At 32.3% G+C, this 144,179-nt stretch overlaps 9 protein-coding genes across 20 annotated transcripts; 5 read left to right on the forward strand and 4 right to left on the reverse strand.

The window, feature by feature from the left end:
• The first annotated feature begins 3,360 nt into the window (after positions 1 to 3,360).
• LOC112278988 (uncharacterized) lies at positions 3,361 to 11,124 on the forward strand. Of its 2 annotated transcripts, none has more exons than XM_090245852.1 (13): positions 3,361 to 3,730; positions 5,341 to 5,905; positions 6,178 to 6,397; positions 6,799 to 6,999; positions 7,312 to 7,382; positions 7,521 to 7,683; positions 7,941 to 8,534; positions 8,774 to 9,154; positions 9,325 to 9,400; positions 9,548 to 9,611; positions 9,814 to 9,946; positions 10,089 to 10,202; positions 10,665 to 11,124. In XM_090245852.1, the coding sequence occupies exons 2-13, from the start codon at positions 5,508 to 5,510 to the stop codon at positions 10,728 to 10,730; spliced, it is 2,481 nt and encodes an 826-aa protein (XP_090101978.1). In that variant the 5' UTR covers positions 3,361 to 3,730; positions 5,341 to 5,507; the 3' UTR covers positions 10,731 to 11,124. The 2 variants fall into 2 exon arrangements, with proteins under 2 accessions (XP_090101978.1, XP_024368747.1); XM_024512979.3 differs by having other exon boundaries at positions 3,434 to 3,730; positions 5,405 to 5,905.
• Positions 11,125 to 44,767: 33,643 nt separating this feature from the next.
• Positions 44,768 to 46,433, forward strand: LOC112295040 (uncharacterized). 4 transcript variants are annotated; one of them, XM_090245854.1, is made up of 4 exons: positions 44,792 to 44,932; positions 45,066 to 45,531; positions 45,651 to 45,774; positions 45,870 to 46,433. In XM_090245854.1, the coding sequence occupies exons 2-4, from the start codon at positions 45,123 to 45,125 to the stop codon at positions 45,922 to 45,924; spliced, it is 588 nt and encodes a 195-aa protein (XP_090101980.1). In that variant the 5' UTR covers positions 44,792 to 44,932; positions 45,066 to 45,122; the 3' UTR covers positions 45,925 to 46,433. The 4 variants fall into 4 exon arrangements, with proteins under 4 accessions (XP_024401934.1, XP_024401922.1, XP_090101980.1 ...); XM_024546166.3 differs by having other exon boundaries at positions 44,768 to 45,531; XM_024546158.3 differs by having other exon boundaries at positions 45,651 to 46,433.
• A 13,682-nt stretch (positions 46,434 to 60,115) lies between these two features.
• On the forward strand, positions 60,116 to 63,518 carry LOC112276855 (uncharacterized). 2 transcript variants are annotated; one of them, XM_024508635.3, is made up of 7 exons: positions 60,116 to 60,575; positions 61,325 to 61,478; positions 61,634 to 61,746; positions 61,956 to 62,067; positions 62,200 to 62,343; positions 62,567 to 62,741; positions 62,947 to 63,518. In XM_024508635.3, the coding sequence occupies exons 1-7, from the start codon at positions 60,506 to 60,508 to the stop codon at positions 63,070 to 63,072; spliced, it is 894 nt and encodes a 297-aa protein (XP_024364403.1). In that variant the 5' UTR covers positions 60,116 to 60,505; the 3' UTR covers positions 63,073 to 63,518. The 2 variants fall into 2 exon arrangements, with proteins under 2 accessions (XP_024364403.1, XP_024364393.1); XM_024508625.2 differs by having other exon boundaries at positions 60,214 to 60,575; positions 61,261 to 61,478.
• A 697-nt stretch (positions 63,519 to 64,215) lies between these two features.
• Positions 64,216 to 65,949, reverse strand: LOC112276864 (uncharacterized). The gene is made up of 3 exons (XM_024508647.3): positions 65,821 to 65,949; positions 65,109 to 65,346; positions 64,216 to 64,944 (listed from the first exon to the last, which is right to left on the reverse strand). Exons 1-3 carry the CDS (start codon positions 65,871 to 65,873, stop codon positions 64,501 to 64,503), a joined length of 735 nt encoding a protein of 244 aa, XP_024364415.3. The 5' UTR covers positions 65,874 to 65,949; the 3' UTR covers positions 64,216 to 64,500.
• Positions 65,950 to 69,255: 3,306 nt separating this feature from the next.
• LOC112295370 (DNA-directed RNA polymerases II and V subunit 8A) lies at positions 69,256 to 70,081 on the reverse strand. Its single transcript, XM_024546874.3, has one exon. It carries the CDS (start codon positions 69,913 to 69,915, stop codon positions 69,472 to 69,474), a length of 444 nt encoding a protein of 147 aa, XP_024402642.1. The 5' UTR covers positions 69,916 to 70,081; the 3' UTR covers positions 69,256 to 69,471.
• A 1,466-nt stretch (positions 70,082 to 71,547) lies between these two features.
• LOC112293222 (conserved oligomeric Golgi complex subunit 8) lies at positions 71,548 to 76,593 on the reverse strand. Its single transcript, XM_024542418.3, has 12 exons — positions 76,153 to 76,593; positions 75,449 to 75,601; positions 74,864 to 75,012; positions 74,599 to 74,676; positions 74,416 to 74,509; positions 74,185 to 74,259; positions 73,716 to 74,012; positions 73,468 to 73,535; positions 73,216 to 73,270; positions 72,697 to 72,835; positions 72,277 to 72,461; positions 71,548 to 72,059 (listed from the first exon to the last, which is right to left on the reverse strand). The coding sequence occupies exons 1-12, from the start codon at positions 76,291 to 76,293 to the stop codon at positions 71,670 to 71,672; spliced, it is 1,824 nt and encodes a 607-aa protein (XP_024398186.1). The 5' UTR covers positions 76,294 to 76,593; the 3' UTR covers positions 71,548 to 71,669.
• Positions 76,594 to 89,098: 12,505 nt separating this feature from the next.
• LOC112276531 (uncharacterized) lies at positions 89,099 to 92,024 on the forward strand. The gene is made up of 6 exons (XM_090245891.1): positions 89,099 to 89,342; positions 90,139 to 90,477; positions 90,831 to 90,971; positions 91,104 to 91,160; positions 91,320 to 91,454; positions 91,663 to 92,024. Exons 2-6 carry the CDS (start codon positions 90,172 to 90,174, stop codon positions 91,726 to 91,728), a joined length of 705 nt encoding a protein of 234 aa, XP_090102017.1. The 5' UTR covers positions 89,099 to 89,342; positions 90,139 to 90,171; the 3' UTR covers positions 91,729 to 92,024.
• A 349-nt stretch (positions 92,025 to 92,373) lies between these two features.
• Positions 92,374 to 96,174, reverse strand: LOC112277169 (putative arabinosyltransferase ARAD1). 2 transcript variants are annotated; one of them, XM_024509223.3, is made up of 4 exons: positions 95,988 to 96,174; positions 93,980 to 95,748; positions 92,907 to 93,586; positions 92,374 to 92,544 (listed from the first exon to the last, which is right to left on the reverse strand). In XM_024509223.3, the coding sequence occupies exons 2-3, from the start codon at positions 95,186 to 95,188 to the stop codon at positions 93,077 to 93,079; spliced, it is 1,719 nt and encodes a 572-aa protein (XP_024364991.1). In that variant the 5' UTR covers positions 95,189 to 95,748; positions 95,988 to 96,174; the 3' UTR covers positions 92,374 to 92,544; positions 92,907 to 93,076. The 2 variants fall into 2 exon arrangements, with proteins under 2 accessions (XP_024364991.1, XP_024364989.1); XM_024509221.3 differs by having other exon boundaries at positions 95,860 to 96,161.
• Positions 96,175 to 126,879: 30,705 nt separating this feature from the next.
• On the forward strand, positions 126,880 to 136,140 carry LOC112277884 (uncharacterized). Of its 6 annotated transcripts, none has more exons than XM_090245906.1 (25): positions 126,880 to 127,018; positions 127,455 to 127,579; positions 127,750 to 127,871; positions 128,080 to 128,837; positions 129,323 to 129,437; positions 129,771 to 129,871; positions 130,057 to 130,148; positions 130,304 to 130,439; positions 130,593 to 130,661; positions 130,959 to 131,060; positions 131,239 to 131,337; positions 131,608 to 131,718; positions 131,851 to 132,057; positions 132,358 to 132,465; positions 132,638 to 132,733; positions 132,911 to 132,967; positions 133,244 to 133,390; positions 133,650 to 133,709; positions 134,035 to 134,139; positions 134,323 to 134,484; positions 134,578 to 134,651; positions 134,750 to 134,873; positions 135,214 to 135,305; positions 135,499 to 135,619; positions 135,775 to 136,140. In XM_090245906.1, the coding sequence occupies exons 4-25, from the start codon at positions 128,082 to 128,084 to the stop codon at positions 135,922 to 135,924; spliced, it is 3,084 nt and encodes a 1,027-aa protein (XP_090102032.1). In that variant the 5' UTR covers positions 126,880 to 127,018; positions 127,455 to 127,579; positions 127,750 to 127,871; positions 128,080 to 128,081; the 3' UTR covers positions 135,925 to 136,140. The 6 variants fall into 6 exon arrangements, with proteins under 6 accessions (XP_090102032.1, XP_090102025.1, XP_024366463.1 ...); XM_090245899.1 differs by having other exon boundaries at positions 127,455 to 127,520; XM_024510695.3 differs by having other exon boundaries at positions 126,881 to 127,018; positions 127,450 to 127,579.
• The last annotated feature ends 8,039 nt before the right edge of the window (positions 136,141 to 144,179 follow it).

Below are 144,179 nucleotides of genomic sequence, written 5' to 3' on the forward strand. Positions count from 1 at the left end.
GTTGAGGCTCCTAAATCCAATAAGGCTAAGACTTTGTGATTTTTTGATTCTAAGCAAACTTCTATAATAAAACAAGACAAAGAATTAGATGAGAAAATAGGACCTTTACTAGATGTTGCATATAATTCTAGCCAAATGGTCCCTATTATAGCTGAAACAACTTGTTTTTTGACACATTGTCGTCTTTTGTAATTATGCTTCTCATTTTATAATTACATTGTTTCTTTGGATAATATTGAGTAGTATGTTTAGCTTCTCCACAATATAAGCATAAGCCTTCTTGATGTTGTCGACTCTTTTTCTGCTCTGTGAGGAGTTTAAAATGTATTGTATCAATTTGTATTGATTCAAGCTTTGATAAATAAAAATTTGAAAACTTAAGAGCTACCATCATTATTTGATTTATTTCTCTCTAGCCATATCTTTGTTCTTGACATCTTTCAAATAATTAATTGTCACATGCAATAGCTTAAGCAATAAATTATTCCAAAGATTTTGTCTTTGACATTGTCACTAACAAGTCTTTGATATTATCCTTCAATCCATATTAAAATTGATTAATAAGGGCTTTGTCATTCCAATTCATATTACAAACATGGTTTTGGAATTTAGTAGCATATATGGTGGATGACCATGATTCTTGCTGTAGAGATAAGAACTTGGTCTGTGCTACTCTTTCTTGAACACTTTCTCTAAATAAGGCTATAAACACTTTTAGAAACAAATTCAAATCATAAAGGAGTTGCAAATCTTTTTTCAGTAAAGGTGCAAACCAAAAGAGAGTACTTCTGATAGAAGTGCATCTATGAATCCAACTTGAGTAAATCCATTGGAATATTAAAAAAGATCCAATCTTTGATGGAGCTTGATTTATAACAAAAATCCTCGAAATATTGATCTTGTTCCATCAAACTTCTTAGGCATACTAATCCTTGTCCACATCGTACTTGTAGAAGCAAAATTTCTTACATTTGATTATGAGGTCAATCTATTTGCTTCCTTCAATTGCACAACTTCTTGTCATAGACTCTTAACTTCTTCCATAGGCGTAGGCATAGTACTTCTATGATTCACATTGAAAATACGTGAGATTTTTACTCTTAGAGTGTTGACAAGCTCATGAAGATCTACAATAGTTAGAAAATTATTTTTACTTTTGCTAAGAATAGTATCCATAATCTTTTCTTCTATAGACAACTCAAACAAATTTAAAAAATTAAATTAGATGAGGATAATCTACAACCTCTAATAAAAAATTTCACAAAGAGGGATAATCCACTCTCTTTAAGAAAAAGATTAGTGTTAGAAAAAAAGATTTTTTTTTTAAAGGTAGGTAATCTGCAACCTTTAAAATACAACAATAGAAGTGGGATAATCTTCTCACTTCTAAAAGAAGATAGAAACAATATATTAGTACTTTTGTCAAATTATCAAGGATATGAATCTCGAAGAAAGAAAATCCTTAATACACTCTTATATCTTTGAAAGGAGTTAGTCACTCAAAGATGATATAATATTGAATTAGAATGGCTATTGCCAAAAATAAAAAAACTAAAAAATCTTAAAACAAGACTAAAGATTAGAAATGCGTTGACAAGAGTGAAGAAGGCTTCAGTCTTGCTTCCATATATATTCTTAAGTAGGAGCTATCTGGCGATGTCGTGTAGGACCTCTAAAACGTGTTGACTTTGTAAGAGACATGTCTTAACTTACAAAACAAGTTTTTTATGTGTGCGCTACATAGTTAGCTTGTTCCGCAAGCTACCAACATGTGGTTAGCTTGTTGACCAAGTTTCTAACCTACCAATCAACTACAAACACATGTAAAGTCAAGCAGCGTCTATGAAGCTTCTATGAAGCTTTTCTAAAAGATCTTAAGAAATTAACCTACTTTTATCTACTTTTACCTATTCCTATCTAATCATATAAGTATTTATTATAGTACTTATGTATGTTCGTGACATATAGAAATCCATTACAATAATATATATATATATATATATATATATATATTGTTAAAAAAATAATTTTAAAAAATCTATATTTATATTAAATTTAATGAAGTAAAATAATTGTTTGATTAAAATTTTTACTCATAGATTAATCATGTTTGAAATTAATATAGAACTACTAAATTCAAGGTGTAATTTTTGGCATTTGACAACAAAATATAATCTTTTGGTAATTTAAATTTTAAAAGCAAGAACTGCTAAGAATATGACTACAAAAATTTAATAATCTAAAAAATATAATTTCAATAACCAAACATAATTCCTCAATCATTAGCTAATAATCAAAGAAATTGCAACTAAAAGATAAACAATGTGATTTTAGAAATTGAATTTTTATACATTTAGTTGTGAAATAATTGTGGTTTATGTATACATTATGAACATGTGCAGGAAACTTTGGATGTTGTAGGAAAATGTCTACGTAATAATGAAAGCAGAGATAGTGAGAGAGATAAAGAAATAAATAATAAATAACTAAGCCGTTAAAGTGAAATAGCCCCAGTTAAGATAAGCATGAATGGGAGGCCTCACTATTCAAATAGCGGCTGAGCTCATCCCGAGTCGGGTGGGATGGGGTGGCTGGGGGCCGCCTTCATTCCCTCTCCTCCTCCCTCCTTCATTCATTCATTCTGTCTCGAATTATGCCCCCCACACAAGCCCCACATGACCTATAGCCCATACTAAATCAACGCCCACACTAAATCAACACCCACACTAAATCAACGCCCACACTAAATCAACACCCACACTAAATCAAAGCCCACACTACCACAACCACTCCATACTAATTCAATAACCCATACTGTAACTAACAGCATACTATAAACACATGCAAACTGGCAAACCATACAACAAACCATAAGAAGATGATGATGATGATGAATTCTCTTTCTGGCTGGGCTTAGGGTGAGTCTCTCTATCTATCAAGTTCAAAACAAATAAAATGTAAGTCGTGCGCTGTGAGAAATGGAAGGTTGGGATTTAGTTTTGGTTGGAGGAGCAGAGGAATTGTGAGTGCATTGTTACGGAACTCGACCACATTCCTGTAGAAGATTTCACACAAACTAACAAACAAACATTTGGAATTATGTTTGCGACAGACAGGCAGGGATTCTTCTCTCACTCTCTCTCCCTCTCGGTTCAGGTTCAGGTTCTGTCTGCAGGGGTGGTACTGCAATGGCATTCGCTTCTTCTTCCTCTTCTTCTTCATACACACATTCTCTACTCCACTCCACTCCTCTTCATTCATTCTTATTGTGATGGAGATAAACACATACATATTCTTTGTGATATATCTATATCTATATATGTATCAGTATATTAGACTCATTTATTTATTTCTTTATATTGGTTTTGAATTTTCCCTGCTTCCATTCCTGCATTAATCCCTTCGCAAATGGCAGGTATGGGTATAAGAGAGAGTGTGTGTGGAAGACGAGAAGGGGGGGAGAGGGCTGATTTTATTTAGGCTCTCACCACAGAGATTGTGGCCATTCGGTCATTTGAAGAGGAATCCAGCGGAAGGATTGTGTCGCCGCAGTAGCAGCAGCAGGGGGAGGCAGGAGGGGGTGGGAGCTTCGATCCTCGCCTTGCAAGCTTGCAGCAGCTTGGACTTTCGGTGCACGGGGAGCTTCGACAAAGCTGGAAGCAAAAGCAGACGCAGTAGGAGCAGGAGTTTTTGGCTGCTCCTGGGTCTCCTAGGGGAGTGGCTGTTGCAGGTAGGACTAGCGCTGGTTCTTCCCCTCCAGTTGAATGCTTGGTGTGGAATGTGGAATGTAGAATGTACTGACGAAAGTCGGTTGTGAGATCAAGTGTGCGACGCTACTCGCTCGTTTGAGATCAAGTGTTCGACGTTTCTCGCTGTGGGTCCGTTGTGATCGTGTTCCTGTGTCAGCTTCTGTTCTTCGTTCTAGTTATGTCGTAATATGTTAGTCGCGTATCTGTGCATTTGTCGTGTTCTTGGAAACGAGCGAGAGTAGTGCGCGCTGCTACATTTTGTGAGAGATGCACATTGGGGTTCGAACGGTCTTCAACCTACGTACCTGTGTTGCGCGGATGCTAAAGATCCCTTACGAAATATTATGCTAATCAAAGTTCTGATAGGTCCCTGAATGCATTATACTACCAAGAAGAAGTTCCTACGTTTCTGACTCATGCGTGTTAGATCCCTAGAATTGCCCTATTCTTGCGCGAGAAAAGAGGTCATGCTCTTATTGAAGAGGGTGCAGAATCGTCAGCGAAGTCATACATTTGTTAGTTTTTCCAGTAAGCTTAAATGAAGATTAGCCTTAAGCTAGGTTTCGAGCGATTTGCGAGAGAATGTTCCTTTATATAAAATTCTCTGCTGTTTTCTATCCTGACGACTAAAGTTTATGGGACCTCCGACTCCTTTTCTGTCGCCACAGCCTTAACGTATTCTGTATACTTTATTGTTCCAAGGGAGATAGAAAGACAATTACTGTGAGGCATGAGGGACTAGAGGATGTCTAAAGGAGCTTGAGAGCGAGTCACCAACTTATCATTTTGGCTGTGTTTTTCAAACATGAGTAAATTGGGACGATTAAATTTGCTTGGCCTTGTGCTTTTGAGTCTTGTGTAGGTTCTGTTTCATATTGCACTTGGGAAGTTACGATGATTCCCTCGTTAACAGAAACCTAATCAAATAAATGGTGTGATAGAGTCGAGACTTCCACCGGTTTTAGTTCAAGAATGAGGGCAGGTCTATAACCATGGCATCTATGTCGCGTATACTTTTATAATCTGCTTGTCTGAGCGTAAGTGTTAAGAAATCTTTTTCAAGGAACGAGAGTAAGTACGAAGCAAGTAATTTCCTAGATTGTTCGTGAGTAGCTATATCATTCTGGTACTTGTGGGGCTCAATACAAAAATGTTTATTTTTTTATCCTTGTTTTATTTTATTTTATTCTACTTTGTTTTTTATACTGTTTTATTTGTTTGAGTTATTAAGGTAATCTGAAACTGCATTGGCCGTTAATAAACAGGAAAGGTTACTTGAAACGAAAAGTAGAATGAGTGAATTCAGTGAGACGAGTAAAATGAAATGTAAACAAAGTTGTTTGCATATATAAATACTTTACTTCCATATTGATTAGGAGTTTAATTGTTCATGTGCACACCGTTTTTAAGCCCTCTTCAATTCGAGGCAGAATTTCAAACTTAGCGATTGTCTATTTTTTTAATTTAGCTCGAACAAGCAAGCTACCGACTCAAGTCATGAGGATGTGTGAATGCTACACGTTTGATGATTCATTTTTGTACGTTTTTTGTTTTTTGTTTTTACTATACGTGATATTAATTCGTAAATCAGATTTGAAGTTCCCGACAGGCGCTCTTAGCGTGGCACCACTGAGTACCGTTTTGTCTCCCCGCAGCATTGAGGCACCAAGCATACTGGAATACAACGCTCGTCATTAGATGCAGTATCTGGAGTTATACCAGAATTCGGCAGTACCAAGCTGGGGCCACAAGTTCTGAATGAGGCGTTTGGTACAACGTTTTAATTTACCACTGGGACCCCCTCCTTTTACGTCCTTTGTGAAACAGAAGAATGCCTCAAAATTGATTCCCTTCATACTACCCACTACTGCTTATTTAGTGCAACCAAGTTTTTTTACAGCAAATTTGCGATCTGAGCAGCTTTCTACGCTTCGTGCTATGGGGTCGCTTCCAGAATCAAATGGGAACCTGCGACCCAAGCTTGCTTTTACAGTTCCAACTGTGGGCTCCCGTCAGAAACCAGATGCGATGCCTTATCAGTTTGAGGTCGTTCCATTGAAGTCTCAGGCGTTGCCGCCAATTTATCCAAAGGTAGACAGGGACGAGACGTGTATAGACAACTTACATGGTCACGAAGTTGCCGATCCTTATCGACCGTAAGTATCTCCCTCCTCTTTAGACTAAATCTTCGTTACTAGTCTTACTGCATGTAGATCAAGGTAGCGTCTTCAATATGCGCGTGTTACACAAGCGCTTCTATCCTTTATTCGCTTTTTAACTCTTTGAGGGTCTGTGAGATGCTAATTTGGGATGGAAACTTCAGTAGCAAACTTTTTATCATTTGATCTATTCGATTTTTTCAGAATACGTGTAGCTTTTACAATCCGACTACCCATTGCGTAATCAGATTCTGAAATGATATGAGCAGATTGGAAGATCCGAAATCAAAGATAACTCAAGACTTTGTGGAAAGCCAGGTGCAATTGACCAAGTCTGTGCTGTTAACATGTGACACGCAAGAGATGCTAAGGGAACGAATTACTGCTATTTATGATTTTCCCAAACATTCATGCCCCTACAGGCGGGGAAGCAAATACTTCTACACTTACAATAGTGGACTGCAAGCTCAAAGCGTACTTTATGTGCAGGTAGAAATTTTCCTAAGCTTTTAAGCGTGTTCTTCCGTGGATCACATGTAAATCATCAAATAATTGTTAAGCATTTTTCTGTGGCAACGCGTGCTTTCATTCTGGTAGATCTTTCGTCGACCTGAGTGCATCTATGATGCCAGGGAAAATTATCTCATCAAAGGCTTTTTCATTGTGATATTTTACCGTTGAATCCATAAATTGCTGAAGCTGTGAAGTCACACTCAACATAATGGTTGATTAGTCTTTTCAATATCTGTACAATTTATACTAATTTATGCATAGCTTAGTAATGGGTAAATAACAGATTAAGAGCACGAGTGCTGGAGGCGTTGAATGTGGTACATGAACTGAGGTTCCATCTAATAATTCGTTTTCAACCTTGTGGAGGGTGGTCACAGAACAAATTAGACGAAGACGGGCAAGTGTTGTTGGATCCGAATACGTGGATTCACGATGGCACTATTTCCTTGGCACTCACGAGGTTTAGTGTGGATGCTAAATACCTGGCCTTTGGACAAAGCGCCAGTGGAAGTGACTGGGTCAACATCAAAGTGATGGATGTGGAAGTTAAAGTTGTGCTACAAGACACCCTTTTATGGGTGAGGTTGTACTATTGGCTTTGTGAATGATTTTTACTGCTGTAACCTGAGTTCATTACCTGAATTCCTGCAGCATTTCTGTAAAATAGTGTGATATTCCCTCCTGGTGTGATAGAAGAAGTGCTTTTTTGGGGGTGGTCAACAAACTCCGACATATTACTTCATTTCTTCATCATTTGATAATATTTAAACTGGGAATTTTAGAATTATTATGGATGTCTACCTTGTTGTGGTTACCAAGGATAAAGCCTACAGTGCTGGTGTAGGCTGTACAAGAATGTGTAGTAAGCACCTTCTTTTATTGCTGTGCAGGTGAAGTTCTCATCCTTGGCGTGGACGCATGACAATAGAGGCTTCTTCTATAATCGTTATCCAGAACCTACGTCTGTCCCTGTACCTTAAGAGCTCATGTTGTGGTGTAGGGAACCTGAGCTTATGGCATTTTGTTGGAAGTTTTTTTTATCTCTCGTATCGTACTGACGCACCTTTACTCTAGACTGATATATCACGCTGCATGGCAGTAAGGACAGCATTGAAGACGCAGGCACTGAGACAGAGACAAACCTCTTTCATGAACTCTATTATCACTTTCTTGGAACTGATCAATCTGAAGACATATTATGTTGGAGAGATTCTGAACATGCCCAATGGTTATCTTATGCAGAGGTTACTGACGATGGTCAGGTAATTCTTGGAAACTTAGCTATGCCTGAGAAATCACAATACACGCACACTTCTATTGCTCTTGGCTACACATCTGTTTGTGATATATGTTCTTAAAGTAACGGCGAGATCTTTTTCTCAAAATTAACAGCATTTTCATTAATTTATTATTAATGATTATTTCTCTTTGTAAATGATAGATGTTGAAGTTAGAAAGGGGTAATGATGGCTGGACATTGTCTTTTGGAACAAGATGTTGACCTTTGGCTATGTTGCAGTACTTGGCGTTATCTATTGAAGAGGGTTGCGATCCAGTCAACAGATTATACTACTGCGATCTCTCCGCTTTGCCTCACGGACTAGAAGGGCTAAGACAAAATAATGAACAACTTCCATTTGTAAAACTCGTCGATAACTTCGATGCCCAGTATGAGCTGGTTGCTAATGAAGGATCTATTTTCACTTTCCTAACCAACAAAGATGCACCCAGGTACAAATTGACAAGGGTGAATGTTGAAGATCCATCCTCCTGGAAAGATGTGGTACCGGAATCGAAAACTGATGTCCTCACATCAGCTGATCTGGTTAACAAGCAGCAGTTAGTCCTATGTTATATGAGTGACGTTAAACATCTGCTCAAGTTGCATAATCTTCAAAGTGGTGCTATGCTCCACTCACTACCGCTTGAGATTGGCTCTGTGGCTGAGATTTCAGGAAGACCAGAAGATTCAGAATTTTTTTATAGTTTCACGAGCTTTCTCACCCCTGGAACTATCTACCGTTGTGATTTGAGCACCGGAACTCCTGACGTGACAGTCCTAAAAGAGACTAAAATCGCAAACCTGGATAGGTCATTGTTCGAGACTCGTCAGGTACACGTTTCATCCTTGTATTTTTATGCTTTCTTCTTTCAAATGTGTTTTTAGCATGTTGCTTGTATAGTACTTTTCATTTCAGATACATCTTTAGGCTCTTTGCCTAAGCTCTCTGCTTTGGCGTACTTTGAGTTTTATCATCCAAGACTTTCTTGGTGACGGTGGTTCGAAACGAAATTCGTTCATCAGAATCTGGAAATTCAGGCTTAGAGTATCTGGCATAACTCAAACTGCAGGTTTTTGTGCCAAGTAAAGACAAGACCAAAGTGCCTATGTTTGTGGTTGCACGGAAAGGCCTGGTCTTAGACGGAAATCATCCAGCTCTTCTCTACGGGTATGGAGGCTTCAATGTCAGTTTGACGCCATCTTTTAGTGTATCTCGACTGGTGTTGGCTCAGCATTTTGGAGCAGTCATTGCAATTGCTAACATCAGGGGAGGAGGAGAGTATGGGGAAAAGTGGCACAAGGCTGGCTCTCTTGCAAACAAGCAGAATTGTTTTGACGATTTCATTGCATGTGGCGAGTATTTGGTAAAAGAGGGTTACACTCAAAGTAAAAAGTTGTGCATCGAGGGTGGGAGTAATGGAGGTTTGTTAGTGGCCGCCTGCATCAATCAGGTGATTATTTTACTTGGTTTTCTTAGGCTCTAGGTTTAATAGAATCCTATTTGATATTGCTAGCTTATTCTACTTGGTAGGTAACATTCTGGTTCACTTAAACACACATCGAAATTTTTGCACTTTGTTCACAATTTTCATCGTCATCTACTTTGCCTTTGTTTGTGCAGAGGCCTGATCTGTACGGGTGTGCCTTGGCACATGTTGGTGTTATGGATATGCTCCGATTTCATAAATTTACTATCGGTAATGCTCTTGTACTAGCTTTATCATAGTTATTTGTATTGTATTGGATTTTTGGTTCTCTCGTTTTTTTGCTACCTATGTTTTTAAAGACTTCGTTAGATTACTTTGGAGCTTCTACTAATGCCGACGTTTCTTTCCCATGATCAGGCCATGCATGGACTTCAGATTATGGTTGTGCTGATAATGCAGAGGAATTCGACTGGCTAATCAAGTAAGCATTTTTGCATATTACAAGCATTTAATAAGTGGGTTCGAGTTTTTGTACCATGTGGTCATAAAGAATGTTTTTCGGCCTGACACTGTGCTTAGGATCACTTCATATTTTCTTTGAAATTTGTCAGAATGTGGGGCAATCAGGTTCAGTGAGTGGTTTTGGTCCTATCTTATCCTAACATGTGTCTCCTTTTGTGTAGATATTCGCCGTTGCATAACGTGAAGAGGCCATGGGAAAATGGCTCAGAGTCTATTCAGTATCCTGCTACCATGCTTTTAACAGCAGATCATGATGACCGAGTGGTTCCGCTGCATTCTTTGAAGCTGCTTGCAGTGCGCATTCTTTAAACCCAAGAATTCATTACATTAAACTTTGGATATTTTGATAACCTTATATCGTCCTTTCACACTAATCTCTTGGACCTTTTTTTTTCATCGCTTCCTAATTAGATGTCTATGGTTGTCTGGGAGACAGACATTGCAATACGAGCTTTGCACAAGTGTGGAAAACAGCAAGCAGACCAATCCAATAATAGCACGGATTGACACTAAAGCTGGGCATGGATCTGGTCGCCCAACCAAGAAAATTGTAAGTTTTAGAACTGGCTTTTATTTCATGATGTCTCAACTCGCATCATTTGTCCATGATGATGCCCCGGCAATGCATAAAAAGGAGCACTTTCACAATCAATCTCCAAAGTGTAATAACTGTAACCCATCATTGTTAGAGTGGTTCATACATATCATAAGGTGGTGAATCACTTGCTTTTCACCAGTTTGTCACTTGTCTGATTTCCCGCACTTCATTGCTGCCTGTGAAGTCCTCTATGGGCAGATTATTGGGGTCATTAAGAACTGAATCAGCAGAGAATAACGTGAAAATTGTAGTCATCAAATTTTATTGCTTTTCTCAATTTTTAAATGTAATAATGCTTATGACATCATTGCCCTCTCCAATTTATGATGCAGTACTGTAATTTTGGATTTCAGCAGGATCATTTGAAAACGCTTGTTCGGGTTGATATATGCTGACATCTAGTTTATTGTGCAGATAGATGAAATGGTAGATGCGTACTCCTTTTTCGCAAAAATGACAGATTCCAAATGGGTTGACTGATAAGGTCTTCTTATTTCCCTTCTTCCTAGCTCTACATTGGAGATTAATAAGTGTGATGTTGAGGTAAAGGAAACAATGTACTGAAATGCTGGGACAGACTTTTATTTTATTCTCACATGAGAATTTCATGCAGCCTTTTATTTCATTTACGGTTCTTATCTCTCTATTAAATTTTTATTAAGGTTCATTATTAGCCGATGGGAAGCTCATGATAGTCAAATGGCAAACTGAACCAGAGGTTGGATATTTATGTAGACAATCTTAGAAGACAGCATGAAAGAAATTTGTCTGACTATCAATTTACCTTCTTTAAATTGATAGTCAATGCTCCTGCATGAGTTGTTAGATGTGCATTACTTGTAACCATGGAATAAAAGTTCATTTACTTCTGAAAGTGGTAATCATGAAAAGGAAGATGTACATTTTGTTTACCTTAAGCTTTTCATCAAAGTTGTACATTATTTCATCTGTTAATATGATGGTTGACTGGATCTGCAAATTCATATATATATATATATATATGTTTTTGAAACAAAAGAAGAAAAGATTTCATTTTCCAGGGATTTAAATACATAGCATCCCAGCTGCAAGCAGCCTAAGAGAAACCTATATATGATACAGACCAAACTATTCATTGACTGACTGGACTTAGGATGATCTTTTTTTTTGTTTTTGGCACAAATGAAAAAGATTTCATTGTAAGGAATAATCAACACATGGCTAGACTAAGATAGAGTTAAGAAATCTAGCCTATATTGGGATTGAATTAGTGATTTGACATCTAGTTATATTACAATCCAATTAGTTGGGATACTATGGTATTATAAGCTAATTCTTTTAAACTGCCATCTCATTTGTTTACCAAATTGGATATAGAGGATTTTGTTATTCCTCCATGTCTATCAAATCTTTTAAACCAAAAATCCATTATATTTTCTTCATTTGGCAACATTTGGCTGAGTTTGATCCATTTGTTGCAACAATAGTTTTGAAGCCATTGCCATATTTTGGTTGTGATGCATTCTATTAGCCATTTCTCTTTGTAAAAAGCCATAGTGTTATGTTCCAATCATAACTTCCAAATAATAGCTCTTCTAAATAGTGTCTAGATTAGTTTGAATTTGTTGAATTGTTGTCATATTTTGTGAGGTTTGCTTAAGAATGCATCAGGCACTTAGCTATGGAAGATAAAATAGAACTTCCAATAAGAAGATCCTAACAACTCTAATAGAATTCTAAACAAATTCCAATTAAATTATAACAATGTTAATCAATCTTTAATTAAATTCCAAAAGAAGTCTCAAAGAATTTATAGAAAAAACATAAAGAAATTAAAAATTAATTTTAAAAGAATATATATAATAAAAAAATCCAAAAAAATATCAAATAAATCTTAAACAAATATTAAAAATAAAAATCTTAATTGAATCCTAATCAAATCTTAATGTAATCTTTAACAAATCCTAAAGAAATCCTAAAGAAATCCTAACCAAATTCTAATCAAATCCTAACAAATTCTAAAGAAATCCTAAATTCTTATCCTGGACCAAATCTTAATCAAATTGTAACCAAATCTTCGACTAAACTCTAATGAAATCTTAATTAAATCTTAATTAAATCCTAGACCAAAGTCTAATCAAATCCTAAAGCTTCCAAAACCTCTTGGATATTGGCTGCCTTCTTTTTCTAACTTGAACATTAATTTTCCAACAAAGATTTTTTCTTGCTAAACCATTAAATTGCTCCAAAAAATGGATGGTGTGTAGATATTTAAGTCTAAATTGTTCTCACTAATTAATACTTCAATTGAACCAACAGATATTATAAGTTTGCAAAAACTCTCACTAATCCTAAATTTTAATTATTTGAAACCATAATCCTTAAAAACTCTTACAATCTTCAATCTAATTACTTGATTGACATTAAATTTCTCACACACATTTGCAACAAGCACAATGACAAATTGACAAATTTTCACTTATAAATATTCTACAACATTCACAAAATCATCAAATTTGTATTTTTTTTTTTTTTTTTTTTTTTTTAAATCTAAATCCACAAAATATATCTTTCACTTTGAAAAGCTCTTAAAACCTCAATATACCTTCAAATCATATGTTTGCTTATACTAAGTATTCTTCTAATTAAAACAAAAATTAAAAATAATCTAATCCTTCCATTTAGTATTATATAGGTTAATAGATAATTCAAAGTTACCAAGTTACTTCTTAATAATTTTTGGTAGGAGCATCCAAAGTTAGAATATTTCTTGACAAGCTAAATTTATTGAAGTTAATGTTGAGACTAATCACCAAATCAAAGTAGAATCAAGTCTTGTATTTTTTTCTTCCTATGGTTTATTCAATAATCTGTACTTTATAAATGATATAGTTCAAATTGTCATTTTTTTATAGAACTAGTTACATTGCCCATGTAAGAACCTACCATTGTCCTCAGCTATAGTTGAAAATCAAGGATTGAAGAGAGCGTTTGCATGACCTGATTAATGTACAATATATCATTTGATAATACCTTAGATGATATTTGAATTTCTTGTTTGCATATAAATTAGTTTTTTTTTCCTACATGGTAAACTACAACAAAAGTGTGACTAAATTCTAAAAAGAAGAGGCTAATTTATTCATTTTTTATAGATGGTTGAGGCTTGTTGGATAAAAGATTGCTATATATGCTTGTGATGGTATTGTACATGATCTTCCAATCTTGTTCTTTTTCATCTAGTATTTAAAAATTAATTTTTAACTTTGACCTTAATAGAAAATTCTGATTGATGGTCAACTAATAATTTGTAATTGTCTTTATACCTATTTTATAGAATTTTACCACTTGAATTATCAAAAATAATGAAAAAAATACTTAAAGTAAATTTCAGACCATGCCATAATCCAATATTCATAGCCATCTCAAATGAATATTTTTGCTTCTATACTATATGAGAAGACACTTGTTTCTAAGCACAATTGATTCTATTCCAAATTTTGGAGTTGGACACACTTTTATATTAGATTACCATGCACCATCTTAGGTTTGATGGCCATTGGCTGCCTTTTTTAAGTTGAAAACATGGTAGTTTATATTTGAAGAAGTTTTGAAGATTTGAATTATTAAGCACTAAGGCATAGATGATCCATTTATTAAATAAAGCTATTGCAGTGTCATCTAGATTTGATAAAATTAATTTTTATATATATATTTTTTGGTGCATATTTTCCATTCTATATATATTTGAGTCCTATATTTGTATCTTATTTATAAATAGTTCTTTAAAAGGCCCTTAATTTTAATTTTTTTTTTTTAGAACCTACCCAAATGCTTGTAAAATACTAGAGTGTTGAAATTGATACTTGGTTAATAATGAGGCATCTATCAACTACAAATAATTTAGTTGTACTTCAATACTTGAGCTTTTGCTTTATTTGATCAATGAAAAATTTATCAATATTTGGTATTGAGAGTGCCACTTCAAAAGAAGTGTCTAAAACTTTGGCCATATTACCTTCTTCTATCCACTTCTAATCATATCTATTTATCTATGCAAGTAGAAAATTCCTTTTTTTCATTTACTATGCACGTGATTTAGACCAATTAATCATAAAGCCAAATATTTTATTAAATGGATGTAAGATTTTAACTAAATGTGTCACCAAGTTTTTTTTGGCTTATAAAGTGAAAGAGGTGTCATCCACATATTGTAAGATAAGTTGTTGATTTTTTGAGTTTTATAGCCATATTCATCTAGTTAATCCTTCCTATTGCAATGGACATATTCTTACATTCAATGCCTTTCTTACTATCAAAAAAATATATAGGGCTATTAAACACCTTCAATATACACTTCAATTGATTGAAAAAGGTATGGTTGCTTGGCCATTAATATTAGCCATTGTTTCAATGCCTATGAATGTAATCTTGACCATAATTAAAAATTCTATTAGAAAGCCTATCTTAGATATAGTTGCAAATAAGAATTGCTAGTTGACTCTATCATATGATTTTAAAAAAATCTGATTTCAAGAAAATAGATTTTTTTTGGTTTTCTTGGCCTATGCGAATGTTTCATGGATAAGTAGTATATTATCTAATATATATCTATTGAGAATAATGATACTTTGATAAAAATTGATAGCTTCACCTACAATATCTTGAAGTCTTGTATAAAGTGCTTTTACATATATTTTGTATGCCACTTTGAGAAGTGTAATGGAGTCCTAATTCTTCAATTGTTTCTTATTTCTATCTTTAGATATTAGAGTTTTCAAGCCATTGATGACATTGGATGGAAACAAGCCTCTTCATATTGCCTCTTTCATTAAATTTGAATAATTTGCCCTAATAAGCTCTCAATATTCTAAGAAAAAAATGAGAGCTATTCCATCTAATCTTAGGATATATTCTTTTGATATTACATTTACTGCTTCATGAAGTTCAAGTAGTTGAATTGGTTTCTTTAAATCCTCCACTATAATTGGAGTAATAGTATGTGATATGGCTGACAATATTTTTACCTCTGTTATTAATATATCTATATTTTTAATATTAGCCTCACATAGGGATGTGAAGTAGTTCCTACAAGCTGCTGAAATGACACTATTACCTACAATATGAATGTTATTAGGGCCACATAGCTCCAAAATGGTGGTCCTTGCTAATCTATTATGTACGACAAAAACAAATTCCTTTGTTGTTGAATCCTTTTTTTTTTCTCCATTAAAGTCAAGCATTAATATGACTTCCTTCTAGTTTATAGTTTTTAATAAAAATGAGTTCTTTACGGCAAATTTTTCCTTGAATTTGTAAAGGCCTATTATCAAGGTTGATTTGCAAAGTCTTTTGTGCTTAGAATAGAATATTTTAACATTTTTTTCTCCCTACAACTACTTTCTTCCACTTTCTTTTTAAAATAAACTTTATACCACGTAATAAATTTATGCATTCTAATAAAAAAGTTAGAAGATTGATTTTGATCTTTCTTCTATTACTTCTTTCACTTTTGGTGCTTATAAATATAATATGCTCATTTTATAATTTCTTTTCTTTCTACCTTTGTCTTATAGCATAAGTTCCATATGCATTGAGAGGTGATCTAAGATAGTAGAATCTCCTTATATGACATAATTTTGCATCATATTTATAAGATTTAAAAATTGAGTAGATATAATAACAATTTAACCTCCCTAAAATTTGGCATCTACCTTTATGTCTATTATCTTGTGAATATCTTAATTTGCCATTAAATTTAAATGGTTCTACAAGTTGAAGATTTTCAATAAATTGCTCCAATGTATTTTTTTCAATTCCTAGTAAAAGGCAGCTATAATGACAAGATTTATTTTAACTCCATTTAACCTTATTAAAATCCCCACTAACTTGCTAACAACAATCCATTGGTAATCCAACTATTAATACTTGCTATAATATGCATCTTTCATTTGGATAGTTGGGTGAAAAAAGATTGAGAATCTCCAAGCCTATGTCTGGTAATCCACCAAGTCTAATCCAAGTTGCATAATAGTGCCATAGCTGATAACTCAAGAAATAAATTTACTGTTGAAAAGAGTGCACACTCTCCCTCTGCTTGGGTCCTCTGAGCCATTCACTTAATAACCTTGGACAGCCTCTGTTGCCCATTGTCCACATTGTGCCTAATGTTTGAATGCAATCTCCACGTAATTTTTGTTCTTGCAATATTAGAATGTCAACTCCTCCTTCTACATTCTCCACGTAATTTATGTTCTTGCAATATTAGAATGTCAACTCCTCCTACATTGCAGATATAATTTCTAAGCCTATCTACTTTCCTATCCTACGGTCATTAAGCCCTCGAACATTAAGTGTAATAGATTTCTTAATCATGGAAAATGAAGAGGGCCCTGGGCTAGTGGAAAACCTTAGTGATGACTGGCTCTGGAGCTCTTGAGAACGGAGGTCGTTGGGTGAATGAGATGCGACGAGGTGGCTGAGGCTTTGGGATGATCTGCGTTTGATATTGGACTCCGTTCCTGCAACCACTGGGACTTAATCGATGTTAGTATGGCTACCGTGCTGTAATGGTGAAAGTTCTCCATTGTTACACAGAGAATGGGTGACAGCCTAGGGCGACTAGGCTTTTGTCAAAGAAATGTCTCTCGTCAATGAGCCGTCTAAAGGGTCAGGAGGAGCAACAAATATTGGAATCTCGTAAGGCCTTGATTCAAGCACAGTTGGAGCCTGCGATTGAGGATTTGAGTGCAGGAATTCCACCCTTTGCTGCGGTCTACTATGCTTGCCTCTGTCTTCGAGAAACTTGCGTGAATTCTTCCGAGTCAACAAGCGGCCTTTTGCTTGGGGCCTCTTTTCCATTGTGGGGCTGCTGGGGAGGGCGAGTATCAACGTTATTACCTCTAGTGCCACAGATTTGTGTCCGCACCGCTGTTGACTGTGATTTGCTAGCAGCTAGTCGATGGAGGCAGAGGCTGATCTTGTGGGAGACGTCAAGATAGAATCGGCATCGTATCGGGAGATGCACATAGTCAATCAAGATTGTTGTTATTTTGTTCATCTTTCGATCTAAATCTCATCCCAGGCTGGTATCTAGGGCAACGCAGAAACAGGGCAAATTAATTAGAATTCACATCCAAAGCCAATACCTTCTCTAGGCTTGCGGCGATTTTGTTAACCACGCAGGAAAATTTCCATGATAAGCGCTTTAGAGTAATCCATGTCAGGATTAACATACCTTTCCTTGTGCTCGGGTCAAAGTTTGGTGACTACATTTGGAATTTGCACATTATATCCTTCGATCTGTATGAGCAAATTCTACTATCCAAAAAATGTAGAGCCGACTTTAGACAGCTTTGCCAATACTATGCTTCAATGCAACTATTGTCGTTATGAGGTGTCCAACAGTACCATTGTCACAATGAGGCATCAACCTTATTGGTTAGCCTATGGAAAGACCTAGACCTTACAAGAGATAGAAAATAAAGCTGGTGGTTAGGCTGATTAATACCCATTGCAGCCAATCTTCAACTATGATTGCAAGCACATTATGTCTACACCAATAGTTTTCAAATCTATGTTGTAGTTTTTCTCCTATTATTACATGTTTCTTCTTTTGTAATTCCACTTTGGTCCATTTTACTTAGCTATAATCTAAAATTTTTAGCCATATATGTTGTATTTATTTTGTTGCTAGCTAGTATATGTTTTTTTTTAATGTTGTATCATTTTTCTTCATCCATAAGGTCTACAAGACTACCATACAAATCTACATCTATATGTTACTAGCTGCCTTAAATTTTTGAAGAATAGATTCCAATAATATCTTTTATTTCCATGCAAATAGTTACCAAGGTCCTTGTATGTCTAGTCATATAGCCAAGATATTAAGGATATAGAAGCTCCATTGCTAAGCTTGTTAGACCAAGAAGCATTTCCAAAATCAATGCAATACCAATTTATTTGACCTTCATGGACAAATAAGGCAATCAAGATCCATTACATTGTCAATACAACTTCTCTAAGTATTGACGGTTATTACTATGTGCCAAATAAGCCAAAAGAATCCAACTTCTTTCTTTGGTCTTTCTTTTGTTCAAATAGTTTTCTACCAAAGAGAGTAATTGGTCAGAAAAACCTCAAGATATTTCTTTTCTATTGGATTAAAGACTACTTGTTTGTAATTTAAGAAGTTTCTTTCATATTTTATCATATATTTTATAGATAAGATTGATTTAGTTATATTTGGCTATTGATAGTACTAAAGATCTCATAATAGTTGATTCATTCAACCATAAAAAAAATATAATAGGCCATGTTTTTGGACCTTGAACTATGTAAACTACTCAAACTTGATGGATTTGTCTAATGTCTTTGGTACATTCATAGAATAAAGAAAAAATTGTTGAAAGATGGAGAAGTCACTAATAAGCTATAAAAGATAGCTACAATGAAAAAGAATGGGCTTATAGATGATAGATTAGAGATTTAAACATCTTTTCTAAGGTTGATGAATATGCTTGGAAGAACTTTCGAAAACATGCTTGATAGCTCAATAATATGAGCTAAGAATCAAGCTATCTACTTCTTAAGGTGGATTGCAATAAGATTGGTGTTTATCAACATATGAATCCTAAAAGCTTACAATGCTGCTTATTACAACATATCATATTATGTACTTAATAAGTTTGAGGTTAAATACTTCTTTTGCCTCCTATGGCATGAAAAAGTGCCCACCTATTATGGAGTCATTGATATACAAAAGTCATGTCTAATAAAAATAAGTAGCTTGATACTTCAAGAATCCATATCTATTAAAGAAAAAGAATAGAGACTATCAAAATAATTTGTTCATCACTTCTTTGAAGAGTTAAAAGAGCACCGACAATATGTCAATTGTAACTTTGCACTAAATCAAGTCTATCTGATTCCACAATTTAAATCCCTTTTTAATTTGAAACTTTGATAATATAAAGTATTCTAAGTTGGAATACCAAGTTTCTAGATTGCAAGATTGGAATTGACTCAATTTGTAATAGAGCATTATATGAAGGTTTGATAAGCTCAATTTATAAGCTTTAAAATCTATTTAGTCATTAGTGAGGCCAATATATTAATTAGATTTACTATGTTGATCTTACCTTTATGCTTTTATTGATAACATTGGCCTTATATTACTTTTATTGTAGTCCAATGTTAAGCCTCCTAACCACATTTATGCTTAAACCTTGGATTGGATTTTGTTAATTCTAGGCTTGGATCTTAAAATAGAATAGATAAGAATAAGATGCTATTAACTGTGATCTCTCAACTGATAGAATTAAACTTAATTATCTTTTAATATTTTTTTTTTCAATCCAATTAATTGAAAAGGTATCAATTCTTTGAGTAGTCATATTCAATCCAAAAGGCGTATCTAGTTAGGATTTTATTAAGACTTATGTAAGATTTCATTAGTATTTGATTAGAATTTGATTAGGATTTTATTAGGACTTTTTAAAGATTTCATTAGTATTTTATTAGAATTTGGTTAGGATCTATTTAAAATTTATTTAGGATTTTATTAGGATTTTTTGGAATTTACTTAGGATTTATTTAGGATTTAATTAGAATTTATTTAAGATTTTATTAAGATTAATTAGTATTTATTTTATATTTATGTATGATTTTTTCAGAATTTTTAGATTTTTTTAAGGTTTATTTATTATTTCTTCTAATTAAACAATTATTTATATAGATCACAAGAATCTTGAGTATTTTATGTGAATACACATTTTTAATGGTTGTCAAGCTTATTGAAGCATGTCCTTATCAAGATATGTAATCAATATCATTTATTGACCAAAAAAATAATAAGTTTTATTAGATGAACTTTTTAAACATTTTTATCTTATATCAAAAGAAAATGATGTAGCTATTGTTCAACAAAAAAAAATTATTTTTAAATAAGAGCAATTTTATCTTTAAGCAATAAAATCAATATTGATTATGAACTCAATACTTTTTAATTAGTTTTAATTAAGTTCAGTTAAGTATGTCTTCAAATCTTTTAGTGCATGATATTAATAATAATTCTTTTAAATCTCATGATAATTCCAAGTTTGAATTTTAAAATAATCTATTCTACTTAATAAAATACTTATATGTTTCAAAAGATAAAGCATAATTACTTGCTTTCCAAGCTTATCATAATTTTCTAGAAGTATAATATTTTATATAATAAGATCTTAAACTTAATCTCAAATTTTTTTTAGTGGCTTCAAATGAAAAAGAGAGTTAAAGACTTTATAAGATAATATAATATTTATTTAAGATCAAAAACTCTTTGTTATTGACCTTATAGTCTTTTTCAATTATTACTTATATAAAAAAATAATAATCATTTGTTTCTATAGATTTTATTGTAAATCTTTTAATCTCAAATTTTATAATTTTATATTTGTGATAGTATATTGTTTCACTAAGATGTCATATTTTGTATTATATACAATAACTATCTCAAATAAAGAAATGATTGGATTTTTTTAAAATTATTACTATCATAGATTATTAAAGAACATTATATAAGATATAGGGACTAAATTTGTAACTAGCTTTTAAAAAATTCTTTTTAAAATATTTAAAGTGGACATAAAACTATCTTTAACATTTTTTTTTCAAAAAAATGGACAAGTAGAACATGCAAATCAAGTAATAGAGCAATATTCAAGATGCACCATGAAAATAATTAAACGGCTCTTTTGCTATTCATAAAGTTTGTTTATAATAATATAATTTATTCTTTTACTTAATAAATAATTTTTTATACTAATTATAATTATCATCTAAATTTTAATATATTTGACTTTATAAAAGTTAATAGTCATGCAAAAAAAAATTAATAAATTATTTATCAAAAATACATATAATAATAAAGATATAATTAAGTAAAGCTCAAAAACAAAAAAAAATATTAATATAGATATCTATTAGTAGGATTAACATTAATTTTACGTTAGCAATAAGCTATGATTATTTTTTTGTAATAACAAGAATATTTGCTATTATAGCAAGTTGGATTACAATAGACTTGGACCATTTCTTATTTGTAAATAAATCAATTCAATTACATATTGATTACATCTACTAAAGTCTATTAAGATTTATTTTATATTCCATGTATATCTTTTTGAACCATATAAGATAATAGATATATCAAAAAGATGAAAAATGCTACATTTTTTTTTTTATAGAAATGGACAACAATCAAGATTTTGAGATAAAAGAAGTCTTAGATTCAAAAAAATTATAACCTATAAAGAAACAAAATAAAGATAAAGAACTTCAAGAATAACATGTTTTTTTTTAAATAGATGGCAAGATTCAATGTATTTGGTATTACAACTTTAGAAGATATTCTTGATTCTTAGTGATACTATTTGAAATAAAAACTTGTTATGGATATATATATATTTATTCCAATAGTTACTTATATCATTAGGTAGAAGTAGATAAATATAGATTAATTTCATAAAGTCTTATAGAAAAGCTTCTTAGAAGCTTCATAAACATGGTTTTGACTTTAGATGTATTTATAGGATAGAAACTTGGCCAACAAATTAACCACAAGTTGGTAGCTTGTGGAACAAGTTAACTTCGTATTGTAGCTTGTGGAACAAGCTTACTATGTGGTGCATATATAGATAACTTGCCTTGCAAGTTAAGATATATAGCTAGCAAAGTCAATACATTTTGGAATTCCTATAGAACATTGCCATGTAGATCGTAATTAAGAATATATATGATAGTAAGAGTGAAGCCTTCTTTACTCTTGTCAATGTCTTCTAGACTTTAGTCTTGTTTCAAGACTTTCTAGTCTTCTTATTTTTGAAAATATCCATTCTAATTCAATATTATATTATCTTTGAGTGACTTTCTAGTTTCTTTCAATGACACAAGAGTTTATTGAGGATTTTCTTTCTTGAAGATTCATATCCTTGAAAATTTGATAAAAGTGCTAACATATTGTTTCTGTCTTATTTAAAAAGTGAGTGGATTATCCCACTTCTATTGTTGTCTTTTGAAGGTTGTGGACTACCTATCTTTAAACAAAAAATCTTATTTTCTAATACTAATCTTTTCCTTAAAGATAGTAGATTATCCCTCTTTGTGGAAATTTTTATTAGAGATTGCAGATTGTCCTCCTCTAATTTAATTTTTTGAATTTGATTGAGTTGTCTATGGAAAGAAAGATTATGGATGTTACTCCTAGCTGAAGTGAGAATAGATTTACAACTATTATAAATCTTTATGAACTTGCCAACATTCTTAGGGCAAAAATTTCATGCATCACCAATGTCAACCATAGGAGCACTACTTCTATACCTATGGAAGAAGTCCACAGTCTACATCAAGAAGTTGTGTACTTGAGGGAAATAAGTCGATTAGCCTCAGAACCAAATTCATGGGGTCTTACTTCTACAAGCTCAAGAGAGGCAAGAACTAGTATGTCTAAAAATTTTGATGGAAGAAGATCAAAATTTTGAGGATTTTACAACAAATTAAGCTCTACTTAAGGTTATACCCTTTCCAATATGCAGATGGATTTATTCAAGTCGGCTTCATAGACACATTTCTATTTGAAAGTACTCTTTTTTGATTTGCACCTTTGATAGAAAAGGATTTACAACTTCTTTATGATTTAAATTCATTCTTAGAAGTATTTACAACCACATTCAGAGAAAGTGATTGAGAACGAGTAGCAAAGATCAAATTCTTATCTTTTTGACAAGGATCACAATCAACTACCATTTATGCTACTGAATTCCAAAACCTTGCTTGTGATGAGGACTGGAATGACAAAGCACTTATCAATCAATTTCAATACGGATTGAAGGATAGTGTCAAAGATTTATTATTAATAATATCGAAAATAAAATCTTTGGAATAATTTATTGCTCAAGCCATTGCATGTGACAATAAAATATTTGAAAGGCATCAAGAACAAAGACTTAGCTAAAGAAGAATAAGACAAGTAATGGAAGGAGCTCCCAAGTTTTTTGAAACATATTCATGAAGGCCAGAACTAATGCAAATTGATATAATATGTTTTAAATATCTCATGGAGCAAGAAAAGACTTGACATCGTCAAAAGAATTTATATTTATATTGTAGGGAAGCTAAGCATATTGTTCAATATTGTCCAAAGAAGCAACACAAGTACAAAATGAGGAGCATAATTACCAAAGAAGATAATGTGTCAAAAAATGAGTTTCTCCAGCTACGATAGGGACCATGTGGCTGGAATTATATGCAATACTTAATAAAGGTCCTATTTTCTCTTCGGATCCCTCATCTTGTTTTACAATAGATGTGTGTTTATGACTTAAAAATCACAAAATCTTTGTCTTATTAGATTCAAGAGCTTCAACCTATTTTATAGATGAAGATTTTATCAAAAATAAAAAATACCTTTAGCCAAAAAAACTAAATTTGTACATGTAGAAGTAATAGATAGTTATTTGTTGTCTTTTAAAAATATTATCTAAGAGACTGTTCCTTTAGATGTAGCAATTAAAAAATATAACAGTGTAGTAGTATTTAATATAATAAGATCTCTCTCCAATTTGGTTATTTAAGGATTATCATGGCTAAAAAAATATAACCCTCAAATAGATTCAATTTTTTATAACTTTAATTTTTTTGGTAGTGTAATTCAAGATTGCATTAGTGAAGTAGAAGTACATAAGTCTAGTACATCCAAACCTTTATTGGTAGGTATGAGAGCTCTCATGCATGTTGCAAAAGAAGGATCATCTTTTGCTATATATGATATGCCCATTTCTAATGGTGGAAAAATGTCAAGTAATATTCCTAGCCAATATCAAGAATTTAAAGACGTTTTTGAAAAGAAGAATGTAGATATTCTTTTAGAGCATCGATCTTATGATTGTTTAATAGATCAAAAAAAAAAAACTCAATCACCATTTGAACTAATCTATAGCTTATTGTAGAATGAGTTGGCTACATTAAAGGAGTGCATTGATGAGAACTTGGCAAAGAACTTCATATACCATTCTAAATCTCCAACCGGGGCTCCTATCTTATTTGTGAAGAAAAAAGATAGATCTCTATGGATGTGTGTGGATTATCGACGACTTAACAAGATCACCATGAAGAACATATATCTACTACTTTTGATTTCAGGACTTCTTGATCAACTCAATCAAGCAAAGATATATACAAAAATAGATTTATGAAGAACATATAACTTGATCTACATCAAAGAAAGAGATAAAAAGAAGACTGCTTTTCAAACTAGGTATGGACATTTTGAATATAATGTCATGCCTTTTGGACTCACGAATGTACCAACCACTTTTCAACATCTTATGAATGATATTTTTTGTGAGTTTCTAAATGATTTTGTCATTTGTTATTTAAACGACATTCTAATCTACTCTAAAAACACAAAAAAATATGAAGTTCATATTTATCACATATTATAGAAACTTAAAGATACAGAATTATATATTAAGTTAAAAAAGTATGTATTCCATACTACTCAAGTTGACTTTTTAGGATACATCATTTCCAACAAAGGCTTTATGATGGATCTCAAGAAGGTCCAAACTATCATAGATTGGAAGATTTCAAAAACAATATAAGATGTACAATACTTTTTAGGCTTTACTAATTATTACCAAATCTTTATTAAGAACTTTTTTCAAGTTATAATTCCACTTACGTGTTTGACTTGTGAAGACAAACTTGAGTGGAATAAAAAAAAAATAAAAAAAAAATGTTTTTCGCTTTGAAGTAGGAATTTAGTTCTGCACCAATTTTGTATTGCATCAATTTTTTTAAGGCATTCTTTATGGAAATAGATACATCAGACTTTGCCTTCACTACAATATTATCACAAATAGGAATAGATGACAAACTCCATCTCATAGCTTTCTATTTCAAGAAATTTTTAGTAATCAAGATTAATTATGAGATCCACGACAAAGAACTTCTTGCAATTGTGGATTCATTTTATAAATGGCATCATTATCTTGAAGGCACTTCAAATCTAATCATAATATATATAAATCACAAGAATCTCAAGTATTTTATGTCAACACGTATTTTAAATCATCGACAAGCGTATTAAAGCATGTCATTATCAAGATTTGATTTAAAGATCACATATTGACTTGAAAAACAACAAGGTTTATCACATACTATTTCTAGACACTCTTATCTTATACCAAAAGAAAGAAACATATCTTTTGATCAACAAAGAACAAACCTCTTGAAGCTAGAGCATTTTTATCTTGAAGCAATGAAATCAACATTAACTATTGATTTGACCTTTGTCAAACAAATTTAATCAAGTATGTCTTTTGATCTTCTTATTCATGATATCAAAAATCTTTCTTCTAAGTCTCATGATGTTTCAAAGTTTACATTTAAGAATAACCTTTTTTATTTGAAAAGATGGCTATATGTTCTAGAAAGAGAAGCACATTTACGTGTTCTTCAAGCACGTCATGAATTTCTAAAAGCAAAATATTTTGGATACAATAAGACTTTAAAGCTTATATCCAAAGTTTTTTGGTAGCCAAAAATATGAAATGCGATAAAAGACTTTGTCTAGTCATGTAACATTTATTCAAGATCAAAAATTCCTCGCCATTGATTCTACGTATTTTTCCAACCATTGCCTATACCCAAAAAACCATGGTCTTCTATTTCTATAGATTTTATTACAGATCTTTCAAATTCAAGTTCATATGAATCTATATTTATAATTGTAGATTGCTTCATTAAAATGGCATATTTTGTACCATGTAAAAAATCTACTTTAGGTAAAGAAATAGCTAAGCTTTTTATTGAAAATATCTATCGCTACCATGGATTGTCAAAGGATATTATATTAGATAGGAGGACTTAATTTATATCAAGATTTTAGAAAATCCTATTTAAAATTCTAAAGGTGGATATAAAGCTCTCTTTGGCTTTTTATCCTCAAATTGATGGACAAACGGAATGGGTGAATCAAGTTTTGGAATAGTATTTGAAGTGTACCATCAACTATCATCAAGATGATTTGACAACTCTTTTGACATTGATAAAGTTTACATATAATAGTTTTGTACATTCTTCTATTCAAAAAATATCTTTCTTTGTCAATTATGGTTATGATCTATGATTTAATACTTTTGACTTTTTAAAAGTTAATAATCTTATATTAAAAGATTTAGCAAATCGTTTGGCAAAGCTACATGCAACAATGAAGATACAATTAAAGGAAGCTCAAGAATGACAAAAGATCAATATAGTGTCACAGAAAAACATATGTAAGTTAAAAATTACTTGTATAAATAAGTAGAAATAGATAGAAGTATGTAAAAGTAACTTAATTCTATAATATCTTCTAAAGAAGCTTCCCATAAGCTCTATAGATGCTGTTTTGACTTTATAGGTGTTGATTATTGATTTTTAGGTTAGAAACTTAGTCAACAAGTTAACCATGTGCCACACATGTTGATAGCTTGAAGAATAAGCTAATTATATTGTAAATATATAGAAAAACTTACCTTGTAAGTTAAAGCATGTATCCTACAAAGTTAACATATATTGGAGGTCTTATAGAACATCGCTACATAGCTCTTAGTTAGATAGTATATATAGAGATAAGAGTGAAGCTCTCTTCACTCTTCTCTATTCTTTTCTTGCTTCTAGTCCAGTTTCAAGAGTCTCAAGTTTTCTTGTCTTTTAATAATAAGTGTCAAGGACAAGAACTCGATGAAAAAATAATTCAGACAAGTGAGCCTTCACTCAAAGAGAGGTAACAAAATATATATAAACAAGGATATATATTGAAAGAGAAACTGGAATGGCTATTGCCAAAAGACAAGAAAACTAGAGATCCTTGAAACTAGACTAGAAGCAAGAAAGAAGTTGACAAGAGTGAAGAAGCCTTCACTCTTATCTCTATATATACTATCTAACTAGGGGCTACATGGCGACGTTCTATAAGACCTCCAATATGTGTTGACTTTGTAGGACACATGCCTTGACTTACAAGACAAGTTTTTCTACGTGTGGGCCACATAGTTAGCTTAATCTTCAAGCTAACAACATGTGTGGCACATGGCCAACTTGTTGACCACGTTTTTAATCCAAAAAGTCAATTAAAGATACCTATGAAGTCAAAGCAGCATCTATGAAGCTTCTAGGAAGCTTCTATATTAAATACTATAGAATTAACTTACTTTTACCTATTTTTACTTACTTCTATATATTTATAAATATAATTACTAGCTTACATAATTATGTCTGTGACATTACCCCCCCTTCTAGAGACGAGTTCCACGAGGAGCGGTCATCATATGTTGAGGAAATCTATGATGTGACGAATTGTATTCGCCACATACTCTCATCTTTGTTCTCTTCGAAGATGATTGATAGGGCCTCTCAACCATCGGTAGTGTCCCATACCAGGGCGGGAAGACCACCCAGTTATTTGATCATTGTTGAGGCCTTCATAACTTCCTTCGAATAGAATATTTGGAACACCATTAGGAGTCCCTTCCCAAATCGTGATACTAAACGCATTGTATCTCGCCATCTATTCGAAGAAGAACATGTCATTCTTGAAGATCTTCATCTCGATTGCATCATCTTGAAGATTGTGACAATCATAATGTCTCATCCGGTAAGTCAACAAATAAAGGCTCTTGAGTCGAATCCACTGGTTGTTGGTTCTCCATCTCCTGAGCATCACTACTATAAAGAAGCTACGAACAAGAATTGAAAGTAGAATGTTATCTTGCCTAGATGTTGTTTCTTTTACAAAGAAGGTTTTCATCTTGATTTTGATGGATGTCATCGATGAAAAGCCTCCACTGCCTTTGCTGCATTTGTAAGATTCTTTATTCGCTTCCATGTGCGTTCACTAATACCATATCTGCACCAATGGACAAGATATTCTAATTTATTTCAGTGTCGCCTTGAATCTATGACTTCTTCTACTTTAAACTCTTCATTATTGTCCACTTCTATAGGAGGAGGTGGAGCTTGTCGTCTTCTTGATATGTCCCTTGTCTTGTATGGTTCAAGAAGAGACACATGGAATACTGGATGGATTTTCATTGACTTCGGTAGATGTAAACGATATGCAAGTGGATTGATTTGTGCAGAAATAGAAAATGGTCCCAGCCTTCGATAGTCCAACTTGTCACAAGGACGAGTGGTCTTGATATTATGATGAAGTAGCCATACCTTATCACCCAAGTTGAATGATGGTTGTTCCTTTCAATAGACATCCGCATTGACCTTTTGTTGTTCTTGAGCCTCTTTTAACTGCGCCTTCATCGTTGCATGTAGCTCTGATAAATGAATTGCCAAATCTTTTGCAGCAGGATTATCTATTTTTGAAAAGTCAAAAGTATCAAGTCATGGATGATAACCATAATTAGCAAAAAAAAGGTGTTTGTTTTGTAGAAGAATGTATCATGTTATTGTAAGCAAACTCTGCCAATGACAAAAGAGTTGTCCAATCATCTTGTTGGTAATTAGTGGTACATCTTAAATATTGCTCCAAAACTTGATTAGTACGCTCCGTTTGTCCATCAGTTTGAGGATGGAATGCCGAAGATAGTTTTATATCCACTTTATGAATCTTGAAAAGAGTCCCCCAAAATCTTGATACAAATTGAGTTTCCCTATCTGATATAATATCCTTGGATAATCTATGATAGCGATAGATATTGTCAAGAAAGAGCTTAGCTGTTTCTTCACCTGTGATAGATTTTGTACATGATACAAAATGTGCCATCTTGGTAAAACGATCTACTATCACGAATATAGAGTCATAAGAACTTGAGATTGAAAGATCCGTGATGAAGTCCATAGAAACAGAAGACCATGGTTGTTCTGGAATGGGTAATGGCTGAAGAAGTCCAAAAGATCGATGACGAAGAGTTTTCAATCTTGAGCAAACATTACATGATTGTACAAAATCTTTAACTGCCTTCTACATTTGAGGCCACCAAAAATCCCTAGATATCAGCTCCAAAGTCTTATTATATCCAAAATATCCTGCTGCTGGGAAGTCGTGACGAGCTTGAAGAATACGTAAACGTGCTTCTCCTTCTAGAACATATAGGCATCCTTCGAAATAGAGTAGGTTATTCTTGAATTCAAATTTAGAGGGATCATGAGATTTAGAAGAATTATTCTTGATATCATGAACAAGAGGGTCTGAAGACATACTTAACTGGACTTGCTTAAGAAAAGTTAAATCAGCAGTCAATGTTGATTTTATTGCTCGAAGATGAAATTACTGTGGCTTCAAGAGAACCATTCTTTGTTGCTCAAAAGCTGCATCTCCTTCTTTTGGTGCAAGATAAGAACATCTAGACAAGGCATCGGACAAACCTTGTTGTTTTCCTAGCCGATAAGTGATGATGAACTCGAATCTTGATAAAGACATGTTCCAACGAGCTTGGCAATGATTTAATACGCGTGTTGACATAAAATATTCGAGGTCCTTGTGATCCGTATATACAGTGACTGGACTGGAAGCGCCTTCTAGATAATGACACCATTCTTGAAAAGAATCCACAATTGTAAGAAGTTCTTTGTTGTGGATCTCATAATTGATTTCTGCTGTTGAGAATATTTTTGAATGAAAGACTACTGGATGAAGTTTGTCATCTGTTCCCATTTGTGATAAAACCACACCCAGAGCAAAGTCCGATGCATCTGTTTCCACAAAGAATGCTTTGGAAAAATCAACATGATACAAGATTAGTGCAGAAACAAATGCTGTCTTCAAAGATTCAAAAGCAACTTCCGCTTCTTAATTCCATTGGAGTTTGTTTTTACAAGTCAAACGTGTAAGTGGAGCTGCAACTCGAGAGAAGTCTTTGATGAAGATTCGATAGTAGTTGGCAAATCCCAAAAAACATTGGACATCTCTTACCGTTTTTGAGATCTTCTAGTCTATAATAGTTTGAACTTTCTTAGGATCCATCATAAGTCCATCATTTGAAATGATGTAACCTAAGAAATCGACTTGAGTAGTATGGAATACACACTTTTCTATCTTGGCATAGAGTCCTGCATCTCTTAATTTTTGTAACACACGACGAACATGAAGTTCATGTTCTTCTGGATTCTTAGAATAGATCAAGATGTTGTCTAGATAACAGACTACAAAATCGTCCAAAAACTCTCGAAAAACATCATTCATTAGATGTTGAAAAGCTGCTGGTGCATTTGTAAGTCCAAAAAGCATGACGTTGTATTCAAAATGTCCATACCTAGTTCAAAACGCAGTCTTCCATTCATCTCCTTCTTTGATGCATACTAGATTGTATGCTCCCCGAAGATCTATTTTTGTATAGATCTTAGCTTGATTCAGCTGATCAAGAAGTCCAGATATTAAAGGTAGTGGATACCTGTTCTTGATGGTAATCTTGTTGAGTCCTCAATAATCAACACACATCCGCAATGATTCATCTTTTTTCTTCACAAATAGAATTGGAGCTCCTATCGGAGATTTAGAATGGCGTATGAAATTCTTGGCTAGATTTTCTTCAATATACTCCTTGAATTCAGCCAACTCATTTTGTGATAAACTATAAATTGGTCCGAATGGCGGTTGTGCTCCTTTTTGAAGGTCAATTGAGCAATCATAGGGACGATGTTCCCAGAGTGTATCCGCATTTTTTTTTTCAAATACATCTTGAAATTCTTGATATTGGCTTGGAATGCCACTTGAAGTCTTTTCACCAATAGAAATGAGTGTGGCATAAATAATATATGGTGATTCTTTCATAGCAACATGCAAGAAAGCTTTTGCACCTATAAATACGGGTTTAATTGAACTGGACTTATGACTCACTACTTGATTAACTACACTGTTAGTTATACTTTTAGAAAAAGTAAGAGTTTGAGAAATCCAATCTATTTGAAGGTTATATTTTTCTAACCATGATAAACCTAAAATGACTGGATTAGAGGGAGATCTAATGATATTAAATACTACAAAACTATTATGACCATTGATTATTACTTCTATAGGAAGGGTTTCGTGAGTAATATCTCCAGAAGACAATGGACGACCATCTATGAGTTCTACATGAACAGGTTTAGTTTTCTTTACTAAAGATATGCTATGTCTTTTAGTAAATTCTTCATCTAAAAAACACGCTGAGGCTCCTGAATCTAACAAGGCAGAGACTTTGTAATGTTTAGGTCCTAAAATAATATTTAATGTAAAACAAAGAGAGGGCTCTGAGGAGAGAATAGGACCTTTACTAGATGTTGTGCAAGGTTCCAGCCGCACGGTCCCTATTGTAGCTGGACAAACTCGTTTTCCGACATATTGCCTTCTTTCACAGCCATACTCCTCATTTTGTGATTGCGTCGTTTCTTTGGACAATGTTGAGCAGTGTGCTTTGGTTCTCCACAATATAAACATAATCCTTCTTAACGACGATGAGTCTTTTTTTGCTCAGTAAGAGGTTTGAAACGTACTGCATCAATTTGCATATCCTCTACTTTCGAATGTATGTGTTGAAGAGGTGTTGATGTTGCCATTGAATTATAATAACGTTGAGGTCCACTTGTACGGTTCTCAGATCGGAATTCAAAAAGGCGATTGTCGCATTTCACAGCAAAGTCAATTGCTTGACTCAATGTTTGAGTATTAGATAAGTTAAGCATTAATTTTTTTATCTCATATTATAATCCGTAGAGAAATTGGCTAATAAGTGCAGCATCATCCCACTTGATATCAGTTAGAAGTTGTCGAAATTTTGAAGCATATAATGTTACTGATCGATTGCCTTATCGTAAAATATGGATCTTATTGGTTGCAACATGAATTGCATCATGTTCTCCATACATGGATCAAAACTCCACCAAAAAAGCCTCTAGTTTATCCAATATTGGATCTTGTCGTTCAAAAAAAGATGAAAACCACAATAGTGCTGAACCTGAAAGAAGCATACCAATGAATCTAACTTGCAATCTTGGAATTGGATAGCTTTAGGATTGAAGTTCAATCACAAGTTGCACTTGATTGATAAATCCTCGAAACTTGGATCTGGTGCCATCAAACTTCTTGGATAGGACAATTCTTAGTTCTCTAACATTTGAAGGGCGTTCTATCATAGGAAAAAGGACATGGTTTGGTGCAGATGTTGAATCAGCTCCAATCATTTCTATATCTTCACTTCCTGCCAATCTTATTGCTCCTTGTGGTGGTAAATTGAGTTGATGCATCGCAAGCATTAACTCCCTCAATTGCTCTTGCATTTGTGCCATTGCACTCTTCATTTCAACAAGTTCTGCCATGATAATACTTAGAAGAGAGAAGATGTCTAATATCGCTCAAGAAAAATAGAAAAGAGGACTTGAGAACAAAGAAAATACTAAGGACAATATCAGTTTAGAAGAAGGTAATTCGTAACTTCTAATATGCTTATATCTTATCAAGAAAAAGGGATAATCCACTCTTAATCAAGATTAGACAAAGCTCTGATATTGTAGGTGTACTCTTATCAATCTATCAAGGACAAGAACTCGATGAAAAAATAATTCAGACAAGTGAGCCTTCACTCAAAGAGAGGTAACAAAATATATATAAACAAGGATATATATTGAAAGAGAAATTGGAATGGCTATTGCCAAAAGATAAGAAAACTAGAGATCCTTGAAACTAGACTAGAAGCAAGAAAGGAGTTGATAAGAGTGAAGAAGCCTTCACTCTTGTCTCTATATATACTATCTAACTAGGGGCTACATGGCGACGTTCTATAAGACCTCCAATATGTGTTGACTTTGTAGGACACATGCCTTGACTTACAAGGCAAGTTTTTCTACGTGTGGGCCACATAGTTAGCTTGATCTTCAAGCTAACAACATGTGTGGCACATGGCCAACTTGTTGACCACGTTTCTAATCCAAAAAGTCAATTAAAGACATCTATAAAGTCAAAGCAGCATCTATGAAGCTTCTAGGAAGCCTCTATATTAAATACTATAGAATTAACTTACTTTTACCTATTTTTACTTACTTCTATATATTTGTAAATATAATTACTAGCTTACATGATTATGTCCGTGACAATAAGCCATTTTAATTTCTTTTTAATATAAATACTTCTTTATTTCTATTTTTTCACTTTTTCTTTGATATGGATTTCATTGGTTTATACATCATCTTCCAATTCACGTCCTTGATACATTGACAAGAGTACACTTACAATATCAGAGCTTTATCTTATTATGTTTATGAGTGGATTACCTCTTTCTTATGATAAGATATAAGCATATTAGAAGTTATAGGTTACCCTTTTTTAAACTAATATTGTTCTTAGTATTTTTTTTGTTCTCAAGTCCTTTCTTCTACTTATCTTGAGTAGTATTAGATATTTTTTTGAGTTCTATTATGGTAGAGCTTGTTGAAATGAAGAGTGCAATGGCACAAATGCAAGAGCATTTGAGAAAGTTAATACTTGTGGTGCATCAACTTAGCTTACTACTGTAAGAATCAACAAGAATGATAGGAAGTGAGTATATAGAGATGATTTGATCTGCCTTAATATCTGCACCAAATCATGTCCCTCCATCCATTATGGAACATCTTTCAAGTATTAGAAAACCAAGAGTTTCCTTGTCCAAGAAGTTTGATAATACAAGATCAAAATCTTGGGGATTTATCAATCAAGTATAATTTGTGATTGAACTTCAACCTCAAAGCTATCCAACTCTAGGATCACAAGTTCGCTTCATTGCTATACTTCTTTCAAGTTCAACACTATTGTGGTTTTCATCTTTTCTTAAACTATGAGATCCAATATTGGATAATCTGGAGGCATTTTTGGTGGAATTTTGGTCCATGTATGGAGAATATGATGCAACTCATGTTGCAACCAATACGATGTATATTTTGTGACAAGACAATCAATTTGTAATATTATATGCTTCACAATTTTCACAACTTGTAACTGATATCAAGTGGGGTGATGTTGCAATTATTAGTCAATTTCTCTATGAATTACAATATGAAGTAAAGAAATTGATGCTCAACTTACTTAATCCTCAAACATTGAGTCAAGCAATTGACTTTTTTGTTAAGTACAACAATCAACTTTTTGAATTTGGATGTGAGAGTCGCACAAGTAGGCTTTAACATTACTACAATTTGATGGCAATATCAACATCTTTTCAACACATATATTCAGAAGTAGAGGATATGTTAATTGATACGATACATTTTAAACCTCTTATCAAGCAAGAAAAAACTCATCGCCTTCAAGAAGGATTGTGCTTATATTATGGAGAACTTAAACACATTGTTCAATATTTTTCAAAGAAGCAATAAAACCACAAAATAAGGAGTACAGCTGTCAAAGATAATGTGTTGAAAAACAAATTTGTCCAACTACAATAGGGACCGTGCGGCTAGAGTCTTGTACAATTTCTAATGAAGGTCATATCCTCTTGTCAAAATCTTCTCCTTGTTTTATAATAGATGTGCATTTAAGACCTAGTAATTATAAAGCCTCTACCTAGATAGATTCAGGAGACTCAGCTTCTTTCTTAGACGTAGAATTTGTTAAAAGACATAAAATACCATTAGTACAAAAAACTAAACTTGTTCATATAGAAGTCATAGATGGTCATCCGCTGCCTTTCAAGGATATTACTCATAAAACACTTCCTATAGATGTAACAATAAATGGTTATAGTAGTTGCGTACTCTTTAATATAATTAGATCTCCTTCTAATCCAATCATTTTAGGTTTATCATGATTAAAAAAATATAATCCTAGCATAGATTGGATTTCTTATACTCTTGACTTGTCTAAACATATAACTAAGAGTGAAATTAATCTAATAGAAAGTCATAAGTCTAGTACAATAAAACTTGTGTTTATAGGTGTGAGAGCTTTTTTCCATGTTGCCAAAGAAGGATCACCTTGTGTCATTTACGCCATACTTATTTCTAATGATGCAAAGACTTCAAGTGGCATTGCAAGCCAATATCAAGAGTTTTAAGATGTATTTAAGAAGAAGAATGTGGATACTTTTCTAGAACACCATTCCTATGAATGTTCAATTGACCTTCAAAAAGAAACACAATCGCCATTTGGATCAATCTATAGTTTATCACAAAATGAATTGGCTAAATTCAAGGAATATATTGAAGAGAATCTAGCCAAGAATTTTATATGCCATTTCAAATTGCCAATAAGAGCTCCAATCTTATTTATGAAGATAAAAGATAGATCGTTTCAAATGTGTGTTGATTATCAAGGACTCAATAAGATCACCATCAAGAATAGGTACCCTCTACTTTTGATATCCAGACTTTTCAATCAACTGAATCAACCTAAGATCTCACAAAAATAGACCTACAGAGAGTATACAATCTAGTATGTATTAAAAAAAGAGATGAATAGAAGACTACATTTCAAACTAGGTATAGATATTTTGAATACAACGTCATGCCTTTTAGACTTACAAATATATTGGCAGTTTTTTAATATCTAATAAATGATGTTTTTTGAGAGTTTTTAGATGATTTTGTTGTCTGCTATCTGGACGACATCTTGATCTATTCTAAGAACACAAATGAATATGAACTTCATGTTTGTCATGTGTTACAAAAATTAAAAGATGCAAGACTCTATGCCAAGATAAAAAAAGTGTGTATTCCACACTATTTAAGTCAATTTCTTACGATACATCATTTTAAGTGATGGACTTGTGATGGATTCTAAGAAAATTCAAACTATTATGGATTAGAAGATTCCAAAAATGGTAAGAGATGTCAAATGCTTTTTGGGCTTTGCCAACTATTATCAAATCTTCATCAAATGTTTTTCTGGAATTCCAATCCTACTTATACATTTGACTTACAAAGACAAACTTGAGTGGAGTAGAGAAGCTGAAGCATCTTTTCAAGCTTTAAAGTTAGTTTTTATTTTTGCATCAATCTTGTATTGCATTGAATTTTCTAAGTCATTTTTTATGGAAACAGATACATTAAACTTTGATTTGAATATTATATTATTACGAATAGAAAAAAATTATAAATTTCACATAGTAGCTTTTCATTCCAGAAAATTTTTAGTAGCCAAGTTTAACTATAAAATCCACGACAAAGAGCTTCTTGCAATCATAGATTCATTTTAAGACTAGCATCATCATCTAGAAGGCACTTCCAATTCAGTCACGATATATATGGACCATAAGAATCTTGAATATTATATGTCAACACATGTTTTGAATCATCACTAAGATCGTTGGAGCATGTCTTTATCAAGATTTGATTTCAAGATCACATATTGACCCAAAAAACAACAAGATTTATTAGACGTCCTTTCTAAAAATTCTTATCTTACACCAAAAGATAAAGATGCATCTTTTGATTAACAAAGAATGACTCTCTTGAAACTAGAGTATTTTCATCTTCGAGTAATGAAATTAACATTGACTGTTGATTCAACTCTTGTAAAATAAATCCAATCAAGTATGTCTTCTGATCCTCTTATTCACAATATCAAGAATTCTTCTTCTAAGTCTGAAGATACTTCTAAGTTTGAGTTTAAAAACAACCTACTTTATTTCAAAGGTCAATTATATGTTCCAAAAAGAGAAGCATGATTATGTATTCTTCAAGCACATAACAACTTTTTAGTAGTAGGACATTTTGGATACAAGACTTTAGAGCTTTATATCTAGAGATTTTTCATGGCCACAAATGTAGAAGGATGTGAAAGACTTTGTTCAGTCATGTAACATTTGTTCAAGATCAAAAACTCCCTGTCATCAACCTTATGGACTTCTTCAACCATTATCCATTTTAAAACAACTATAGTCTTCTATTTCTATAGATTTCATCACAGATCTTCCAATCTCAACTTTTAATGACTCTATATTTGTGATAGTAGATTGTTTTACCAAGATGGCACATTTTGTACTATATACAAAATCTATTGTAAGTGAAGAAACAGCTAAACTCTTTCTTAACAATATCTATCGCTATCATGGATTATCCAAGGATATTATATCGAATAGGAGAACTCAATTTGTATCAAGATTTTGGTTGACTCTTTTTAAGATTCTAAAAGTGGATATAAAACTATCTTTGATATTCTATTCTCAAATTAATGGACAAATAAAGCATATTAATTAAGTTTTGGAGCAGTATTTAAGATGTACCATCAATTACCAATAAGATGATCAGACAACTCTTTTGTCATTGGTAGAATTTGTTTATAATAACACACTACATTCTTCTACAAAACAAACACCTTTCTTTACCAATTATGGTTAGCATCCATGACTTTATACTTTTGACTTTTTAAAAGTTGATAATCCTGTAACATAAGATTTGGCAAATTGTTTGTTAGAGCTATATGTAACAATGGAGGCATAGTTAAAAGAAGCTCAAGAACAACAAAAGTTCAATGCGGATGTCTATTGAAAAGAGCAACCACCATTTCAAGTGGATGACAAGGTATGGTTACTTTGTCGCAATATCAAGATCACTCGTCCTTGTAATAAGTTGGACTATTGTAGGCTTGGACCATTTCCTATTTCTGCACAAATCAATCTAATTGTATATTATTTATACTTATTGGAGTCAATGAAAATCCATTCAATATTCCATGAATCTCTTCTTAAATCATATAAAACTATGGACATACCAAAAAGAAGACAATGGCTACATCTTCCTATAGAAGTGGACAATAATGAAAAATTTGAAGTTAAAGAAGTCCTAGACTCAAGGCGGCACTAAAATAAATTAAAATATCTTGCTCATTGATACGAATATAATATTAGTGAATGCAAATGGGAACCAGCAAAGAATCTTGTAAATGCAACAAAGAAGGTAGAGGCTTTTTATTGCCAACATTCATCAAAATCAAGATGAAGATCTTTCCTTTAAAAGAAACAAGATCTAAGCAAGATAACATTCTACTTTCAATCCTTGTTTGTAACTTCTTTGTATTTGTGATGTTGAGAAGATGAAAAACCAACAATTAGCAGATTTGACTAAAAAAACCTTTATTTATTGACTTGTTAGACAAGACATTACAATTATCACAACCTTTAAGATGACACAATCGAGATGAAGATCTTCAAGAACGACATATTTTTTCTTGAATAGATGGCAAGATATAACGTGTTTGGTATCACGACCTTAGAAGAAACTCTCAATGTTTGATAATTTTATTAAAAGTAGGAACAACTTCTAACGGTGTTCCAAATATTTTATTTGAAAGAAGTTATGAAGGCCTCAACAATGACTAAATAATAAGGTGGTCTTTTTGCCTTGGTATGGGACAACTATTGATGATTGAGAGGCCATATTAACTATCTTCAAAGAAAACAAAGATCTAAGTATGTGGCAAATACAATTCATTGCATCATAGATTTTTTCAACATATAATGAATGCTCCTTGTAGAACTCGTCCTTAGAGAGGGGAGTAATGTCACAAACATATATATATAAGCTAGTAATTATATGTATAAATAAGTAGAAGTAGATAGAAGTAGATAAAAGTAAGTTAATTCTATAATATCTTCTAAAAAAGCTTCTTAGAAGCTTCATAGACATTGCTTTGACTTTATAGGTATCTATTATTAACTTTTAGATTAGAAACTTGGTCAACAGATTAATCATGTGTCACATATATTGGTAGCTTGAAGAACAAGTTAATTATGTAGCAAACATATAGAAAAACTTGCCTTATAAGTCAAGGCATGTGTCTTATAAAGTCAACACATATTGGAGGTCCTATAGAATATTGCCATGTAGTCCTTAGTTACATAGTATATATAGAGACAAAAGTGAAGCCCTCTTCACTCTTATCAACTCCTTTTTTTCTTCTACTCCAATTTTAAGAGTCTTAAGTTTTCTTGTCTTTTAGCAATAAGCCATTCCAATTTCTTTTTTACATACTTCCTTATTTTTATTTTGTCACTTTTTCTTTAAAATGGATTTCATTGATTTATGCATCATCTTCTAGTTCATGTCCTTGACACACACATGTCTATTGCAAGGAGCAACCACCATTCAATGTAGGTGACAAGGTATGATTATTTCATTGCAATATCAAGATTATTCATCCTTGTGATAGGTTGGATTATCATAGGCTAGGACCCTTTCTTATTTGTGAATAAATCAATCATGTTGCTTATTGATTACATCTATTAGAGTCTATAAAGATCCACCTTGTATTTCATGTGTCTCTTCTTGAGTTGTATAAAATTGTGAATATCTTGGGAAGAAGAAAAATACCACCTCCTCCTATAGAAGTAGATAATAATCAAGAGTTTGATTTAGAAGAAGTCTTAGATTTAAGGTGGCACCAAAATAGGTTAAAATATCTTATTCATTGGCATAGATATGATATTAGTGAATGCACATGGAAGCTAGTAAAAAATCCTGTAAATGCAACAAAAAAGGCTAAGGCCTTTCATCAAGGATATCCATCAAAATGAAGATGAAGAATTACAAAGATCTATGAAAGATGATGACTACTATCATATTACGTATTGTCTTATTTAGGAATGCACCAGGCATCTAGCTATGGAAGGGTGAGGTTGTGTTTCACAAATATCCAAGAAATCCTAATAGGTTTTATCCATATAAGAAGAATATAATTTGAATTTCAATTCAAAAGTACTAAAAACACTCTTCTTAGTAGCCTTAACTATACATAAATCCCAATTATCTTGTTACTTTCATATTTAAGTAATTTAGATTTTTCTTATAAGTCCTAATCCTAATTAGTGAGGTTTAACAAGCTGTAACATCCAATCCAACCATCCACTTGATGTAAAATTTTTCATGTGATTGTCAATGTAAGTCTTCTATATGCTCAAGAATTTTTAGCCCAATCCAACTTACAAATTGTGAGAAAACCTCTAAAAAGTGCATTGATGTCACTCGGCCGCTAACTTGAAAAGTGAAGCAAAAATTCCAGCAGTAATTTCTTCCTTTTCAACTTTTAACATTGACTCAGACTTGGTGTGCAGCTTGATCTTCAAGTCCTTCAATACCATGCCAAATTTCACCTTGATCCAATTGATAGATCTCCAAATATCACAAAAACCCTATCTAACCTCAAACTGCTAACTTCCAAAATCCTCTTGTGTTAAAAACTAGATATCTCTAAACCACACTGTTAGATTATGACAAAATTTTGTAAATACTTAGCACACCCAATAATCCAAATAATTTCAATTTTTCAATGGTAGATGCTACACCAATTGTACGAACTAGCCAAAATTGCAAGCCCTAATTATATCATATAAAATCCAAATCACCAATACAAATTCTATCTTTGAACAACAATTTCTAAGACCTCAAAAACTCTCCAAAAACAATCCTTATGCCCTTAGAAAGAACTTCAAGCTAGCTCTCAAATCTTGTCCTTCAATCTTCAAATGAATCTCTATTTTCCCTAGGCCATTGTTTTTGTAGCTAAAGGTCTGATTTCGACCCTGTCTCACAAATGGCCAACCCTCGGATATCAATTTAACCTATCCTAAGGATTTTTTAGCCCAATCCTACTCTCAACTTAACCTTAGTACCAACTATATTAATTATTTACCTCTTTTAACCTGATTTTATCAATTTATGGTCTTTCTAAGGTAATAGAAAAGTCTCTACAACCTAGAAGGTAAAATTACTAACTAACTTTCAACTTACTAACTATTAAGATAAGGAAATAACCTAAGAGGCTTTTATAAAAGCCATGTCTAGACACCTCAAATTATAATTGAACTAAGATAATTAGATATTAATTAGAAATTCAATTTTGATTATAATTTCACTATATAGTTGTATTACATCACGACACCGTTCCTTATGAAACTCATTCCTAAAAGAGAGGATAATGTCACAAACATATACATTTACTCCAATAGTTACTTATATCATTAGATAGAAGTAGGTAAATATAGATTAATTTCATAAAGTCTTATAGAATAGCTTTTTAGAAGCTTCATAGATGCAATTTTGACTTTAGATGCATTTATAGGATAGAAACTTGGCCAAAAAATTAATCACGTGTTGGTAGCTTGTGGAACAAGTTAATTCCGTTTAGTAGCTTGTGTAACAAGGTAACTATGTGGCGCATACATAGATAACTTGTCTTGTAAGTTAAGACATGTAGTTAGTAAAGTCAACACGTTTTGAAGGTCCTAAAGGACATTGTCATATAACTCCTAGTTAAGAGTATATATGGAGGCAAGAGCAAAGCCTTCTTCACTCTTGTCAATGCCTTTTAAGTCCTTAGTCTTGTTTCAAGACTTTCTAATCTTTTTATTTTTATCAATAGCCATTCTAATTCAATGTTATATCATCTTTGAGTTGCTTTTGTAGTTCCTTTCAATGACACAACAAAGTATTGAGGATTTTCTTTCTTTGAGATTCATGTCCTTGACATAACTATTCTTAATGGTATTTAAAATATTTGATTTGAAGTTATAAAGGCCTCAACAATGTTCAAATAATAAATTTGCCTTCTTGTCTTAGTATATGACACTATTGATGGTTGATAGAATATATAAAGTATCTTCAAAAAGAAAAAAAATTAAATTATATGGCAAATAGAATTTGCTACATCTTGGACTACTTCAATATGTAATTATTTCTCCTCAAGGAACTTCTTTCTAAAAAAGAAGATAATATCATGGATATATATATATATATATATATATATATTGATACTAATAAAAAAAATTAAATAGAAGTAAGTAGAAGTAGATAAATTTAATAATATCATATGAAGATGCTTCTTTTAAGCTTTATAGATACAAATTTGACTTTCCAAATATTTATAGATAATTGGTAGGTTGAAAAATTGGCCACATGTTGCATACATTGACTATTTTCTTTACAAGTTGGTCACATGCCATACATGTTGGTTACTTGTCATAGAAGTTTTTCATGTAGAGTATATATTAGAAACTTGTCTTATAAGTTAGATATGTGTCAAATGACCTATAAAATATGGCCATGTAGCTCTTTAACTAAAAAGTATATATAGACATAAGAATAAGGCCTCTCTTAGTCTTATTTATGTCTTTTTTATTTGTAGCCTTATTTCAAGAATCTCTACTTTTCTTATATTTGATAACATCTATTTTAGTTTCTATTTTATATCTATCTTTGATTTTTTTTACTTTCTTTCTTTGAGTATTACAAGAGAGTATTGTTTTTTTAGATTTTTTTTTATGATTCATATCCTTTACAATATTCTTTCAAAACAATTAACATTCTATATTCAAAAAAATATAATATTTTTATCAATAGTAAGGTCATGAAAGTTTGGCATTAATCTTTTGTTAAATATCATTCAAATTGTTACAAATTAATCTACTTCTTAGTCTTTATAAAACTTGATTCTAAATACAAATTCTTATTTGTCCTTTTAGAAAAGAATCCACAATTTTCAAACTTAAAGAATGTCTTGCACAAACTTCAAGCACATATATGGACACTTTAACCAAATATTATATGATGTAACATCTATCTTAGAAGGCATGTATAGCAAACACTTTCATGGCTTTCTATTCATTGAGTGAAAATAATTCTATTTTATTTTTTTTATTTATAAGATTTTTAAAAATATTATAATTATGACTAATTTCTATTAATTTTCTTTCTTTTATATTGAACATAGAGATATCTACCAATTAATGCAAATCTTCATTATTAAAAATATTATCAATAACTAAAAGATAATTTTTCTATTGAAGTTGTTGTACCAATAATTATATTCTTTCTACAAGATCATTCATTGGATTTATTATCTTTATCTAATGATTTCAAAATATTATTTGATTCAACTAAATTGTCATTTTTTTATTACATATTATTATATTATATAGATATGATGTACTATCAAATAAAGTTACATTTATAATATCATTTTTTTTGTATCCAATTTTTTATAAATGTATATGTAGTCTTATCTATACATGGTATTCCAACTTCAACAGCAATAATACTTTTTACGAATTTTTTTTTTTAAAAAAAAAAAAAAATCATTATTATTATTAATTTTAAACTAGCTTGGATTTTTTCAAATTGTTGGCAAACTATATGTCAATACAACACCAATTACACATAGATTTTTTATTATGATTATAATTTTAAATACTAATAATATTAAATTGTACATATAAACATAAATATGCATATGAAGACAATACAAGATCAGCTACATCTTAAATTCAGACATAAAAGTACCAACATTAAAGGACAAAAAAATAAAACTTACATTTAATTTAATTGCAAGAGAAGAAATTTTTAAGATTTCCACCTAAAATAAATAAATCATTAATTTTTTTTAATTGGTGAATAATCATTGTAAAGACTTTGTTGCTTTTTAAGTTGTAATTTCATGTTGTAAATGATTTCCGTTGTCCAACCAAAACATAAGATTTAATTGATAAAAAATAATAATAATAATAATAATAATAACAAAAAATAAGTACTACTATATGTAAAGTTCATTTTTTCAAAGTGTTGGCTATCCATCATTGCCTCCAAGTGACAAATTGTCATCATTGACATCAAACAATCTTGCAAGATTGTTCATTATAACTCTTTGGTGCACAAAACTAACATAAAAAAATCAAGAAAAAACAATAGAAAAAATAAATATATTTAGAGTTAATCAAAGATAAATACCACAATGTCAATTCAACTTCTACAAATAAGATGATGGAATGTTCTTTGGGAGTTTACTAAGTATAATTATTTTTATCAAACTACCAACTTTGGCCCTCTAAGCTAGTATTGGCACAAGCCATGGTCATGCAAGACATCATTCACACCAACCATGGCCACACATGAGGGCCATGAGAGCCATGAATGAATGTTTGAATTTGTGTTTAAATTCTTGTTCTATTTTGTGTTAAAAAAAAATTAGATCTACACAATACATATTAAAAAAATACCTTTCTAGTAAAGTTGTAATATTCCTACTCCTCCTCACCTCCATTTACCCACCTTCTCTTGCAATGGTATGGACACCTTCTCTTTAACCTACAATTGCAACAACAAAGTTTTGACTAGGGGTGGGTCTTTGACAAATACTTAAAAGTGGATGGAACACCATATCAATATCATAAAACTAGCATTAAAAAACTACAATTACCATCAAAGTGGAACTCTCATATCTCATTGTCACATGGTAGCCAAGCATCAATAGGAATACCAGCACAAACATGAAGCCATGACAACCTTTTTTTGACAATTTCTTAACAAAAGAGGCGAAAAAAAAATTAAATAAATAAATAAATAGAGAAGAAGAGGAAACTCTCTCTACACATCCTAAAATTAATTAAGCATGTCTTTCCTTTCTTTCTTTCTTCTCCCCTTAGCTTCACACATTTTTGTGGGGAAGTACACAATTTTTTTTTTACTTTTTTTCTTTTTTCTGTCTATTGAGTTGTTTTTTTCCTGTCGAAGTTGCTCTCCAACGTGTGCCATCATGCTCCCTGCCTTTAAGTTGTACTAGTACTGCAGTGATCGGTTCGTCATATTTTTCATGGGTTTCTTTTGGAAGTTGCAGAAAGTTTCAGCGGGGAGAGGAATTCGGCAGGGTTTGGTGGACTCAGCAATTTCAGTGCTTCATTGCGCTTGCGAAGCGGTACTGATAGTTTCGAATTGAAGGGAGCCTTGGGGTGAGAGATTGCTGGCCGTGCAGAATGATTGAATCATTTCGATGCCATATTTTAGGGTTTAGGAGGTTGTCAAGAGTGCCCGTTGAGCTCCATTGTGATAAGTTTCTGAATGGTTAGGGTTCATGTCACTCAGGAAGCGGAATTGTGCTCCATAGCGACTGTAGGAGATATTGGCTCCACCCAAAAAGTTATGAAGAAAGAGAAAGTGAGTATACTGAATTCACAAGGATTGAAATTGGTGGGCGAGCTCGAAGACACAGGATCGAAGGACCTCTGTGTCCTCTGCCATGGTTTCCAATCGTCCAAGGAACTCCCGACCTTTGTCTCGGTCTCGAAGGCTCTGACAGAATCAGGGTTCAGCACCTACAGGTTCGATTTCACCGGCAACGGTGAGAGCAACGGCGAGTTTGCATATGGCAATTATTGGCGTGAGGCGGAGGACATACGGTCAGTCGTGAATTACTGGCGATATCGCGGCTGGCGGGTGATTTCCTTAATTGGACACAGCAAAGGAGGCAACGCAGTCTTGCTGTATGCGTCCAAGTATAAGGATGTCGCAAGCATTGTGAACATCAGCGGACGATTCGACTTGAGGAGAGGTACGACGTGATCCTTGTAACCCCGAGATTGTTTCAATGTCGTTCGGGAGAAACGAAACTCGCGATGGTCGAGTGACACCCTTATTGCTTACGGCTAACATATTCTCATGTTTTACCAGGCATCAAGGGACGACTGGGTGGTAGCAAGGGAGTGCAGAAGCTTAAAGAAGACGGGGTGCTGGATGTTTACGACAGAAACGGGAACTTTGAGTTTCGTGTTTTAAAGAGCGACCTAGATGAGAGGTTAGCAACTGATATGCACAAAGCCTGTCTTGCGATTCCCGAGCATTGCAGTGTGCTGAACGTTCACGGATCTGCTGACGAGATTGTACCGGCAGAAGATGTGCACGAGTTTGGCAAAAGGATACGAAACAACGTCGTGCACGTCATTGATGGAGCAGATCACAACTACAAGTTGCAACAGCAAGAAATTGCTAGATTGGTTGCGGATTTCGTCCGGTCGATTCCTAGGCCACCACTTCGGGCTTCACTCTGAATATGGTAAGAATTCCACAACTCCGAACACAGTCTAGAATACTAGAAAACGTATTTGCTTGTACAGATTTGTAGTGAAAGTTACTACCACTGAACAAAAGATCTTTCAGTCGAGGGCTGAGAAAGACCACATATTATGCTATATCGTCAGGTTGGGATTTACTGAATAGGTTATGTCGAACTAGACAGTGCACAAAAACCATGTTTTGGTGATTATATGCTTTAGCCTATCTCCCCAAAATCTAAAGGAATTCGTGTTCTTCATCTTGCATTTTGAAGGATACGAGTTTTTAGCTGTATATAGATTGTGGTTTATTTTAGTTCACAACTTTGATTGAATGTAGTTTGTTCAATAGAACAGTATACAATTTGAATTAAAAAAGATCAATAAGGTGATTAGCTGAAAAGTATGAGGGACATCAGCCTATAAGCTGTCTGAAATGTGTGGTAAATGATATATTTTCAACTTTTATATATTTCATCGGTGGAAATATAAAAAACCGTACATTAGAGTCATAATTAATAGCCTAATAGACAACCTAGTATTGAATTACAAAAACATATTTCTTTTATAGCGGGATGAGACAATTATTCTTTTATAGTGGGATAAGACAATTATTTATTGTTAATGTTGGCACCTCACAAGCACAAAATGTTCAATAGTGATTTTTTTAACAATTTTAACTTTTCAAAAAAAAAATAAGCAAATTTATTTGCACATTGAGCATAAAACAAAAATATACATATACTTGTATCTAAGAAATTAGTTTGTATGTTTAAAATGTATATTGTATCAATAATAATATTACTATAAAAATAGATTGTTGTTTAAAAGTAAAAGAAATTAATATTTCAAAAAATATAAAAATGATGAATGTAATCAAACCAAAATAAAATCAGATTTATTAAAATAATAATAAAAACTATAAATATGAATATATAGATATATATATATGGCTCAAGCTATAAGCACACCTTAAGTTGCTATATGCACATCCATTATGTTTATATATACATCCAAGGCTTTTGATTGGCTCATCTAGATCCCTTTTCCTTTGTCTTGGCTTAGGTCCATATTCCCTTTCTTTTCTCTCTTGTCCTAGTACAAGTCTTGCTGCCTCTTTTCTTCTATCTTGGATCCCAATCCCTCTTCCTTTCTTCTTTGTCCTTACAAAATTTTATACAAAATGTTCATCACAATCTTATATTCATATGCTCTCTACTAGTCTTTTGATGACAAGCTTTTCTATGAAAATAATGCCTTAGCTTTGTTGCTAGACATGAGTGCTTGCAACACTACTCTCATCTTCATGATCCTACACTAAGTATAAATAATTGGCTCACAAAAACCAATGACTTGGAATTTTTCAAAAACCCTTGCTAAAATCATCACTAGTGCTATGTGGGTATGGTAATGATGTGAGCTCTCTTGATCCCAAATAATCTATTCAATTCTTACAAGGCTGTCACATTCAAGTTCTACAGTATACTTCTAAATTTTATGTGAGAATTTTTTTTGGATATGCACCAACTTTACTACCTCAAATAGGTAATTGTTTGAGTATCATTGGATTGTTTGTTGTGGTTGCTAAATTTCACGTTTCCTTTCTTTGATCTATTGAATTCCATCATTTGATTTCTTTTCATGAGCTTCTTGGTGTTCATCATCTCTTATATCATCTACAACATTATATTTTAGAATCTTATCACATCCAAGGTTCATTCTCTTCTTTAGACTTTGTAGACACATAATCACATGTTATTCCAACTTAGTAGACATACAACCAAACCAACATCTTTTGCTAATGAATAATGAGTTTTAGCCCACATTTACAAAATGTAGCTATGTAATTGAAGAAGATCCAAAGAATATTTAATTGGTGGGACATGACAACTTTGTATTATGTAGTGATCATTGTCATTGCAATTTTGGAAGCTAGATTTGATATTTGGACAAGTTTAGAAAATAATATGGATCTAATAGAAAGCTTTGGCATCTTCCAACTCTACTATCAGTGCAAAAGAACATGAATTTCATGCATGAAACAATGATCTAGCACCAACACTCTTCTCACAAACTAATGTCTACTAAAGTGACAACAATAACAAAGAAATAAAATTAGTTATAATATTTTGTGTAAACATACATAGGAGCAAGAAAGAAAGGGAGAAGAGTTGAAACTAGCATTAAAGCAAGAGAGGCAACAAGACATGTGCTAGAAAAACAAAGAAAAAGAAGGAGACATGGATCCATACCAAGACAAAAGAAAAGGAATTTGGATGAGCCAATCAAAAGCCTTAGATGTGTGTATAGACATCATGGATATATATATATATATATATATATATATATATATCAACTTAGAATATGCTTGTATTCTAAGATTATATATATATATATATATATATATATATAGAGAGAGAGAGAGAGAGAGAGACTTATGAAAGCCATACCCTCTTTTTCACTAAATGATTTATTTTATACCATGTTCTTAACCATGAACTTATTTCTTATTCCTTGTTCTTGTACCTTGTTCTCGTTCTACATTTTTTATTTCTACACCTCGTTCATAATCCTGAGTGTCTTGATCCCACCACCCTATTTTCAACCTCTTGTCCCAAATCCACCTCTCCTCTCTCCTTTCATATCTCAATTCCACCATCTCATTTTTGACCTCCCATATTTCAACCCCATGTCCATTGTATATTTACTTTCTGTGTTCTTATTCTATCCCCCCCTCCCTCTCCCTTCCTATCTCAATTCTACCACCTTATTTTTTACCTTCCATGTTCCAACCCCATTCTCACTACATATCTACTCTCTTTATCTCTATTCTACTCTCCCTCCCCCTCCCTTCTCCTTTTCTTCCTCCTTTCTTTCTCCTATCTCCATTTAATTTTATATTTTAAATTTCAATGAGAAAATATATTTTCAAACATAATGAATAATTTTGAATTAAAAATAGATCTATCTTTAATAGTAATTAGTCATGTTATTCTTTCTATAACTTCTTTTTTGTTTATTGATAGGATATCATTAAAAATTACTATTTGTCTCAAATCTTAAATGATATATTTTTATTAAACCATTTATATTAAATTAAGATATATAAAACTAAATTTTTTTTAACATTTTTATTTTTATTATTATTTTAATTATTAAATAAAAATTCAATAAAATTCAATAAACAATATCTATCTTACTTACAATTGCTTGTGATTCTAAATATTGTTAATGCTATAATTTGATATTTCTAAGTGTACTTAATTTGAATTATATTTATTTATATGATTGATTATTATATAGAAAAAATCATGAAACAAAATTATCAAATAATGTGATGTTTGAATATTTAGAAATAAATATCTTGTACTACTTAAAAACTAGATTAAAATTGATATATGATATTTATTTTATTTTACTTGGTAATAATAATAAATTTCCAAAGTTTAAAATTTTATACAAAAATAGATATTGATAACAGCCTTCTTTTGCCAAAAAAAATCTCATTTTTTCCTTAAATTCCTCAATTATTTAATTTTCTATATTTTTTATTTTTTAAAGATATATTCTAAAATGTATGCATCCCAAGATAACACAATTCCTGTAAAATTCGTGTTTGTAAACCTCATATGAATAAATTCATCAAAAAAAAACTTAAGAGATGCACATAAAAAAATTCTTGATTTTCTTTAAAATTATTTTTGTAAAAACCTATCATTTTTTCTATCAATTTTATGTAGATATTTAAAATAATAGTTATTTATAACTAATTTGTGGTCATTCAATAATATATACAAATATGTATTGGTAAAAAAATATCATTTCATTTTATTTCTAAAAAAAAAATATCAATTGTCTTTTTAAAAATTATACATTATTTTAATCATAATAGATGATTTTTTATATATATATATATATATATATATATATATTAATATTTTGTAGGGATGAGGTGGAAACAAGGGAGGGGACTAAGGTGGGATTGAGGGTGGGATTTTGTTGAAGGAAAGAAATCTTTAAGTAGTTGCTAATGGTCAATAGAGTACAAGTGTTGTTAGGGATATCCCATAAGATTAGGTGTTGGTCTATAGTGCATTAGAGTACAAGGGGAGGGTTGGTCCTAGGAGATATCTCATATGGGTTGTAGCACTTGGTACCTTGGTACTAGTATATAAGGAAAGGGTTGGCATGGGAAGAATCATCTCATACCACACTCTATTTGTTAAAGTGCAACCTTGCTGGTCCTAACTTACTTGTGTGGAGTATGCTTTCTATGTTTCAATAGGTTATGGGCCCACATTCTCTTACCAAGTAAGTTGTTCTTGCATTATTTCTTTGTTGCTTATTTTTGGTGGTTGAGATCTTATGGTAGAGTGTTGCTAGTGAATTGTTGAAGTCATTGCTCCTGGATTTGTGAGTGTATGAGCTTAGTGCAAGACCTTGATAGTGTCTTTGCTAAAGGAGCACTAGTATTTGAGAGTTTTATGAGAAAGTGAGTCATTTTGAGTGAAGTGACGTTAGAGAGACGTTTGAAAGTCATAAAATCACATTACAAACCATTCTCCACCATTTAGACGTAATTTGGACTCAAAATATGCAAAAAGTTGCAAAACAGCGAATTCTGGGTTTGTAGTTCAGCAATCTTTAAGTAGTCATATCTTTTGCATTATAACTCCAAATCAAGAGTTTTTTGGACTTACTTGTAGCTTGAGATGGCGTCTTTTGAGGGTGATAGCTTAAGAGTTGTTGAAAAGTTTAGAGGTGACAACTTTCACCACTGGAAGGCCAAAATGGAGCTACTTTTGGCGTCATTGGATCTTTGGGAGATAGTAGATGAGGAGGAACTTGCACCTGGGATAGAGGCAAGCATCAAGGAGCAAAAGGACTTCAAAAGACGAGAGAAGAAGGCTTTTGGCATAATTGTCACCAATTTAGATGAAAGCAACTTTGCTCATGTCATTTCTTGCAAAGGGGCAGCAGATGCATGGAAGACTCTTTGCAATGTCTATGAAAGTAGGAATCTCTCCAATGTGCTATGGTCAAGGCAAAAATTCTTCACCGTGAAGATGGAAGAAGGTGAAGATCTCATGGCTCATGTGAATAAGGTAAAAGCACTTGCAAACCAACTTGCTGTTGTTGACAAGCCTTTACTTGAAGAAGATGTTGTGATGACATTGCTCTCAAGCCTTCCAGACTCCTATTCCTCCCTCATTATGGCATTGGAGTCCATTTCAAGGAAAGACCTCACTTTGGACTATGTCACGGCAATACTAGCCCATGAAGTGACCAAAAAAAAGCAAAAGGAGTCTATTGGGGAGCAATCAGCACTATTTACAAGACCAAGTAAGATAAGTGCCCCTTTTCAATATTATCCTCCTAAAACTTCTTACATTTGTGGAAAACCAGGCCATTTTGCTAGAAATTGTTTCAAGGCAAAGAAAGGAGAAAGAGAGAATGCCAACAATGCTTTTCATGACCATGGAGGTGAAGACTTTGCATTCATGGCAAAACAAACTCCTTCCATGCTTGATATGAGTAAATGGATTGTGGATTCCGGATGTACCAAATACATGACTCCATACAAGTGTTCATTTAACACTTATCAACCAATTCCAGCAACCAAGGTTTGGTTAGGTGATAATGGTATGGTACAAGCCATTGGAATGGGCACCATTGTAGTGGAGGTGGTGGTGAAGGGCATAAGCAAGAGAATCACTCTCAAGGATGTGTTGCATGTGCCACAGATGAAGAAGAACCTCCTTTCGGTGAGTAAACTTGTAACTCATGGGTGCAAAATGCAATTCAACATGAATGGATGTTTTGTGAGAACCATGGAAGGCAAAGAAGTAGCAAAAGGGACTAGGGATGGAAATCTCTATATTATCAATTGTAAGAGGATCAATGGAGTGGAGGTTGCTGCCTTTGCTGAATTTCCATCAAATAAAGACAAGGTGGACATTTGGCATCAAAGACTTGGGCATTTGAATGCCAAAAGCATGAAGGAGCTTCAATCCATGGTAAGTGGCTTAGACCTTGGCCATTCTACCATGAATCTTGCTTGTGATGGATGCATTCAAGGCAAACAACATAGGACACCATTTCCTAGTGGAGTTGCAACAAGAGCAAGTCAATTGTTGGAGCTTGTGCATTCGGATGTTTGTGGATCCATGAGGACACCATCTATGAGTGGAGCAAGGTACTTTGTCACATTTATTGATGACTTCTCAAGGAAGGTATGGATTTACATCATCAAGGCCAAAAGTGAGTGTTTTGTCAAGTTTAAGGAGTGAAAAGCACTTGTGAAGAAGCAATGTGAGCACAAGATTAAGGTGTTGCGATCGGACAATGGAGGTGAGTATTTGTCCAAACACTTTGATGAGTTATTGAAGCATGAAGGCATTGCAAGACAAACCTCTACTCCCTACATTCCACAACAAAATGGAGTTGCTGAAAGAGCAAATCGTACCATTGTGGAGATGGCAAGGAGTATGATTCATGCTCAAAAACTTGGGTATGAGTATTGGGCGGAAGCTGTGATAAATACCGTGTATATAAGAAATAGGTATCCCACAAGTGCACTTGAAGGAATGACTCCTCAAGAAGCTTGGACTGGTAAGAAACCTTGCATATCCCACATGAGGATTTTTGGGTGCATTGCATATGTCAAGGTTCCAGATAGTATGAGAGACAAACTTGATGCAAAGGGCACAAGATGTGTATTCCTTGATTATTGTAAAGGCACCAAGGCATATAGGCTCATGTGTTTAGATACCAAAAAGTTCATCAAAAGTCGTGATGTAGAGTTCTTAGAGCATAAGAGTGGTAGTGAAAAGTGGGAGATGTGTCCAAGTGGGAGTAGTGGTGTGTTTGTGGACACATCTTCAATTCCAGCAAACAAACAAGAAGATGAAGAAGAGCATTCTCAAAGTGAAGAAGGAGAGGAAGATGCCATGATAGAAGAGCCCAATACTATGAAGACTTCAATTCCAACAAGATACAACAAGGACAATGAAGAGAATGAAGATGAGGAATACCAACCAATGAGTAAGACAAAGAACTCCATGAGCCATACAAGGCAGCAAGAGGTGCATGAAGGCTCATCTTCCTTGCATGAAAGAAGATATCCAACACATGAGAGAAGACCACAAGGTGAATGGTGGAAGAACCACATCTTTCCACAAGTAAGTGAAGATCATGCCAATGTTGCTCTTCTTGATGATCCATTGACTTTGTGTGATGCAATGAGGTGTGGTGATGCAATAAAGTGGGAGATTGCCATGCAAAAAGAATATAAATCTCTTATGAACAATGAGACATGGAAGTTGACTCCACTTCCACCAAATCGATCAACAATTGGATGTAAGTGGGTGTTTAGAACCAAGAGAGATGCTATGGGCAATGTTGTGAGGTACAAGGCAAGATTGGTTGCCAAAGGCTACTCACAAGTTACTAGAGTGGACTTTAATGAGACATTTGCACCCGTGGCCAAGTTCACCACCATTCGAACCATAGTAGCAATTGGAGCATCAATGGATCTTGAGATGCATCAAATGGACGTCAAGACAGCATTCTTAAATGGAGAATTGGAAGAAGACATCTACATGGAGCAACCTCAAGGATTTATTGAACAAGACAAACACCACTTTGTTTGCAAGTTGAAGAAGTCATTGTATGGACTCAAGCAATCACCAAGAGCATGGTACCAACGCATTGACTCATTCTTTGTGAAGGAAGGTTTTGTAAGGAGTGAAGCTGACCATTCTTTGTATGTATTGCAAGCCAAGGACTTCTTACTGGTTGTGATCCTCTATGTAGATGATTTAATCATCTTAACCAACACTATGATAAGATTGGATTGGTTGAAGAAGAAATTGGAGGGAGAGTTTGAGATGAGTGATTTGGGAGAGCTCCATTATTGTTTGGGTGTGGAATTCACAAGAAGTAGAGAATCAAAGACCATCACATTGAGCCAAAGCAAGTACATTGAAGAAGTGTTGAAACGATTCAACATGGGAGATTGCAAGCCCATTCGAACTCCTTTGGAGGCCAACTTGAAGTTGATGAAGTTCACGGATGAGGAGTATGCTGAAGTTGAGCATCAAATGCAAGGCATACCATACAAGGCAGTAGTAGGCTCACTCATGTATGCAATGGTAGGTACAAGGATGGATCTTGCATTTGCGGTAAGTGTTGTAAGCCAACACATGGCAAAACCAGGTCCTATGCATTGGGCAACCATCAAGAGAATCATGAGGTACTTGAAAGGCTCTTTGAACCTCAAACTATGTCTTGGAGGAGATAATATTGCATTACATGGATATTGTGATGCGGATTGGGCTGGAGATGCAAACGATAGAAGGTCAACAACGGGCTATGTATTCTTTGTTGGAGTGGGAGCCATATCTTGGAATTGCAAGAGACAACCAACCATTGCAAGGTCCACAATGGAGGCGGAATACATGGCAACAAGTCATGGAGCAATGGAGGCAATTTGGTTGAGGTTGTTATTGGAAGATATTGGACTTGTGCAATTGGAGGCCACTCTATTGAGGTGTGACAATCAAGGATGTCTTGTTTTTGCAAAGAATCCAAAGCATCATGCAAGAACCAAGCACATTGATATTCAGAATCATGCAAGAACCAAGCACATTGATATTCAGCATCATTTCATAAGAGAGAAGATAGAAATGGGGGTTATTGATATGATGTATTGTGAAACCAAAGACATGTTGGCTGATTTATTGACAAAAGCCTTAGTTAGAGAAAGACACAACAAGTTGAGTAAGGCATTAGGATTAATAGGTAATTGACCAATAGCAAAGTGGGAGTGTTGAAGGAAAGAACTCTTTAAGTAGTTGCTAATGGTCAATAGAGTACAAGTGTTGTTAGGGATATCCCATAAGGTTAGGTGCTAGTCTATAGTGCATTAGAGTACAAGGAGAGGGCTGGTCCTAGGAGATATCCCATATGGGTTGTAGCACTTGGTACCTTCGTACTAGTATATAAGGAAAGGGTTGGCATGGGAAGAATCATCTCATACCACACTCTATTTGTTAAAGTGCAACCTTGCTGGTCCTAACTTACTTGTGTGGAGTATGCTTTCTATGTTTCAATAGATTTGGATGGAAGAGGGGATTGGGGTGGAGTCTAAGGTGGAATTGGGATGGGAGAAGGAACTGGGGTGAGGTGGGGATGGAGAGGATGGGTATTGGGTAGGGGCAGGGAGGGTTGGAAATGAGGTTGGAGACATTGGACATCGTACAAAATGAGTCATTTAGTGGGAAGGAGTGTGTGGCTTTAACAAGTCTTTCTATTTTTTTAATTATATTAAGCTATCTTATTTTAAATAGAATGTAATATTATTAGAGATAAATTTTATTTTATTATAAAAATTTATGTTTTTCATGCACAAATTAAATGCTTCAAATATTATCAAAATTAAATTATTAATTTTTTTGATTTAACCTTCTTTACTTTTTATAATCTATCTTCTTTCTTAGATAATAATTATTTTACAAACAAAATATATAGTTATTAAATTCCAATGCATATTTTTATATCAAATTTTATTTTTTATTTTCAATTTTTATATATAATATAGTTATAAGAATTGTAAGCACAAATATATGTATATTTATGTATATATAAAACTTTATTTTATACTTTAAAATTTTAATTTTCTTAAATTAATATAAAATATATCTAAATTAGTAAAAACCATTCAAAATTAAAAATAAAAATAAAAATTTTATATTTTTAATGAAGAATTTACTTCAATTAGTTAATATACTTAATTAAAATTATAATATTAATTTTTTATATTTTAGTAAATAGAGTAAAAGATATAAATGCTTTGTTTAATATATCTATTTATTCTTTTAAATTGCTTAAACTCTCTCAAGAAACTCTAAGCAGTAAGAAAACCTATACTTTATGTTTAAATATCTAAAATAAATTGGAACGTCTATCCATCTCAATCTTGTTTCTTAAAATTTTTTTATTTTGTTATTCCTTGGCTTATAAAAAGCCTTTGGAAGGTTGAGTTTTGAAAGAATATTTAACCATTATAATTTGACTACCATCATGGCCACTTATTCTAACTCTCTATAATTTTTTATCTTAATTTTTTGACCTAAATATATAAAATCAATTAAATTATAAATTATCATATAATTTTTAAATTTTAAGTAATTAATTAATTAAAAAAATTAACATAAATATAAATAAAAAAATTAATAAAATAAAAAATTAACATCATATTACATTTGATGAGCCGAAGAAAGTATATGTAAATATTTAGGCTTCAAGTATTCATCTACATTGAAATATTCGATGAAAGAATGTAAATGTAAACTATCACTTATTTACTTTAAAAAATGAATTTAGTTGAAAAATACTTTAATTAAGTAATTTATTATAAGAACGTTAAAAAATAAAATTTTAAATTTTAATACCAAATTTAGGTAGAAGAAATAAATAATTAATCTATTAATTTTATTTATGTTTAATTTAATTTAATTATAATTTAAATAGAATAATAAAAAATACATAAAAATAGAGTGTAGAATTAATAAATCACAATTCATTTTAAATTTATTCAACTTAGTCTTTTCTAAAGCTTAAGCTTTCTAAGAGCAGTAAAGAATAGAAATTTATAAGAGTAGCCTCCAAGACCCCTTCTTCTATGTTTACCTACACATTAAGTGCATCAACCCATATGGAACAATAACATCTATTTTTCTATGTTCTATATAATATGTTAATTTCTATTGGAAGTTTATGTATTTTTTTAATTTATAATTTTTTATTATATCTAAAAATACTTATTTAAAACAAAATATTTTAAAATATTAATAAATAGATATTATTCTTATAAGAATTTCAATTTTTTCCTATTTTTTAATATTGCATCAAAAAATAATGGCATTTTTTAAAAATATATATATATATATATATATATATATATATATATATATATAATAAACTATAGAAATTACAAAAGAAATTTGAAAATTTTTTCATTAGCCTTATAGTATTTTTTAAGTATTATTTCCATATAAAGATATTTATATATGTTTTTAAAAAAAATTTAATCATCTACTATATCTAAAATCAGATTATTTTTTTCTAAAATTTTATAATATCTAATTTAGGAATAAAATAAAATAACATAAAACTAACATAAATATTTAGTACAGATAATTTTTATATTTTAAATCCTATAAAAATTTTAATTTTAAAAAATATTTTTAAAAATAAATCTTTAAAATCTAAAATATCCATATAAAATTAAATATAATAAAATAAATAAATAAATAAATAAACTTAAAAAATTATAGCTATCTTCTAAAAATAATAAGAATTTAAAATTAAAACCTAGTATTTTATGTAAAACTTATGATCTCTAAAACACTTTTAAATCTTCAAAAATATTTAAGATTTTTTATCATCTAAATATCTATGTTTTGTTTTATTTTATTTATTTAAAATACTTATATACCAAAGTATTAGTAATCTATCCTTTTAGTTACATTGATGAAATTTAGAACAAGATGTTGATAGGATGCTAGGATTTTTATAAGACTATGGTACAAAACTCTTACAAAGGTTTTCTATTTAGTAAAGAAGAATTTTCTTTTAGAAGCCTTGATTTCAAGAAAGAATGTAAGTTTAGAAGAAACTATAAATTAACTAAATTATTCTTTTATTTTAAGTTTAGTTATAAGAGTTGATATTATAATTCTAAAACTTCTAAAAATAAATAGATAATAGATAATATTTTAATATTTAATTTTAATAATTTTTGATATAGCTTTTCAAAAATATTTTTGTGAGATTTATCTGAAGAAAAATTCATAAAATATTTTAGGAGTCAATATTATTTATGCTACATAGAAGCAATAATAATTTTAAATTGTTTTTTCTTCTTAGGGCCTTTAAAATGATTTCTCCGAGTATAAAATTAATTAAAATAGACTAATAAAATTGAAACCAATTGAAAGATTCAAATATTACAGTGGCTAACCTTATATCCTAAGTATAAAACCTTAATAGTTGTAAATTACTAATAAGGTAGTAGCCACAGCTAAAAGACATTTAAAATAGTAAATTATTTAAGAAACAAGGTAAAAGAATGTAATTTTGTTTCTTACAAAATGCAAACAATATTGTTTCTAAGAATTTTTTTTAGGTTTCATTTCAAGAGACAATTCTTTTTAAAAATTAAGAAGTTGTATTTTGAATTACCAAAATTAATCTTTAAAATAATATATATATATATATATATATATATATATTATAATTAAGATATAAGCTAAAAAAAATTAGACTTATAATAAAAGAATGATTTGGAATACTCCATAGATTCCTCTTACTTCATATTATATTCAAAGGATAAAGCTTTAATAAGAGAGTTTTTATTTACAAAGCAAAAAAACATGTGTAAGGTTTTTGCAATATGATCTTTTCAAATAGACTTTTAGTTACAAAGATCCTCTAAACTTGAGTATTTTTTACTAAAAGATGTAAGAATAGAAGTAAGAATAATTTTTTGTGTGTATGCATGGGTAGGTGGCAAAAGAGGTTTCTTCACAATAAAAAGGGGCGTCTACTTAGCAGTTTTTCAAAACAAGTACCATATAAAGTTAATTAAAAATTAAAATTGGAACTTAAGGCAAAAAAAAAAAAAAAAAAAAAAAAAAACACTAACTAACTAACTAACTAACTAACAAACTAACTAACTAACTAACTAACTAGTTTGTCAAAAATTAAGAATTGTAGAGAAATAAAATAAATGATTAAATAAATCTTGATTAGGCAAATTAAGATTAATTAGACTGAATAGAAGTAAAATGAAAGATGCCAAATAAAAAGAAGAAAATATATATATATATATATATATATATATATATATTTATATATATGCCCAAAAAATATGATAAGACATGCATATGCAAGTTCAAAAATGCTTTTCCAATTGTTCCAAGCAATTGCTCTCCAAGAATTAAAAATGATTGTTAAAAATAAAAAAACATACACACTTGTAAAATTAAACATGCAAAAAAAATAAGGATTTAAAACAGTAAATGTAAAACATCAAGAGACTTTTAAACATTCAAAAACTCCACATTTATTTTTCCATGTGGCTGCTTCTACCATCACTTGTTGTCAACCTCTGAGATGACTTTGTTTTGATCCTCTGGTCCAGAGAGATAGTGTCTTGCTTGGGAGCCTCTTACAAGAGCTGTGTTTAATAATAATAATAATAATAGTAATGTAAAATAAAAGACACACAATTCTCAACTTCACAAGCTACAGGGTCATGACGATGGGGTGCTCTCCAGATGCACATTGTGAAACTAAAGCCATGTGCATGTTTGTTGGTTTAGAATATCACCAGTGCTAGTGCTGCTTCTGTGAACTTCAGTGCTGATGATGCCACACGATTCTTCACTTCTGTTAACATTTGTGTTGTGGCAATAAAAATGTGGGTGGGTTTACTGGGATCATCCCAAAACAGCTCCGAAAAATGTTTCCAAACATTGCAATGGCCACGCTAGCTTGCTTGCAGAGGATGCCAAAATTAGCTGAAACTGGCTGAGGAAGGCATCGATCGACACACAAGTTTACTTGGGGGGGGAGGGGGGGGGTCACATCGGTTATCCCCAGTCCATCGCACGCAATCAGCATCGCCCATCCGCCTCGGGAACCACGCCGTCGGCAGTAAATAAATAAATAAGTAAGACCTTTTGAAAAGAATCCTTTGGAACCAACCCTGTGTAAGCCCAAAGATGTGCATGTGAACGATGAGTTTCAGGGATTTTACTTCGAAGGTGGGTTAAAACGTAAATTGATGTTTGGGTACCGGAAGGAGTTTATAAATATTAAACATGGTGCGGAAAGACAGCATCGGTGAAGTAAAAGAAATAATTTTCGTGTTGTTTACTACAGGAATGAATGTGGGATTGTGCATTGCCCAGTCGGTTATTTTGCAAGGGATAGAGTTCATCAAATACACACTTTCGGTGAGAAAAATGGACGAGACATGGTGTAGCACGCAAAAAATCATTCGTCATTCCTGAGGTCCGCTGCATAGGGGTGGGTTGGGGAGCAAAAGCAACGATTCAACCATGATTGCTCGGTCAGTAACGGATGCATTAACGGATGCCGTGTTGCATAATTCTATTGCAAATCCGGAGATTTTAACCCTTTTGGATATTTCCTCCTCGGTGGCTTGGACTGTAGCCTCCTGATGGATATCTTGTTGTGGGGCGATTAGATTCAGCTCCAGCACACGCAATTTGGCAGGAGCTTGGGATGATGCGAAGGGTAGACCAAGGGGGAGAGAGACGGAGAGAGTGAAAAAGCTGGCATTTGTTGTTCAATGATCGGGCTGCTGGCAGAGGGTTGTAGAGCAATTGAGGTTTGGGGTTGTTGGGGTGAGGAGGGCTCCCTGAATCCATAGCCGGGTGGAGCATGACAGGGAGTGGTACAAACATGGCGTGCAGGGAGGCTTTTCATGCGGGCACTTGGTATACTGACGATGGTAATCCTCCCACCCTTGCTCGCGTTTCCCATGCACTTAAGGTGAGCAGTTGGTTTGCCGATGGCGTCCATGTTTGGATCTACTATCATTAGTGAGAAGAAGACGCCTCTGTGGGAGATCAGAACTATGTGGAGTTGAGGTTAACTTGCGAGACAATTCGGATGTTTGTGCATGGTGCTCTGATCTGATGGAGCAAAATTCTCTTCGTTAAGCAGAGCCTCTTTCGTATTGTACGCTAGGTTGGGCAGTCACAGGGTATGCTATCAAAGTTTTCAATGTTTGTTGTTCTATTTCTTCTTAAGCTAAAGGTAAAAGGCAGTTGTGTAGGCTGCGAAGTGCTCGCCCGAGGACCAAGCGATCCTGTTGCAATTTCAGTGTCTTAATTGTGATCCATATTAAATACAGGAACGCTGCACTTCAAAATTTCTTTGCTAAGTCGTGAGATGTTTCCTTCGATCGCAATGTGTCTACTTTGCGTCTAATGTTGGTTGTTCATCGCTATGCTTGAATTGTGTTCATCATCAGATAGATTTCCAGAGAAGTATATATCCAACCCTTAGGCTTGTAAGGTGACGAATCTGTTACCTTTTTGGTGGGCGATTCCGCCACTGGTTTTAATAGTTAGTCTTTGGTTAACCATCCTGTCTGGTTAGGGTTCTCGCATGACTTGTAATGTTTAAAGCAGAGATCGGCATCCTATCTCAAATATCATGAGCTGATTCTCGCACGCTGTATTATTTTCCCCATAGCTGAGGAGTTGACCCAGGAACTGGATCAGTGGCTTCGTTCATCAGGGCTACCCAAGCTCGCTAATGCTCGTGCCGTCATAGCTCCGCACGCTGGCTATCGATACTCGGGACATTGCGCAGCTTACGCTTTTGCTAATATTGATCCGCAACGTGTGTGAGTTTCTTCATCCCTCGTTGCAACTTTCATAGATTTACATCCCCGAGCATGATAGGTCTCTCCAAGCAATTGACAGTAATGCTGCAACTCATTGTTTGCCAGAGTCATGGTCTTTAACTCATATGGGTGTGTATCGTGGAAGGACTTCTCAGACAGCGGGTATTTCTTCTAGGGCCTTCTCATCATCACTTCACAAGGAAGTGCTGCTTGTCAAAAGTTTCCGTTTACAAGACCCCACTCGGAGACCTTCCAATCGACAATGAAGGTAGTTCACTTTGAACAATCTTTCACATTCTGCGCCGCCATGACACTCTAGGTTGGATTTATCATAGAAAACTAGGCAGTGATAGGCTGATTCGGGTGCATATTTAGTGCGGCGTCTTTATCTTTGAAAAGTCTCAATTCATGTTGCGTTTGGAAGTTTTATGTTTGAATGTACTGCTATAACTGTACTTACACAAATAATTTTTACAGTTTACGAAGAACTTCGAGCAAGCGGCAGGTTCGAGGATATGGACGTTAGTGTTGATGAAGCGGAGCACAGCATGGAGATGCATTTGCCTTACATCGCCAAGGTCTTCCAGGGGTATTTGCACCAACGATTCGCTTACGCTACGTTTTCTATTCCATGATGATGTTGTCAGTTATTCTATGCAAGTAAATGTGAGTAGAGGCTATTAACACAATGATGATATTTCCTTGTGGGCATAATTTTCAGGACTTCTGTGAAAATCGTGCCGATCATGGTAGGTGCCACCACACCTGCTACTGAAGCTACTTATGGACGGCTATTGGCCAAGTACATTGACGATCCGGCCAACTTCTTTTCGATATCTTCAGATTTCTGCCATTGGGGATCACGGTGAGTCTTTGTTACCTCACTTGATTCCTCTGAAATAGAAATCAGATGCAGACCTCATTTTTTTGGTTATTTGGTTGGGTGTTATTTTGATGCCAAACCATGTTGCGTGTGTATGATTGTTGGAATCTAGGGTTCAACTTAACGAGTTTGAGTCTTGCTTGTTGAAGAGGCTTCAGTGCCATGAGGTAAAGTTTCTCACAAGGACTCTAAGGTTGTGATATAGGTTTGGGTACCAGTATTATGAGAAGAAACGGGGTCCCATTTACAAGTCCATTGAAGCCCTGGACAAGTGTGGCATGGATATTATTGAAACTGGCGATCCAGATGCCTTTCAGGAGTATCTGAGCGAGTTCGAGAACACAATTTGTGGGCGGCATCCCATCGGAGTTTTTCTCCATGTCAGCATTTCCCTTCACAAAAACGATTCCCTTGATTTGCTTTATTCTTTTTCAGTTATATATACTCCATATAGACAGTTAAGCTGTTTGTATGTTTATCCTAATCATAGGATAACCGTTCAACAAACTCATTTCCTGCCGGTGTAGATCTCTTTCCAGTAGCATTTTCTTTATTTGAATTTTGATCTTTTCCGTCTCCTTACAGATGCTGAAGCATTGTTCAACTCGGACGCGTATCAAGTTTTTGCAATACGAGCAATCAAGTCAGTGTAAAAGCATGCGTGACAGCAGTGTCAGCTACGCATCTGCCGTAGTTACAGCATTGACATAAATGCCTCACATGTTTAGGAAGGGCCTTGGCTTTCATAATGCCCCTTCCAGCAACTTGATCGCCATTGCAACTCCCTGTAGCACGCAGAGAACTGCTGGGCTCCCATTTGGTGCACGCATCAACAAAACTCGTTAACAATGTGAGGTTGTCCATCTGAAATCTGACAGGTACGTCCATCACGGATGGTGGGGCTGTCTGTTTTCGTCGTCCATGTCCATTGTTTAGAGTGCTCATTTATAGTTGCTGTCAAGTTACTCGGCAAGTGGTGCACTCTTTTGTCCCATAGAAGTTTCTTAACCTTACCTTGCACTCCAACTCTTGTCACCATAACCTGCTCTAACTAGCTATTTAGAGCAAGAGTGCTATTACACAATATGCAAGAGTTTATTCAGAGAAGTTTTAAGACGTGCAAATAAATTTCTTGTGCGATGCCTTACAAATGTGAATCTCGGAAATCAAGCATATCCCTATTGTCATATGGGTTTGAATTTTCACTTTTGTATATTAATTCTTTTTCCCACTGAGACACACATCTGGGACGCTGCCTTTACATAATACATTTATACATTTGATTATGGAACCAACATCTATGTCCTCTGATTGCAGCATCCGCATCAAGTTGTCACACTCTGACGTATATCAAGAAATCATATCAACCTTTTTCACAATCTTTCATGTAACTGAATGCTTTACTACGTTTTATAAAAACTTCTCGTCTTTTCCAGCATCAGATTTTTCCAGGTAGCCGAAGTACTGTATTTGTAATAATAAATAAAATCTACTAATTTCAGCTTTTAAAAGTTTTGCAAAGGAGAATTTTTTGCACGAAGTTATCGTTTTCCATAAGAAAACTTCATTTAATTGACATGTAATCAAAACGATATGATATTTTGAACATTATTATATCATTTAATTTTATCCAAGCAGACATAACTATTAATGTGAATCTTATTGATTAGAATCTTCTATGACTACTCAAAATTCATAATATGTTGACATTGAAGGTAATAGATTTCACGACCAAACCAAATTTCAAGAACAATCCATTTCAAACCTTCATTACTCAAAACTGTCAATTGCACTAACAATTCACACGAGAAGCAACCAAACCCTGTGAATGTTCATGGGTGTAGCACGCATCTATTCAGCCAAGGCTTACTTTGTTACGTTACTTATTTCATTGATATTGGTACAAAGTCATGGGTCCTAAAATATAATAACTGGCAGATTATTGCCATTGAATGATATAAACAATTCCTACGATTCCTACACTGAATATGGTACACCAAGGTTCCGCCTCAATAGTTTGTCGATTCCACCAACACCTAGCCTTTAGACTTGAGCAGATGGAGAGAGAAATGACAGAAAAAAGGGTACCAAGATTTTAGCCGATTCATTCACAAACAATTTAGATCTAAAGTTAGTTGATTACAGCAACCACGCGTTCTCAAGCTGTTCAATGAGTGAAGGCCCAAAACACTTGGCCTTCGTCAGACAGTATCGGGTGCAGATCCCAGCAGACGATGGCACACTTGTGGTCTTCAAGAGATAGCAAGCATTTTCTCGCGCGCCTCTGGCTTGTACAAGTACTCCCCACACGATGGTCTCTGCACCGTCGGCGAGTAGGGGGCATGCCGTCTCCTCATTGAAGACCCGTGCAAGACAATAAGGGGCCGATAGTCCCGAATCCAGCTTTTGCACAAGGATGACACCATCTGGGTTATGCGTGGACAAAGACTTTCGAACAGACTGCCAGTGGTTTGGATTCTGCAAAAGGTCTTGGGAGACCTTCTGTCGCTGTGATCTCCCAAACCGGCCCTTGGAATTGTAGACATACTGCAAGAAGGGCGCCTCCTGGATGTTTTTAACAATCTGCACATAAGACAACTCCACATGAGTCCAATTCCATTTTTGATGAAGATGATAACTGTGTCATAGAACATATAAGCACACCACGATATTTAGGATCATACTACAGCACATCGGTTACATAAAAGCAGCAGTTCAGAAACCAGAGCAGAGAGAGAAGCACGCACCTCATCTACAGAGTCTTCAACCCAGCGTTCCACGTTTATGTCTCGGTCTACAGGGCAACTGAGGGCATAGGGCAGGTCAAACCACTGATGGGAGTGGCTTCCTCGAGAATCAGTGGCAGCCTCCAAGGAACTCCTTACTGCTCTACTGACCACATACGGCCTTCTTGTTGGTACAGCCTTACTGAGGCTACGATCGCGCTTCCCTGACATGAAGTCCTGCCTAGATGCATCGCTCGTCCTGAAGAAAAATCACACGCCCCAACAATCAGCCGACCTCACAAGTATGCCTGCATTTTGTGCTCTCTCAACCTTACGCTCAATCGGTGATCACAGTAACGAATTCAAACTATCCCAATCTTCGAAAACTCTCCCCTCTACAACACCTCCTTTAAATCAAAAGCCTGATCCTAAAATCCACTGTTCCAACAACAATGCCAATCCCACACCAATACAGCAAAAAAAAAAACAAAAAAAACTTCCACTTTCGATTTACAACCCAGACAACACCACACACCAACAAAAGCATGAACACGTAATAAAACAATAATACTAACAATAAAACACGTGATTCCCGAACAGCAATCCACAACTACGACCCACAATAAGAACCACCACAAACTCTACCAACATCACCACCTTTCACCCCAAAATACCAACCCACCACAACACAATCAACAAGGAGAGAAGCCGAGACAGGGAATAGCGCAGTTACCATGGGTGGTGACAGCAGGCAGCACAGGCGTTGTGCACAAGCGTAGACATCATAGCCACTACCGATCGAATCGCGGTCGCGAGCAGGCGCGCAAATGGAAGAGCAGAGACCCGGCAGGAACCCAATAGGAAAGGAGAATGTATTAATGCCGCGGGGAGGTGAGAGTAGTGCTTGGCTAGGCTTGCAGCAGCAGCAGCAGCAGCAACAGGTCCGCGCCCTGGCTGTCAGAGCTCGGTCCCTCTCCGTCGCGTGGAGTGCAATTGGCGCCTCCGCTGTCGCGTTTCCGCCTCGCTTGAAAGCGTGTTCTTAGTGTGGCGGGCGCAGACAGGACTGGTCGCGCATTGGCGCTACTCTTGTCACATCCGACGTGGCAGACACGTCGGATTAATGGCGCTCCGTGACCGCACTCCCACGAGGATCTCCGGTGTGAATCCCGAGGACCCAAGCTGAGTAATCGGATTCAAACCTCAAAAACCCCCCCCCCTCCCCCCTCAATCTGCATTATATATTTATTTATTTATTGGGTGTTGTGTGTTCACTAGATAGAAGTTGTCACCCTTCGACACGAATTTCACTCGTCAATCTTTGTGTGTCAATTTTTTCATCTTTTACGATGGTGGGTCCAGGGCAACACCTTGTCGCAATTATGGTGAATGTGGTGATTCGATTTGATGAAAGGAGTCCCTACAGCACACTGAGATACATGTCACTATTTTCTTGTGGTGTTTTATTTTTAAAAGAATAAGAAAAAAGGAAACACACCCTTATTAAGCTAACCAATGTTCGTTCATTTGGCACCTATGCTTGCTTGATGCCATTGCAAAGCTTTTACGCTTTGCTTCAAAACATGCCACAATTTTTGTATTGTTAACATGTTATGGATTTTAATCTTGCTGTAATATTAATGCTTGTACAAAATGTATGATTATCAAATAATAATCATATTTGAGTGTTGAAGTAAAGAAGTGTTTACATAGCTCATTGTGAATTGCAAAACATTTGTTTGCATATTCAAGGTAGTAGCATGTTAATTAGTTTGCATAAAAATATGTAAAACATATTACTGTGTCAACTATTTAGAGTTAAGATTGTGGTTGTTTTTTTTCTTTTTTTACAAACCTGATGTCAATATAATCAAAAAATGAACTTACAAAACTTATTTGAGATTTATGAAATGATCAACTTATATAAACTTTTAAATGGAGTTAGTTCAACATGATTTCTTTATTATTTTATCACAACTAACAATTTTGGAACTATACAACTCATGTTCTTTATTGGGACAATAAATAATATAAGAAATTGGATGAGGATCCTTTAACAAACATTATACAACCAATCTTCACATTTGAAGGCTTTCAATTCACTGTCAAAGTAATACATTTAGGAAAAAGAAAAAACCATAAAAATATCAAAATTATAAAACTAATTTACACACAAGTGCAAAAAACTTGTTTTGACCTTCTAGTCTTTAGATGGCATTTATTGATTATAAAACAAAATAAAGTAAATACATGATCCAAACTTCAATATTAGGAAAAAAATATTCAATTCCAATAAAAATAATAATAGAATAATATTCTAAATAAAAAAAATGATTCACTCACTCAATATAGAGATTAATTTTGGACAAAGAAGAAGGCCAAATCAATATAGATGATATGACATAAATTCATTATAGCAAATACAAGAGGATCCAAATTCATCTAAGGATCTGTTGTGTATGCCAATTGTATTTTCCACAATTATTAAAAATCACACTACAAATATTCTAAAAATGCAAACAAACAGGAAGAATATGGAACTAGGCAACCTTGCTTGCACTTAAATTAATTTTAGGATACCAGATTTGGAGGCTATAAAATAAATAAATAAATAACAAACAAACAAACAAACAAACAAACAAAAACAAGTAAAAAGGCTAATTTATGACACAATTAGCTTATAAATAAAAAAAACGATTTAATATTATTTGGCCTTTGCAAAACAACCAATATATATATATATATATATATATATACATACACAAGAAGAAACTTATTTAGCAACCTAAATGATTGAATAACAGTTGAAATAACCTAAAATCACTGATATTTGTATATAATAGAGATGTTTTGTGATAAAAATCTGCTATAAGTAAGTTACCAATTAGTATTGCAATCTTTAAAAGTTGTACAATACTTTTTTTTTTGTTAAGAATGAAGTTTATTTTTTTTAATAATTCAAACCTTCTCAACAATTTAAATTGATGAATGAACACACATATATAAATAAAGATTATTGAATCAAATTATTGTTGATTTTACATTAATTTATCTTTTAGAAAATGTTGTTGGAAAAATCCAAATTCATATACAATATACATGGAAGATGTTTTAAATAAAAAGAACATAATAAATAAAATTATGCGAGTTTTTGCTTTGTATATATATATATATATATATATATCCATAGGGATTTATTATTATTATTATTATTATTATTATTTGTTACCCTTGTCCAAAGAAAATAAATATACAAAGAAGGTAATTTCATAACTTCAAAAACTTAGTTTGGTATTTCATAATTCTTAATTGTAGCATGTGTACCATCATACCCTAACCAACTTAGATAGCAATGGATCTTAAGTAATCTATACATTTATAATAGAATACATTTTACCAAGCAGGTGATCATTTTTACTCCAATAGATTAAATCAAGCACAAAAGCGCTCTAGACGGGGATTGGGAATAAGGATGGGGGACATGGGGGACATGGGGAAGTATAATAAGATAGAGCTCCGAGATTCTGCAAAATAGAATTATGATGCATAATTTCCCAACGTCTTTGTTTACACAATCCTTCTGAAAGTGCAATTTTTCGACCTTAAATGGAAATTTACAGATTACTTGAATTAACCTACACAAATGATGAAGCACATAACCTTTACAGTACACAAGACCTAAATATTCATTTCAATTTTACACATTAACCCCTCAGTTCTAGGTTGCTCTAGCATGATATTCCCCGGATAAAAGTAGATATTTCCTCTACTTCTTGGGGCTATCAGTTAAGGGTATTTGGGTATTACTGCCATGTATCATTGAACAGTTACACGAAGCTCTCATTTCAGGACAGGATCGTCCAACTGATGCAGTTGAAAAGAAGTAATTCATGAAAAATTCGAAGAAAACAAAGATCATGCGTGTTCATGGGACCTCACGATTCAAATTTGGAAAAGTCAGATCCTACAAAACTCTAAAAATCTTTCAGGAGTGGACATGAAACTGAGACATAAATTACAAAAAGCGATCACAGTGAAAGAAAGTGCCATGCTGATTCAATAAACCTCGACTATCCAAATACTTCGTAACTTTCAACACCGAATATATCAAAAACCTTCAAAATCGTAAGCTCATGAGAAATTACTAGCCATTCGTCGAAGATTGTTGAGATCCAGCAAACAAGTTCTCACGTTCATTACAATGTGCATAGTCAATATACATGATTCTCAAGCTTCAAGAAACTGTGGCACAGTCCGAAGACAAAATTTGCACCTGAGCCACAGTGCCAAGGTTTAGCTACTCAGTACTACTTTCAAAAGTGCAGAACGAACGACGACAGCCAGGTTCTGCTACAGGATTTCCGAGACAATGCGCAACAGCAAAACCCTATCCGACCTTCCGCATGAGCAAATAGACGCGCTGGTCGAGCACCAAACTATTCAAATTGTTAGGGTCTCCCTTAAGGCACATCAACAGCCCACCGAATGAGACGTAAGTTTCGACCTTGGGAGGGCCCTTGGATTCCGTGTCCGCGTACTTGTAAACCTTGCCATACATCACGTATTCGTATTTGTCAGCCAGTGACTTGCGGTTGCTCTGATCGAACGTGCCATCATCCATGGTACCGTCCAAGCTGAGCGTAGACGCGAGGGCCAGTGTAAATTTTTCGCCCTTGTGCAGAGGGTAGATGTCGATATTCACGTCCAACAGCACATCCATGTCGAACTGCTCACTGTGCGCCACTATCCGCGACACTTTGTCGAACTTCTTCCCATCGGGGTCCAGCTGCGAGATGGTAAAAATGTCCTCGAACAGCAATGTGTCCCCCATCGCAAAAACAAAACACCGGCTGCTATTCACCTGAAAAAAATCAACACAGAGAAAACAACCCAAGCTTGCGATGCTACTTTGCCCCCGGGTCGCAACCCTTGGGGAGAGCCCTAAACCCTAATAGCTCAGCTTAGCAAAGTTAGGAGCAAGGTTAGGACTAGGGAGTCGAATCCTTGCAGAATTGTGTCCCAGAAACCTCCTTGTTCAATCGACTGGCTACGCCATCGTGGGCCGTCGGATCGCAGCTGCGGCTCAGATGCAATCTCGACCGCTGATCGGATTTCTGGGAACGTAGGGGAACCAGGAGGCGGGCAGGTTGGAGGTTTGGAGATGGATCCACATTCCGCATTGGGTGCTGAAGTTTGTTCATGGGCTGCCTCTCAATCCCACCTCTCAACCATCGCTCTTGTTTCAAACTCAGTGAAACCCGATTTACCAGTTATTTAATCTTTACAAATTTCATTTAATGTTATCATGACTATTTTTTTATTTTTTTATAATTATAATATTTAATTAAAATAGCATTACAAATAGTTGCAATTGAATTACTGCTGAAAAATGTAAGATCAAATTTGTATTAAACATTAAAATTTGGAAAATGATCTAAGTTACAAACTTGTTTTGTAGAATTATAGGAAAATTTTATAACATTAAAGATAATAAAATTAAAATAATATGATTATATATATACATATATATTACTTAAATAATCTCAAAAGAAATAAATAAATAGTACAATTGAAGAAAAAATAAGATTTTATGTTTGCATATACGTATAATATAAATAAAAGAAGTTTCTAAATTGCATTTGATAGAATTGTTTTCACGGTCTCTTTTATGTTATTATTTTTATGATTACTAGGGTTTCACTGAGTTTGAAACAAGAGCGACATGTAGTGACGAGGGAGCAGCAGGGAAGCTTCTAGACGGTCCCGGGAACGGCTTCAAGTCTGGTCTTGAAGCATTGTACTTGAGAGACTAAGTGGTCTTCGCTTGAGCCCATGACGAATGAATTCGGATGATTAACATCCTTCGCTCTTTTTTCCGTGTGTGTTTTCATTTAGACCCACCATTAAGGCTAATTTTGGGACTTACGAACACAAATGTGGTATTATTTATTAGCATGCGTTATGTATATGTATGTATGTATGTATGTATGTATGTATGTATGTATACATATACATATACATATATGAATGTGTTTCAACATTAACTTGTAACATTTTTAACATGCGGATAGACATTTTCAAAAGATGTTTATCAAAAAATGTTGTAAGTTTTTCATGTACAAATAGTTAAGTATAACAAAGTGACAATCATAATGAGCCCCATGTATTTATGAAAGAATTGGAATATAATTCTAACGGATGTTTATCCATTAAAATGTAATTTTCTTAATAAAAACTGAATTTATACAAATTTGGGGTATGGTCAAAACATGGAATTTTTTGTGCTGGTTTTAAACCTTCAAAATATTGCCTTCGGAGAAATCAATTGCTTACTTTCTGACGGGTTAATTTTAAAATGAATAATAGCAATGCACAGCAATTTGTTGTGAATAACCTGTTCATTCAGAAACAACATTGCTACTGATAATGAGAATTCGCCCAAAATGACGTACACGGAGCACTGTGAGTTGAACGATGCGAAATGAGCAATCCATGCTTTATAGGAGCCTAATTACAACTGATGAAACTACGAGACTAGTTGCTTCCTTCTTGGTGCACAAGCCGGTGCATATTACACGAGAAGCACTATGGTTCTAACACTTGAACGTCAGTGGGGCAATTTGAGTCGGAAATCTGTTCCTCCGCTGCCTCATCAACTGCAGATTTGTGAGCAACCACGCCGTCCTCCAATACTGTACCTACATGCCCATTGTCAATGTGATTGTCATTGCCGTTCGCATTCGCGTGTTGAATTCCTCCATTGGCAGCTTCCCCAGACGACCCTGAAGATGGTAGGTTTTGCCGCAAAGAATCTAGGTCGAAGGAACCCATTTGATTCTCATTTCTAATGTCCTTCGAGTATGAATACGTAGACACTAGCTTTCGAACTCCTTCCAGCACTATATTTGTCTGAATCAGTACAGAGCCCCCTGAGTAGCACTTGCCAAAGCAGAGAGTGCAATATGGGCAAACCACCTGAACAAGAAATGACATGTTAGTACTTCTGTAACTACGAAAAAAATACACATTGTAGCTGATGGTTATTGAGAGAATTTAAAAACGATGCTTATTCAGGGAAGTACATGAGATAGGAAGGAAATTGCCAGAACCCCCGAGGACATGCCTAAATAGAAGCACATTGACACCCCTTACGCACTTATTGGATTACTGATGGTAGGGCTGAATACAGTACCTCTATAAAGGCTCGGCACATAGTCAGAAACAATGTTTTCTCACTGGCCTTCACGATGCGGGTTGCATTGTAACGTAAGAGAGAGTTAGACACGCTCTGCAGAGCACATTGGAGCTCCAAAGCCAAAGTGGCTTTCAAATTGATTGGAGCGCAATGCCTCAATTCATTCAGTGCAGCTAAAACACCTGTATGACCCAAACAGAAGACATTAGTGCCAACCACGTACCAAGTACCTGATACCGGAGATTCAGAGTCAGGTGGAGTCGGTTTTCAGTATATCACAATGATCAAAGGTGACGTGAAACTTAGAGCTCCAAAAAAAACTTCAAAGTGCTAGATGAAATGTCAGGACATCAAATAGAGCATCAATCTTGACTAAAATCAGATGCCAACCCATGCAATAGTAATGGGCAAACGTACCATTGACAAAAGCAGCTAGTGGAGGATGCTCCATTATTGAATAGGGAGGAGCCACATCATCGGGAGAATGATCCAGACTACTCGCTCTTCCGAGCGTCACACGAGGAAGGGGAACCCAACGATGCGAATCTAGAACATGCTGTTGAAGAGGTCAATTCCAAGTGAGAGAACACAACTTAAAATCGATAGCTACGCATCTAAGTGCATTTCAAAAGCTTTCGAGATCCTGGTAAATTAAAATAGCATCACTACGCAGCATACTCTTTGCTCTAAGAAGCTCCTTAGTACAACAAAGAAATGCAAGAAACTTGTTAATCTAAAAGAAAAAAATAAACAGTGAAAAACAGTATCCTCCGAGAACTAACTATTCCTAATCTGTGAACCCAAGCAAGAAGTTTATGTACAGTGATAAATTCTTGGAACCATGCAGATATAGTAAGGGACGATAATTTAACACAGAAGCTGTTACTAGATAACCATAACTTCGTCGTGTAAATGAGAAGAGAAGGCCTAATGCACCTGAAAATTATCCACTGTGACAGACATGTTCCGCACGAATAAGTTGTGAACAGAGCTGCACACCAAAAGCCGGCAGCTACAGATTAGTCTTGCACAATGCAGAACCTGACAAGGGGACTGACCAAAAATTAGAAAGCCCATGTGGTGCAGTTCCAGAACACTCTATATGGTGTTAGAAAATCCATAAACTTGGAAACTACGTGAAATGTCGGACACAACGGTAGTATGTACAAAAGGGCTTGGTTTATTTACCTCTCAAACAGTGGAGGAAGCAGGCCTCTGAAGTCGAGCCCTACGCGCCCGAGGCTCATCCCACAGTACTAAAACGACCAGAATACACACAGTAAGCTTGAATACCCTGCTTGGTTAATTTCTTGACTGTGCTGAAAGAGATGACGGAGAGGCTGATCTAATCAATAACAAAAACTTGCTTTCTCCTATGGATTTTCAGATTAATTTGACAAATATATGGAAGTCATCAGAAAAATAGCAAATCTCACCATACACTGATCTAAGATAATAGCCAAATTTGGGCCCTCATTGATTTGAGGAAGGACATCACGAAGCACATTGAGGTGTGACGATATACGATGCATTGCCCAACTGTACAGAAGGCCTCCATCAGTGTTTTCTTCATGACCAGAAGTGTCGTCAGAAAAAATAGCGCGATACTGCATGACTACATCAAACAAGTGCACGCGATGACAATCCGCCATTCTCTTCAAATACTCATACGGGTTGCTTTGGTCTAGATCATCGATTATACCCACCAGCCAAGCTTCTCTGCACCTCAGAAACTGTTGCATGAAAGTAATCATGTCTTAACCAAAGAGCAGTCATTTGAACACAAATGTTCGCATCCTTAAACACGACATGTTCATGAACATGAAATGCTATGACGCTCTGGCATTTGATTCACACATTAACAGACTTAAATTAGAAAATATGTAAGCAGGGTAGAAGGTATACCTGGAGTCGAATTTCATGCTCATTAAACACAGCCAATCGCCGCAAATAACCAATCACTCTCAGGCATTCTGGCAACTGCACACAGTGGTGAGAAAACATACCCAAACGTTAGGTATGTCAATAAATTGGGATGCCCCTGGATGACAAACCATTGCCAGCTAGCTCAATTTACAGTGCTCGTCCACGTATCGTGTTCCCATCACGTGTATGCTGAATGGTAGGTGACCTCACCGGAATGTTCGATCGCAGTCGTTGTAGAATCTGGGCAAGTAATGTTTGAGTTGTCTGCCTCACGTCTGCATCTAACGATTGGATCACAGGAAGTCTATGTCCAACCCAAAAGAGTAATGAATTTAGTTATCACGAAATATAAGTATGTTTTTGAAAACAAGCGTAGGTGAAAAGAAGAGTTACCTTGAATGCATCGTAGCCAATTTCGTGACAAAAGCTTCGAGATCTAGAGCTTCGTCATAATTGCCGTTTCGCACACATCTGCATAAAAAACATCCGAATTGATCAAAACTCTAAGCCAACGCAAGCAATCAAACAATTGACTTTTAACATACTGTGAAAACTAGCGAAACTAATCAAAACCTAATGAAGTGCGATGGTCACCAGAAAGAAAACTTCCACTATTTTTTATATCTGCAGTTGCTCTGTTGCACACAAATAGGCTCACGTGTCCATAAGTTGTGGTATCTCCAGCAAATCCAGAAGCGAACTATGGTTAGCCAGCAGAGTTCGATTCAGCTGTCGCTTCTCTAAAATCTTCTGTGCATCGTCCATGAAGTCATTGCAGCCGATGATGAGATTCGGAATTTCTGCAATCTTGGTACACACAAATATGAAACTTCAGCTATTGAATGGAATGCAATTGTGAATTTTAAGAAACAGAGCGCAAGCAATTTTGCAAAACCGGTAGGAACATGTGCAATGAAATTTTAAACCTCCATTGCTCCATTGTAAACACCTGTGCGTAGGGTAGAGTGTTTTTGAAAACGTTTGAGTCAGTAAGTATGAGATACAACTCTGACTGTGACATAAGTTTGCATTATTGGAGCCATAAGTTTGCATTACTGAACATAGACAATTCACTGTGGGTCAAGATTTACAAAAGCCCAAGGGTTAAGTGCCAAACATACCCGACAACTCCAAAGTGAAGAATTTAAATGCATTTTCAAGGAAAAGATAGAACATCAAAATACCAATTATAAATGCAGAGTAAGATACTGAACACCGTACTTCAACGACATTTCAAACTTACCAAAGTCTTCAAATGCCCATCCACCGATGTAATCTCATGCGTTATATTCTGAACAGCATCTGCCGCAGTAATAAATGCTCTGTAGTGGCCAACTGCAACTTCTTGCATCTGCCGTCGGATTCGATCTCCATCTACTCTTAAAAGCTCAGGTTCCTGCGTATTTGCACCATTTAAAGACCTTGAAATTTCACAGCAACGATTCACTCCTTGAAAGCACAGCAATAATCTGATTCTGTGAAGAAACTTAGCAGCAACTAAATCTACTCAACTTCGTACAGAAATAATTATAGCCTAAAAAGAATAGGACAATAAAATTTAAGCTCTACAAATTGCAAAGATGGTGTTCAAGTCAGCGCTAAAGAATCGTAAGTTGAGGTAAACTTCAAATCACTACTTGCTGTCGAATAGAACAGAAGGTGATTGTTATCCCACACAGTGATTAGTTTCATTTCAATGATGACACTTTCCAGAAATTATCAAGAGTTCCTTACACAACAAAAACATCGATCTCAGGGTTATAGTTGCCACATCATCAGTTTGATTCAAGGATCGCTTTGCTAGCAGAGAGGTATGAGATCTATCACCAGCAATTTTATTCCGCTACTTTATAGAACAGCCTTAGGGCGACGGACTTGATCAACAATTCAGACTGCTGGGTTGATCGGGTACACGATCGAATGCTGAACGTTGCCACGGTGACACACCTTGTGCAGTCGTTCCAAGTTAAACGAAAGAAGCTCGGAAATGTAGGCTTGCTGCGTTGCATTGGATATTTGCAATGGCAGCGGACCAGCCACATTAGCATCGTGAAGGCCGACATCGAAGGGTTGCATAACATCTGCCATGGTTTTCGCCGCTCCTCCGCACCCTCGCGGACAGGAATAAGCAAAATTAATGCGAAACTCTGACCGTCTCCAACTCGTCCTCTTTCCCCTGCTACTACTCACACACTGCTCAAGTTGGAAACCTACAACTACCTGCACTTGCCCAAGCCCTAAGAAAACACGCAACAAAAACTTCGGGAAGCGAGAAAGATGAATCAGATCCCCGTCTCCAAATGCACTATCGGGACATGCCCTTGAAGCTGATGACAAAGCACGATCTGCCCCCTCACAGCTACAATTTCCTCGTCCCCCATGTGTCCGAAAACACCACTTCGACCTCCGTGCGCACCGAACTCCACATGTGGTACCCTATTCCGTGAGTTCCATCACCGTGGGGGTCGTTGTCCCTAACGGTAATCACATTGTTAATCATTCAAAATGTTTACGTCGTAGATTTATTTCTGTGAGGAATGTTATCAAATTACAATAAGCTTATTGTATAATACTGAAGAAAAAAAATGTACTGAGTGGACCATTTGCTGGGTTTATTGATTTATTCATTTTTACTATATATAAATATAAACAGATAAAATCAATAAGTATGTTATGAAATGATTTTAAGGTTTGAAGATATGATTGTTGTTGGGGATTACCTCTATATACTAATTCATAGTCAAAATGATGATTTGGAGATTTTTGTAATTTTAATTTTACATGCTTGTAAGAGAGTAATTATTTAGAAAATCAATGGTGAGTTAAATATTTTCTTAGTACTTGATAACTTCTTAAAGCTGAAAAAAAAAAAAAAAAAAAATAGTGGTTGAAATGCATATGTATAAATGATTTTTCAATTCAATGAATACAAAAAAAAACAAAAAAAACAAAAAAAACAAAGAAACAAAAATCCAATTTACAAAAAAAACTACCATGTATTATGTACCTTTGAATAATGAAAACCATTGTATTTTAAGACCTTTGTTAGAAATACATACCATAAATGAATGTTTTAAAGATTAGAATAAATTTTTAAATAGTTTTTTCTTGATTTCTAATTGAGTTTTAATACATGATTCATTTTGAAAATATGATAAAAATTTGTATTTCAAAAACTTTAAAATAATAAGTATTTGATATAATTTAAATTATTTATAAATATGCATATTTTTTATTTTACATTTATATGTATATATATATATATATATATATCCATTTTATTAAAACTATTGACTGCCTCTTTTTTATCCAATTTATGATGTCTACTTTATTTATGATATTTGTTTGCATCTATGTTTGTTATTCAATTGATGATATTTGTTGATGTCTTGATTACTTATTATGTTCATATTCTTCTTATTTCTCTCATTCACTCTTACAAACAAATCTAAGCCATGAAAAAATTGAAGGAAATAAATAAATAAATAAATTGTTGATGTATTGCAATGCCCTAGTTTTATCAAAGTAATGAAGCAGAAGAGAACAAATATCTACATAATTATAAAGCTCAGCGGTTGGTGCATGCATATAGACCTTACAAAGAACTTAAGTAATTGCAAAATAATGAAGCTCATTAAAGACTTTGGCAAAGATTCATTCTTGAAATAAAGAAAAGAGGTCAATAACATTACATGCTTTGTAAGATAAGTAGAATCAGAGTTGAATTTTTTTCTATTCTAGATGTTTGTCACTTTTTAGGTACAATAAACAAACATTAAGCCTTTTTTAAAGTAAATATGTTGTACTTTGAATGCAAACCCAAGAAATAACTATATAAGAAGTGTAATGTATATTGTTAAAAAAAAAATGAAATTGGCCATGTTATCATCTCTATTTTTATTTTTTTAGAATTTTTTTTTATCAACAATGAACCACATATTAATAACATCCTCTTCTACAATAGTATTTTTATTTGTACATTGTTGAAAGCAAAATGGTATCTAAATCTAACTAACATGCATCAATGAAATAAGACTAGAGTATCTCAAAAACCTAAGTTCTTTTTATTCTATAGCAACATAAAATCTCATCATAAAATAAGACAAAACAGACCAAAACAAAACTGAATGGAATGACACAAGATAGGACATGAAAGACAATTGTGCAAATGGAAATAGAACAGAACAAAATTGAACAAAAATATGCAAAACCAAACTTTACTAAGAAAAAGGGTTTGAAGCCATACTTCACCATATGTCCTAAAAGGCCTTAGCCAATCCTACTTATACCTTATCCTACCACCCTGGACTTTCTAAAATATTCTTAGGTCATAGGCCCTACCTAGATAATTATCTTAAACTCCTTTTTAGAAGGTTCTATAGTAGGCCCTATCTAAATAACCACCCTATATTCTTCTAGAATGTTCCATGGTGGATCCTATCTTGTCCACTAACCTAACCCCAATTCTAGAAACTTCCATGGTTCTAACTATCTATATAATTATCTTTTCTATATCTTATTATAGTAAAGGTGTTTATACATTTTATATTCAAGGTACAATTTATTCATTTCATGAGAGGTTTATAACTTACTTAAAATCAATATTTTAAATTAAATCAAATATAGTTTTATGACATTACTTTTAAAGCTCAATTTAATTATTATCAAATAATATCTAGATCAAATTTTCTTAAATGATATTTATAATAAATTCTTTTTGTATCAATCTGTTTATGTAATATTTTATGCATGAAATTGTTGAATCCCATAGTAACTATTCTTTTGCCATTTGTATTAAGAGAAATCATAAAAAAAACATGTAGTATTATAACACCCTTTGCATTGATGAAATTGCTGTGATAATTGTTAATAAAGATGTTATTTTTTTAAAAAAAGACTTATCATTTTTTATACTATCATAGGCCCTTTAGTAAGGATCAATGAAATATATGGTGCATGTGATTTATTCATGTATCCCATTATATTTTCTTATAAAAAATATAGTAGGAATTTAAATATATTATATAAAAGAGTGGAAATAATAGAGTCCAAAAATAATAGAGATAAAGTAGAGCATGAAGAATATGAACATAATTGATCCAAAAAAAGAATTTAGTTGAGCACAATAGATTATGCTTTATATTACTTGCACTTTTGTGAGCTTGAGGGTGGTTTTGTTTAGTATTATATAAGACTTTTGTAATAATATGTTGCTCATCAATATTCAAAAATTGATCAAATGCGTCTTTGTTGGCTCCAATTTAATCAACATATAATTTTAACTTAATTTTTACTAAATATTATTTGATCACCTATAAATTAATGGTGATTTAGCAAATATCAAAAGATATATTAATTTATCTTTTTCTTTTAGAAGAAGTAATAGGAGTATATACCAATGCTACTAAGATGCAATGAAAATAATTTAAGTCCATAGCTAGCCAAATCTTTATATTATCTTTACTTATAACTCAAGTTGGTCAATATTTGGAGAAAAATTACTAAAAGAAAAAATATCATCAAACTGTCTTAGCTTGGTTACTTGAGCATTTAAATAGTAATTGATAACTTTAAAAACTTTTTTGATAAAAGATAGAATTCTTAAAAAAAATATTATATATATCTATCTCATTGAATTTAAAAAAGGTGGTATATAACATGCTCATTTTTTCATTGTTCTTCATCATGATGACAACTTGTTAGATTTATTTGATTAAGATATTATTTTTTCAGTTAAAATTTTAAATGTTGAAAGCCAATTCCAACTATATGCTACTATCTTAAAATATATGGTTTATTAGGCATGTCGACATCTCAAATAAGATGTTTCATATGTAATAGATGGTGTTTTATAAAAATATTATTAAAAAAAATGATAAGATTTGCAAAAATGATAATAATTATCCTTCTTATTATAAAAAAAAATAATGACAAAATTATAATTGTAAGAGGCAAAGTTCTAAATAACCAATGAATAATATAATTCTTTACTAGATTTTTGACTATTACATTAATGTTACAATATGCTCTTATCAAAGATATGAGTTTTAAAGAAAAAAAATCTCAATACATTCTTGTATTATTCAAAAAGACTATAAAATCTCTCAAAGTTAGTAATATATTGAATTAGAATGGATATTATCAAAGATAAGAAGACTAAAGAATCTTGAAACAAAGACTAAAGACTATGAAGGTATTGACAAGAATGAAGAAGGCTTCACTCTTGACTCTATATATACTCTTTAACTAGGAGTTATATAATGATATGCTATAGGACTTCCAACACATGTTGACTTTATTAGACACATGATTTAACTTGAAAGGCAAGTTATTCATATGTGGGCCTCATAATTAGCTTGTTCTACAAGTTATTAATACGTGTGATATGTGGCTAACTTATTGTTGAAGTTTTTAGCTTATCAATTAACTAGAAAAATATGTAAAGTCAAAGAAACATCTATGAAGCTTCTAAAAAGCTTTTCTAGAAGATATTATGAAATTAATCTATTATTACTTACTTCTACTTAATCATATAGGTAATTATTAAAATAAATATGTATGTCTGTGACATTCTCTCTTTTTCTAGGGATGAATTCTACAAAGACTAGTCATCATACAATAAAGAAGTTCAAGATGCATCAAATTATGTTTGTTACATATACTAATCTTTATTTTCTGAGGCAAAAGAACCTTTCAACTATTGATAGTATCCTAAGGCTAATAAACAAGATATTTCAATCTATTTTGGTACCACTTTGAACCTAAGACTTTTTCTACCTTGAATTCTTTATCATTATTTATTTCTATAGGATGGGATAGTATTTGTCTTCTTTCCTAAGATATTGTCTTATATGGCTCAAGAAGAGACATGTGGAATAGGAAATGAATCTTTATAGATTCTAACAGATATAATCAATAAGCAACATGATTGATTTATTCACAAATAGGAAAAGGTCTAAATCTACAATAGTCCAACTTGTCACAAAGATGAGTAGTCTTGATATTGCAACAAAGTAATCATACCTTGTCACCTACATTGAATTGTAGTTATTCCTTACAATAGGCATTCACATTAATCTTTGAGTTTTTTTTTTAGCTTTCTTTAACTATGCCTTTATTGTTGCATGTAGCTTTGACAAAATATTTGTCAAATCTTTTGCCACATGATCATCAATTTTTGAAAAATTAAAAGTATCTAGTTGTGGATAATAACCATAATTGGCAAAAAAAAATATTTTTTGAATAGAAAAATATACCAAATTATTATATGCAAATTTTGCCAATGACAAAAAAAATTTCCAATCATCCTCATAATAATTAATAATATACTTGAAATACTACTCTGAAACTTGATTCATCCATTCCATTTATCCATTAGTTTGAAGTTGAAAAGCTAAAGAGAACTTTATATCCACCTTTAAAACCTTGAAAAGGATTCTTCAAAATCTTGATAAAAATTGAGTCCTCCTAATCAATATAATATCTTTGGATAATCAATAATAGTAATAGATGTTAAAAAAAAATTAGACATTTCTTCATCTATGATAGATTTTTTATATAGTACAAAATATACTATCTTGGTAAAATAATCTATTATTATAAATATAAAATCATACAAATTTAAGACTGAAGGATCCATAATAAAATCCATAGAAATAAAAGACCATAGTTGTTTTGAAATAAGTAATGGCTAATCCATAAGATTGATAATGAAGAATTTTTGATATTGAATAAATATCACATGATTCTATACAATCTTTAACTACCTTATATATTTGAAACTACCAAAAATCTCTTAATATTAGTTCCAAAGTCTTATTATATCCAAAATGTCTAATTGCAAGAAAGTCATAACAAGCTTGAAGAACTTGTAATCATATTTTTTCTTCTAAAATATATAATTATTCCTTAAAATAAAATATATTATTTTAAAACTCAAACTTAAAAGTATTATAAGACTTAAAAGAATTATTCTTGATATCATGAATAAGAAGATCAAAGGACATATTTGATTGAATTTTCTTAACAAAGATTGAATCAATAGTCTTGTTGATTTTATTACTTAAAGATAAAAATATTCTAGCTTTAAAAAAATCATTCTTAACAATGATTCAAAATATGTGCCAATATGAAGTACTTAATATTTTTATAATTTATATATAGTAATTGGAGTCAAGGTTTTTTTTTAGATAATGATGTCATTCTTGAAATGAATCTAGAATTGCAAGAAGCTCTTTGTCAGGGATCTTATAGATAATCTTGGTTGCTAAAAATTTCTTAGAATAAAAAACTATTGGGTAGAGCTTATCACCTGCTCTTATTTGTAACAAAATTATAGTTATAGCAAAGTTTGATGCATTTTTTTTTCTTGAAGAATGCATCGGAAAAATTGACACAATACAAAATTGATGCAAAAATAAATGATGTCTTCAAAGCTTCAAAAGATGCTTCAACTTCTTTTGTCTACTCAAGTTTATTTTTACATGTCAAACGTATAAGAAGAGCTGCAACTTGAATTTTTTTTTTAATGGAGATCTAATAATAATTAATAAATTCTAAAAAAATATTTTAAATCTTTTATTATTCTAAAAATATTTTAATCTATAATAGTTTGGATCTTCTTTAGATCCACTATTAGAACTTTGTTGGAAATCACATATCTTTAAGAAATCAAGTTAAGTAGTATGAAATAAATACTTTTTCATCTTAGCATATAATCCTACATCTCTTAATTTTTATAATATACAAAAAATATGAAGGTCATATTCTTTTATGTTCTTAGAGTAGATTAGAATATTGTCTAAATATGAGATAATAAAATTATTAAGAAACTCAAAAAAAAATAACATTCATAAGATATTGAAAAGTACTTGGTGCATTTGTGAATCCAAAAGGCATGACATTATATTCAAAATATCCATTCTTAGTTTAAAAAATAGTCTTCTATTCATTTCATTCTTTGATACAAACTAGATTGTATATTCTTTGTAGATCTATTATTGTATAGATCTTTGTTTAATTGAATTGATCAAAAAGTCTTGAAATGAGAGCTAAGAAAAATCTATTCTTCATAGTGATCTTGTTAAGTCCTCAATAATCCACGTATATCTATAAAGATCCATCGTTTAACTTTATAAATACGATAGGAGCTCTTATTAAAAAATTTAAATGACATATGAAGTTTTTAGTCAATTTCTCATTATTATATTATTTTAATGTAGCCAATTCATTCTACAATAAGCTATAGATCAGTCCAAATGATAGTTGAGCTCCTTCTTGAAAATCAATTGAACAATCATAAGATTGATGTTTTGAAAAAATAACTCTATTTTTTTTAAAAACATCTTGGAAATCTTGATACTAGTTAGGAATATCACTTGAAGTCTTTTTACTATCAAAAATGGACATGGATATATAGTAAAAGATGATCTTTTTTTTATGACATATATGAAAGCTCTTGCATTTATTAATAAGGATTTAGATATACTAGACTTATATATTCTACTTGATTAATAGGATTTTGAATTAAACTACTAAAAATATTAAGGTTACAAAAAATCTCATCTATTTTAAATTTATATTTTTTTAACCATGATAATCTTAAAATAATCAAATTGAAAAAAAAATCTTATAACATTAGATATTAGTATACTATTATGATCTTTAATTACTACATCTAAAAAAATAGTCTCTTAAATAAAATCTTCAAAAGATAAAAAATGACAATCTATGATTCTACATGTATGGATTTAATTTTCTTGATTAAAGATATTTCTTATTTTTTGAAAAAGTCTTCATATGTAAAATATATTAAGGCTCTTAAATCTAATAATGCAAAGACTTTATGATTTTTAGGTCCTAAACATACATCTATAATAAAACATGGTGAGATATCTGAAGACAAAATAAGGCCTTTATTAGATATTATGTATGATTCCAATTACATGATCTTTATTGTAGCTGAAAAAACTTATTTTTTGATACATTGTCTTTTTTAGCAATTGTGCTTTTTATTTTGTGATTGAATTATTTTTTTGAACAATGTTGAGCAATGTACTTAGCTTCTTCATAATATAAGCACAAATCCTCTTGATGATGTTGAGTCTTTTCTTGCTCTGTGATGAAATTAAAATGTACTATATCAATTTGTATTAGTTTTGGCTTTGATGAATAAGTTTATGAAAAATTGGAAGTTGCCATTATGACTTGACTTATTTCTCTCCAACTAAGCCTTTGTTCTTAATGCCTTTCCAATAATTTATCGTCACAAGCAATGGCTTAAGCAATAAATTATTTCAAAGATTTTGCTTTTGGCATTGCCAATAACAAATCTTTGAAATTATTCTTCAATCCATATCAAAATTAATTGATAAGGGCTTTGTCATTCCAATCCACATTACAAGTGATGTTTTAGAATTTAGCAGCATATATGGTGGCTGACTATGATCTTTATTGTAAAAATAAGAGCTTAATTTTTTCTACTTTTTTTTTATTGCTTTCTTCAAATATAGGTATAAATACTTCTAATAATTAATTCAAATCATAAAGGAGTTGTAAATCTTTTTCCATCAAAGGTACAAACCACAAAAGAATACTTTCAGATAGAAATGTGCCTTTAAATCTAACTTGAGTAAATCCATTAGGATATTGGAAGAGATGCAAGCTTAGATAAAACTTGACTTATTATAGAATTCTTTAAAACTTTGATCTTCTCCCATCAAACTTTTTAGGCATACTAATACTTGTCTCCATCGTACTTGCAAATATAAAACTTTTTGGATTTGGTTGTGAGGTTGATCTACTTGCTTCTTTTAATTGTACAACTTCTTGATATAGATTCTAAACTTCTTTTATAGACATAGGATTAATGTTTCCATGGTTGGTACTAGTGATACATAAAATTTCTATCTTAAGAGTCTTGACAAGTTTGTGGAAATATAAAATAGTTGTAAATCGATTCTCACTTTTGCCAAGTATAGCATCTATGATTTTTTTCCTTTGATTTCAAACTACTTAATAAATCTATAAGTCAAATTAGAGGAAAGTAATCTGCAACCTCTAATATCAAATGATAAGTTCTACAAAGAAGGCTAATCCACTCACTTTAAAAAAAAAAAAAAAAAAAAAATCAATGTTAGAAAATAAAATAGTTTGTTTAAAGGTGGATAATCTATAACCTTAAAAATACAACAATAGAAGTAGAATAATCCACTTACTTTTAAAACAAGTCAAAAATAATGAATTAGTACTCTTGTCAAATTATCAAAAGATATGAATTTTAAAGAAATAAAATCTCAATACACTCTTGTGTTACTCAAAAAGACTAAAAAATCACTCAAAGATGATAATATATCAGATTGATAAAGTCAAGAAGACTAGAAAGTCTTGAAATAAGACTAAGGATTAGAAAGACATTGACAAGAGTGAAGAAGGCTTCACTCTTGCTTCCATATATATTCTTTAACTAAGAGCTACATGGTGATATGCTATAAGATCTCTAACACGTGTTGATTTTACTAGTTACATGTCTTAACTTATAAAGAAAGTTATCTATATGTCGGTCATATAATTAGCTTGTTTCACAAGCTATTAACACATATGATATGTGACTAACTTGTTGACTAAGTTTTTAGCCTTCAAATTAATTATAAATACATATAAAGTCAAAGTAGCATCTATAAAGCTTCTAAGAAGATTCTCTAGAAGATATTATGAAATTAATCTTCTTTTACATACTTCTACTTAATCATATAGATAATTTTTGGAATAAACATGTATATCTATGACACCTCTACAATAATTTTTATAAAATACATTTAGAAATAAGATTACAATGAACCTAGCTCTATAGTTGTTTCATTATTAATTCCTTTACATAAAGATGGAAATGTAGAAGCCTCAAATAAGATTTAGCAATATTTAGATGTTTTCTATGTTTTATCACTAAAAATATATTAGAATTTTTTTAAATTTTAAGCTTCAATATAAAAGCCACAATATTCAATGGTTAAAAGTCTTTCTGTCAAATCTATATATTGTATATTATAAACTTGATGGAAAGTTAGATGATATGCTTGCTAGACAAACATAGATAATATTAACAAAAAAATTATAATATGTGCAAAAAATGATGTAACCAAAAAATATTTTATACAAAAAATTTCAAAATACTATACATAGAAAGAAAAACACTAGTACAAAATAATCTATAGTTGAGCCAAAGTTGTTGGATAAGTATATAGTTGCAATTTGTTTCAAGACAAACGATACTACATGTACTTATTCTTGCTCTATATTTAAGATCTTCATTCTTTTATACATCTCCAAAAATTTCATCATTTATTTTATCTTTCATTTTGAGATGTAGCTAGTGCCTTTAGATATTTGATAGATAATACTAAGTGGCTTTATGCAATGAATGATGTTAAAAAATACAAATGCCAATTACATTCAAATTATTGTTCATCTAAATTTTTCTTTTTAAAAAACCTTCAAATATTAAAAATTTATGAAATACAAATATCTTCCCTATGACCAAAGATTTTTTGTGATTTATATTTACAATGAGGTGTTGTTGCTGCTAATCATTCTATTTCTATTATAAAAAATATGTTGGATATTTAATCATATCTTTTTAAAAATTAAAAATATTTAATTGAGTTTTTAGGTCCATTTAATTTAAATGAGAAGATTGCCAAATAATTCACACTTGCTTAAGGTGGCCAATTGTTTGCCATATGTCATATGACCTTATTGAGATGAACATTATTCTAAATAGAATTTTATTACTAAATAATGAGCAATAAGTTTTGTATAATGTAGTTATTGCTACTAAGAGCAATGAAGTTTGTAATGAAAGATTTTTTTTTTTTTTTAATTTATAGCCTTGGCTATACAAGAAAAACTTTTATCTAGAAGCTTTTGTTGGCCTATTATAAAAAAAAAAATAATAAATTGCTATAGTTGTTGTTTCTTCTAGCATTATAGCATTGCTACTTCGACATGGAAAAATAACTCGTTTAATCTTAATAACTATGCAAATTATAACATTACAAAAAAATCAAAATTAAAAAGATTGATTAAGATTGCTAAAATATTCATATAGAATGAAGCTCCAATAACCAATAAGATGGCCTTTGAAGTTGTAGAAAAGTTGCAATAAGATATAATTATTGTTGATCAATTATTTGGTGAAAATCTTTTTGTATTGGACAAGGAATTTTGACAAATTTTGCTTGTTTTTTTTTTTATTATGGAACAAGAACACAAATTATTAATACAAGCTTAAAGTTTTCTTACTTATGGTTATATGTACAAAAAATATAACTTATAACTAATATATGATTGTGCCAAGCTAATGGACAAAAATAATAATTAAAAATATCTTTTATAGAGTATTTACTTTACATTAGTAATATATATATATATATATATATATATTATTTATCATAATAAAGAAGAAATTATAATCTATATTTCTAAAAAAAATATTATTTGTAAAATTATTGATGAATTTATTCAAAAGGTCTATAACAATATTTTTGACAATGCCAATAATCACATAAAAAATTGCACAATTTTATCTACTATAAACTCATTTATCAATGCGCTTAATCTTCAAATCTTACAAAAAAAATTCAATAAAGAAATAGAATTTTTTCTATATATTCAAAATTCCTTGATAATATTGGCAATCATACAATTTATATTGTTGAGTTTTTCAATAGTCTTTCTATAAATGAATTGTTATTTCATTCACCAAAGTTGAAGGTTGGAATTCCACGTAATTGTGTTATGAAACATGACAAGAAGAATTTGCAATAGAATACAACTTATTGTGGATATCTTTATTCCATGTATCATCATTGCTAAAGTTGTAATTGGTATTAAAGCAAGTAAAAAAGTCTTTATTCTCCAAATAAACTTTGAAACAAGTAATTTCAAACTTCTTTATATATTAAGGCAAAGAGAGTCTATAATTTTTTTTTTTTTTTTTTTTTTTTTTTTTTTCCTGATAATCAACAAATCCCAAGGTCAAACAATCTATTTCTTGGAATTTTATTTGCCAAAACTTATATTCTTTCATGGGCAATTATATATTGCATTTGTTGTGCATTGAATCCAAACATAGCATTACACTACTTTCTAATAACATTAATTCTTTAAATATATTAAAAATATTATTTATAATGAAATATTAAAATATTGATATTTTTATAATTGTATGACAATAAAAATTTTATATTTTTCTTTATTCAATGCAAAGTAAGAGCTCCAATGCTTATATATATATATACAAAACATATAATTTTAAAACCAAAAAATAAGATTAAAAATTTAATTAATATATATATAATTTAAAATATACATGATTCATTACATTATATAGTAATACTTTTATATATTTAAAATAACCACTATAAACAACTAAATTAAAATGGATGTAAATCTTTTGTATTTTAATTTTTTGGAAACAAACATTCATGAATATTAGCATTGAAAATATCCCAAAATTTAAAGTATGCACAAATAAAAATTTATTAAAATTTTTAAAAAATTGATCAAGAATTAATCTTAATCAAAGATGATCTTGGAAACATTTGTCTCAAAATCATATTTGATTCAAAATTTCCACAAAGTACCATATAGCATAAAACCATGAAGATTTTCCCCTATAACCATAGTATTATTAATATTATCATCATCATTTGTAGAAGTTTGAATAATTATCACAAGGAAAAGTTCTCTCCGGCATGACTCCAAGACGGGGAAGGACACCAACTCCATCTTTCTATCTTTATCTGGTTTCTCTCTCTATCTCTTTAGCGTTCGTTCTCCGTTCTCTCTTTCTACCTCCACGTCTCAATCTGGTTCGGGTGCGTGGGGAGTGATGCAGGGAAGAGAAATGCTCCAGCAATGAGAGGTGTTCGTGCTTCATCCCGAGGTCCCGTGTGGCCACGCTCTCAGGGAGGGAGGGTCCGCGGAGAAGGAGGAGGAGCCCACGCCACTCGCCCGCCGTGAGTGACCATCCCTCCTCCTCACCCCCATGGCCGTGGAACAAACACTCCCCTTCGCCATCCCCCACCTCGCATTGCAGCCATCTCGCACTGCACCCCCTCGTCTCTGCTCATGAGGAGGTCAGTTCCCCCCCTCCTCCTTGTTGTTGTTGTTGCTCCTCTCTCTCTCTCTCTCTCTCTCTCTCCCCCTGTTTGTTTGTTTGTTTGTTTTGCTCTTCGTGAGGTTTCGTAGCGTGATGGCCGTGCTGGAGGATCTTCAGCTGAAGTCTGGTCCGTTGATTGCGTGGCACGAGACGGGAGAGATGGACTTTTCGTCCAAGAGGGAGTGAGTGTTGTGAGTTGGTTCTCTTCTCGTGTGAAAGAGTCCGGAGTGACCCTCCGCATCGTTTCTCATTCCGCAATTGGCCATGGTTAGATGTGAATGCATGGATTTTGTATCCTAGGATTTTAGGTTTAGGACCTACGAGGTCTAGAATTGTAAGCTGTTGGCTGCTGCTCGATTAGAATGTGGTTGATTTTTGAAATTGAGTCGCGGAATCCTCCCTGGCTGGAGAAGTTGTGGCTAATCAGAGTTTTTAGATAAGAAAGGTGGACGATCGGTATCGGTGTTTTACAATGGATGTATGAATTGAGCTTTCGTGACAGCAGTGAATTGGATTTATCTCACTAGGGATCACTGCATGACGATTACCTTCTAGCACTGTTGTTAAGTTGGCGCACAGTCATACTCAGGGACAGAATTCTTGACATTCGGTTTAAGTGTAATCGATCTACCGAGGAGTGAGGTGCTCCGAAAGGCTAAGTACTGAGTCTGTCTAGTTGTCCATTTCCTTGTCTGCGTTGAACTGCCGTGTTGGGATGGATTTCTGGATTGGAAGCAGTGCGGTAAATCTCATTTTCTTTACTTGTTTGGCAGTTAATCCATTTGCTCCACGGGGTGATAGAACAGATGGCAACTTCCTTGTCTGTGTCTTGCAAACTCTTTATCACTTCCTACAGGTCTGAAGTTTTTGGACATTGCGGCGATGTGAACCAGGGAAGATCTGCATTGAAAAATGTATCATTATCTAATGCTTGGTTAGGATCAAAGAGATCGCTTCGACAACTCCATGCGCGAAGTTGGCAAAATCAGGAAGGGAAGACAGGACCCCTTCCATGCCAGGCTCTATTCGGAAGGAAAGCTCCCAAGGACGAGAATGAAGCCGATGACGCTGGTGACGCCGATGATGGTTCAAGTGATAACGACTCGGCTAAAGTATCTCTTTCTTTCTAAGATTGATTACCCAACTTTACGTTAACTTTGCAGATGTCCTTGCTGGTACTTGGATTGTCGCACTGTTGTTTGTATTAGATACTACTTTTTGGCGATGATCGTGATTAGCGAGCTTGTTCTTTAAAGTTTACTCAATATCATATGGGTTGTGTCTTTGCTTTACACTGCATACAGCATATTATGCAACAGCCAAAAATCATGGTCAGTTTTAAGTCAAGACATGTCTTTCGTCTTTCTTCATCCATTGGCTTCTACTACAGGCGTGCTGCAATCGTTCATTAATAGATAGCGAAGAATAGAAGTTGTGTTTCACGTGATGTTTTCGTTTCATTTAGGTGAGTTCAGAGGCTTTTCGGCAACAGATGCAACGCATGGTAAACAGTGCCAATGACGACGCTTCTTTTCGAGGAATTGATTTGGCGACACTAATAAGAAAGAAGTACGGGAAATCTTATGATGTGCAATTTGTGAAGAAAGTAAGTTCATTACCTACGTTTTGACAAGTAAAGATTAACTGTTTCATACAGGAAGGCACAATTCTGTTGAGATGTTCTGCCTCTGATTGCAGCAATTCATAACATCTGAGCTCCACTCTGGCTATAATGCAGGAATTTATGGGTCGCCAGCTCTTGGCCATGAATGTGATGTGGAAGTATCGTGAGCAGGTGAAGCGCATTGGATCATCCGCCCCAAATAGCTTTCAATCTAGCATAAGTTTTAAATGTTAAGTTTCATGTTGTTTATCAACTTTCACGAGGAAGGTGTAATTTGAAATCACCGCAGGGTCGTTCCATTGTTGTACTTACTTCTGTTTTTCTCCTCAGCGTTCCTTTCCTTTAACAGAGGAGGAATACCTGCTGCGTTTAGATGATGTTGCCAACAATTTGAGATGCTGGGGAGCTGTCGGTCTCGTCCGCAGTAGTCTTGAGAAGACCAAAGAACGACCCCGTATAGGCAAGGTACTGTATTACTACCTCACCCGAATGAACTTCAGGATTTTATCTTGTAATGGTGAGATTTGATGTACATGAATCTTCTACGCAAATAGTTGCAACGAAGGACGCTCAATACTTAATGCTGGGTAAGAGTTTAAACTGTTGGTAACTCATGTCAAACAAGCAAATAACGTTGTCAAGCTTCATTATGAATGTCGCACGCGGCTTGCAGGCGGTGAGCATTTTCATTGACCTTGACGAATCTGGAGGGAGGGCGAACGAATGGATAAACAGATGAAGTCAAACAAGGCCGTTGCAAATTGCACATGCATTTGTAGATACTTATTCATCACAAATTGTACTTTACATTGATGGACCAAGTTTTGACCGTTGTCCTCGAGGATGCCTATGTTTACTATCTCTATCCAGCTTGTGCACTGGAAGGTGTTGTGGGCAAACTGGACTGTAGAGATAGATTAAAATATTAGCGCCTACTTATTTGGACACGTACTTAAGTGAAAAAAGACGCTCCACTACTCAAATTGGAGGGTGCTTATCTGTATCAGTAAAATTGAACACGTTGATATTATTCAATTTATTATTCTCTGGGCTATTTTTTTAACTTGAAGATGAATAAGCTAGTGAAGATTACGTTTAGTGCATTTGCACAACATAGTTATTTAGTTGTTCAAATTTTTCGGTGTGAATTGACAAAAAATGTGTTTGTGCACTTACGAAGTGAAGAAGTAATTAGATTGTAACAGTAATTTAAAGATGTGGAGAATAATTTATTATCATGTGCTCAATTTCCATTTCTGGTTCATGAAATTTTATAGATAAAGGGATTGTGGACACAGTTATGGTACTAAATTAAGTAAGTCAAATAATAATTTCTTAGCATAATAGCTGCCAAAGATTAACGAGTACTACCCAGACGACAAACTTTCATCACGTTGAAAACATCCTGTATATCATTAGTTTTACAATATGAAATATGGAGCTTTACAATTTTCATTAGTGCTGCCAATCTCTGCCTTTTCTATCGATTGATACTCCATGCGGTCTCGTCTATAAATTTATCATACATTCGTGGATTTCAAATATCTCAATACACCTGAATCAGCCACAGCAAAAACTTGGGTTAATGGTGTACTTTATTTCCAACCAACTTTCTCACAAAGAAGAACATGCATGGCACTTTAACAAACTATCATCGAATTGGAAAAAGCCAACATCCCTCTAGCATATCACTAAAGGCGCATGAGCAGAAAAAAATTGATAACAATATCAAGCTAGAGACTCCAACGACAGATTAACTAATTACTCCTACGCAAACTAAATGAGTATTGCTTGCAAAGTGCATAAGGAAAAGAATCCAACGATAGAGAAAAAGCTTTTTCGAAAAAAACACACACGCGCACACACGTACATACATATATATAATGAATTTGACAATAAATAGATTTATTTTCTCACCTCCAAGGGGAACATGCAAGAAACCTAGGTGAAATTCAGCTCCTTGAAAGAAAAGAAAAGAAAAGAAAAAAAACTGTGATGGCAATAGCCGAAACAGTTCTTTAAAGTTCCTTTCCGTACACCAAGTTGGCTTGGTGCTCAGCGTCTTGAATCGACTCCTCTTTTCATGTTCAACTTTGGTGAGACCTGGAGAAATGCTGTTGCTTGTGAAGTAGTAATTTCACTCCAGGCACTTTGTGGGCAACAGCTCTCCATACCATATTGACAGCATCATAAGGTTTCGTAGGATGCTGATATTCAAAATGCAGAGACACTTCTTTCAACCTCTTCCAAAGCCTCATCCATTCCTTTCTACTAACACTCCTTATCAGATTGATCACAAATTTCTCTTGAACAGCATCTGTTGAGTTGATGAAGATAGAGAATCCAGAATAATCCAATTCATCTTCAAATGGTAGTTCGATTTCGTCACTGATGATGACAGGAACACAATGGCTTGCGATTGCATCAAATAAGCGATTAGAGGAAGGAGTATCACCGGCAATATTGAGACAACACTTGGATCTCCGCATGCCTGTAGTGGCACTATGGATTCCAGCACTACCAGCAGAGCCTTCTTCGAAATGTACTCCTTTTTCATTTTTAAGCATCTCGTAGAGCTGCTGTCGTATGACGCCACCCTAAACAATTGGATGGAATACATTGGGTCAGCAAGAGATCAAAATCGAAAGCACATACAACATCAGTCCTCGTGCACTTTACTACCCTGAAGTATCAAAAGAAGGAAGTGGAGACCATCCATCTGAACGGACGATATTGAGCAGCATAATTGTTAATCCTATTTACCCATGTACTCGCTGCATCAACACCTACCACTCAATACTGCATTAGTCGTCAAGAAATCGGACAGTTGGTGCCAGACTCGCTCTAAAAATTTGCATGCATACGCCTCCAGGGATATAAAACAAACCATACGGTTCTAGAAATAAAATTTAGTCCAAGGGTGTATATATATATAAGCCAGGGAAAGGTGTCAAGCATGATATAAATGTATGTAGGATTGAGAAACCAACCTGCTTTCTGACGATTGTACCCTGGAAAAAAAGAAGAATCTCGCGTTCTTCGAATGGAGTCGAATCGTCAACAAACGAAGGGATTACGTGTTTGTATGGAGCCACGACATCCTTCCTCAAATTGGCTACTTCGGAGGGGTAGCGACCAAAATCTGCTACTATAAATATGGCTTTACTGAAAAAGTTTCTCATCGCATGAAAGCTGTTTGGATGATGAATAACAACGATGTGGTCAGATCCCCCAGAAGCTTGCCATGCTGGCTGCTGCTCCAGAAACTTCAACAGTTTTTCTTGAAGTTTCTGATTCTTATCACCAACTAAGTCAAGCTCTCCGCCCACTTTGTGTTCAGACTTGGTGTACCTGTTGTAGGCCAACGATGCAAAAAAAGGAACAAACATAAGATCTGCCGCTCTCCAATCATTTACTCGGAATGCTGTACAAGCAGACTGCCGTCCAGCCATATTTGACGTGAGTAAGTCGTTCGTAAGCCAGTACTCGGGGCTGTGCTGCTGGTACAGACCCCCGGGATAAGGTGGAATATCTGAAATATTTTTCGGCCAAATTTGTCCGCCAGTGTAAGCCTGCTCTACGAGCATGCTATAATGGAACTCTGGAGGAAGATCGTACATAAAAAGCTTTAGCTTTGCGCTTCTCTCGGTGCATCCGGGAGGTGCCGTTCCACCTCCACCACCAGCATACCCCTCTCGACCAGCACCAACCCCAGCATTGGTATTTTGCTCATTGTCCAAGCCAGACCTCGAGGAACCTAAGTTAGCCTTACCAGAACCTTCATCTTCGTCGTCCACTAATCCAGATCTTTCCCATGCACTTTTGAATGGCCACGAATTCTGGTCGGACAGACTGAGTTGCGGGCGATAATCAATATAGCTTCCTCCGAACAACTTGGTTGAGTATCTCACTGAATTTGTGAACATGAAAGAACCTGAAAGCGCAAATATGGAGAGAAGACAAACGATAGAAATAATAAAATGTCTTGTTGTCAATTCTTCAAATCCGCGCCACAACCGCAAACGAGGAGGGCAGGTCAATTTCACCTCGTTTGAACTCGAAGGAGGAGAGTCATGAACAGGTACAGCGACTTGTTCTACTGCAAATGCCTTACTCAATAAGTTTTCCCTGCTTCCGCTTCCTACCCCTCGCTTCATGATCTTGTCAATCCGGTACGACTGCTCGTCAACTGTGTTCATATTGATAAATATAGGGCTTGTACTACTTCAAACTTTCGAAACAAATGTGTAGGGCAGTTGCAGACCATAAAAGTTTCTTGAAAATACCTCTGCTTCTCAGGGAAGTTTCTCTCCCGCAATCCGCACAAAATACGCAATTTCACTAGAGACTCCACTGCAGAGCAGCTGGTAACCTATTACAGTCTAATTTTATCAACATTTCAGTCTGGTCCGTCGAATAGCTAGAGCGTCACTGTGCGCTCACGCAGTCAGAAGCCGTATTTGTGCAAGAAATCACTACGGCTTAATGATTATAATCACGGGAGATTATCCATTCTGCGAACATGCTACGCAGCTGGACATGATCTTGCGAAGCATTGTACACCTCATAGCTTCGTAAACTTTAAGTCCCACGCTAGGTTTGGCCACGCTACTCCAGAAGATCAATGAACCCTAACCACATTCTCACGCAATCTCAGATCTTTATGATACCGCTGCAGAGTCTTCCAATTGCTCACTCTCCATCCGCATATTACAATGGCACTTTGGATCTGTGTAATACATTCGAACCGAACCAAGACCTGCAAACCACAGAGCCAGGTGAATGCAGTGCTCGAACTCAAACATGTGCACCGAACACCATACTTTCAAATGAAAGCATCCTTGAGCTAGAAGAGGAATTTACTTCTTACGTGAGATCATTGGTTTTCATTCCCGCCGGAGTTAGACAAGAAGCCTATCTAACAACCACCACCACTACCTACACCTGCTCGCTCTTACAATATACACACACATCTCCTCCACAGCCAATGCCACTCACCACATTCTCATCACCAGACGAAGAGAAATCCACCACTGTAACCCTCCCTAAGCAATCCAGAAGCATCAAATCAGAACCTAATCTCCACAACTCGCCTCCTCGGAAAACAACCGCAGCAGTAACCGGATTAACAAAAGTGCTCACAGGCAAAGGATTACGCAAGCAGGCCCACGGAACGGAATAGAAAAAGCAACTCCCAAACAGGTTATAAAATGGCTCTCATTCGTGGGAATGAGCTGCGGAATGGCCGAAAGGGGGCGATGGGAACAGTGTCCCCCCGCGCCCGCCTTCTCAACGACGACCACGACCACAAGTCAGCCTCGGTCGAAAAGTTGCCCCGCGGCTTCCCACCCCTAACTAACTGGCTCCGCCATCGTGGACCGTCGAATCGCGATAGTCATCTGATTCAATCCTAGCCGCTGATCCAAAGTCTGGGAACGGAGGGAGGAAGCGTAAGATAACCAGCCTCGTGCCCAATTGCCTGAAACCCCACCGCCACGGCCCTCTTTCCCCATCGCGGGATTGGGTGCAATCCCAGCGTCCATGCAGTGGCCGCGGCCCGTTTCCCCAGGCGGACCCTTTTTCCGTCCCCTGGCGCCCCGTGAGGGTGATGATTGGGCCTTTTCACACAGAGCCCCGTCAAGGGCCCCTCCGTGTGAAAAGGGTCTCGTGTCAGGGCCCCCATGTTCATGCTCTTTGTGTCGCGTAGATCCACGTCCCGATCCGCTCGCTCACTTGCTTTTGGGCCGCGAAATCCCTTTCGACACCTCGTTTTCCAACAAACCTCACCTCTCATGTCGTTTGTACACCTAAGCCTAACCTTTTGACACCTCGTATCAAGGGAAGGGTACTTGGGGATGAATGTGACTGGTTTGGTGCTTTGAAAATAACTTCATCCGCTCTTAGTGTTTCCGTATGTAATACGTGAACATGTATTGTGTGGAGTATGTCTTGAGTCCTTCATAATTTATTTTTTAAAATAAAATATTACAACTGAATGATAATATTATTCATAAGCATTTTCACCATTGAAATTATTTACAATGGTTGTTTGTAGAATTATTATGTATTGCATGAATATATGCATTTTCATATAGGTGGATATTATTGAAGAATAAGCACTATGAAATTACAATACTTAGTATTAGCAAGGTTGCTCATAAAGAGAGTATGAAGTAAAATATCTCTCACTTCCAACACTCGTTACTTATAGGTAGTGGCTCCTACCTTAATGGATAACTTCCATCCTTTGATAGATACATCCATCCAATATTCTATCAAAACTATCTATTGTTATTTTATCTACTATAAAAATATATCTTTAGCATATTCTTTATATTCTTAAGATCTTTAGCTTGTTCATATATTTAATTTTTGGCCTTCTTATATACAAAGGATCAATCTTTTAATGAATAGAAACTTACTTAAAATAATATTTTCTATAATGTCTATATTTTACGTCTATATTTACTTATATACTTTAACACTCCTACTTTGCTATTGGTCAAAGGTTTTCAATCCTAATGCCTTTGTCAATATGTGATATTCATCCTAGATTAGTACCTTTGTCAATAAATTAGCAAGTATGTCTTTCGTCCCATAATACTTCATATCAATCACTTTTAATTCAATCTTCTCTCTTATGAAGTGATATTGAATGTCAATATGTTTGGTCCTTGAATGATGCTTTTAATTCTTTACAAATACAAGACATCCTTGATTATCACACTCTATTGGAGTTGCTTTCATTTGCAATACTCCAATGTCATCCAAAAGTTGTTTTAACCATATTGCCTTCATTGTACTATGGCTTGCTGCCATATATTCGACCTCCATTATTGATTGTCTCTTAGAATTTCACAAAATAGCTCCTACTCTAATAAAGAATACATATCCTATTATTGATCTTCTATCATTTGTATCTCCAGCCCAATATGCATCAAAACAACCATGCAAATTAATGTTATCACCTATAAGGCACAATGAAATACAAAGTGTCTTTTAAGTACTTCATAATGCTTTTCATGGTTTTCCAATTGATTGGTCCAATGTTTGACATGTATTGGCTCACAACACTCACCTCATATATAAGATCCACTTTTTTATCAACCATTGCATATATAAGTGAATTCACTATTGTCTTATATAGAATACCTTACATTTAACCTTCAACTTCAGCAACTCTTCATCTGTGACCTTCATCAACTTCAAATTGGCCTCCAAAGATATTCTAATAGGCTTATATTCTTCCATGTTGAATTATTTCAACACTTCTTTAATGTATTTACTTTGGCTCATTGTAATGGTCTTCTTAGCATAATCTCTCACAAACTCCACTTCTAAATAATAGTGAAGCTCTTTCAAATCACTTATTTCATACTTCTTTTCTAAATTTGCCTTCAAGAAATTCATTATCTTCATAATATTAGTTAAGATGATCAAATCATCAATATAGAGGATGGCAATGAATATGAACTCACTTGATTGCATTATATACAAGGAATGATTAGATGTATTCTTTCCAAATCCTTCATTCACAAAGAATGTATGAATGCATTAGAACCATATCTTTAAAGATTGCTTGAGCCAAATAAGGCTTTCTTCAACCTACAAATAAGATGTTGTTTATCTTTTTTTACAAATCCTTGAGGTTATTCCATATAGATGTCTTTTTTTAGATTTTTAATTAAAAAAGCTTTTTTTATATCTATTTGATGTACCTCCAAGTCCATTGTTCCTCTAATTGCAACAATGGTTCTAATATTGGTGAATTTGGCCATGAGAGCAAATATCTCATTGTAATCTATACTAAAAACTTGTGAATAGCCTTTAGCAATTAATCTAGACTTATATCTCATAACATTACCCATTATATCTCTTTTGGTTCTAAACACCCACTTACAACCAATTGAAGATCAATTTGATAGAAGTTGAATCAATTTCCATATTCTATTCTCCATGAATGATTTGTATTCTTCTTCCATGGCATTCTCCTACTTTGTAGCATTTGTGGACTTTATTGCAACACACAAACTTAATGACTCAATAAAGAATGTAACATTAATATATTCTTTATTTATTTGAATAAAGATGTGATTCTTCCACCATGTACCAAGTTGTTTTCTATTTCTTAAAAGTAATCTCCTTTCATTTCATGAAACTTCATCTTTTTTCACTCCAAGGTTTTTTATAAGCTTCTTTTTTCTTAAAAACTTATTTCTTCATATTCAAAAATTAGTACTCTTCATCATCATCATCATCTTCAACATCCTCATTGTTTTCATTACTAGTTTTGATAATTATAGGTAGACTATGTTTTATCTTCTTTAGCTCATTATCTTGATTTGAATTTCTATCATCATTAATATCATCTTTTTCTTTTTCTTTCTTTGGTAAAATTGAAGATGTATCTACAAATATACCATTATTCTTACTTGGATACATCTCCAAGTGCTTATAAGTACTCTTATGCTCCAAAAAGTCTACATTAAAGCTCTTGATGATCTTCTTTGTTTCTAAATACATAAGCCTATATGCCTTAGTACCTTCTCAATATTTAACAAACACACATTTTGTATCTTTTGTATAAAGTTTGAACTTCATATAATCTGATACCTTTGCATATGCAATGCATCCAAAAATCTTCATGTATGAAAAATAAAGTTTCTTGCTATTCCAAATTTCTTGTAGAGTCATTGATGTGAGTGCACTTGTTAGACACCTATTACTTGTATATATTGTATTTATCACTATTTCCACCAAATATTCATGCCCAAGATTTTATGCATGAAGTATACTCCTTGCTATCTCCACAATGGTGTGATTTAATCTTTCAACAATTCTATTTTGTTGTGGATTGTAAGAAATAGAGGATTGTCTTGCAACACCTTGAATCTTTAAGAATTCATCAAAATATTTTAACATGTACTCACTTCCATTATATGTGTATAATACTTTGAGCTTACACTCACATTGTTTTTCTACAAGAGCCTTAAACTCCTTAAAACTTAAGAAACATTCACTCTTTGCTTTAATAATGTAAATCCATATTTTTTAAAAAAATCATTAATAAATATCACAAAATATCTTGTTCCTCTAATTGATGGTATCTTCATTGGTCCACAAATATCAAAATATATAATCTCTAATAATTTACTTGCATGTGTTGCAACTCTTCTTGGAAATGAAACCTTTTGTTGTTTTTCTTGTATATATTCTTAAAAAGCAAGTGTCAAGGCATTGTGGCTGAATTAACCAAGATCCGAGCCACTTATGATGGATTGGAGCTCTTCCATGCTTTTGGCATTTAAATAATAAAGTCATTGATGCCAAATTCCAAATTTATCTTTATCTTGTGGAAAATCAACAAATGCTACCACTTCTACTTCATTCATCTTCTTTTAATTGATAAAGTAGAGGTTGCCATTGCTAAGGCCTTTGGCAATATATTGTCCATCCAATATCTTCACAAAACATATATTCTTATCAAATTAAACCTTACAACTATATGATATAAGTTTGTTCATTGAAACGAGGTTCTTTTTCATCTTTGGTACATGCAAGACCTCATTCAACCTGATTCTCTTGATTTGATTCTTCACAACAATTTCTACAACAATGGATCCAATTTCAATGCTTTATTCTATGCCATTATTTCCCAACCAAACTTTTGTTGCTGGAATTTCTTCATAAGTATCAAATGAATATTTATATAGTATCATATGCTTAGTAGTACCCAAATCTATATTCCACTTAGACATAGCAACTATAGAATTTCTTTTACTTAACATGAAAGAATAGTTATCTCCATTAAAGTTATCACAAGCATTGTTTGCATTCTCTTTGTTTTTCTACTAGCTTTGTAGTAATTTTTAGTAAAGTGGCTTGATTTTTTATAAACATAGTAATTTTTAATATTTCTTTTTCAATCATTATAATGATAAAAATAGCTATTTTTATCTTGTCATGAAAAAAAAGCCAAATTATCACTTTAATTTTTTTTTTAATTACTTCATATATAAGCTTTGATGTGACATAATTCATAGTAAGTTTTTTCATGTTGATAGACTCCAATGCTACAATGAGGTAGTTATAGGATTCAAGAAGGCTCATGATCAATGTCAATACAATATTCTTATCATCAACTAATTTATCAACAATTGTTAGTTGATTTGCAAGTACTTTTATCTTGTTGACATGAGCCATGAGATCATCTCTTTCTTCTATTTTTATTGTTAAGAACTTCTTCCTTGTCTATAGAATGTTGATAAGGTTTCTACTCTCATAGATGTTGCAAAAAGTCTTTCATGCTTCCACTAGTCTATTGCAAGCAATTACATGTGAAAACTTAGAATCAACTAAATTTGATGCAATCATGCCAAAAGCCTTCTTTTCACAATGTTTGTACTTCTTCTTCTCCTTGACATCAGTATCATCACTTGGAGGCTCTTTACTTTCATCCTCAATATTCCAAAGATCTAATGAAATCAACAAAAGCTCTATTTTCTTCTTCTAATGGTAGAAGTTGTCACCCTTAAATTTCTCAATCACTCTCAAAGCCTCATCTTTACTTGAAGCCATGTCTAAGAAAGAAGTATATCAAAGAAAATCAAAAAAAGAGAAAAAAGAGCTCTCAAAATCAAGAAGAAGGTGTTATTGTCTTAGAAATCTAAAATACCTTTTTTGTAAGTAAATTAGTAATATTACTCTTTAATCATTCTCAACTTCATTTATAAGTTTTCTTATAAGTCTTATACTCTATCTAAACCTCTTCTATGCTTTGCCACTCTTCAATCACCTCTCTTCTCTCATGAAATACTTTTAACCTCATTAAATACTTTTTACCACTATAAGAAGTTCTCAAGGAAAGTTTATCACATCAAACTACAATTTTGGATCACAAATGATGTAAATCAACAAAGAAACATAATATTAGTTTTTTAAAACATCATTCTAAGATATCTAACAACTTCAAAGATTATCAATGCATATAATAATAAATAAGAGCAAAACTACATCAACAACTAGATACAACAATAGAATAAGATGATACTAAATCCTAATATCAACAACAATCAAAAGATCTACTCCTCACAACAAGTAAGACTTCAAAGAAATTCAAAACTCACAACTTAAGGTAAGTGGGCTCGTAAGCTATTGAAGAACAAACACTATGAAGTCACAACACTTAGCATCAAGAAGATTATACATAAAGAGAGTATGAAGTAAGATACCTCTTACTTCCAATACTCGTTACTTTTAGGTGGTGGTTGGTATCCTAATGAACAACTTCCATCCTTTGATGAATACATCCATCCAATATTCTATTAAAACTATCTATTGTTATTTTATCTAATATAAAAATAAACTTTTAGCATATTCTTTATACTCTTAAGATCCTCAATCCATTCATTTACTTTATCTCTTAACCTTCTTACATACCAAGAGCCAACCCTTCAATTAATAGGAACTTATCTAAAGTGATATCTTCTACAATGTTATTTATTTTACTTCCACATTTACTTATATACTTTAACATGTATAAGAAATACATATATATTAGGAAAAAGTGATATTAAGCTTTAGTTAATATCTAAAGCAGTACAAAACCTTAGACATTATTTCACCTTAAAATTTTCATTGTGTACATTGTACCTTCTTAAAAGATAAGATTTGGAATGCAAAAATATTTATATATTAATTTATCTAAAAAAATCTACAAAATATTTTTTAAAAAATTTGGTTTCCTTGAAATCAGGAAAGAAATTTATATTTAAATCAATATTATTTCAAAAAAAAAAAAACCTAATAACTTATTAAACAATCATTGTGATGAAAATATAAGAGAATAATACATTATTATAAGTTGACAAAAAGTGTAAATTCAAATAAAATTAATAAATACAAAATTTTGATCATTATTTTAAAGTACTCAAAACTATATATGTTTTTGTTAAGATCACTTACATATGTTTTTATGAAAAATCATAATCCCTCGTTGTAAAAGCTTTGCTATAAAAAAAAGATGCAAAATTTTAGCATGTAAATAATAATAATATTAATTTATTTTCATTTTAAATATTTTTTAAAAAATAACTTGTATATTTTTATTGTTAACAAATAATATTTTTTGAAACACAAAAATGAAATTTTTCAGATTTTAAAACATCTAATGAAATTAAGTTATTTGTGTATGCAAAAATATACATCCATATATATATATATATATATATATATATATATAGATATAATTATATCATTTAGAATTTTAATTAATTAAAAGCCACAAAGATATCATCCAGATATTGTTTTAATTTAATTACACTCTTTTCAACAGACCAATGCACTACCACATCTTGTGGCCGAACTATACATAAAAGCATCACCTCATCATTCTCTATTCATGGTAATCTTCCAATTTCATACAATGATTTAAATTGGTAAAGGTATGTAAAGCAATGAAAAAAAAAACTTCATTCTTTTCGTTCCTTTTTGTTATTTTTACTTTAAAAAAATACTTTTCAACATGTCACATGTGTAGTAATATGAAACTAAAGGTATCAAATTGTCATGATATATAAAAATTAAAAATACTTGCAGTAGCAAGTTTGCATCATGTATGATTTGACAGGTTCTGAGTTACTTTATTTTCAAGAGGTCGTAAATTAAAATAATTTGTATTTTTTTCTCTAATTCTTAAAATTTTAGTTGAATATTCTATATTTAAATTATTTTATTCATCTTTAATTATTTTTATTAATTAGTCTAATAAGATATAGATAAATTTTAACATATATTTACTTTAAAATCATACATATATAATAATAATAATAATATTATGAATCTTATATTATTTCAACTTAATTTGGATTTTTCAAAATTTTCATATAATTATTTTTTTGATTTTATTATTAAATTTATTCAAATTATCAATCTATTTTTACTTATTTATTCTTACTGCTGAATTTTTTTCATTAAATAACATAGGTTGTGCCCATGTTTCAACACATTTGAAATGAAAATAAAAATAAATCTACTTATGTATTATTACATTTATTTATTTTTAAGAAAAATATTTGTTGTTTTTTTTCGATTTTTAAAATTTTGTTGAATATCCTAAATTTTATTGTTATATAAATTTGATTAGCACATGAAATATATCATTTATAAAATAAAGTAATTAATAAATTTTAAATACATAAGGTTACGTATTTAAGAATGAAAATTTTAATTTTTTTTAAAATTTTATTTTAATTTTTTGGATGTTTTTTAAAAAAATTCTCCATAAGTTTTCTTATAAATAAAAGTATTATTCATTTTTATTATAATTTAGATACATTTATTTTATTTTATATTATATTAAATTTAATTAAATTCACCTTCCAAACACATATTTTTGGTCAACTTGTACACTTTAATATAAAACTAAATCTTTAATTGTTTTAAAGAAGCATCAACAATCTCTTTTCTTGAGCTTTTAATGTATTTTTTGCAATACAAGAAGAATCTACAAAAAATCTCTAGCAAAAAATATAATAATTATGCCTAATAAATTGTTAATTCTATATATGTCTTAAAGAGTTCTATTAACTATCTTAGTGCAATAGTGATGCTACATTAGTACCTCATCCTAAATGATAAGAATTGTCTTTTTTAGCACATCTACATATAATGTATTTTTTGCAATATTGCAAAAAAATCTTAATTAAGATAGAGTAGAATTTTAAACATAAATTGTGCAATGCATCTGCTACTTAAAAGTTGTGCTATAATTTTAGAAGAAGTAACTTACAAAACAATATTTCTATCACTTTCAAATTTTATTGCTACTATATTATAAAAAATTATTTTCTCACTTCTTGTTTGGTTCTTCCATTTTTTCTTTTTTTTTTAAAGATTGTTATTGATTGAAAGAAGGATATCTAAATATATGATGCAATGTTCATCATTCAACTTTGATACACATTTTTCTAAAATTTTTTTACCTTTTCATAATTCCATAATGTATGCTTTGTTAATATTTAATTTGTAGCATTTTTATTCCAATTCTTTTTCTACTATAGCATTGATAGAAAATCAACAAGTATTTTGCTTAATTCTTGTAGATTCCCATTGAGAAGTAATAGTCCATAATCTAATATCTCTCTTTCTATTAATCTCTCAATTTAATAATCTTAAATTAATTGATAATCGACATCATTATAAAAAAAATCTTTAAACTTTTTCTATATCTTCTTCTAATATGCAGGTCAACATTAAAATAATAATAATAATAATAATAATAATAATAATATTCTTAATTACTTTTTTATTTTCATTACAGAGACTTCTTCCAAGGATTGATTAAATTCTTTGTTATCTTCTAAAAATTCTATTTTTAAGCATGCATTCTTATAATTTAATTGAAGAACTTTATTAATAGTCTATAGATCTTCAAATGAGCATAGTCTATATACCACTATGACATTAGAAGAAGCCAAAAGATAAAATCTCTTTATTGCAATAGGATCAACAAAATATAATCTTTCACTTACAAATTCATATTGTCTTATTATCCACTTTTTTAAGGTCGTTTTTTACAAGAAAGTTTGTAAAAACTTTTAATACTTGTATTACCAAATAATATCTATATATTTATATATTTCAAAAAATGCTATCAAAGTTCTTTTTTTTTATTGCTCTCAATGGATTAAGACTTTAGTTGCATCATCAAATGCTATAGTGTCTCTAAAACTCTAATATACCATGTATCAATATGTTTCTTGATTTCACCTTTTCATTTCTAATTTTTATTATTATAAGATCATGCTTTTTTATAGATATTCTTATGAATATGTCTTACATTACAAATTAAAGTACAAACCTTAATATTAATATAGTAATTATACTTTTAGATAAGAATAAGATTGTATAAAATAACACCTTAATTGTCTACAATATTATTACTAATGTTAAAATTTTTCCCATTATTTTTTTGTAATATTAAAAACAACTATCATCATCCATTAATATACTTTATAATTTTTTTTTGATATTTTTTTGGCATATTTTATCCATAATACATAGAACTTATATATTTTGAGGTCTACATGGATAATAAACCATACAAATACTAATCATTCTAAAAAACAATAGATCTTCTTTTAATAAGAAACTATGCATTAATATTGGTTGAATCTTTTATTTTGTTGATTTGTTAAAAAAAAAATTATATATAAAAGATCTTACTTCTAAAACTTAATAGTATATATTCTTCCAAGCATATGTCTTGGATATGGTATTTATAAATATTATTAATTAATACACAATACTTGAGTTCAAATACTCTTGCTACCTAGTCAAGAAGATACTTCCACCTTTGCTTTGATAGAAGCGCATTTAAGATCTTTAGCTACATAGGATTCTTAGTCATTGTTTTAATTATATGTTGATGTTGAAATTATTGATTAATAGTCACAAAATCTTAAAAGATCATAAATGTATTTCTTGTACTTCTAATATAAAACAATGGAAGAATTATCTTATGTCCTAGATTTTGTATTTCAACTTCTTGGTTTTGTATATTTCAAAAAATATTTGCTATTCTTTGATATGCATTTATATGTGATCTATTTTAATTTATACTCAAGTATCTCAATAATTTTTTTTTGTTGTTGCATAAACATCTACAATAAATTTTCATAGCAACTTCCTTCTTCATAAGATGGTTGAGTATTTTTTATATTGTAAAAAAAATTGATATAAATAAAATCTCATTTGATAATACAAACATTCACTATATTATTACTTCTATCTTTATTAACATTCATATTTTTATGTCTTATTTTGTCATGCCATCCATATTTTCTATACTAAAAAAATAAAACAACATCGTGAAATAAAAAGTTTATATAATGATATTCATGAATTTGTTTCAATACAGCTCTTTTTCACCAAAAAAATATATTTTTTATTTCTTTTTCCATTTTTCTATCGTCAAACATAACAACAACAATTTCATTAGAAGTTAGATGTTTATAATATCTTCTATTGGTATCTTTACTAAAATAAAGACATTCATATACATCATGACCACTCTCCCCTCTTTTTCTTGCTTTAGATAATATTTCATGCATTTTTTAACAAAATAAAAAAAAACATATGATGCTATTTTAGATATTCTTGAAGCTCTCACATTGTCCAGGCTAAAAAATTGGCATTATGTGCCATCTTTACTTCATGTGCAATGTCGATATCACAAATGTGAAGTTACAAAAAACTTGCTCCTATATCTTATTTAGATAAAAGAATATCTATTTGATGCAAAAGTCCTTTAAGTATATAAAAGATATATAGTCCTTGTCCTTGTACAAAATTATTATTGACTTTTGTGCCAAGAGATGTAAATAAATGTACTATATTATGTTGTTAAATAGTCTTTCAAAATTCCTTACTTTATTCACCTTATCCATTAAATAGTTGTCTAGTTAATAACAATGGATCTTGAAGAAGTAGAAGCTCAATCTTTTTATAAAGACAACATGTACCAAATCATAGATTTAATTTTATTGATGGCATGGTTGATTCATTTATCTAATAGAATATTTTGTAATATGGGAATTAAATGTCCATGCATTTAACATTATGCCAATATTCTTAAATATATATAATACTATAATATTTATCAAGAAGTTGATCCACTTGTTTATCAATTTTTCTTATTTTATTATATTCTCTTGCTTCTTCTTTTTGTTACATATATAGAGTTGCTTCTTCCCAATATCGTATTATGTACTATCTTGCTTGAAAATGCACCGGGCATCTGGCTGTGGAAGATAAAACAATGTTTTGCAAGTATCCAAGTAGTCTAGTAGATTTCAACCATCTACATACAAACTTTTTCGGATTTCAATGTAAAAGCTTAATCCCAATACAAAATGCTTAGAAACACTATTTTTAATAACTTCAAGATGTTATAAGCAAAAATTCTTTTTTTATTTATTAGTTTTATTTTATTTTATTTTATTAGTATTATTATTATTATTTTAATTTTTAATTTTTAATTTTTTAATTTTTAAATCCTAATCTTAGACAACAAGCTTTGGCAAGCTGTAATTCTCAATCTAACTGTTTGATTGTTATAAAACTTCTACCACTAGTGTCTTTGCAAGTCTTCTAAATGCTCAAGAAGTTTCAATCCAATCCAACTTAGAGATTGCAAGAAAACGCTGTAAATCCACATTGATATCCCTTGACCACCGCCTAGAAAGTTGATGATGAACTTTGAATTGTAATTTCTCCTTCTATAACCGTTAATTCTCATTCAAACTTTGTATGCAGCTCTGCTTTTAAGTCCTCAACTTACTACACCAAAATTCACCTTATTCCAGTTAGTAGATCTCTAGATATCGTAGAAATCCTAAACAACCTCAATCTACCAACTTTTAATACCTCTTTATACTAATGATCAAATATCCTCTATTCATACTATTAGATTAACACAAAATTTTGCATACACTTGGCATACTCAACCACCTAGACACTTTTAAAATTTCAACTACACATGTTTCTCCAATTTCACAAAACAGTCAAGAGTACTAGCCCTAACTTTATTACAAAATATCTAAATCACCAATACAAACACTGACTTTGAACAATGATTGCAAAGTCCTCCCAAACCCTATGAAATTAAGTCTTATATTTTTGAAAGGAGCTTGAAGCTAGCTCTCCAATTCCAAATCCCGATCTCTGAATGCCTCCATACTTTGCCCTAAGCGGCCATTTTAGTGACTAGAGGTCTGGTTTCGACCCCGACCCACAAACGGTCGTCTCCCAAATATCAATCCTACTTATCCTAGAGGTTTTTCAGCACTTTCCTATCCTCAACTTCACCTTATTATCTACCATATTATTTTTTTACTTCATCTTCCTTGTTTTTACTAATTTATGGCCTTTCTAAAGTTGTAAACTAGTTTCTACAATCTAGAAAGAAAATTTAATGACAAGCTTTTATCTACTAGCTATCAAGACAATAAAATAATCTAAAAGCTTTTATAAAGCCTTCCTAAATTGTCTTGAGCTCTTATCAACCAAGATGACTAAATATTAATAAAATCTTTTTTCATTTATATTTTCACCATATAATCTTGTTACAACACGACACCGAATCTTTTACTTATATTGTTTATTTTTTTGAAGATTCATAATTAGAACAATATCTATACTAATACCGTCATTTCTATTAATTATAATACTATTCCCTTCTATATCTTTTTCATTCTATTGTCTATATTCTTCAACATATTCAAGTATCTTTTGTCTTAGCTGTCAAATTACAAAAAAATTGCATATAGATGCAACATTGTTCAAATCATTTCTTTGTCTATCTATGAAATCTAAATTTCTTCTTTTATATTCTTCATTTTCATGACATGACACTTAATATGTTAACATTTTGTCAAGCTATTATTGAGAATTCATATTTTGGCTATTGAGAGAGAAAAAAAATCATCTTTTAATAATTTCTTTCAATAAAATTAATACCTTTCAATAATATTAATATTTTTTTATAATAATAATAATTTTTTAATAATAATAATTTTTGATGATAATAATAAATTTTGATAATAATATATTTTAATAATAATATTAATAATTAATATTTATAATTTACTTGATGTCTAGATTTTTTATAATACTACCATAGTTGCAATTATTTTTTGAAAGTCATGTAATAAAAAACATATTAATTCTATTGTTAAATCTCTTATATTTCCATTTATTAATAAAAACTTTTTCATGATTTCTTCAATTTGAATCATAATAATAAAACAAAACTTTATTATAAAAATATATATTTTTTTAAGATTCTTATATTATAGATGAAAAGAAAAGATGTAAGAGGATATGTTTCAACACTATTTATGAAGAAAATCACCAATTTAAGAATAATGTCTCAAATGTTAAATACATTTGTTCATAATGGATATATTCGTGTAAATTTTTTTGATTACATAGCATGAGTTTTTTTAATTAAGCACCATATGATTTTATTATAAATGGTCTGATTAACCAATATAGTTTCTAAAATAATATAGAACTCTTAATAGTAAAATAAATCACTTATATCCTATATCTTGACTATATACTATATTTATACTCATCTGCTTATTTATATCATATATTCCAATTACATGCTATATATACGTTGATTTTTTTATATTTATATCCTATTTCTCAACTACATGCTATACAAGCACATATTTGCTTACTTACAATTCTTTATCTTTGTACATCCTTCAATTCTTGATGCACTACATAACACTACAATAATAACAAAAAAAATAAAAAAATAAAAAAATCTTACAATTGGTTGTAATAAAGTGTAACTAATGAGTGTTTTGATAAAAAAATATAGTACAAAAAACTTCTTTGGTTCAACTCAAATTCAAAAGTCAAATTAGAATCAAATAGTTATATGGATATATATATATATATATATATATATATATATATATATATAAAATTGATCTAAATATGTTTCTTTCAAACATCATCAATAGAAATAGTTTAGATTTGAACAATAGTTGTGCAATAATTTGCAATATACAAAAAGATTAAAAAAATAAAAATGACTTAATTCATCTATTTGGAGTTATAATAAAGAGCAATTCTAAGATATTGACCAATGTTTAGCTGATTATGTCCTTCAATAATCTATTAATAAAGAAGGCACATTACCTTGAAATTTATTGTATTTTTATTAATATAGTTTTTATGTTGTAAATGATATTACTAAAGACAAATCAAAGTCAAATAATAATATTTAGTTGAATAATAAATTGAAAAAAAATCATTAATATGTAGAATTAATCAAAACCTGTTTCTTTCTAGCATCATTATAAGAAATAATGTGAAGTAGCTACAAGGCTTGATGTTAACCTAAAATTACTTTCTTAAAATTTTTAATTTTTAATTTAAAATCATTAATTTTAATCTTTAAAAAATAATTTATATATTTTATATTTCTTGTGAAGAATAATTATGATAAATTTTAATATAAATATAAATTAAAAGAAAAAAAAATTAGATATAAAATAAATTAAAACAAGAATAAAAGACATAGTATAAAAAAATTTAAAAAAGATGAAATAGTCTTGGTGTAAAACGATTTAGTATAAAAAAGAGAAGAAAAAAATTAGAAATAATTAGTATGAATAAATAAAGTGGTAGTTGTCAAGGATAATAATCCAATAAAAGTATATAACTAAGTGCGACTTTTTTCAAAGAAGTATAACAAAATAGAAGTAAGGAAACATATATGTTAAAAAGAAATTAGAATGACTATTGCCAAAAGATTAAAAAAAAAAAAAAAAAAAAAAAAAAAAAAAAAAAAAAAAAAAAAAAAAAAAAAAAAAACTAAAGATCCTTGAATATAAACTAGAGTAAGAAAAGAATTGACAAGAGTGAAGAAAGCTTCACTCTTCCTTCTATATATGTTATCTACCTAGCAGTTATGTGGTGATGCTCTATAGAACCTCTAACATGTCCTGACTTTGCAAGCCATATGTCTTAACTTGCAAGACACGTATTCTATGTATGTGCCATATAGTTAGCTTGCTTCACAAGCTATCCACACAGATGACTTGTGGATGACTTATTGACCAAGTTTTTAATCTAAAAATTAACTTTAAATACATATAAAATCAAAATTATACCTATGAAGCTTTTAGAAAGCTTTTCTAGAAGATATTATGAAATTAATTTATTTTTATCTATTATTATCTATTTCTATCTAATCATATAGATAATTACTAGAATAATTATCTATGTCCATGACATTATCCCTTCTTGTAGGAACAAGTTCCACAAGGCTTAGTCATCATATGTTGAAAAAAATCTAAGATGCAAAGAATTATATTTGTTACATACTCTAATTGTTATTCTCTTTGAAGATGGTTGATAGATCCTCTCTAACTATTAGTAATGTCTCATATCAAGGCAAAAAGACTACCATGTTATTTGATTGTTGTTGAGGCCTTCATAACTTCTTTCAATTTAAATATTTGAAATACCATCAAGAGTTGTTTCTACTTCTAACAAAATCACCTTACATCAGAAGTCTCTTGTAAGATTGTGATATCAAATACATTATATTTCACCATCTATTTAAAGATGAATATGTTATTCTTAAAGGTCTTCATCTTGATTATATTGTCTTAAAAATTAAGACAATTGCAATGTCTCATCTAGCAAGTCAGCAAATGATAGTTTTTGAGTTGAATCTGTTGGTTGTTGGTTCTCTATCTCCTTAGTACTATAATATATACAAAAGCTACAAATAATGATAGAATGTAAAAAATTATCTTTTATTGATTTCATTTCTTTTATAGCAAAGATTTATTATTCTTTATTTATGTTTTGATGGATGTTATTGATGAAAAGTTTCTACCTTCTTTTCTGCATTTGCAAGATTTTTTTTTGGCTTCTATGTGCATTCACTATTATCATACTTTTATAAATGAACAAGATATTTTAACTTATTTTGATGCCACTTTGAGTCTAAGACTCATTTTATTTCAAATTTTTCATTATTGTCTACTTTTACAAGAAGAAATGGTACTTATTTTTTTTTTGGTGTATTCATTATCTTATATGATTTAAGAAGAGATATATAGAATATAGGATGAATCTTTATTGACTTTGGTAGGTATAATTAATAAAAAAATGGATTTATTTCTTTACAAATAAAAAAAGGTCTAAGCTTATGATAGTTTAACTTGTCACAAAGGCAAATAGTCAATATATTTTAACACAATAATCATACCTTGACATCCACACTGAATTATGGTTTTTCTTTGCAATAGGCATCTATGTTTATTTTTTGTAATTCTTGAGCTTCTTTTAATTATGCCTTTGCTGTTACTTATAGTTCTAATAAATAATTTGTTAAATCTTCTATTACATGATTATTAACTCTTGAAAAGTCAAAAGCATCAAGTCAAGGATGATAATTATAATTAGTAAAGAAAGTTGTTTGGTAAATAGAAGAGTGTACTATGTTATTATAGGCAAACTTTGTCAATGGCAAAAAGTTATCAAATCAACTTATTTGTAATTAATGATATATCTCAAATACTAATATAAAACTTAATTAATATGCTATATTTGTCCATTAATTTGAAGATAAAAGACCAAATATAACTTTATATCTAACTTTAAAATCTTGAAAAAAAATTTAAAATCTAAATACTAATTGGATCCCTCTATCTAATATAATATCCTTGAGTACTCTATGATAATAATATATGTTTCAAGAAAAAACTTTTTTATTTTTTTACTTATGATAGATTTTGTACATAGTACAAAATATACTATCTTGGTAAAATAATCTATTATTGTGAATATAAAATCATACAAACTTAAGAATAGAAGATTCTTGATAAAATTTATAGAAATAGAAGACTATGCTTGTTTGAATATAGATAATAGTTGAAGAAGTCCATAGGATCGATGACAAGGATTTTTTGACCTTGAAAAAATATTACATGATTAGACAAAGTCTTTTACTACATATTTGAAAAATAGATAAACATGCTTCTTCTTTTAGAATAAATAGGTGTCCACCAAAATAAAATAAGATGTTCTTGAATTTAAACTTGAAAGCATAATGAAAGTTTAAAAAAAGATTTTTGATATCATGAATAAGAGAATCACAAGACATATTTGATTGAATTTATTTGACAAAGGTTGAATCAACAGTCAATGTTTATTTTATTGCTTGAAGATAAAAATGCTCCAATTTCAAGAAAATTATTTTTTTTTTATTAAAAGATATATTTCTTTCTTTTGATATAAGATAAGAATATCTAAAAAAAGAATCTAAAAAAACTTGTTATTTTTTGAATTGATAAGTGATCTTAAAATTAAATCTTAACAAAGACATGCTTCAATAGGCTTCACAGCAATTCAAAACATGTATTGACATAAAATATTAAAGATTCTTGTGATTCATTGTTGTGTTGTGGTTTGGCTACTTTGTGAAAATAATGCACATATATATCTAATATATAATTTATTATACAATGTAGTGAAAAAATATTATCAGATTTTTTATTATGAAAAAATATGATTAGATTCTTATTTTAAAGTGGTTAATTTGAAAGGACTATTATTGAGGTTGATTTTATATTAATTTTAGTGTTATATATTTAGAACCATGTTTATTAAGTATTGATGAGTCTTGAAATTATATTTTTTTTCTTTTATTTAATATTTAAGATAAATATTATGTAAATCTTATAAGAAAAAATATTGAAGAGGGATTTTGATAGTAAAAGGAGTAGTTAGGAAATCTACATAGATGAATAGAGATGGATGATGAAAATCTCCATTGCTATTGGCCAAAAAGCATGTTCAATGGACTTCAAAGAGATTGTTTGAGGCCTAATGAGGAATTAAGATTATTCTTTTGTAGCCATTTGAACTTGAGAGGCTAGGATCAAAGAGTTTAGGTATTTTACCATGGTTTTGGAGCAAATTTGTATGATTTGGAGATTTTTATGAAAGAAATATAGGTGCTTAAAGTTAAGGTGTTTATTTTGTACCTACTATCACTCTTTTGGATATAACACGCACGTACTAAATATAATGAAGGATCAATGATTAAAGATGGAAAGAATATTTTTTTGACTATATTATTTATGTACTACTTCATGAATTCAAAGCTAGAATAAAGGAGTTATAGGAAGTTGAAGTCAAAACTTATAATCTAAAGATAGTAAGTAATTCGATTTACTAATGGATGTATTTTGTGCTATATGTCACAAACATACGTAGATATTTTAATAAATAGTTATATGATTAGATAGGAATAGGTAAAAGTTGATAAAAGTATGTTAATTTCATAAGACCTTTTAGAGGAGCTTCTTAAAAGCTTTGTAGATGTTGCTTGACTTTACATGTCTATGTAATGGATTGATAGGTTAGAAACTTGATCAACAAGTTAATCACGTGTTAAAAGCTTGCTGAATAAGCTAATTATGTAGCAGACATATAAAAAACTTGCCTTACAAGTTAAGATACATATCTTGCAAAGTCAATAGGTTTTGGAGGTCCAATAGGACATTGCCACATAGCTCCTAGTTAAGAATATATATGGAGGCAATAGTGAAGCCTTCTTCACTCTTGTCAACACCTTTCTAGTCTTTAGTCTTATTTTAAGATTTTCTAGTTTTCTTATTTTTGGCAATAACCATTCTACTTAAATATTATATCATCTTTGAGTGACATTCTAGTTCCTTTCAATTACACAAGAGTGTATTGAAGATTTTTTTTTTTGAAATTCATGTCATTGGCAGTTTGACAAAAGTCCTAATATATTATTTCTATCTTTTTTAAGAAATGAGTAGATTATCTCACTTTTATTATTGTATTTTGAAGGTTGCAGTCTACTCATCTTTAAACAAAAAATCTTATTTTTTAACATTGATCTTTTCCTTAAAGATAGTAGATTATCCCTCTTTGTAAAAAATTTTATTAGAAGTTGCGAATTACCATCTTTTAATTTAACTTTTTTAATTTGATTGATATGTCTATAAAAAAAAAGATTAAAGATATTATTTTTATTAGAAGTAAGAATAGATTGGCAACTATTGTAGATCTTCATGACCTTGTCAATATTCTAAGTATGAAAATTTCATGACATTTCTAATGTGAATTATAGAGGTACTATGCCTATGCCTATAGAAGAAGTTCAGAGTCTGCAGCAAGAAGTTGAACAGTTGAGGGAAACAAGTAGATTGACCTCACAACCAAATCTAGCAAGTTTTAATTCTACAAATATGATAGGCACAAGAATTAATATTCCTAAGTAGTTTGATGGAATAAGATCAAAATTTTGATAATTTTTATAACAATTAAAGCTGTATCTAAGATTGCATCCTTTCCAACATTTCAATGGATTTACTAAAGTCTGATTTATAAATGTATTTCTATCAAGAAGTGCTCTCTCTTGGTTTGTACCTTCAATGAAAAAAGATTTACGATTCTTTTATGATTTGAATTCATTTCTAAAAGTATGTATGGCCACATTTGGAAAAAATGATCAACAAAGAGTAGCAAAGACCAAGTTCTTATTTCAATGGAAAGGATCACTAACAACCAACATATATACTGCTCCATTCGAAAACTTGGCTTGCGATGAGGATTGGAATGATAAAGCCCTTATCAAATTTAATATGGAATGAAGGATAATCTCAAAGACTTTTGACAAAAAATCCATAGATAAAATCTTTGGAACAATTTATTACTCGAGCTATTGTATCTAATAATCGATTGTTTAAAAGATATCAAGCATAAAGATATGATTTGAACAGAACAAATCAAATAATAATGGAAACTCCTAAGTTTGTATAAACTTATATATCAAAGCCAAAACCAATGCAAATTGATATGATATATTTTGCATGCCTCACAAAGTAAGAAAACAGTTAATGACCTTTCCATCAAATTTCTCAATCATATTAATTCTTACAAAGGTCCTATTCTCTCCTCAAATCCCTCACCTTATTTTACAATAGAAGTCTATTTAGGACCAAAAAATCACAAACTCTTAGCCTTGTTGGATTCAAAAGCCTCCTCTTATTTTATAGATGAAGACTTTGCCAAAAAACAAGATATATCTTTAGTTAAGAAAATCAAACCTATACATGTAGAAATAATAGATGAATGTTCATTATCTTCAAAGGATGTTACATATGAAACTATTCTAGTAGAAGTAGCAACTAGTGGTCACAATACTTTAGTAATATTTAATGTGATTAAATCTCCTTCTAACTCAATCATTTTAAGATTATTGTGGTTAGAAAAATATAACCCTCACATAGACTGTATTTCTTACAATCTTAATTTCTCTCATAGTTTAGCCTAAGGTCCTATTAGGTAAATAGAAATCCATAAATCTAGTATATTCAAACTCTTATTGATAGGTACAAAAGCTTTCATGCATGCCACAAATGAAGGGCCATCTTTTGCTATATATGCCACACCCATTGTTAATGTTGAGAAGATATCAAGTAGTATTCTTAGCCAATATCAGAATTTCCAAAACGTTTTTGAAAAGAAGAATGCAAATATTCTTCCAAAGTATCATCCTTATGATTGTACCATTGATCTTTAAGAAGGAACTCAACCACTATTTAGACCAATCTATAGCCTATCACAAAATGAATTAGCTACACTCAAAGAATACATTGATGAAAACTTGGTTAAGAATTTTATATACCATTCTAAATCTCCAACCGGCACTCCTATCTTATTTGTGAAGAAAAAAGATAGATCTTTGTGGATATGTATGGATTATTGAGGACGTAATAAGATCACCATCAAGAATAGATATCCTTTATCTTTGATTTCAAGATTTTTTGATCAACTAAATTAAGCAAAGATCTATATAAAAATAGATCTACAAGGAGCATATAACTTGGTCTGCATCAAAGTAGGAGATGAATAGAAGATTGTTTTTTGAACTAAGTATGGATATTTTGAATATAACGTCATATCTTTTGGACTCATGAACATATTAGTTGTTTTTCAACATCTAATGAATGATGTCTTTTGTAAGTTTCTTGATAATTTTATCATCTATTATTTGGATAATATTTTAATCTATTCTAAAAATATAAAAGAGTATGAAGTTTATATTTGTCATGTTTTATAAAAACTAAGAGATGCAAGATTGTATGCAAAGATAGAAAAGTATATATTCCACACTACTCAAGTTGTCTTTTTGAGATATATCATTTCCAATGAAGGCCTTATGATGGATCCAAAAAAAATCCAAACTATTATAGATTGAGAGATCCCAAGAACAATAAGAGATGTGCAATGTTTTTTGGGCTTTACCAATTATTATCAAATCTTTATCAAGAACTTTTTTCAAGTTGGAACTCCACTTATACATTTGACTTATAAAGACAAACTTGAGTGGAATAAAGAAGCCAAAATATTGTTTGTTACTTTGAAGAAAGAATTTACTCTTGCACCAACTTTGTATCATATCGACTTTTTTAAGTCATTCTTTATAAAAGTAGATGCATCAGACTTTGCCTTAAATGTAGTATTGTCACAAATGGAAAGAAATGACAAATTCCATCTCATAGCTTTCTATTCCAAAAAAAATTTAAAAACCTAGATTAACTATAAGATCTATGACAAAGAACTTCTTATAATTCTGGTTTCAATTCAACAATAGCATCATTATCTAGATGGCACTATAAGTCTAATCACAATATATATGGATCATAAGAACCTCAAGTATTTCATATTGGCACATGTTTTGAATCGTCGCCAAGCCCGTTGGAGCATGTCATTATGAAGATTTGATTTCAAGATTATATATTTATCCAAAAAAATAACAAGATTTTTCATATGCTCTTTTTAGACGCTCTTATCTTATATCAAAAAAAGAAGACGTATCTTTTGATGAACAAAGAACAATCCTCTTGAAGTCAAAGTACTTTCATCTTTAAGCAATGAAATCAACATTAATTGTAGATTTGACCTTTGTCAAATAAATTCAATTAAGTATGTCTTATGATCTTCTTATTCATGATATCAAGAATCTTTCTTGTAAGTCTCATGATGTTTCAAAGTTCAAGTTCAAGAACAACTTACTCTATTTTAAAGGATACCTATATATTCCAAAAGGAAAAGCATGTTTACGTATTTTTCAAGCATGTCATGATTTTTTAGCAGCAAAATATTTTGGATACAATAAGACTTTAGAGCTTATATCTAAAGATTTTTGGTGGCTGTAAATATAGAAGGTGGTAAAAGACTTTTTCTATTCATGTAACATTTGTTCAAGATCAAAAATTCTTTGTCATCGACCTTATGGTCTTTTCCAAATATTATCTATATCTGAACAACCATGGTCTTCTATTTCTATGAATTTTATTACAAATCTTTCAAGTTCAAGTTCATATGATTCCATATTCGTAATCATAGATCGCTTCACCAAAATGGTACATTTTATACTATGTACAAAATCTATTTCAAGTGAAAAAACATCTAAGCTTTTTATTGCCAATATCTATTACTATCATAGATTGCCAAAGGATATTATATCAAATAAGGAGACTTAATTTGTATCAACATTCTAAAAAATCCTATTCAAGTTTCTAAAGGTGGATATAAAGCTCTCTTTGGCTTTTCATCCTCAAATTGATGGGCAAAGAAAACAGATGAATCAAGTTTTAGAGCAGTATTTGAAGTGTACCATCAACTATTATCAAAATGATTGGACAACTCTTTTGCTATTGATACAATTTACATACAATAATTTGGTACATTCTTCTACTCAATAAATACCTTTCTTTTTCAATTATGGTTATCATCCATGACTTGATACTTTTGACTTTTCAAAAGTTGGTAATCCTATGGCAAAAGATTTAGTAAATTGTTTGTTAGAGCTACATGCAACAATGAAGACATAATTAAAGGAAACTCAAGAACGACAAAAGGCCAATGCAGATGCCTATTACAAGGATCAACCACAATTCAACATAGTTGACTAGGTATGATTACTTTATCACAATATCAAGACTACTTGTTCTTGTGATAAGTTGGACTATCATAAGCTGTGACCTTTTCCTATTAGTGAACAAGTCATTCTTGTTGATTATTGATTATATCTACCAGAGTCTATGAAAATTCTCCAAAATTTCACATGTTTCTTCTTGAGTCACATAAGATAGTGAATATCTCGAGAAGAAGACAAATGCCACCTCCTCTTATAGAAGTGGATAATAATCAAGAATTCAAGGTAGAAGAAGTCTTAGATTCAAGGCGGTGCGAAAATAGGTTGGAATATCTTGTTTATTGGTGTGGATATGATATTATTTTTTATACATGGGAGCCATCAAAAAATCTTGCAAATAGAGTAAACAATGTTGGAGCCTTTCATTAATGACATTAATCAAAATCAAGATGAAGATTAGCAAATCTTTTCTTTAAAGGAAATAAGATCAAAGAAAGATAATACTCTATTTTTTTTTTTTTATCTTTTTTGTTGCTTGTATGTAGTTAAAGAGATGGAGAACCAATAAGCAACAGAATCAGCTGAAGAGCTTTCATTTACTCCTAAATCAGAGAAGACATTGTAATTATTACAATCTTTACGATGACAAAATCAAAATGAAGATCCTCGAGAATGACATGTTCTTCCTCGAATAGATGGAAAGATAGAATGTATTTGATATGACGACCTTGGAAGAGACTTCCGATGTTTGGTGATCTTATTAGAGGTAGAAACAATTGCTACTAGTATTTCAAATATTCTATTTCAAGGAAGTTATGAAGGCCTCAACAACAACCAAATAACAAGGTGGTCTTTTTACCCTAGTATGAGACACAATTGATGGCTAAGAGGGCCCATCATCCATCTTCAAAGACAACAAAGATCAGAGTATGTGGCAAGTATAATTTACCGTATCTTGGATTCCCTCAACATATGAAGACCGATCCTTATAGAATTCTTCTTTAGAAGAGGGGATAATGTTACAAACATATATTGATATTCTAATAAATAGTTATATGATTAGGTAAAAATAAGTAAAAATTAATAAAAGTGGATTAATTTCTTAAGATCTTTTAGAAGAGCTTCCTAGAAGCTTCATAGATGCTACTTGATTTTACATGTCTTTGTAGTTGATTGATAGATTAGAAACTTAATCAACTAGTTAACCACATATTAATAACTTACAAAATAAGTTAACTATGTGGTGCACATATAAAAAACTTGTCCTACAAGTTAATATACATGTCTTACAAAGTCAATACATTTTGGAGGTCCTATAGGATATCGCCACATAGCTCTTAGTTAAGAGTATATATGGAGGCAAGAGTGAAGTCTTCTTCATTCTTGTCAATACTTTTCTAGTCCTTAGTCTTATTTCAATACTTTATAGTTTTTTTTATTTTTGGCAATAACCATTCTAGTTTAATATTATATCATCTTTGAGTGATAATCTAGTTCTTTTCAGTGATACATAAGTGTATTGAGGATTTTCTTTCTTCAAGATTCATATCCTTAACACTATATCTTGAACAATTTGATAAGATTTTGACTAAACAAATTCAAAAATGTATGTTATCATGTTAATAAATCTTATACAAAAATTTTGTGGCATTTGGATCTTATATTTTTGAGATATAGAGAAAATAGTACTTAAGTGCTTATAAATTAGGATTTAGAGCCCTTATTTGAATTTCTAAGGTGCCAAAAAATCTATAATAGATTTATGGTTTATTTTTTTTGCAATAGAGATCAAGATCAAAGTCTATATTATTAAAAAAATTAAAAAAAATAGAAGAATTGAATCAAGAAATATGAATTTTTAAAGTTTGAAGAGAAAAAATCTTTAGTGAGAGAAATTTATTTTGAAAAGATTTTGCTACAATTTGAACATTTTATATAAAGTAAAGGAATTTTTGGATGATCAAGATTATATATATATATATATATATATAGAATAAAGATAGAAATATAGAGCTATAAAAAAATTATGATGTAAAGATGGATATTTTTAAGAGGATTATAGCTTTTTTTTTCAACTAAAGAAAAATCAAACTTATTGGCAAATAATTAATTATAATTTGATATGACAAAGGATGTTAGGGAATTTTTAGATGTATTAGAAAGCTTTATATGTATAGATTCTTAAATTTAAAAGGATTTTATTTATAGGATATCTTTTGATACTATTATATTTTTTTGGCCTCTATAATAAGAGTATATTATTTATTGAAACTTGTCTAATAAATTAAACCTAAATTTTCAACAACTAAGTATCAAGTGTATTTTTAAATAAAAAATCATGCCATATAACATTGTTTAATCAATAATTGGATTAAAAGTATTTTTTAGATAATAACATCATTCTTGAAACAAATCTACAATTATAAAAAATTCTTTGTTATAAATCTCATAGTTGATCTTAGCTACTGAAAATTTTATTTAATGAAAAGCTATTAGGTGAAAATTATCATCTATTTCTATTTGTAAAAATATGGCATTCAAATTAAAGTCCAATGCATTTGTTTCCATAAAGAATGACTTAACAAAGTTCATGCAATACAATATTGGTATAAAAATAAAGGTTATCTTTAAAGCTTCACATCCTGCTCATACTTCTTGATTGCATTTAAGTTTGTCTTTATAAGTCAAATGTGTAAATGAAGCTACAACTTGAGAAAAGTCCTTGATAAAGATTCAATAGTAATTGGCAAATTTAAAAAAGTATTAGACATCTCTTACTATTTTTAAGATCTTTTAGTCCATAATAGTATGAATTTTCTTAAGATCTATCATAAGTCCATTATTTGAAATGATGTATTCTAACAAATCAACTTGAGTAGTAAAAAATACATATTTTTCTATCTTAGCATAGAGTCCCATATTTTTAAATTTTTATAACATGTGACAAACATGAAATTCATATTCTTTTATGTTCTTAAAATAGATTAAAATATCATCTAAATAATAGGCAACAAATTCATCTAAAACTTCTTGAAAGATATCATTCATTAAATATTGGAAAGCTATTAGTATATTTGTAGGTCTAAAATGCATGACATTGTATTTGAAATGTCCATACTTAGTTTGAAATGAAATCTTCCATTTATCTCTTTTTTTGATCCATACCAAATTATACATTCTTTGTAGATCTATTTTTTTATAGATCTTATCTTGATTCAACTGATCAAGAAGTCCAAATATCAAAGGTAGTAAGTACCTATTCTTGATGGTGATTTTGTTGAGTCTTCAATAATTAATATACATCTGCAATGATCCATCTTTTTTCTTCACAAGTAAAATTGGAGTTCTTCCTAAAAATTTGGAATGGCATATAAAGTTCTTGGCTAGCTTTTCTTCAATATATTCTTTGAATTTAGCCAACTCATTTTGTGATAAACTATAGATTGGTCCAAACGATGGTTGAGTTCCTTTTTAAAGGTCAATTGAGTAGTCATAGAGACAATGTTTTGAAAGAGTATTTATATGTTTCTTCTCGAATACATCTTTAAAATCTTAATATTAACTTGAGATGGAATTTAAAGTCTTTCTATCATTAGAAATAGGTGACGCATAAATTACACAAGGTATTTTTTTATTTTTTTATTTTTTGTAATATACAACAAAGTTGTTGCATCTATAAATACAAATTTAGTTATAACTTTCTAAGACTTTTGAATCTAACAAAGCAAAGGCTTTGTTAGATTTAGATTTTAAAATAATATTTATTATAAAACAATGAAAGAGTTTTGAAGAAAAAATAAGATTTTTACTAGGTGTCGTATAAAATTCTAGCTACACGGTCTTTATTATAGCTGAACAAACTTGTTCTTTGATATATTTTCTTTTTTGATAACCATACTTCTTATTTTGTAGTAGCAATGCTTCTTTGGACAATATTAAATAATATGCCTAGATTCTCCACAATACAAGTAAAATCCTTCTTTATAACAATGAGTGTTTTTTTGCTCAGTAAGAGATTTGAAGCATATTGCACTAATTTATATATCTTTTACTTTTGAATGTATATATTGAAGAGACATTGGTATTGCCATTGAATTATAATAATATCAAGGTATACTTATATAACTCTTAGATTAAAATTCAAAAAGTTGATTGTCACACTTCATAGTAAAGTCAATTGCTTGACTCAATATTTGAGGATCAAGTAAGTTGAGCATCAATTTTTTTACTTCATATTGTAATCCATAGAGAAATTGGCTAATAAGTACAATATCATTATATTTAATATTATTTATAAGTTGCAAAAACTATGAAGCATATAATGTTACTAATCAATTGCCTTATCGTAAAATATAGATTCTGTTGGTTATAACACAAATTACATCATGTTTTTCATACATGGATTAAAACTCCTCCAAAAAAGCCTCTAGATTATTTAATATTGGATCTTGTTGTTCAAAAAAAGATCAAAACCATGATAATACTTAACTTAAAAGAAATGTATCAATGAATCTAACTTGTGATCTTAGAGTTGGATAGCTTTAGGATTGAAGTTTAATCACAAGTTGTACTTGATTGATAAATCCTTGAAATTTGGATCTTGTATCTTTAAACTTCTTAAGCAACGTAATCCTTGGTTCTCTAATATTGGAAGGATGTTCTACCATTGGAGAAAAGACATGATTTGGTACAAATATTGAAGGAGCTCCAATCATCTTTATATCTTTATTCCCTGCTATTTTTGTTAATGCTTGTGGTGGTAAATTGAGTTAATTCCTTAAATTGCTCTTACATTTGTGCCATTGTATTCTTCATTTCAAAGAACTTTGTCATAATAACTTTTAGAGAAGAGAAGATGTTTAATATTGCTTAAGACAAATAGAAGAAAAGACTTAATAGCAAAGAAGATATTAATGATAATATCAATTTAGAAGAAGATAATTCATAATTTCTAATACGCTTATGTCTTATCAAAACAAAAGAATAATCCACTCTAAGTCAAGAAAAGACACTGCTTTGATATTGTAAGTATATTCTTGTCAATTTATTAAAGATAAGAACTTGATGAAAGCAAATAACCAAGATTTTTTCACAAAAGAATGATAAGATAGAAGTAAGGAAACATATATATTAAAAAAAAACTAGAATGGCTATTGTCAAAAGACAAAAAAAACTAAAGACTCTTGAATTTAGACTAGAGCAAGAAAGGAGTTAATAAGAGTGAAGAAGGCTTCACTCTTATCTTTATATACTATCTTTTAATAAAACAAGGTGATTAAGGTGCCTTAATTAGTTTAGATACTTAAGAAAGAATTTTTTTAATACTAAGACCAAATAATAATAAAAAAAATATATATATATATATATATATATATATATATTATAAAATAGCTATAAATATCTATATTCTTATTTTATAATTATCATAATAAAAACTACAAAAATAAGTCTATCATGTTCTTTTTTTCTACTTTGTTTGTATATATAGAAAAAAAATAAGTCTTAAGTCATAGAATGATTCAAGGAAGGATTCATGAAAACCTTTAGGTTCTCAACTCAAGATTGAAGAAGCTTTAGAAATAAGTCTATGGAATTAAGAAGAAAATAGAAAATTACAAGTTGAGATTCATCAAGTGTAAGTGAAAGACCTATTTTTAATAAATTACATCAATGGACTACTTTGACTTTGATAAAGATTTATTTGGCAATAGTAAGATGTCACAAGACATGTAAAGACATGAAGAAGGAAGAGATTAAAAAATTAAGGCAACTAAAATAGGTTTAAAGTTTAATTGCCAAAGGATAATTTTTGATTGCTACAATTGACCTTAACTGAGTGATGAACTTTGACTGAGTGATTTATCTCAACATAGTGAATATGTAAAAAATTCAAGAAAAAACACAATATTAATAGATCTCAATCCTACTTCAATATGTATCAATCAAACTAATAGTTATTACTGTATTTTATTTAAAATCTCCAAGCTCGAAAATTTGAACGGAAAATTTGAACAGAGATGACGAACGCAGGCCGTGGATGGAGAAGATGGACGGAGATGGTGGGGGCCATGCGAAACCGAGGCTCGTCCCTTCCTTGCGCATCTTCCGAATGTCCCCGGAATAGAATACAATTGATCCTTTCCTAGATGCTGTTGTGGAAAATTGCGTGTGATTTGCCTGCGTTTTGGTCTTCACGGGTGTTAGCTTGTGGAAAGATGTTGGTCCTCGCTTGCTTTTGGCCCTGGAAGTGGATTTACGATGCGATCTGTTTTTGTCCGTGACTTTTAGTACGGTGATCTCATGATACACCTTCTTCCTCTTCCATACCTCATTCACCACTCAAAGAGACTCGGCTCGCGATGTGATTTGTACCTTTGATTTTGTCATGTCGCTCTTTATTGTTTCGCCGAGTGGTCTCCACCAGCATTTCAAGTGCCTGCTAGTGCGATGGCCCTTTCAAGTGCTAATCTAATCTGTACAAGTCACATTCCGGGGTTCTATGACGATCTGACTCCGTTATGTCGCTGTTATCCTGGTCATGCACGGCTTGTAGAGAAAATTCGAAGCCAATCATCGGAATGTAAACTCCAGAGGTGCTAGCAAATAGGAGTGTTGAGCTGAGCTGTGTTGTTCAGCAGAAGAATATGTTGCCATCAGATTGTGATACACGACTTGACGTCGGATGAGAAGGCCAGTTCACACGCCAAGACAAAGGTCATCTTGGCTAACTAAAATTTGAATGACAAGTCACAAAGAGAAAAAAATTGCCAGGTCTAAACAGCATTCTCTAGTGGTATCCGCGGCTGTGAGCAACATGTATGAAACCTAATTACAACCACCCTTGGATTCCACAGGTGCTGGAGTTTCGCGATGTTGTCGTCTATTCGTCACTCTACTTCACCATGACCTCTACTTGACCTGATAACTTAGCATTATAACTCAAACACTTGCATCTGATGGCGTTCGCACGCATTTGAGCTATTGGCTAGGACATAAAGAATATATCATGGCGTTGAAAAGTCCACACTTGAACATGAACCTAGAGTGCAAGACTTATGATGCAATCACTTCCACCTCGGGATGCATTTGTCGGCTTAAATCGAAATCTCTCGACTTAAGCAGATGCGGACAGCTTTCGAAGATCTTTCTGAGATATCGCTTTGCTCTTTCGATCCTTCACCACAGCAAGTGCTGGATTGGGGATGTCCTTTACAGCATAGAAAAATCTCCACGCTTGCCTCTCCACCCGGCTAAAAGGCAAATTTAAACCATGGGTTAAAGCGTCCATGGTTATGGAACCAGATGATTATTGCGAGCATTCGTTACACTTTTCGTCCAAAATGGGTGAATGAGGATGTTGATTCTCTTCTGCATCAATGCATTCAGTTCGTGGTTCGCAGGAAAGATGGCGGCTATGGTGGGGGAGGGCGTGTTCGCTCACACTTAAGTCTTGCAATGCTGCAGCAGTTTCAATAAGTAGTTGTGAAATCTAGCGCCTGCGTTTTTCTAACAGGTATTCGTATCTCGGGTTTGTGGGTTGCAGCATACTATTGAGGGATTTGAGAAATGGTCGGTTTCTTACATTTTATGCAAATTGCGGTTATTGTGGATTGTGTTCAAGCCATTACGGAAATTCGCACCAGCTTTATCGATAGAGACTGACCAGAATCTGCTTGTGATCTATTATATACTCTTAACTGCATCAAAGCCACCAAAAGAGCAACAGACCTGCTTGTGGGGATTCTCACAGGATGCTCACAGCTTTATCTAGATTTGTCTCTGGGGCGAGATTTTGGATCGTGGATCAAGCCGCCGGGATTGGAGCTGGTTTTCAGAAAGTTTTCGGCTCCAATTGTCGTTAGCAGTACTTGTGTTAGGGTATGAATGGTTGGTTGCATTTCTGAAGTGATCCACCCTCTAAAATGGAATCCTTGTTGGCTGTAGTGAAGCTTTCGTGACGTGAATCTCAGATTCCGACGGGATTTCTCAAGCTAATTCGATTCCGTTAATCTGAGGTATCAAAACCTTTCAGTTTAGGCCTTATTGGTCTGGTGTTGATAAACCCGTTTATCTGGTAATATTTGTTCATCTTTGTCTTCCAATGTTACCCATCTCATGACTGCAATTCAACTTTGTTGCAAACATCGTGCATCGGATAATCACTGTCTTGAATGGCGTGCTGTTTATTGAACGCATTACGTTGGGATGTGTTATTGATGAGGGGGATAGTGTACAATTGTGCAGGATTTTTCAAATCTATGCATTCTACTTAATTGATCGCACGAAATCGAATTTCACAGCTGCCTCGAAACGAGTACCAAGGGTGCTGCTTCCATCCTTGCATGGACTCGGGGTCTCCGCCACAGGTTAGCTTAGTTCTCACTATGCTCTCGTTTTAGCAAGTACTTGTCATCGCAATCACCACTCTCTGCAATTAGTAGGATGTTATTTGATGACCGTGATTGTTGTCAGCGCTTTACAAATACAAAAGCAACCACTGTTAGGAGCAGCCTACAGAAAAGATTCATGATTCGTTTCCAGTCTTCTGATTGTAATGCTCCTTTGTGTTTGTAGACATGATGGCCAATGCGCTGTGTCAGAGATCGGCTTCAAATTCTCTCCTGCCCATTTTCACCATAACCAAGCCCTTAACCTCCCCGTCATATTTCCCTCAGCTCGCATGTCGCGCAACTTTAGAGTCCTTTTCAAGCGCTTACACTCAAAGAGCTCTCGAGAATGACTTGACAAACTCTTTCTGTTCTTTGAAGTTGCAAAGAAGGAGTCCCCATTTGTATGGGCGAGATTCGGTAACAACAATTCATGCGCAGTCGGTATCCGCGGAAGCAATTGATGAAGCATCCGAAGATTCGATTAAAATTATCGTAGACACTTCAACAGATCAAAAAGCGACAACTATTGAGATTGTTGCTCCAAATTGGCCTGGTCTCTTAGCGTCGATCACAGATAAGTTCAAGGCGCTCGAGCTGCAAGTAGCCAAAGCTTCTGTTGACCTGAAGGATGGCAATGTCTTCTACAAGTTCTCTATTCAAGATCAAGATGGTAATGCAATTGTGGATGCTGAGTACCTTGGGAACGTTGAGAAAGTCTTAAGGAGAGTTCTGAATCCGGCCTTGTGGTCCGACCTTGGCAAGAATGTCAACCTCAGCCCCAATGTTGGCGATCCGGAAACTCAACGGCGTAGGCGGCTTCTTTGGCTCATGGATCAGTATCTGAAGAATGACGTTCCAAGCATTCAGAAGAGTATCGTGGACCATGTCGAATACACTATTGCGCGTTCTCGTTTCAAATTTGATGATTTTGAAGCTTACAAGGTGCATTGCTTTACTAATTGATGCTATCTCTTACTCGAGGTATATGAGTCCTGTTCGTGCATGTGCGAATCACGGACAGCACACAGCGCAATAGCCAGAATCGTATTCAACTTTTAAGTACTGTTTTCAGCCATTGAAGGGTAGTGCTCGAAGAACGCCGTCGTCTTTCTTTTCTGAAGATATTCTGCGGCTGCTTGGATCTCTTTTAGATATGCATGCTAGACATGTCTCCACTCTCTGGGAAATTTTATTGCAATACTGAAAATCCGAATATCTGTCAAGTACCTTAGCATCATCTCTGTAGTAGTATGAGCAACGGTTCCGTGCACTTATCACCAGGTATAAGTGGTGCCAACTCCTGTTATTTCCTCTGTCCAAACTGGCTCTACTTGCAACTCCATGCAAAGCGTGTACATGCCTGAGTGCAAGAGTCTCGCTCTTGCATTGAGGCTGACAGCTCTACTAATATTCTTAATTGTGTTCAGGCTACTGCTAACAGCGTGAGGGATAGGCTCCTTGAAAGCTGGAATGATAACCAACAATATTATCGTGACAATGATTCCAAGCGAGTTTATTATCTTTCTATGGAGTTCCTTATGGGTAAGGCTTTGTCCTCTTCAAACTTGTATGCGCTTCCATTTTCAAGCAGTCTCCCCTGCGTTAGGATTGCTTTCACTTGAACGTTTTAGTTAGGCGTTGCAAGTCAAGTTGATTAAACCATTCAAATGCTAGCAATTCTATTGCACGAGATAGAGATTGATAGAGGTAATCAATGGAGCGTGGCATTGCGCGAAATTATCGAAGTTTGAAATTGAAAATATCAAGATATTGACTGGAAAGCATACTTCTGTCCACAGAGCAAAAGGTCAGTTTTTGCTGGAATAAAGTTAAGGACAATGTGGTTCTTACACTGGAGCTATATCGTGTTTACAGGGCGTTCGTTGCTGAATAGTATATTTAATCTGGGCATTAAGGGCGAATATGCTCAAGCCCTGTCGGAACTGGGATATGATCTGGAAGTTATTGTTGAGCAGGTTCGTACCTCGTTCGCCTTGTTAAGGGCCTAATCCTGTTAGAAGCTATATTCCCGCTTGCATGGTCTAATCTATGCTTGGCATCGTTTCTTTTACACTGGAGTTAGTACAAGTTTCATTGATGAGGACTGTCAGGACAGAGCTACTAACGTTGGAATGCGTTTACATTTTTGAGAAACTGGTAGGAGAGAGATGCTGCATTGGGGAACGGGGGTCTTGGCCGTCTTGCAGCCTGTTTTATGGACTCATTGGCCACCATGAACTACTCTGCCTGGGGGTACTTGGTCTTCCCCATTTCACGCTATTACTCGCTGCATTTTTTCATTCTCATTCTCCCTCAAATTTTTTCTGGCTTCAGAGTACGAAAGCCACATGCTTAAGTTACCAAATGGTTCAACTTCGCTAAGCAGAAGATTTTGGCTGGTTGCGCAGGTATGGTTTACGTTACCAGTATGGTTTGTTCAGGCAGCAATTGCAGGATGGTTATCAGCACGAGCAACCAGACTATTGGCTCAATTTCGGTAACCCGTGGGAGATTGAACGAGTTCATGTCACCTATCCCGTGAAGGTATATGACCTCTTTCAGTTCTTGCCGTCAAAATAATTTGTTTCATTTATCCTAGGTATTGGAATTCACTCTGGTTTAGTCATTAACATGAAGCCTTTCTGCCAATGAATGCTCGGCTTATTTAAGTTCTAATCGGTTACATTGTTGTCACAGTTTTTTGGAAAAGTTGAGGAGGATTGGGTGGATGGTCGGAAGCTTATCAAGTGGGTACCTGATGAACTGGTAATTTATGACCTAAAGCTGACTTATGATTCTGTATCTATGATTATATCTACTAGTCATCCACATTGGCAATTACAGTGGGGTTGTTGGAAGACCTACACATGCCACACTTCCTCCTCTTGTCTTGTTTGTTTCATACTGTGAACTCGTGTTCTCAGAGCGCAGTGTGACAGCTCTTTTATGCTTATATCTTTAACGCGCATTAATTCGATTACCATCTCCTGTATCAAATTTGAGGTATTTAGATAATCGAATGTACAACTGGTCCTCATACGTGGAAGTGCATATGAGAAATAGGTGGAAGCTGTGGCCTACGACAACCCAATTCCTGGTTACAAGACGAGCAACACCATCAACCTGCGGCTCTGGGCCGCTAAACCCAGTGGAGAATTCGATTTGGTATACTCGTGCGACCTAGTTATATACTCATACATACTAGTTCTCTAATCTGTTATTTTGAGTTGTTTATCACATCATTAAATGCTATAGTTGATTTTTTCCAGCATGAGTATCTATGTCGTTTTCTAGAAGTATAGCTGACAGACTTACGTGTATTGATATCTTATCGTTGGTTCAGCAATCGTTTAATACGGGGGATTACGTGAATGCAATTTTGAGCAAGCAACGTGCAGAGACGATCAGCAGCGTTCTTTATCCAGATGATCGAACATACCAGGTCTCTTTTGCTACCTTTCGAACTTCTCTTGGAAGTGTTCTCGACAGTTTATTGAATAGTTAGTACATTTTTTTACTGAGAGTATTGAGCTGAACAAGTTTCATTTAATGTGAATACTTGCAAATGACTTCGTTGTGAATGTTTTTTTTACAGTTCCGTAGTTCCCCGGCAGGCTGTGGGGTTTAAAAGTAGTTAACTTAAAATTTTTATGAAAATTTCATGCTTCATTTTCATGCATTTAATTAAATTAACTGATGAGTATCCACGCAGGGCAAGGAACTGCGATTGAAGCAGCAATATTTTTTTGTTTCAGCAACTCTGCAAGATATTATTCGTCGCTTCAAAGATAATCATTCCTCTTTTGACGATTTTCCAGAAAAGGTACCCATTTCTTCATACTCAACAATTTATTGGCGGACGTTGCCTGTTGATACATGGTCTCTTGCGAGTTGTTTACCGTAAGAAACTCTACTTATTAACCTCTGGCATATCTTTGGTGATCTCACCATGCAGGTAGCTATACAGTTGAACGATACCCATCCAACAATCGGGGTTCCAGAAATGATGCGTTTGCTCGTAGATGTTGAGTCACTAGAGTGGGGAAAGGCCTGGGACATCACTACGAGAGTTTTCTCTGTTACTATTCATTCAGTACTCCCGGAAATGTTGGAGAAATGGCCGATTGAACTCATACAAGCTCTACTTCCACGGCATATTCAGGTAATTGTTTATCATAACTAGTTGCGTTCATCAAGAGCCTAGCCTGCACTATTTCCTTAAACTAAAACGGTTGCCTTGTTTTGCTTAGTTGATTGTTGTAAAAGATAAATGACAAGACGAGGTTTTGAAGCGACATCCTGAAATAGACAATAATTAGGCTTAACTTTTTCTTCCAGTTTGGCCTCTGTTTGGAATATGGCTTGGAGATTCGCCAGAAGCAATATCTTAAACATGCAACATGTGATGATTTGTGCTTTGCAAACAAGCTGACTTTTACTCGTACTTCCGTGCTTTTTCCAGATAATCTACAAAATAAATACGATTTTCCTGGAGGAGGTGAAGAGTAAGTTTGGTAACGACTACGACCGTTTGGCTCGCATGTCGATTGTTGACGATGGAGAGAAGAAGGCATGTTTCAATCCTTTACCACCTCATTGAGCAGCTCAAATCAACTCTTTCCAACCTGTCCTTGGTTCGACTTAAGAGTGGTTGGATACGTTGAGGCATACGATTCTTTGAGAGAGTGTGAAGGTGGCTTTTGAAGTCCTTGATTTATGATATCGAACTGTCAATAATGCAGGTTATTAAAATGGCTTCTCTTGCGTTAGTAGCTTCCCACACCGTCAATGGTGTGGCCTGGTCCCACACCGAGCTTTTGAAGGGATCGGTGTTCAAGGTCAGTTCTTCCCCTTTAGAAAGGTATACTTTAGGGAATGCTTGACTTCAATGTAACAAAAATATGCTGTTAGTTCTACCCCCTTGGTACGAATGATGGAGTGGAAGTATGTTACTCTTACCTTCACACTGTAAGTTGATTTGGTTGTTGTGGATAACTGGCGGGGATTAATCTCAGGATTTCTATGACTTGTGGCCTCACAAGTTTCGAAACAAGACAAATGGAGTCACTCAGGTGCAATTTTCAATTCGATTTTGTCTTTCGAATGAGACAGCTTTACACTTTGGTTTGATTCGTCGGTCGCACTTACGCCACTTCCAGTTTTAGATAACAGTGAAGGGTCTGACGGAAGGTGAGGTGTGAAAAGTGTGATGTAGAGTCATGTCCCTCTGCATTCTTGGATGCTCTTGTGCGTAGCTATTATCATTTTCATAAAAGTGTAGGAGGATGAAGTTGATCGAAGTTTACAACAGAAGCTGATGTTTCGATGTGGACGTTATTTTCGTGTAGCGACGCTGGTTGGCATTCTCCAATCCTGGATTACGTGAAGTTCTCACGAAATGGTTGGGGACCGAGTCTTGGATAACGAATCTTGAATTGCTCACTGGTCTTCGACAATATGCCAGTGATACCACTTTGCATAAAGAGTGGAATCTGGTTAGCTGCGAATCCCACATATTATAGGGACTTTCATGATAATCTATCAATTTATTTGAGAAAGCGAGAGTTCTCTCAGTTGCAGTTTATGCTGGTTACCAGTAGAGAAATTATCTTGAGTCTCTTGTTTTTCAAGGGTTAGATCGATGTAGCTCGTGCAATGGATTTTGCTTAATTTCTGTGGTCTGAGCGATTTCATCTTTTTACAGTTTTTAGCTACTTGTATGTCACTACAATCTCAAATCACCTCCTGTGCTAGGTGCGGCGCCATAACAAGGCACGCTTAGCCTTGTACATTGAAGCAATCAGTGGTGTCAAGGTACCCCCAGTTCTTGTTTTCATTTGCTACTCGATTCTACCTTAGTATCAACTTTGTGTTTTATATTTCATTTATTTTTCAGATTAGGTCCAACTTATGTTGGTTATGAAGTTGTTCATGAGAGATATCTTGTTATTTAATATAGGCTTGTCATTGATCTGATACGGACTTGTTGCAAAACAGCGAACTATTGCCTATTCACTAAGTATTCCGGGTTATGTAAGAAGTAGATAATCAAAGCTGGTTGTATGAATGTAGGCTGGGAACTCTGGTCAAAATTATGACTTTTTTGCATAGTTTCATAATTCTTTTGAAATGTATACAGGTTAGCATCGATGCCATGTTCGATGTCCAAGTCAAGCGAATTCATGAATACAAGCGCCAACTTCTGAATGTACTCAGCATCATCCACCGATACGATTGCATTAAGGTTACAAACCCGCTGCTTCTCCTGTCATCCTTGTTATTGAACCTTTGCAAATGTGGCGGTCTTGTGGACTGGTATCGGTGAATTTACAGAACTGATGAACCTTATTCGATCGATATGATCCTTTAGTGTTAAACACTAGACCACCTCAGTGCCTGTGATATTGAAAAGATGTGTAACCTGCAGAATATGACTCCCGAGGAAAAGAAGAAGGTAGTTCCTCGTGTCTGTATCATTGGTGGGAAGGCGGCACCTGGTTATGAGATTGCGAAGAAGATCATCAAGCTTGTGACCACTATAGGTGAACGAATCAATGACGACAGTGATATTGGCAATCTTCTGAAAGTGGTGAGTAAACTTGTAGTTCGAACTCCTACATGCTAAATAATCGAGTTGTATACTCCAGCAGTTACTGATCCTGATAGTTTGATTGATATGCAGATATTTATTCCAGATTATAATGTTTCTCTCGCGGAACTTGTCATACCAGCAAGTGATTTGTCACAGCATATCAGGTCAGTTTTCGGCTTTGTTTAACAGGTGAACCTCGGTCGGATTTTTTATTTAGTTATGAAGCTTACTACTAACTATTGAGTGTCATGCTGGATTGCAGCACGGTAGGAAATGAGGCATCTGGTACCAGTAACATGAAATTTGCAATGAATGGTTGCCTTTTATTGGCTGCAAGAGGAGGTTCTAATGATGAGATTCAACAGGAAATTGGTGACGAGAATATTGTTAAGTTTCTCTCAACTTTGGTTCATGTTTAACGCATATATTGTCATGTAGTCGTGATAAATCTAGCTTGACTAGTAATCGAGGGATGTAGGATGTTCTGCAGCATCTTTTCAGATAGTTTGATTAGCAGGTGTGATTGTCCTTCACCTGCTCTTACAATTTTATTATATGTGGCTGGAGTGATTACAGACTTACATTGTAATGGTGTCGTGTAAATGTTCACTTTAAAGACATGTTTTGTTTTCGAACTGAAGTTGTTATCCCTCTAGTGTTTATTTCAATGCTGAGCTCTATATATATTTGAGGTGATTAACACAAATGTTGTGATGATTTATGCAGTTTATGTTTGGTGCTAAAGCCGATGAATTAGGTCGATTACGTGCAGAACGACGCAATTTCATTCCACCACGGGATTTTCACCGTGTTACTGGGTACTTGGCATTATCGCTGCTACAATTGAAATAATCCGTCTGTTAGCTCTGTGATGGGCATTTATAGGTGTAATGCGACATTCAGGTTGTGGTTTTATTAGTAAAGTTCTTATTTCATATCATTTAGCTACTATCTCTTGACGATTCACATGCTCATGATCTGTTTTCTGTTTTCTGTTTTTCTCCATGACAGAATGATCCGTAGTGGTGAATTTGGCCACAAAGAGTACTTTCAGGAGCTTTGTGATACAGTCGATGGTGGCGATGATTTTTACCTTGTTGGTAATGATTTTGCCAGCTACTTAGAGGCCCAGGTAAATCCCTGAAGTGTTTGCTGTCATTCTATGAGGCCTTCATCAATTGGTTTCTGTTTTCCTATCGATGACTCATATTTTGTTTTACACCATCCAATAGTCGATTAGTGCTGCATTCTGAAACATTTTCCATGCACTTGTGATTTATTTTCCAGGCCAGAGTTGACAAGACATTTGTAGATCGCGCACGATGGACACAGATGAGTATCATGAGTACTGCCGGATCGGGCAAGTTTAGTAGTGATCGCACTATTCAAGAATATGCTCAGGATATATGGGGCATTCAACCTGTTGAACGCTTCTGATGGTTCTCGATTTTATTCATCCTTCAATCCATGTAGCTTAAAGCACTTGATTCTCGAGTGTGTCTGAGCAAAGAAAATGATTCAAGTAGTAAGCTTTTCTAGCAATCCCAACCATCTGTTCTGGAGCCTGCTTAAATGTGAAGGTCTCTGTTCAAGACTTCAAGTGTTGGCATCGAAGTGGAATAATTCTAATCAATGTCATAAATTCCTCCTCGAGTTGACTGCGTTTGAAAGGCACATGTCGTCATTCTTATGAATATGATCCATATACATATACATTTAGGCGGTATAATGTGTGTTAGAATTCTCAACTTTGGACTCTTAGTGGGGTTCATGAGTATACGCTAGGTCCTTAGAGCTTCGGCATCAAGTATCGATTATGGATTACTTGAAAATATCTTGAATATGTTGTACTTGGAAGTGCTAGGTCTTGGCTTCAATCCTTTGGTTAATCTAGATACTAGGAATAAAGCAGGTTTTGGAACTCTGAAAATAAGTGCAATTTGCGTGTATGAATCGGTTTCAATCAAACACAATACATAATCAAGTTACTTGGCAGAGCAAAAGGACGTGTATTTCTATTTAGAAACCAGGATTAATCACATCATGCTGTAGCAAAAAAACCTAAACAAATCTTGTTGCTTAGGGTACAATCCTTAACTGATTCAGATTATCAGATGGAAGTGCAAGTTGCCGACACTCTTACAGACTAACAAGTTTGCAAATATGCAAATTTCACAGTATTCCAATCCATTACAGTGGAAATTATACCCAACAATTGCCACTCTTCCCTTCAGGAATCGCTGCTATTCACTGAATGTAGTAAGAACTCTGACTGGAACCACCCTTTATACTTTCTTCACATAAGGATTTGTAGCTACATTTAATATTAATGATCTTATTATTAAGAAAAAAAGGCTAAATTAATTTATAAAATAAATACGACATCTTTGGAATCTATTTGAAATAATTTAATTTTTATGATAGTTAGTGAAGCATCTTAAAATTAATGAACTTTTCTATCTTTATTATAAAACACATCAAGGGTATAAATTTTAGGGATAAACCAAAGAAGCAAATTGGCCTTTTAATTGATTGCATTACTCAATCATCATTGTTTTTATAAAAACTTTACAATGAAGCAAAAGTTTTGATGAAAACAATGCAACCAATCAAAGGTCAAATATGAATTTAAACTAAGGTTAAATAGAGATCATCAATTGTGTTGACTACAAGTGTTAAATTGGCTACCTTAGGAATAAGAATTTTCCACTTCCAATAGTACGCAATTATGCATGTTTTTTCAATAAACAATATTGTAAAACAAATTAAGTCAACATAGAGGATTTTTAGAAGTTGTCTTAATAATTGATAAGTTGAAGTTATAGCCACACCTTATCAAGGACATGAATCTCAAAGAAAGAAAATCTCAACATACTCTTATGTCACTTGAAAAGATTAGAAAATCACTTAAAGATAGTAATTTATTGAATCAAAATGACTATTACAAAAGATAAGAAGACTAGAAAGTCTTGAAACAAGACTAAGGACTAAAAAAGCATTGATAATAGTAAAAAAAGGCTTCACTCTTACCTCCATATATACTATTCAACTAGGAGCTATGTAGATGCATCCTACAAAACTTCCAACATGTGTCCAATTTACAAGACATGTGTCTTAACTTATAAGGCAAGTTTCTTATATGTGCACCATATTGTTAGCTTATATCACAAGCTATCCATATATGCGACACATTGCTAACTTATTGGCTAAGTTTCTAACATTTGTAAGACCATTATATATTGAAGAAGTCCAAGATGTGGCAAATTTTGTTTGCCACATACTTTGATCTTTGTTCCCTTTGAAGGTAGTCGATAGGTCTTCTTAGCCATCAATAATTTCTCATTCTAAGATAAAGACAATCTTGTTATTTGGTTGTTGTTGAAGCCTCCATAACTTCTTTCAAATGAAACATTTGTAAAACCATTAGGAATTGTTTCTACCTGTAATAAAATCACCAAATATGAAGAATTGCTTCTATAGTTGTGATACCAAATATGTTGTATCTTGCCATGTATTTAAAGAAGATTTTGTCATTCTTAAAGGTCTTCATCTTAATTACGTCATCTTAAAGCCTATAAAAATTACAATATTTCCTCCAAAAAGGTATTTGTTGTATAGAAGAATGTACCATTTTATTATAATGAAACTTTATCAATGATAAAAGAATTGTTCAATCATCTTATTGGTATTTGATGATATACATCAAATACTACTCCAAAACTTAGTTTATGCACTCCAATTGTTTATTGATTTGAGGATGAAAGTAAGAAAATAGTTTTATATCCACCTTTAGAATCTTAAAAAAGATTCTTTAAAATCTTGATATTAATCGATTCTTTCTATCTAATGTAATATCCTTGGATAATCCATGATAGTAATAGATGTTATAAAAAAAAAGGTTAATTGCTTCTTTACAAGTGATAGATTTTGTATATTGTACAAAATATGCCATCTTGATAAAATAATGTATTATCACAAATATAGAATCATATAAATCTGAGACTAAAAGATTTGTGGCAAAATCCATAGAAATAAAAGACTATTCTTGTTTCTAAATAAGTAATAGTTGAAAAAGTCCATAAGGTCAATGATGAAGAGTTTTTAATCTTAAACAAATATTACATGATTGTAGAAAGTCTTTTAGCTGCCTTTTATATTTAAGGCTACAAAAATTCTCTTAATATTAATTCTAAAATCTTGTTATATCCAAAATATCGAGTTGTTGGAAAGTTGTAACAAGCTTGAAGAATATATAATCATGCTTTGCCTTTTAGAATATATAATAGCCAATCAAAATAGAGTAGATTATTCTTAAACTCAAATCTAAAAGTCTTATGAAACTTACAAGAATTATTCTTAATATCATGAATAAGAAGATCAAAGGACATATTTGATTGAACTTACTTAAGAAAGGTTGAATCAAAAATTAACGTTGATTTCATTGCTTAAAGATGAAAATGCTTTGGCTTCAAGAGAATTGGTTTTTGTTGATCAAAAGTTGCATGTTCTTTGGATGTAACATAAGAATATTTAGAAAGGATGTATGACAAACCTTATTATTTTTTGGATCAATAAATAAACTTGAAATTAAATCATGATAAGCACATGCTTCAACGAGCTTAGCAATGATTCAAAAGATGTATTGACATGAAATACTCAAGGTTTATATAATTCATATATACAAAGACTAAATTTGAAGCACCTTCTAAATAATGACACCACTCTTGAAATAAATCCATGATTATAAGAAGTTCTTTGTTGTAGATCTCATAATTAATTTTTTTGTTAATAATTCTCTAGAATAGAAAGCTATGAGATAGAAGTCATTATTTACTTCCATTTATAATAATATGGTATCCATAGCAAAGTCCAATATGTTATTTCTATAAAAAATATCTTAAAAAAGTCAACATGATATAAAATTGGTGCAAAAATAAATATTATCTTGAAAACTTCAAAAGATGTTTCATCTTCTTTTTTTCCCTCAAATTTTTCTTTATATATTAGAGGTGTAAAAAGAGTTGCAACTTGAGAAAAGTTTTTGATGAAGATCTAGTAATAATTGGCAAATCTTAAAAACCATTGCACATCTCTAATTATTTTTAAAATCTTTCAATTTACAATGTTCTAAATCTACTTAAGATCTATCAAAAGACAATCATCTGAAATGATATATCCTAAAAAGTCAACTTGAATAGTGTGAAATATACACTTTTCTATCTTAGCATATAATCTTATATCTGTAAGTTTTTATAACATGTGCCAAATATGAAGTTCATATTCTTCTATATTGTTAGAGTACATTAAAATATCATTTAGATAATAGATAATAAGACCACCAAAAAATTCATAAAAGACGTCATTTATAAAATATTAAAATACAACTGGTGCATTTACAAGTCTAAATGGCATGATATTATATTTAAAATGATCATACTTGGTTTAAAACATAGTCTTCCATTTACCTCCTTCTTTGATGCATACCAGGCTATATACTCATCGTGCATCAATTTTTGTATAGATCTTTACTTAATTCTATTGATTAAGAAATCTTGAAGTCTTTAAATTAAATATAAAAGATATCTTTTTTTAATGGTGATCTTATTGAGTCCTCAATAGTCTATACACATTTGCAAAGATTTATCTTTTTTCTTCACAAATAAGATGAGAGCTCCTATTAAAGATTTAGAATGGTGTATGAAGTTTTTAGCCAAGTTTTCATTAATATATTCCTTGACTACAATTACTTGTTTTGCAATAAACTATAGATTGATTTGAATTGTAGTTGAACTGAGTCTTGAAGATCAATAGAAAAATCATAAGAATAATGTTTTATATATATATATATATATTAAAAAATATCTTTATAATCTTAGTATTGGCTTAAAATGCCATTTGAATTCTTTTTTTGATCAAAAATAGGTGTGGCATATATAGCAAAAGTTGACCCTTCTTTTATTTCATACATGAAAGCTCTTACAACTACCAGCAAAGATTTGATTCTATTAGACTTATGGATTTTTACTCAACTAGCAATATCCTAGACTAAACTACAAGAAAAATTGAAGTTACAAAAATTTCAATTTATTTGAGGATTATACTTCTCTAGCCACAATAATCCTAAAATAACTAGATTAGATGGAGATCTAATGACATTGAATATTACTAAGCTATTATCATCTTTGTCACTACATCTAAAAGAACTATTTTATGGATAATATCTTCAAATGATAGTAAATGACTTTCTATGATTTCTACATGCACGGATTTATTTTTCTTGATTAAAAATATTTCTTATTTTTTAACAAAGGCTTCATTTATAAAACAAACAAAGGCTCTTGAATCTAATAAAGTTAAGACTTTGTGATTTTTTGCTCTTAAACAAACTTCTATTATAAAATATGATGAAGGATCTAAAGAAAAAATAAGACCTTTACTAGGTATTATGCAAGTTTTTAGCCATAAAATTCTTATTGTAGCTAGGGAAATTTGTTTTCCAATACAACATTCTCTTTGGCAACCATGCTGTTCATTTTGTAGTTGAATTACTTCTTTGGATAATATTGAATAATGTGCTTAGGTTTCCATAATATAAGCATAAATCTTATTGACCAAGTTGAGTTTATTTTATTCAATAAGAGGCTTGAAATGTACTATATCAATTTACATAGGTTTTGATCTTAATAAATAAGCTTTTTTAAACTTAGATGTTGCCATGGCTTGATTTGTACCTATTTAATCAAATATTTATTCTTGATATCTTTTAAAGAGTTGATTGTCACATCCAATGGCTTGAACAATAAATTATTCTAATGAACTTGCTCTTGATATTATCAATTGTAAATCTTTGACATTATCTTTTAATCCATATTAAAATTGATTAATAATAGCTTTATTATTTCAATCTATGTTGTAAGCAAGATTTTGAAATTCCACAGCATATATAATAACTAAAAGTAATCTTTGTTGTAAAAATATAAGTTTGGTCTCTAATACTCTTTCCTGATCACTTTTTTCTAAAGTAGCCATAAATACTTTTAAGAATGAATTCAAAACATAGAAAAGACATGAATCTTTTTCTACCAAAGATATCAATTAAAAGAAAGCACTCCTTCAAAAAAACATACATATGAATCCAATTTGAATAAATCCGTTAAAATATTAGAAAAGATGAAACTTTATATAGAGCTTTATTTGTTATAAAAATCTTCAAAATTTTGATTTTATTTTATCAAACTTCTTAAGGATATTTATCTTTGCTTCTCTCATACTTCGAATAGCAAGACTTTTTGGATTTAGTTGTGAGCTTGATTTATTTGCTTCTCTTATTTGCACAACTTTTTAGCATAAGCTTTGAACGTTGTTGTTGATATCTTCTATAGATACCAAAATACTACTTTCATAGTTGATATTAGAGATACATGAGATTTCTATCCTTTAAGTGTTAATAAGTTCATGAAGATCTACAATAGTTGAAAATTTATTCTTTCTTTTTTCAAGAATAGCATCTATAATTTTTCCTTCTATAAATAATTCAAGTACATCTAAAAGTCAAATTAGAAGAAAGTAATCTACAACTTCTTATATCAAATAGAAGTTTTCACAAAGATAAATAGTCCACTATCTTTAAAGAAAATAATCAGCATTAAAAAACTAAATTTTTTTTTTAAAAGTACATAGTCTTCAACTTTCAAAACACAACAATAGAAGTAGAATAATCTATTAACTTTTAACATAAAACTAGAATAACAAATTAGCATTCTTATCAAATTTTTAAGGACATGAATCTCAAAGAAAGAAAATCTCAATGCATTCTTATGTCATTCAAAAATATTAGAAAATCACTCAAAGATGGTAATATATTGAATTAGAATGCTATTATAAAAGACAAGAAGACTAAAAAGTCTTAAAATAAGACTAAAGACTAGAAAGGCATTGACAAGAATAAAAAAGACTTAACTCTTACTTCCATATATATTATTCAACTAAGAGCTACATGGCAACAATCTATAGGATCTCTAATACGTGTCTAATATGCAAGACACTTGTCTTAACTTACAATGCAAGTTTCCTACATATGTGCCATATTATTAGCTTGTATTACAAGCTATTCATATATACAACACATGGCTAACTTGTTGGCTAAGTTTCTAACCTATCAATCAATTATAAATATATATAAAATAAAATATGTATCTATAAAACTCTTAAAAAGCTCTACTAGAAGATAATAACAAATCTACTTATATTTATTTTCTACCTAGCACTTCTAATCTATATAAATATGTATATCTATGACACCCTTAGCCATGGCATGTGTGTTTTAGAAAAGGTTATATGATAAAAGAAGAGATGAAGAAATTTTATAGAAATTAAGTTATATCTATCATGTAGCTTACATGTGTATTAATCAAATGTTTTGTTATCTATGATAGAATCTGAGATTGTGACATGATATGAATGTATTGGAGTGGTGGTAAAATAGGAAATCAGGCCTTTAAGTTCCACGTGGACAATAAGAGATATGACTTTTCAATCCCATATTGCATATTCCAAGTAATAAATTATTCTAGTATCCTTCATAGCTTGGAAGGAAAAAAATTCTTATACTAAAGTCCAAAAACTTGAGCTTTGAAGAGGCTACAAGTCTATCACTTATCATCCTCATTGCTACTAAAGAACTTCAAAAAGTTGACTGTAGAGAAGGTAACACAATACTTGATTGCTTTAGCACAATTTTTGTTTTTTTATAGTTAAATTTTAGGATAAGTTTCTTAAACAACTTTAACTAATTTTTTGCATATTTTTCATCATCGTGGCATGGATTCAATTATTAATGATAATAATAGATAATATTGAATCGACTTAAGGATTATTTTTTCCAAATTTATTATCAAAGAATCAAAATAATTTTTTTATGAGTTATATATCTATAAAAGCTTAAATTATGTTATATGATTTATAAAAGTATAAATTAATTCTCTTGTATGTTAAATAATTTGAATTCTATGTAAAAATCTAATTTTATTTTATATAATTTTAGATTTTTTATATTTTATTATTTCTATTTATCATATATTATTATGGATGTAAATATTTATCTCAATAGTTACTTATATAATTAGGTAGAAGTAGATAAATATAGATTAATTTTATAAAGTCTTTTAGTAAAGCTTCTTAGAAGCTTCATAGATATGTTTGTAGATTAGAAACTTAGCCAATAAGTTAACTACATGTTGGTAGCTTATGAAATAAGTTAACTCCCTATAATAGCTTGTAAAATAAGCTAACTATGTGGCACATACATAGATAATTTGTCTTACAAGTTAAAATATGTAGCTAACAAAATCAACACATGTTGCAAGTCCTATAGAATATTACCACATAGCTCCTAGTTAAGAGTATACATGGAGGCAAGAGTGAAGCCTTCTTCACTCTTGTCAATGCCTTTCTAGGCTTTAGTCTTCTTTCAAGACTTTTTAGTCTTCTTATTTTTAGTAATACCTATTCTAATTCAATATTATATCATCTTTGAGTAACTTTTTAGTTCCTTTCAATGATACAAGAGTGTGTTGAGGATTTCCTTTCTTCAAAATTCATATCCTTGATAATTTGATAAGAGTGCTAACATATTATTTTTATCTTATTTAAGAAGTAAGTAGATTATCCCACTTCTATTGTTGTGTTTGAAG

This window comes from Physcomitrium patens, chromosome 2, assembly GCF_059467195.1.
Source record: "Physcomitrium patens ecotype Gransden chromosome 2, ASM5946719v1, whole genome shotgun sequence".
Taxonomy (NCBI): Eukaryota; Viridiplantae; Streptophyta; class Bryopsida; order Funariales; family Funariaceae; genus Physcomitrium; species Physcomitrium patens.

Excerpts from the sequence above, each read along its gene's own strand:
- LOC112278988 (XM_090245852.1), top strand. The coding sequence starts at position 5,508 with ATGAGGCGTTTGGTACAACGTTTTAATTTACCACTGGGACCCCCTCCT. Across the intron at positions 9,155-9,324 it reads TGGCCGCCTGCATCAATCAG|AGGCCTGATCTGTACGGGTG; the intron begins GTGATTATTTTA and ends TTGTTTGTGCAG. Across the intron at positions 9,401-9,547 it reads ATTTCATAAATTTACTATCG|GCCATGCATGGACTTCAGAT; the intron begins GTAATGCTCTTG and ends TCCCATGATCAG.
- LOC112295040 (XM_024546154.3), top strand. The coding sequence starts at position 45,042 with ATGGTTAGGGTTCATGTCACTCAGGAAGCGGAATTGTGCTCCATAGCG. Across the intron at positions 45,532-45,650 it reads ACGATTCGACTTGAGGAGAG|GCATCAAGGGACGACTGGGT; the intron begins GTACGACGTGAT and ends ATGTTTTACCAG.
- LOC112276855 (XM_024508625.2), top strand. The coding sequence starts at position 60,549 with ATGCGGGCACTTGGTATACTGACGATG. Across the intron at positions 60,576-61,260 it reads CACTTGGTATACTGACGATG|AGATCGGCATCCTATCTCAA; the intron begins GTAATCCTCCCA and ends TGTTTAAAGCAG. Across the intron at positions 62,742-62,946 it reads CCATCGGAGTTTTTCTCCAT|ATGCTGAAGCATTGTTCAAC; the intron begins GTCAGCATTTCC and ends GTCTCCTTACAG.
- LOC112276864 (XM_024508647.3), bottom strand. The coding sequence starts at position 65,873 with ATGATGTCTACGCTTGTGCACAACGCCTGTGCTGCCTGCTGTCACCAC. Across the intron at positions 65,347-65,820 it reads GCCTGCTGTCACCACCCATG|GACGAGCGATGCATCTAGGC; the intron begins GTAACTGCGCTA and ends ATTTTTCTTCAG. Across the intron at positions 64,945-65,108 it reads TTGAAGACTCTGTAGATGAG|ATTGTTAAAAACATCCAGGA; the intron begins GTGCGTGCTTCT and ends TCTTATGTGCAG.
- LOC112295370 (XM_024546874.3), bottom strand. The coding sequence starts at position 69,915 with ATGGGGGACACATTGCTGTTCGAGGACATTTTTACCATCTCGCAGCTG.
- LOC112293222 (XM_024542418.3), bottom strand. The coding sequence starts at position 76,293 with ATGGCAGATGTTATGCAACCCTTCGATGTCGGCCTTCACGATGCTAAT. Across the intron at positions 74,013-74,184 it reads AGCATGAAATTCGACTCCAG|TTTCTGAGGTGCAGAGAAGC; the intron begins GTATACCTTCTA and ends TTCATGCAACAG. Across the intron at positions 72,060-72,276 it reads TGTGCCGAGCCTTTATAGAG|GTGGTTTGCCCATATTGCAC; the intron begins GTACTGTATTCA and ends TTTCTTGTTCAG.
- LOC112276531 (XM_090245891.1), top strand. The coding sequence starts at position 90,172 with ATGGCAACTTCCTTGTCTGTGTCTTGCAAACTCTTTATCACTTCCTAC. Across the intron at positions 90,972-91,103 it reads ATGTGCAATTTGTGAAGAAA|GAATTTATGGGTCGCCAGCT; the intron begins GTAAGTTCATTA and ends GCTATAATGCAG. Across the intron at positions 91,161-91,319 it reads TGTGGAAGTATCGTGAGCAG|CGTTCCTTTCCTTTAACAGA; the intron begins GTGAAGCGCATT and ends TTTTCTCCTCAG.
- LOC112277169 (XM_024509223.3), bottom strand. The coding sequence starts at position 95,188 with ATGAACACAGTTGACGAGCAGTCGTACCGGATTGACAAGATCATGAAG. Across the intron at positions 93,587-93,979 it reads GTACAATCGTCAGAAAGCAG|GGTGGCGTCATACGACAGCA; the intron begins GTTGGTTTCTCA and ends CCAATTGTTTAG.
- LOC112277884 (XM_090245906.1), top strand. The coding sequence starts at position 128,082 with ATGATGGCCAATGCGCTGTGTCAGAGATCGGCTTCAAATTCTCTCCTG. Across the intron at positions 132,734-132,910 it reads TGAAGGGATCGGTGTTCAAG|GATTTCTATGACTTGTGGCC; the intron begins GTCAGTTCTTCC and ends GATTAATCTCAG. Across the intron at positions 135,620-135,774 it reads CCAGCTACTTAGAGGCCCAG|GCCAGAGTTGACAAGACATT; the intron begins GTAAATCCCTGA and ends TTTATTTTCCAG.